Source organism: Entelurus aequoreus, linkage group LG08 (genome assembly GCF_033978785.1).
Source record: "Entelurus aequoreus isolate RoL-2023_Sb linkage group LG08, RoL_Eaeq_v1.1, whole genome shotgun sequence".
NCBI lineage: Eukaryota > Metazoa > Chordata > Actinopteri > Syngnathiformes > Syngnathidae > Entelurus > Entelurus aequoreus.
The window spans coordinates 68,499,184-68,616,683 of NC_084738.1; the positions used below are offsets into that span (position 1 = coordinate 68,499,184).

Genomic DNA, 117,500 nt, shown 5'->3' on the forward strand with positions numbered 1-117,500 from the left:
TAATTTTTTTTAATTTTTTTTAATTTTTTTAATTTATTTTTTTATTTCTTGTGCAGCCGCGGCCCGGTACCAATCAGTCCACGGACCGGTACCGGGCCGCGGCCCGGTGGTTGGGGACCACTGTATTAGAGGATATAATTAAGTCCCATCAAATATTGCACTTTGAAAATTTTGGGGGTAAAAGATTGCATATTTTTTTGTGTTTGCCATAAAAAGTTTTCTATGACATAAATGTCATAAAACAAACAAACAAAATTATCAAAACATATAATCGATGGATAGATCTAAAGTTGATCTAGAGATTTAGGCGCTGAAGGTAAAAAAATAAAATAAAAAATTACTTATTTTTACACTTTTATGAGTGGTTTAGTGTGATTTTTTTTTAATGGTCATTGCTTGAAAAAAAACAAAGCATCAAACTCAATGTTGTTATGAATTATTGATCTATTCAACGCTCCAATTAGATCACACTGAATATTCCACTTTAGAAATTTTGGGGGGATAAGATTGCATATTTTTTGTGTTTGCCATAAAAAGTTGTATATGACATACTGTAAATGTCATAAAACAAACAAAAATTATAAAAACGTTGATCTAGAAATTTAGCCTCAAAATGTTGTTATGAATTATTGACCTATTCAACGCTCCAATTAGGTCACATTGAATATTCCACTTTTAAAATTTTGGGGGGAAAAGATTTCTTATTTTATGTGTTTGCCATAAAAAGTTGTATATGACATAAATGTCATAAAACAAACAAAAATTATAAAAACGTATAATTGATGGATAGAGCTAAAGTTGATCTAGAGATTTAGGCGTTGAAAGTTAAAAAAAAAAAAAGAAAAAGTTGACTTATTTTTACCGATTATTAATGGGGCCCTTTTGGGTCCCCAGGAGTTTTAGTGTGATTTTTTTTATGGTCATTGCTAGAGAAAAAAATGCATCAAAATCAATATTGTTATGAACTATTGACCTATTAGAAAATGTAATTAATTCACATCAAATATTCCACATTGAAAATTTTGGGGGGAAAAGATTGCATATTTTTTGTGTTTGCCAAAAAACGTTTTCCATAACATAAATGCCATAAAACAAACAAACACAAATTACAAAAACGTATAATTGATGGATAGATCTAAAGTTGATCTAGAGATTTAGGCGCTGAAAGTAAAAAAATAAAATTTAAATAAAAACATTTACTTATTTTTACACTTTTATGTGTGGTTTAGTGTGATTTTTTTTTTAATGGTCATTGCTTGAAAAAAGAAATGCATCAAAATCAATGTTGTTATGAATGAACGCTCCAATTATTTCACATCAAATATTCCACTTTGAAAATTTTGGGGGGAAAAGATTGCATATTTTTTGTGTTTGCCATAAAAATTTGTATATGACATAAATGTCATAAAACAAACAAAAATTATAAAAACGTATGAATCGATGGACAGAGCTAAAGTTGATCTAGAGATTTAGGCGTTGAAAGTAAAAATAATAATGAAATAAAATAAAATTGACTTATTTGTACACTTTTATGAGTGGTTAAGTGTGATTTTGTTTTTAATGGTCATTGCTTGAAAAAAAAATGCATCAAAATCAATGTTGTTATGAATTATTGACCTACTCAACGCTCCAATTAGCTCATATTAAATATTCAATTTTGAAAATTTTGGGGGGAAAAGATTGCATATTTTTTGTGTTTGCCATAAAAAGTTGTATATGACATAAATGTCATAAAACAAACACAAATTATAAAAAAAACATATAATTGATGGATAGAGCTAAAGTTGATCTAGAGATTTAGGCGTTGAAAGTTAAAAAAAAAAAAAAACTTAAATAAAAATGGGCTTATTTTTACACTTTTATGAGTGGTTTAGTGTAATTTTTTTTAATGGTCATTGTTTGAAAAAAAATGCATCAAAATCAATGTTGTTATGAATTATTGACCTACTCAACGCTCCAATTAGCTCATATAAAATATTCAATTTTGAAAATTTTGGGGTGATAAGATTGCGTATTTTTTGTGTTTGCCATAAAAAGTTGTATACGACATAAATGTCATAAAACAAACACAAATTATAAAAAAAACATATAATTGATGGATAGAGCTAAAGTTAATCTAGAGATTTAGGTGTTGAAAGTAAAAATAATAATAAAATAAAATAAAATTGACTTATTTGTACACTTTTATGAGTGGTTTAGTGTGATTTTTTTTTAATGGTCATTGCTTGAAAAAAAAAAAAAGCATCAAAATCAATGTTGTTATGAATTATTGACCTACTCAACGCTCCAATTAGCTCATATTAAATATTCAATTTTGAAAATTTTGGGGTGATAAGATTGCGTAGTTTTTGTGTTTGCCATACAATGTTGTATATGACATAAATGTCATAAAACAAACAAATATTATAAAAAACATATAATCGATGCATAGAGCTAAAGTTGATCTAGAGATTTAGGCGTTGAAAGTAAAAAAAAAAAAAAAAAAACTTAAATAAAAATTGACTTATTTTTACACTTTTATGAGTGATTTAGTGTAATTTTTTTTTAATGGTCATTGCTTGAAAAAAAAAATGCATCAAAATCAATGTTGTTATGAATTATTGACCTACTCAACGCTCCAATTAGCTCATATTAAATATTCAATTTTGAAAATTTTGGGGGGAAAAGATTGCATATTTTTTGTGTTTGCCATAAAAAGTTGTATATGACATAAATGTCATAAAACAAACACAAATTATAAAAAAAACATATAATTGATGGATAGAGCTAAAGTTGATCTAGAGATTTAGGCGTTGAAAGTTAAAAAAAAAAAAAAACTTAAATAAAAATTGACTTATTTTTACACTTTTATGAGTGATTTAGTGTAATTTTTTTTTAATGGTCATTGCTTGAAAAAAAAAATGCATCAAAATCAATGTTGTTATGAATTATTGACCTACTCAACGCTCCAATTAGCTCATATTAAATATTCAATTTTGAAAATTTTGGGGGGAAAAGATTGCATATTTTTTGTGTTTGCCATAAAAAGTTGTATATGACATAAATGTCATAAAACAAACACAAATTATAAAAAAAACATATAATTGATGGATAGAGCTAAAGTTGATCTAGAGATTTAGGCGTTGAAAGTTAAAAAAAAAAAAAAAACTTAAATAAAAATGGGCTTATTTTTACACTTTTATGAGTGGTTTAGTGTAATTTTTTTTAATGGTCATTGTTTGAAAAAAAATGCATCAAAATCAATGTTGTTATGAATTATTGACCTACTCAACGCTCCAATTAGCTCATATAAAATATTCAATTTTGAAAATTTTGGGGTGATAAGATTGCGTATTTTTTGTGTTTGCCATAAAAAGTTGTATATGACATAAATGTCATAAAACAAACACAAATTATAAAAAAAACATATAATTGATGGATAGAGCTAAAGTTAATCTAGAGATTTAGGTGTTGAAAGTAAAAATAATAATAAAATAAAATAAAATTGACTTATTTGTACACTTTTATGAGTGGTTTAGTGTGATTTTTTTTAATGGTCATTGCTTGAAAAAAAAAAAAAGCATCAAAATCAATGTTGTTATGAATTATTGACCTACTCAACGCTCCAATTAGCTCATATTAAATATTCAATTTTGAAAATTTTGGGGTGATAAGATTGCGTAGTTTTTGTGTTTGCCATACAATGTTGTATATGACATAAATGTCATAAAACAAACAAATATTATAAAAAACATATAATCGATGCATAGAGCTAAAGTTGATCTAGAGATTTAGGCGTTGAAAGTAAAAAAAAAAAAAAAAACTTAAATAAAAATTGACTTATTTTTACACTTTTATGAGTGATTTAGTGTAATTTTTTTTTAATGGTCATTGCTTGAAAAAAAAAATGCATCAAAATCAATGTTGTTATGAATTATTGACCTACTCAACGCTCCAATTAGCTCATATTAAATATTCAATTTTGAAAATTTTGGGGTGATAAGATTGCGTAGTTTTTGTGTTTGCCATACAATGTTGTATATGACATAAATGTCATAAAACAAACACAAATTATAAAAAAAACATATAATTGATGGATAGAGCTAAAGTTGATCTAGTGATTTAGGCGTTGAAAGTAAAAAAAAATAAAACATTTAATAAAAATTGACTTATTTTTACACTTTTATGAGTGGTTTAGTGTGATTTTTTTTTAATGGTCATTGCTTAAAAAAATGCATCAAAATCAATGTTGTTATGAATTATTGATCTATTCAACGCTCCAATTATTTCACCTCAGATATTCCACTTTGAAAATTTTGGGGGGAAATGATTGCATATTTTTTGTGTTTGCCATAAAAAGTTGTATATGACATAAATGTCATAAAACAAACAAAAATTATAAAGACGTATAATCGATGGATAGATCTAAAGATGAGCTCGAGATTTAGGCATTGAAAAAAAAATAGAGATAGAGATTTAGGCGTTGAAAGTTTAAAAAAAAAAAATAGATAAAATTGACTTATTTGTACACTTTTATGAGTGGTTTAGTGTGATTTTTTTTTTTAATGGTCATTGCTTGAAAAAAGAAATGCATCAAAATCAACGTTGTTATGAATTATTGACCCACTCAACGCTCCAATTAGCTCATATTAAATATTCCATTTTGAAAATTTTGGGGTGATAAGATTGCGTAGTTTTTGTGTTTGCCATACAATGTTGTATATGACATAAATGTCATAAAACAAACACAAATTATACAAAAAAAAACCATATAATTGATGGATACAGCTAAAGTTGATCTAGACTTTTAGGCGTTGAAAGTAAAAAAAAAATTTAAAAAAAACTTAAATAAAAATTTACTTATTTTTACACTTTTATGAGTGGTTAAGTGTGTTTTTTTTTTTAATGGTCATTGCTTGAAAAAAAAATGCATCAAAATCAATGTTGTTATGAATTTTTGACCTACTCAACGCTCCAATTAGCTCATATTAAATATTCAATTTTGAAAATTTTGAGGTGATAAGATTGCGTAGTTTTTGTGTTTGCCATACAATGTTGTATATGACATAAATGTCATAAAACAAACAAATATTATAAAAAAACATATAATTGATGGATAGAGCTAAAGTTGATCTAGAGATTTAGGCTTTGAAAGTAAAAAAATAAATAAAAATTTAATAAAAATGGACTTATTTTTACACTTTTATGAGTGGTTTAGCGTGTTTTTTTTTTTAATGGTCATTGCTTGAAAAAAAAAAAAAAGCATCAAAATCAATGTTGTTATGAATTATTGACCTACTCAACACTCCAATTAGGTCACATTGAATATTCCATTTTGAAAATTTGGGGGGGATAAAATCGCATATTTTTTGTGTTTGCCATAAAAAGTTTTCTATGACATAAATGTCATAAAACAAACAAAAATTATAAAGACGTATAATAGATGGATAGATCTAAAGTTGAGCTCGAGATTTAGGCGTTGAAAAAATAATAATAATATGGACTTATTTTTACACTTTTATTTATTTTAATTTTTTTGACAAATATTTTTATTGAATTTTACAGTTAAAATCACATTTAACAGTCATACTTTGCTCACGCAAAGCCTTCATACAAGCACAAATCCACTCATACACACTTGAGGAGAGAAGTGCACTTAAACTTTAACAACTCAAGGTTTACCTTGTAAACATTATTAGAAAAAAAATACCCAGATATTGTATATTTATCCATCCATCCCGCTCTGGCTCAGGATCAGCAGGCTATCCAGACCATAGCAAGATGGATGAACATTCCTCGGCATCAAGGATCCTCAGGAAGTGATCGCAAGATCACCTCCCGAGGATCTCTCCACCGTTCACACTTCAAAAAGAAAAAGGAAAGTCACAGAAATTGATCTGATGCAAAACAATACAAAATAAAAAGTCACAAAAAATAAATAAATAAATAAATAAATAAATAAATAAATAAACGAATAAATAAATAAATAAATAAATAAATAAATAAATAAATAAATAAATAAATAAATAAGCAAGTAAACTGTGGCAAAACCATATCAGAAGTAACAAAAAACAAAAACAAAAAACAATAATAGTGTAGGACAGGGGTCGCCCGTAAGGACCAGATGAGTAGCCCGCTGGCCTGTTCTAAAAATAGCTCAAATAGCAGCACTTACCAGTGAGCTGCCTCTATTTTTTAAATTGTATTTATTTACTAGCAAGCTGGTCTCGCTTTGCCCGACATTTTTAATTCTAAGAGAGACAAAACTCAAATAGAATTTGAAAATCCAAGGAAATATTTTAAAGACTTGGTCTTCACTTGTTTAAATAAATTCTTTTTTTTTTTTTTACTTTGCTTCTTATAACTTTCAGAAAGACAATTTTAGAGAAAAAATACAACCTTAAAAATGATTTTAGGATTTTTAAACACATATACCTTTTTACCTTTTAAATTCCTTCCTCTTCTTTCCTGACAATTTAAATCAATGTTCAAGTAAATTTATTTTTTCTATTGTAAAGAATAATAAAAACATTTTAATTTAATTCTTCATTTTAGCTTCTGTTTTTTCGACAAAGAATATTTGTGAAATATTTCTTCAAACTTATTATTATTAAAATTTAAAAACAATTATTCTGGCAAATCTAGAAAATCTGTAGAATCAAATTTAAATCTTATTTCAAAGACTTTTGAATTTCTTTTAACGTTTTTGTTCTGGAAAATCTAGAAGAAATAATGATTTGTCTTTGTTCGAAATATAGCTTGGTCCAATTTGTTATATATTCTAACAAAGTGTAGATTGGATTTTAACCTATTTAAAACATGTCATCAAAATTCTAAAATTAATCTTAATCAGGAAAAATGACTAATGATGTTCCATAAATTCTTTTTTTAATTTTTTCAAAAAGATTCGAATTAGCTAGTTTTTCTCTTCTTTTTTTCGGTTGAATTGTGAATTTTAAAGAGTCGAAATTGAAGATAAACTATGTTTCAAAATTTAATTGTCATTTTTTTTTGTGTTTTCTCCTCTTTTAAACCGTTCAATTAAGTGTAAATATCATTAATTATTAATAATAACATAGAGTTAAAGGTAAATTGAGCAAATTGGCTATTTCTGGCAATTTATTTAAGTGTGTATCAAACTGGTAGCCCTTCGCATTAATCAGTACCCAAGAAGTAGCTCTTGGTTTCAAAAAGGTTGGTGACCCCTGATGTAGGATCAATAAAAAAAATAATAAAGATAATAAAAAAGGAATTCAACAACAAAAAAGATGGCAGTTGTTTGTTTTTGTTTTTTTTTTGTTGTTTTTTTTCTTCAAATGTCTATAAGTTATGATTCAATATATGTCAGTAAAGGTTTCCAGGTTAGTTCCCATTTATTCATATTTGCAGAATTTATAAATCTAAGGAATGCTCATCAAACACAACATCAGTGTGTAAAGGATATCACCACATGGGCTCAGGAACACTTCAGAAACCCACTGTCAGTAACTACAGTTGGTCGCTACATCTGTAAGTGCAAGTTAAAACTCTCCTATGCAAGGCGAAAACCGTTTATCAACAACACCCAGAAACGCCGTCGGCTTCGCTGGGCCTGAACTCATCTAAGATGGACTAATACAAAGTGGAAAAGTGTTCTGTGGTCTGACGAGTCCACATTTCAAATTGTTTTTGGAAACTGTGCACGTCGTGTCCTCCGGACCAAAGAGGAAAAGAACCATCCGGATTGTTATCCTTGTTATTCCTCAGTTCCCAAACGTTTACTGAGTGTTGTTAAAAGGAAAGGCCATGTAACACAGTGGTGAACATGCCCTTTCCCAACTACTTTGGCACGTGTTGCAGCCATGAAATTCTAAGTTAATTATTATTTGCAAAAAAAAATAAAGTTTATGAGTTTGAACATCAAATATGTTGTCTTTGTAGCATATTCAACTGAATATGGGTTGAAAATGATTTGCAAATCATTGTATTCCGTTTATATTTACATTTAACACAATTTCCCAACTCATATGGAAACGGGGTTTGTACATGTCTTTTATGCATTTAATTCCATTTAAGTACCAGTTAAAAAAAGTTCTGTCTGTTATCGATGGAATTTTTACACTTTTATGAATGGGGCCCTTTTGGGTCCATAAGAGGTTTAGTGTGATTTTATTTTTTAGTTGCATTGTTCGAAAAAAAATGCATCAATATCAATGTTGTTATGAATTATTGACGTAGTCAACGCTCCAAATAGGTCACATTAAATATTCCACTTTGAAATATCTGGCTTTGCAGGAAAAAAACGGCATAAAACAAAACAAAAAAGAAAACATTATTTAAAAAAAACCTTATAATTGACTGATATATCTGAAGTTGATCTAGGTTGAAAGTAAAAAAGATCTAAAAAAGGATGTATGACTTATTTTTAGCACTTTTATGACGGCCATTATGGATCCCCAAGAATTTGTTTGGGTTTTCAGGATTTTTTTCTTACTGTCTTTGCTAAAAAAAAATTATATTGAATCAAAATCTACGTTGTTATAAATGTTTGACATATTTACGGCTCCAATGAATTCACATCCACTTTGAAATATTTTTTGGGGTATGTTGTGTGTGTGCCATTAAAACAGGATTTTATTTAAGAAAAAAAAAGGGCATAATAATAATAAATTAAATTAAGAATTTAAATTTTTTTTAACAATTAAACAGATAATTATTTACATTTTTATGAGTGAGACCCTGCCGGGTCCCCGAAAACAGACTTGAGGGGAGCCCTTTTTTTAAGGTTAAAAAGATATATATACTGTAGGGCTGAAACAACTAATCGATTAAATCGATTAAAATCGATTATTAAAATAGTTGCCGATTAATTTAGTAATCGATTCGTTGGATCTATGCTATGCGCATTCGCAGAGTTTTTTTTTATTTTTTTATTTTTTAAATAAACCTTTATTTATAAACTGCAACATTTATAAACAGCTGAGAAACAATAATCAAAATAAGTATGGTACCAGTATGCTGTTTTTTTTTTCAATAAAATACTGGATAGGATAGAAATGTAGTTTGTCTCTTTTATCCGATTATTAATCGATTCATCGACAGATTAATCGATTATCAAATGAATCGTTAGTTGCAGCCCTAATATACTGTATTGGTTTTGAAAGTGGCCCCCACATGCTTTGATTTTTCAGTGTGCGGCCCTCCGTGGAAACTGCTTGGACCACTTTAAAATGAAGTGGGGGTCCAAAAAAATATAATTATGTGGCGGTCCACGATAAAATGATGTGGCCCCCGGGCCTTTAGTTTGACATCTGTGATCTAGAGACTTAAGCCAAAATAAATAAATAACAAATACAATTGTATGACATATCTTCAACGCTTTTATGAGTGGGGCCCTTTGGGATCCCCAATAATTCTTTTGGGATTTTCTTTTTTTTTAAACTGTCATTGTCCAAAAAATATTAATGTTGTTAATTTTGTTATGAATTATTGACTTATTTAAGGCTCCAACTACTTCACATCAAATATTCCACTTTGAAATATTTTTCAAAGAAAAAATATTTTCATATTTTGTGTTTTTTCCATGAACAACAGGGCAAAAAACATTTTAAAAAAAATCCACTTTGAAATATTTTTGGGGAAAATATTGCATATGTGCCATAAAAACAGAATTGTTTTTTTATTTTATTTTTTTTAAAGAAAAAAGGGTATAATAATAATAAATACAATTTAGAATAAAATAATGTAACTAAAACTATACATTGACAGATAGATCTGAAGTTGATGTATATATTTAAGCGTTAAAAAATTAACATTTTTATGAGTGAGACCCTTCCGGGTCCCCGAGAACCTTTTTTTTAAGATAAAAACAATCTATATACTGTATTGGTTTTGAAAATGGCCCCCACATGCTTTGATTTTTCAGTGTGTGGCCCTCAGTGGAAACTGTTTGGACATCCAAGTCTTAATGAATTAGTAAAGACGTAACCAGCCCTGCGTTATCATGACGAGAATAATCATCACATGCAATCTTTTACCCCCAAAATGTCCAAAGTGGAATATTTGATGTGAATTAATTAGATCCTCTCATAGGTCAATAATTCATAACGACATCGATTTTGATTCAATATTATATTTTTGAGCAAAGACAGCAAAAAAAAAACCACACTATAATTCTCGGGGATCCATAATGGCCCTCATAAAAGTGTTAAAAATAAGTCATAAATCCTTTTGTATATCTTTATTACTTTCAACCTAGATCAACTTCAGATATATCAGTTAGTTTTTTTATATATTGTTTTATTTATTTGTTTTATGCCCTTTTTGTCCCATACAATCTGTTTTTATGAAAAGCACACAAAAATATGCAATATTTTATCCAAAAGTTATTTCAAAGTGGAATATTTAATGTGACCTAATTGGAGCGTTGAATAGGTCAATAATTCATAACAACATTGATTTTGATGCTTTTTTAATTTATTTTTCTAGCAATGACCATTAAAAAAAAAATCACACTAAACCTCCTGGGGACCCAAAAGGGCCCCATTCATAAAAGTGTAAAAATAAGTCAATTTTTCTTTTTATTTTACTTTCAACGCCTAAATCTCTAGATCAACTTTAGATTTATCCATCAATTTAGTTTGCTTATTTTATGACATTTATGTCATAGAAAACTTTGTATGGCAAACACAAAAAATATGCAATCTTTTCACCCCAAAATGTTCAAAGTGGAATATTTAATGTGACCTTATTGGAGCGTTGAGTAGGTTAATAATTCACAACAAAATTGATTTTGATGCATTTATTTGTCTAGCAATGACCATTAAAAAAACAAAAAAAACACTAAACCTCCTGGGGACCCAAAAGGGCCCCATTCATAAAAGTGTAAAAATAAATACATTTTTTCTTTCTTTTTTTTTACTTTCAACGCCTAAATCTTTAGAACAACTTTAGATCCATCCATCGATTATACGTTTTTGTAATTTGTGTTTGTTTCTTTTATGACATTTATGTCATAGAAAACTTTTTATGGCAAACACAAAAAATATGTAATCTTTTCTCCTCGAAATGTTCAAAGTGGAATATTTGATGTGAATTAATTAGATCCTCTAATAGGTCAATAATTCATAACAACATTGATTTTGATGCATTTATTTTTCTTCCAAACAATGACCATTAAAAAAAAAAAATCACAGTAAACCTCCTGGGGACCCAAAAGGGCCCCTTTCATAAAAGTGTAAAAATAAGTAAATTTTTTTATTTTTTTTATTTTTTTACTTTCAACGCCTAAATCTCTAGATCAACTTTAGATCTATTCATCAATTATACGTTTTTATAATTTTTGTTTGTTTATTTTATGACATTTATGTCATAGAAAACTTTTTATGGCAAACACAAAAAATATGCAATCTTTTCCCCCCAAAATGTTCAAAGTGGAATATTTTGATGTGAATTAATTAGATCCTCTAATAGGTAAACAATTCATAACAACATTGATTTTGATGCTTTTTTTTTTTTTTTTTTTTTCGAGCAATGACCATTAAAAAAAAAAAAATCACACTAAACCTCCTGGGTACCCAAAAGGGCCCCATTCATAAAAGTGTAAAAATAAGTAATTGTTTTCTTTTTTTTTTAACTTTCAACGCCTAAATCTCTAGATCAACTTTAGATCTATCCATCGATTATACGTTTTTATAATTTTTGTTTGTTTATTTTATGACATTTATGTCATAGAAAACTTTTTATGGTAAACACAAAAAATATGCAATCTTTTCCCCCCAAAATGTTCAAAGTGGAATATTTATTGTGACCTTATTGGAGCATTGAGTAGGTCAACAATACATAACAAAATTGATTTTGATGCATTTTTTTTTCTAGCAATGACCATTAAAAAAAACAAAAAACACTAAACCTCCTGGGGACCCAAAAGGGCCCCATTCATAAAAGTGTAAAAATAAATAAATTTTTTCTTTCTTTTTTTTACTTTCAACTCCTAAATCTCTAGATCAACTTTAGATCTATCCATTGATTATATGTTTTTATAATTTTTGTTTATTTATTTTATGACATTTATGTCATAGAAAACTTTTTATGGCAAACACAAAAAATATGCAACCTTTTCCCCCCAAAATGTTCAAAGTGGAATATTTATTGTGACCTTATTGGAGCGTTGAATAGGTCAATAATTCATAACAACGTTGATTTTGATGCATTTTTTTGTCTAGCAATGACCATTAAAAAAAACAAAAACACTAAACCTCATAGGGACCCAAAAGGGCCCCATTCATAAAAGTGTAAAAATAAGTAAAAATGTTTCTTTCTTTTTTTTACTTTCAACGCCTAAATCTCTAGATCAACTTTAGATCCATCCATCAATTATACGTTTTTATAATTTTTGTTAGTTTATTTTATGACATTTATGACATAGAAAACTTCTTATGGCAAACAAACAAAAATATGCAATCTTTTCCCCCCAAAATGTTCAAAGTGGAATATTTTGATGTGAATTAATTAGATCCTCTAATAGGTCAATAATTCATAACAACATTGATTTTGATGCTTTTTTTTTTTTTTTTCGAGCAATGACCATTAAAAAAAAAAAATCACGCTAAACCTCCTGGGGACCCAAAAGAGCCCCATTCATAAAAGTGTAAAAATAAGTAAATATTTATCTTTTTTTTTTAACGTTCAACGCCTAAATCTCTAGATCAACTTTAGATCTATCCATCAATTATACGTTTTTATAATTTTTGTTTGTTTGTTTTATGACATTTATGTCATAGAAAACTTTTTATGGTAAACACCAAAAATATGCAATCTTTTCCCCCCAAAATGTTCAAAGTGGAATATTTATTGTGACCTTATTGGAGCGTTGAATAGGTCAATAATTCATAACAACGTTGATTTTGATGCATTTTTTTGTCTAGCAATGACCATTAAAACAAAAAAAATCAGACTAAACCTCCTGGGGACCCAAAAGGGCCCCATTCATAAAAGTGTAAAAATAAGTAAAAATGTTTCTTTCTTTTTTTTACTTTCAACGCCTAAATCTCTAGATCAACTTTAGATCCATCCATCAATTATACGTTTTTATAATTTTTGTTTGTTTCTTTTATGACATTTATGTCATAGAAAACTTTTTATGGCAAACACAAAAATATGCAATCTTTTCCCCCCAAAATGTTCAAAGTGGAATATTTTGATGTAAATTAATTAGATCCTCTAATAGGTCAATAATTCATAACAACATTGATTTTGATGGGTTTTTTTTTTTCGAGCAATGACCATTAAAAAAAAAAAATCACTTTAAACCTCCTGGGGATCCAAAAGGGCCCCATTCATAAAACTGTAAAAATTTAAAAATGTTTCTTTTTTTTTACTTTCAATGCCTAAATCTCTAGATCAACTTTAGAGCCATCCATCATCTATACGTTTTTTTAAATTTTTGTTTGTTTATTTTATGACATTTATGTCATAGAAAACTTTTTATGGCAAACACAAAAAATATGCAATCTTTTCCCCCCAAAATGTTCAAAGTGGAATATTTAATGTGACCTTATTGGAGCGTTGAGTAGGTTAATAATTCATAACAAAATTGATTTTGATGCATTTTTTTTTCTAGCAATGACCATTAAAAAAAACAAAAAACACTGAACCTCCTGGGGACCCAAAAGGGCCCCATTCATAAAAGTGTAAAAATAAATACATTTTTTCTTTCTTTTTTTTACTTTCAACTCCTAAATCTCTAGATCAACTTTAGATCTATCCATTGATTATATGTTTTTATAAGTTTTGTTTATTTATTCTATGACATTTATGTCATAGAAAACTTTTTATGGCAAACACAAAAAATATGCAATCTTTTCCCCCCAAAATGTTCAAAGTGGAATATTTATTGTGACCTTATTGGAGCGTTGAATAGGTCAATAATTCATAACAACGTTGATTTTGATGCATTTTTTTGTCTAGCAATGACCATTAAAAAAAAAAAATCACAGTAAACCTCCTGGGGAACCAAAAGGGCCCCTTTCATAAAAGTGTAAAAAATAAGTAAATTTTTTCTTTTTTTTTTTTTTACTTTCAACGCCTAAATCTCTAGATCAACTTTAGATCTATCCATCAATTATACGTTTTTATAAAACAGATGGGGGGAAACAAATGTGCTGACAAGACAAATCCCAAGCATGTGACTGTAAACAAGTCCTTGAACTTCAACTGGCTTCTAAATTATTTAACAGCTAACATTGCATCAGTGCCAGATCATACACACACACACACACACACACACACACACACACACACACACACACACACACACACACACACACGCCTTACCTAATAACCTAGGTATAAGCTCCCAGCACAAGATGGGCTTTTGTTGTGGTTTGTAGACACGTCCTGGTAGATTTGAGTTCTCGGCGTCCTGGTATTGTAGCGGCGAGCCACGTCTCGGCCCCCACTGAGTCTAGTGGGGGGGCCCGCTCCTGTGGGTGTGAAAAGAGGGGTGGGGAGGAGGGTGTGGCGTTACAAGTTCAGTAAGGGGTTAAAAATGTAACCTGGCAGTGGCCATGTTGAAGAAAACACCAAGGTTGACTCCCACTAAGTCTTGTGGAAGTACTTCTCATGCAGAGGTCAAGTACTTTACTGAGGGCCACACACTGAAACATCAAAACATGCGGGGGCCATTTTCATATTTTTCATTTTCAAAACCAATATAGATTTTTTTTACCGTTAGGGCTCCCCTCAAGTTTGGTCAGAAGGTCATACAAATGTGAAAAATAAGTCATATATTAATTGTATTTAATTTTTTATTCAACGCTTAATTTACAGATCAACTTCAGGTCTATCTGTCAAAAAAATATATATATATTTTTTTTTAATGTTTTGTGCACTTTTTTTTTTTTTTTTTAAAGAAAACCCGTTTTTTTATAGCAAAAACACAAATATGCTATATTTTCCCACAAAAATATATCAAAGAGTAATATTTGATGTGAGGTAATTGGAGCCTTAAATAGGTCAATAATTCATAACATTGATTCATTATAATTTTTTTTAACAATGACAATCTTTTTCCTGTTTAAATCCCACTAAAATTATTGGGGATCCAAAAGGGTCCCACTCCTAAAAGTGTTAAAAGTAAGTCATATATTATTTTAATTTATTTGTATTTAATTTAATGTTTAAATTTCTAGATCTTTAGGTGTGTTGATAGTGTTTTTTTATGTTGTATGCCCTTTTTGTCAAAACATTGTTTTCTTGGCAAAAACAAAAAAATTTGCAAACTATTCCCCCAAAAAAATATTTCAAAGTGTAATATTTGATTTGAAGTAATTGGAGCCTTAAATAGGTCAATAATTCATAACAACATTGATTTTAATTCTTTTTTTTTTTTTTTTAGCAATGACAATTTTTTTCCTGTTTAAATCCCACTAAAATTATTGGTGATCCAAAAGGGCCTTACTCATAAAAGTGTTAAAAATAAGTCATATATTATTTTATTTTATTTGTATTTAATTCAACACTTAAATCTCTAGATCTTTGGGTCTGTCGATAGTGTTTTTTTTATGTTTTATGCCCTTTTTGTCAAAACATTGTTTTATGGCAAAAAGTAAAAAATGTGCAATTTTTCCCCCCAAAAAATTAAAAGTGTAATATTTGATGTGAAGTAATTGCAGCCTTAATTAGGTCAATAATTCATAACATTGATTTTAATTCATTATTATTTTTTGAGCAATGACAATTTGTTTTCTGTTTAAATCCCACTAAAATTATTGGGGATCCAAAAGGGCCCCACTCATAAAAGTGTTTAAAATAAGTCATATATTATTTTATTTTATTTGTATTTAATTCAACGCTTAAATCTCTAGATCTTTGGGTCTGTCGATAGTGTTTTTTTTATGTTTTATGCCCTTTTTGTCAAAACATTGTTTTATGGCAAAAAGTAAAAAATGTGCAATTTTTCCCCAAAAAAATTAAAAGTGTAATATTTGATGTGAAGTAATTGCAGCCTTAAATAGGTCAATAATTCATAACATTGATTTTAATTCATTATTAATTTTTGAGCAATGACAATTTGTTTCCTGTTTAAATCCCACTAAAATTATTGGTGATCCAAAAGGGCTCCACTCATAAAAGTGTTAAAAATAAATCATATATTATTTTATTTTATTTTTATTTAATTCAACACTTAAATCTCTAGATCTTTAGGTCTGTCGATAGTGGGGTTTTTTTTATGTTTTATGCCCTTTTTGTCAAAACATTGTTTTATGGCAAAAAGTAAAAAAAGTGCAATTTTTTCCCCCAAAAAATTAAAAGTGTAATATTTGATGTGAAATAATTGCAGCCTTAATTAGGTCAATAATTCATAACATTGATTTTAATTCATTATTATTTTTTGAGCAATGACAGTTTGTTTCCTGTTTAAATCCCACTAAAATTATTGGTGATCCAAAAGGGCCCCACTCATAAAAGTGTTAAAAATAAGTCATATATTATTTTATTTTATTTTTATTTAATTCAATGCTTAAATCTTTAGATCTTTAGTTCTGTCGATAGTGTTTTTTTTATGTTTTATGCCCTTTTTGTCAAAACATTGTTTTATGGCAAAAAGTAAAAAATGTGCAATTTTTTCCCCCAAAAAATTAAAACTGTAATATTTGATGTGAAGTAATTGCAGCCTTAATTAGGTCAAAAATTCATAACATTGGTTTTAATTAATTATTATTTTTTGAGCAATGACAATTTGTTTCCTGTTTAAATCCCAGTAAAACTATTTGGGATCCAAAAGGGCTCCACTCATAAAAGTGTTAAAAATAAGTCATATATTATTTTATTTTATTTTTATTTAATTCAACACTTAAATCTTTAGATCTTTAGGTCTGTCGATAGTGTTTTTTTTATGTTTTATGCCCTTTTTGTCAAAACATTGTTTTATGGCAAAAACAAAAAAATGTGCAATTTTTTCCCCAAAAAAATTAAAAGAGAAATATTTGATATGAAGTAATTGCAGCCTTAATTAGGTCAATAATTCATAACATTGATTTTAATTAATTATTATTTTTTTAGCAATGACAATTTGTTTTCTGTTTAAATCCCACTAAAATTATTGGGGATCCAAAAGAGCCCACCTCATAAAAGTGTTTAAAATAAGTCATATATTATTTTATTTTATTTTTTATTTAATTCAACGCTTAAATCTTTAGATCTTTAGGTCTGTCGATAGTGTTTTTTTATGTTTTATGCCCTTTTTGTCAAAACATTGTTTTATGGCAAAAACAAAAAAATGTACAATCTTTTCCCCCAAAAAATATTAAAAGAGAAATATTTGATGTGAAGTAATTGCAGCCTTAATTAGGTCAATAATTCATAACATTGACTTTAATTCATTATTATTTTTTGAGCAATGACAATTTGTTTCCTGTTTAAATCCCACTAAAATTATTGGTGATCCAAAAGGGCCCCACTCATAAAAGTGTTAAAAATAAGTCATATATTATTTTATTTTATTTTTATTTAATTCAATGCTTAAATTTGTAGATCTTTAGGTCTGTTGATAGTGTTTTTTTTATGTGTTATGCCCTTTTTGTCAAAACATTGTTTTATGGCAAAAACAAAAAATTGTGCAATTTTTTCCCCCACAAAATTAAAAGAGAAATATTTGATGTGAAGTAATAGGAGCCTTAAATAGGTCAATAATTCTTAACATTGATTTTAATTCTTTTTTTTTTTTTTTAGCAATGACAATTTGTTTCCTGTTTAAATCCCACTAAAATGATTGGGGTTCCAAAAGGGCCCCAATCATAAAAGTGTTCAAAATAAGTCATATATTATTTTATTTTATTTGTATTTAATTCAACGCTTAAATCTCTAGATCTTTAGGTCTGTCGATAGTGTTTTTTTTATGTTTTATGCCCTTTTTGTCAAAACATTGTTTTATGGAAAAAAAAATTTTCCCCCAAAAAATTAAAAGTGTAATATTTGATGTGAAGTAATTGGAGCCTTAAATAGGTCAATAATTCATAACAACATTGACTTTGATTCATTATTATTTTTGGAACAATGACATTTTTGGGGAAAAAAACAGTCCCACAGATTCTTGGGGATCAAAAAGGTTATACATTTATTTTCATATTTTTATTTTTTACTTTTGCCATATGGATCCATATACATCTGTCGATTATAAGTTTTTTTTTTTAAATTAATGTTTGTTTTACGTACTTTTTGTCACATAAAAACTGTTCTTAAAATATGCTTTATTTTCTACAAATATATTTAAATTGGGAATATTTGATGTGAAGTAATTGGCCTCCTTAAATAGGTCAATAATTCATAACAACATTGATTTTAATTCAAGGCTCAGGCTTTCGCGGGGCCACATACAATAATGTGGCAGGGCCAGATGTGGCCCCCGGGCCTTGAGTTGGACACCTGTGCCTTAGACTGACATTCTGCATCACTTGCAGGATTTGTTATTAAAAAAAAACCCCACCTGTGGCCCATTTGGAGTCCCTAACCCGCAGCTTGGCAAAAGTCTCCGGTCTTTATTTTGGACTGTGACAGCTGTAAACACTCATCAAGACAATCAATCTGTGACCTCTGACCTCAAAGCGCTCCCCTCCAGTTGACCCTTTTTAGGTGAAAAAAACGGAGGGTTGTGGGCGAGTTAAGAGAGAGAGGAGCACGCAGGTGTTAAAATGTGTTTTGGACAAAACGCGGGCGTTTTAAAGGCGGAACTGTGGCGCTAGTTTAAAATTAGCCGCTAAAGTTAGCGTCGGAGTCACCCGATCCCGGCAGGCGGGGTCAAAGGTCAGATCCCGCCGCCCCGTTTGGATTCGACAACGGCGAGGCCGTCAGGTGTCGCCTGTGACATGCGGGACAACTGGACCGGCCTGTGCTCCTCGGACTTGTTTGCGCACAGGAAGGTTGTTGCACTTCTTACCTTTGGCCACCGGAGGGCGCTGTTGGTCAACAAAGGCAACGTGAAGAATTTGGTCCTGTGGAGTAAAGCGGCTGAAGTTGAGGTGAGAGGATTGTTTGTGTTTTTGGACGGAAAATGACGGATTTCCTACGCTTTAAACCCTGCGGCTTACATGACGGCGCTGTCAGATTAAATTGTATTTTAAGTTATCACAAAACTTTGTGTTACATTGAGTTCAGCTCGCCCGGCGAGAGGACAAAAGCTGTCTTTGATCCTACCAAGCAGAAGGCTTGTAAAACTCCACTGTGTGCGATGGGAAGCGACGTGTAGGCGTCGGTTTCTTTGATGTATTGTAATCCACAGGAAGATTTTGTCTTGACCCGAGACCTACAAAGCGGAGGCACCTTTTCTTTGAACTGCTTTACGACCTTTTCTTTAAACTGTTTTGTAACCAAGGCGATGGCTGTTTACGACCCCCCTCCCTTAGAAACAGCTGTTGCCATGCAATCAGGGAAAGTCCAAATAAAAGAGGAGGCGTACAATCTTTCGTCAGAGCGTGGTGAGACACTGTTCAAGGGTACAGGTCAGACGCGTTTCTCCTCATTGAGCCAAATTGAATTCTGTCTCTGTTTAATTCCTTGCTTCTTGTCGTGTTTAATAGATGTCATCAGTGTTTGAACCTGACAGCGCTATTAATTTAGTTTTTCTTCGCTAACTGCCATAATGTATTTGTGTTAGGGTTGTCCCGATACCAATAATTTAGTACCGGTACCAAAATGTACATCGATACTTTTAGATACTTTTCCAAATAAAGGGAACTACGAAAAATGTCAACATTGGCTTTGTTTTAACAGAAAATCTTACACTACTTTAAACACTCACATTCAAAGAACATTTTTTACCAGGGTAAAATACAAATGAAAAGGCATCGACCCTGAAGGGAACGTCTCCCCTGTGCTCCTGGACTACGGTCTGCACCGCACCGAACAGCAGGACTGTCAGGTTCAAACACCGATGACATCTATTAAACAAGACAAGAAGCAAGGAGTTAAACAGGGACATAATTAAATTTGGCTCAATTGAGCAGAGACGTCTGGGCTGTACTCTTGTCCAGTCTCCATCACGCTCTGGCGAAAGATTGTACGCCTCCTCTTTTATTTGGACTTTCCCCGATTACAATGGCAACAGCCGTTTCTAAGGGGCGGGGGTCGTAAACAGCCATCGCCTTTGATTACAACAGTTCAAAGAAAAGGTCGTAAAAAAACAGTTCACAGAAAAGGTCCCTGGAGGGGAGTCGGGTCTTGCTTCCTTTTCGCTTTGTGGTTCTCGGGTCAAGACAATATCGTTCTGTGGATTACAACACATGAAAGAAACAGAACGCCTTCATCCTACACAGTGGAGTTTTACAAGCCATTCTGCTTGGTAGGATTAAAGACAGCTTTTGTCAGCTCGCGCATTGAAACACAAAGTTTTGTGATAACTTAGGTACAATTATTCAGGTGTGACAACTACATTATTACCTTTTTATAACTCCTTGTGCAGATCGGAATGTTTATTATTTAAATGTTTACCTTTAATCACCCCCGCAAAGCGGCACTCAGACATTAGAGCGATACCGGTACTGTTCAAAGGTGGTATAGTACCGATTTCAATTGATTAGTACCGCGATACTTTATTGGTACCGGTACGCCGTACAACCTTAATTTGTGTCCAATAGTTTTCATCGAAACCCAAGCAGAGGGCTGAAAAGGTGCGTTACAGTTTGTGCTATGGCGCCATCTTTTGGACCAGTTTATAGCTCGGCTGGTAGAGTGGCCGTGCCAGCAACTTGAGGGTTCCAGGTTCGATCCCCGCTTCCGCCATCCTAGTCACTGCCGTTGTGTCCTTGGGCAAGACACTTCACCCACCTGCTCCCAGTGCCACCCACACTGGTTTAAATGTCACTTAGATCAGTGTTCCCCAACCACCGGGCCGCGGACCGATTGGTACCGGGCCGCACAAGAAATGTAATTTTTTTTTTTTAAATTTTTTTTAATTTATTTTTAATTTTTTTATGAAATCAACATAAAAAACACAATATATACATTATATATCAATATAGATCAATACAGTCTGCAGGGATACAGTCCGTAAGCACACATGATTGTATTTATTTATGTAAAAAAAAAAAAAAAAAATTTTTTTTTTTTTTTACATATGTCTGATTGAATACTAAAAACGTCATGACAGACCGCCTTAAAAAAAGGGTCTGAATGTGAGTTTTACGATATTAACTATGAAGGATAAAACCCTGAATATTGACAACATATAAAGCGTCACATCCTCTCTCCATCCACATATTTTACAATCAGGCTAAACGCAACAAAAATGCAACAAACACAGCGAAATATGAACGCGAAAAATCGGGAAAAAAACCACTTACAATCTGATACATCACTAAGCTTTAGAACAGGGGTCCCCAAACCTTTTGACTCAGGGGCCGCATTGGGTTAAAAAAAAAAAAATATATATATATATATATATATATATATATATATATATATATATATATATATATATATATATATATATATATATATATATATATATATATATATATATATATATATATTCCTCACGCACTAATTAACTAAAATAGTGCTTACTTAGTGCTAATTAGACTAATTAGATGACTATAGTAACTAATGAGATTACCGTGGTAACTAATTAGATGACTATAGTAACTGATGACATTACCATGGTAACTAATTAGATAACCATGGTAACTAATTTGATTACCATAGTAGCTAATTGGATGACTATAGTAACTAATTAGATGACCATAGTAACTAACTAGATTACCATAGTAACTTATTTGATGACTATAGTAACTAATTAGATGACCATAGTAACTAATTAGATGATCATGGTAACTAATTAGATTACCATAGTAACTAGTTAGATGACCATAGTAACTAATTAAATGATCATAGTAACTAATTAGATGACCATAGTAACTAATTAGATGATCATAGTAACTAATTAGATGACCATATCAACTAATTAGATGACCATGGTAACTAATTAAATTATCATATTAACTAATTAGATTACCATGGTAACTAATTAGATGACCATAGTAACTTATTAGATGGCCATAGTAAATAATTAGATGACCACGGTAACTAATTAGATTACCATATTAACTAATTAGATGACCATAATAATTAATTAGATTACCATGGTAACTAATTAGATGACCATGGTAACTAATTGGATAACCATGGTAACTAATTAGATGACCATAGTAACTAATTAGATTACCATGGTAGCTAATTAGATGACCATGGTAACTAATTAGATTACCATAGTAACTAATTAGATGACCAAAGTAACTAATTACATGATCATAGTAACTAATTAGGTTACCATGGTAACTAATTAGATGACCTTAGTAACTAATAGTAACTAATTAGATAACCATAGTAACTAACTAGATGACCATAGTAACTAATTATATTACTGTAGTAACTAATTAAATGACCATAGTAACTAATTAAATGATCATAGTAACTAATTAAATGACCATAGTAACTAATTATATGATCACAGTAACTAATTAGATGACCATAGTAACTAATTAGATTACCATGGTAGCTAATTAGATGACCATGGTAACTAATTAGATTACCATAGTAACTAATTAGATGACCAAAGTAACTAATTACATGATCATAGTAACTAATTAGGTTACCATGGTAACTAATTAGATGACCATAGTAACTAATTAGATAACCATAGTAACTAACTAGATGACCATAGTAACTAATTATATTACTATAGTAACTAATTAAATGACCATAGTAACTAATTAAATGATCACAGTAACTCATTAGATGACCATAGTAACTAATTAAATGATCATAGTAAATAATTAGATGACCATAGTAACTAATTAAATGAACATAGTAACTAATGAAATTATCATAGTAAGTAATTACATGACCATAGTAACTAATTAAATGACCATAGTAACTAATTAGATGATCATAGTAACTAATTAGATGACCATAGTAACTAATGAAATGACCATAGTAACTAATTAGATGACCATAGTAACTAATTAAATGATCATAGTAACTAATTAGATGACCATAGTAACTAATTAAATGACCATAGTAACTAATGAAATTATCATAGTAACTAATTAGATTACCATAGTAACTAATTAAATGATCATAGTAACTAATTAGATGACCATAGTAACTCATTAGATGACCATAGTAACTAATTAGATGACCATAGTAACTCATTAGATGACCATAGTAACTAATTAGATGACCATAGTAACTCATTAGATGACCATAGTAACTAATTAAATGATCATAGTAACTAATTAGATGACCATAGCAACTATGACCATGGTAACTACCGTAATTTCCGGACTATAAGCCGCACCTGACTATAAGCCGCACCAGCTAAATTTAGGGGAAAATACAGATTGCTCCATATATAAGCCGCACCCGACTATAAGCCGCAGGGTTTTGATGTGTAATTAGCGTAGTATATAGGGGTTCCTGCTACCACGGAGGGGATTGTCGGGACAGAGATGACAGTTTGGGAACGCAAAGCGTCCCATTTATTAACAATAAATATTTCAATCATTCAATCAAACTTTCACATCTTTGACATGGCCAACAGCATTCGTGCAGAGTACAAATAATACAACGGTGCAAAGTAATACAAAGTGCTCGCCTGTACGTTATCAAAATAACCAGCCTACCGGTATATGAAAAGTCAGTCTTTAATCATTGTGTCATCGTCTTCCTCCTGCGTACTAAAACCACCGAAATCCTCTTCGTCGGTGTCGGAAAAGAACAGGCCGTATATAAGCCGCACCCTTGTATAAGCCGCAGGGACCAGAACGAGGGGAAAAAGTAGCGGCTTATAGTCCGGAAATTACGGTAATTAAATGATCATAGTAACTAATTAGATGACCATAGTAACTAATTAGATGACCATAGTAACTAGTATATAATGCAAAAGTGCAGATTCCAACCACTGAAATACTTAGTATAGTTGAAGACTTACAGTCATTAGAAAACATGAGTGCACATCATAATGGCAGCTACACTTTACATCTTAAAGATCTAAAAAAATGATTTGGTAATGGTAATGTGTGGCGGGCCAGACTGAAAAGCTTATTGAAGGCCCCCGGGCCTTCATTTGCCCAGGTGTGATTTAGCTGGTGTAGCAGGACCGAGGAGCGGCTGCACAAACACACTGCCCCCGTGTGGTGACAGGGAGAACAAACATGTTCTTGAGATTAGTGAGATTCCCAAAGAGAGGTAAAGAGTGTTAATGAAGGTGAGAAGAGTGGTGTGTGACACGGGAAGAAAGGGAGTGACAGCTGAGGTGAGTCATCTCTCTTTTTATTTGGCCATAATGTTGCTTTACAGATCACAGCCAAGGGAGGGAAAGAAGATGTGTTTGCGTCCAGGGATGTCCAAACATGTCACCCCGAGGGCCAAATACTGAAGAATGAAAGAATGCTGAGGGGCCACTTTGATACATTTTGTACATGAAAGATGCTATAAGGAAAAATAGGTCCTATATTATTGTTTTTATTTTGTATTATTCAATGCTTTAATCTCTGGATTCACTTCGGGTCTGTCTGTATATTCTTTTTATTTGTATATGTTTTTCGCCCAAAGCCGTTTTTTATGGCAAATACACAAAATGTGCAATATTTAACCCCCCTAAAAATTCAAAGTGGGATATTTGAAGTGAAGTAATTGGAGCCTTAAATAAGTCATCAATTCATAACAACGTTGATTTTAATTCAATATTATTTTTGGAGTAAATCCCCAAAAAATGATTGGTGATCCAAAAGGGCCCCACTTAAAAAACTGTTTAAAATAAGTCATAATTTTTTTTACAATTTTTTTTTTTACTTTTAACACCTGGGTCTCTAGATCAGGGGTCCATCCATCCATCCATCCATTTTCTACCGCTTGTCCCGTTGGGGGTCGCGGGTAGATCAGGGGTGTCCAAACTTATATATATATACGTATATATATATATATATATATATATATATATATATATATATATATATATATATATATATATATATATATATATATATATATATATATATATATATATATATATATATATATATATATATATATATGTATATATGTATATTAGGGCTGCAACAACTAATCGATTAAAATCGATTATAAAAATAGTTGGCGATTAATTTAGTCATCGATTCGTTGGATCTATGCGCATGCGTAGAGGCAATTTTTAAAAAAAAAATTTATTTTTTTATTTTTTTTATTTTTTATTTTATTTTTTTTAATAAACCTTTATTTATAAACTGCAACATGTACAAACAGCTGAGAAACAATAATCACAATAAGTATGGTACCAGTATGCTGTTTTTTTTGCAATAAAATACTGGAAAGGATAGAAATGTAGTTTGTCTCTTTTATCCGATTATTAATCGATTAATCGAAGCAATAATCAACAGATTAATCGATTATCAAATTAATCATTAGTTGCAGCCTTAATATATGTGTATATATATGTGTATATATATATATATATATATATATATATATATATATATATATATATATATATATATATATATATATATATATATATATATATATATATATATATATATATATATATATATAGAGGACAAGGCAGCTCTCTAATGGGCCACGCTTCATCCACTTCGTCAGGGCAGGTGAAAGCGCAGCAGCAGGAGGGAGGAACAAAGGAGTTCTGGCCACAGCAAACGACTGGGAGATGCGGGCCGACCTGAAGAAGCAGCTCAAATTCCCAGAAGAGATAGCCCACACTACCCTGAGACCTGATATTGTTCTGTGGTCTAGAGGAACCAAACAGGTGGTGCTTATCGAGCTGACAGTACCTTGGGAAGAGAGGATGGAGGAGGCGTACGAACGCAAGCTCAAGAAGTACCAAACCCTCATCCTCGAGAGCCAGCACAATGGATGGAAGGCCTGGAACCTACCGGTGGAGGTGGGCTGTAGAGGCTTTGCGGGGCGGTCGCTCTGGAGAGCACTCGGACTGCTAGGGATCGAGGGGCTGGCTAGGAAGCGGCTGGTAGCCAACATCACTAAAAGGGCAGAGGAAGCATCGCGCTGGATTTGGTTACAAAGAAAGGTGCGATGGCAGAGCCGACCTACTGAAGGACTAGGGACATAGAGTTGGGTGGCATTCAGCGGGGGTAGATCCAGGACGCTGGATCTGCCGTCGAGCCCCTCCGAAGCGTCATGGGCTTAATTCGACGAAACGTTGATGACGGGGGGTGCCCATTTGAGAATCTGCTGATGCCAACCAACTCATGTCCAGTTGAGGTATGCGGTCAAGCTTAGTTTTGGCTCAGGGAGGAGGACGTCCCTGCCATGCAGAGTCCCGCCGGTGCCTTGATGGAAGGAGAGATGAAGAGAGCGAGGCCACAGGCTCACAGATGGTGCAGGGGCGAGTACCTGTAAAGGTGAGCCAGTTGCGATACCCTTATCGTATTTTGCATATATATATATATATATATATATATATATATATATATATATATATATATATATATATATATATATATATATATATATATATATATGTATGTGTATATATATATATTAATAATATAATATAATTAATAATTATCATCATTGGTTATTAAGAGTATGTTAAAGTTTTGTAATCAATCAGAAATATCAAGCAGCTAAAATGCACCAAACATGAATAAGTGTGGGGAGTGTTTTGCATTTTTCCCATAATCCCTTGTAATGGATTTAAATGATTGAATAATTTAGATTATATCTATATAAATATACATATAATATCCACAAAGTTCAATGAGCAGGTGGTGTTATGTGTGACCATGTTTGTAGACTTTTTGTGCTAGTTGATTTTTTTTTTCCTGCACTATGACTAGGGAAGGTTGTTCGGATTGGGTCATCGACGTAAATTATTTGCTATTTTTCTTGCCAGTTTAATCAATAGTTGAGGTGCCTTTGTTGGCCACCAGATGGCGACAAATGGCAGCTATCAGACCCCTGGCTATTTGTTTAGGATATGAATACACCGCGCCCTGCCATGGTTTATTGAACTGGTGCCTGTCTCGCTGGCCAAATTGTAGTTTAGACACCCATGCTCTGGATCAACTTACATATATCTGTCGATTATATTTTTTTAGTTTTATGCCCTTTTTAATTTTCTTGTATGGCAAACACAAAATATTTCAAAGTGGATTATTTGACGTGAAGTAATTGTAACCCTGAGTAGGTCAACAATTCATAATAACATTGATTTTGATTCATTATTATCTTTTGAGCAATGACGTTTTTAAAGAAAAAAAAACAGCTTTGTGTTATCAGTCAATATTGCAACATTTTCTCGTTACATTTCACCCGTTTTAATCACTTTATCATTATATTTTTTTAATAATATTTTTAGAATGTGCCCCGGCCCGTCAAAACATTAGCTGTGGGCCGCGAATGGCCCCCCGGGCCACACTTTGGACACCACTATTTGGGGAGGAAAAAAAACATTACAATCTTAGTGTCATACTATAGTTGAAAAAGTAAAATAGTTGTTAAATCCTATATTTATTTTCAGAACGTGTCGAGGGCCAACAAAAAAACTAGCTGCTGGCCGAAAATGGACCCCCGGACTGCACTTTGGACACCCCCCGATGCATTACATTTTTGCGTGTGATATCATGAAAAACAAACATACAGTAAATGCAGGGACAATGCCAGGAATTCTGGGTCCCATTAAAAATGCTAGTTTTTGGGGCCCCTATCAGTCGCGGGCCCTTGGAATTGTTGGAACTCTTCCACCGATTTGGCGCCCTCTAGCTATATATACCATTAAAAACACCACTGCAATATAATGTGCAAATATTGTTTTGCCAACAACAGGAAGTACTTATGCCAACAACAGGAAGTACTTATGCCATCAACAGGAAGTACTTTTGCCATCACTCCGCTGATCCTAAACAGTCTTTTTCCACATTCGCCACACTTCATTTTGGTTTCTTCTTCCTTCCTCGCCTGCTTTTCTGATCCTGTCGCCTTTCTCCAGGTCTCCTCCGTACTTTTTCTTTGCTCAGTCACTGGGTTTCCTTTCAAGGATCAAGGACTAATCAAACACGTCGATCAGATTTTAGTAATAGAGTGAAACCGCCTTGAAAACAACATTTACAAACTAAAAAACGCGGCTCAGTGCATGGTGGTTCCAGGGCGCCACACGCAGGGCTGCAGGCCCATGTTCGAGGTGCTAAACCGGGGCCTGGGCACTCTGCTGAACTGGCTTCCGGTGGATGTCTGCCGCGGAGCACCAGGGGGTCTGAGAGGACTCAGATCCGGGGCACTTTTGAACTGCCTGTCGGCCTGTTGCTGCTGGGGCGCTGAGGCCTGGAGGTGGGAGAAGGAGGGGGACGGGACCTGGTGTGGGGCTAAGGTAAATGTGGGGAGCTGGGGCAGGGGGACTGTAGGGGCAGGGGGTGGCGGAGGGGACAAGGGGCCTGGTGACCAGTGAGGTTGGTAAGGGGTGGTGGGTGCTTGAGGCTGAGAGGGGGCAGTTTGGGGCGGAGGGGACAAAGGACCAGGGGACCAGTGAGGTTGGTAAGATGGGGTGGGTGTCTGAGGTTGATTGGGGGCAGTTTGGGGCGGAGGGGATGCCATGTCGGAACGCCACATAGGTTCCCCGAGAGTGGTGGCCGCTCGAGGTTGGATAATTTTTAGCGCGGGGGATGTGGCAGTCGGAGGGGGTGTGGAGAAGCGCTTCACCTCAGACACTCGTGCGGTCTTCTGAGGTCGGCCTTCCTGCTGGTTGGTGGAGGCACCCAGCGGAGCGCCGCCCCCATAGGTGAAAAGAGACGAGTTCAGCTGGTAGGGCTGGTGGTTCATGACGTCCACTACCTTTTTGGCGGCTTTCTTCCCTTTGGGTCCAGCCAATCCGGTCTTCGTCACCTGCGCCTTCTTTTGGGCTTTGAGTGGGCACGAGGGTGAGAGGAGGGGGTTGTAACTGATGGGAGGCGGGGCCCGGATGTTTGAGGAGTACTTCCAGGTGGACGGGAGTGAAGGTGTGGGTGAGGGTTCCCTGGTCTGGGTAGGGGAGAATGGCGCTGGAGCGACAGAGGGACTTCGCTCAACAACGTATCGATCCATGCGGCTCTGGCGGCGGGCAAACAGCTGGCCCCCTTTCCCTGCCAGCAGAGGCTCCTGAGGGGTATGGGGTTTTGGAGCTACAGGGGGTGGTTTGGACACCCGTTGAGCCTGCATGAAGTTACAAGCCTCAGCTCCCAGCCTCAACCAGTCCTCCTCGGGCCCGGACTCATGACCCACCTCAACGGGTACAGCTCCAGGCTCTGCGCCCACTGTTCTCCCAAAGCGGTCATCCATGTTCTGGACCATGGACATCAGGTCGGGGTTAGGTGACACGTCTTTGCTCCGGATCGCGCTGAACATCGGCTTCTTGTTGCTTCTTTGCCGCGCATCGTGAAGGATGCCGGTGCGGGCCGCCGGGACCGAGATCCGCTGTTCGCGGGTGGCCAGGGAGTCTGAGGCAGAGATTTGAGGGAGAGATGCGGTTACCATGGCAGCATGGGGGCCCGGGGACGCGACTGCAGGGATGCAGGGATGGACAGGCGGAGGACGAGGCATGGGGGCTTGGTTCTGGGACATGGGAGGGACAGAAATTCCAGGGGAGGGAGGTTGATGAAAGGTGGGCGGTGAGAAAGACTGAGCAGGTGATGGATAGGTTTGGGGACCTTGAGGTGAAAGGGGGGTGACGGGTGAAGCTGGCACCAAGGGATGGGCGGAAGGTGAAGACAATGATGAGGGAGGCGAGCTGACGGACGGGGTGGCGCTGTTATTCCGAGCCGGGATGTAGAGGGAGGCGCTGGACACGGCTCGCTTGGCATCGGATGGATAGTGAGTCGGCGCGATGGTCACCATGGAGACAGCGGCCGCAGGTTTGCTCGCCGACATGACGGCGGGCGGTTTAGGCTGAGAAGGGCGGAACATCACGGAGGTGACGGATGAGCGAGAAGGGGTGGGGCCGGGGGTGAAGGGGCGGGCGGTGCGATTGAGCGCTGAGGCATTGGGACTTAAGTGTTGATCGGAGCAAGGACTGAGGTCGGTGTGTCGGCCATTTTGATTCAGAGGGGGGCTTAAAGGGGGCGAGCTAAGTTTAACGCTAGCCCGACTTATGGCGACCGCCCCCCCGTTGTGAAGGATCGGAGCAGACATTTGGGAAGCTGGAAAGACTGGTTGCTTCATGCTCTCTAGCCCTAACACCTCCAAGCTCTGGACTTGATTGACAGGTGCCACTAGGGTTTGATTCTGGTCAGGCGGGCCGTCGAACTCTTGGCTGTGATTGGCAGTTGTCGGAGCGGCCGGCGGGCAAGCGGCGCTCCTCCTGTCCAACAGGTCTAAGTACCCGCTGTCCCAGGTGGGGTCGAAGGAGGCCGAAAAGCCCTCCTCGTCAACGTCGGAGCTTTGGATGGAGCTGCCGCCCTCCTCCTCCGTGGTCTCCCCGCCCCGGTCCTCGTCCTCCTCGGCCTTGCCGAAGCAGGTCAGCGTGTACTTCTTGGCCCTCTGCCGCCGCTTCTTGAACATCAGCACCCCTTTGGAGTTAGGGTTGGGCGCGTCGGTCAGCAGGGAGGCGATGGAGCGGCATTTGGTGCGCGCTTCTTTCACCTGCTTCTCCACCACGCTCTCGCCACGCTGCAGCTCTGTAGGGCGGAGGGGAAACAAGGCGTTACGGACATGGATGGTTTTAGCCCGAGCAGGCGGACTTTATTCCGAACGGTGACAGCGAGGCTTAGCAGTGACAGACGTGCCGCGTGGATTTAGAAGGAAGAATTCCTGCTGCTGTCCAAGCATCAGCCGCACAGTCCAGGAAGGTTAGATCACCTTCTACTATGTTCCCTCTGTAAGGACCCCCCTGGCCCCTGAACCCAGCATAATCTTTGCACCGCTTATATGAAGAACATTTATGAAAATCATTAGAAATGAAAGTAGAAATATCAGAATAATTTTTTTTTTTTTTAGGATTATGTTGCTCTAAAATAATAATAATAATAATAATACATTTTATTTATAAGGCGCCTTTCTGGGCACTCAAGGACACCGTACAAAATCACAACAATAAAATCAAATTTTAAAAAATGAAAGAAAAATGTTTTAATATATTGCTAGTGACATGCCAAATTGTGTGCGTCTTTCCATCGTTTCATCCGAAAATTACTTTTTTTCTATATAAAAATACATTGAAAAATCGTAAAAACTCTTATTTTTATTGTTATCAGAATTTTTTTGTTTGTTTGTTTAATATAAAAAAAATAACACACATTTGGAGATACATGTTTTTTGGATTAAAATGTACAAAACATTTTTTCAAATAAAAACTCAAACATCTAAATAGTTTTTTTATTCATTTTATTTTTAATCCAATAAATTATTATCTTTATTTTTAAGATTTAAAAAAATATTTTGTTTTATAGGGGTCGCTGAAAATCGGTTCAAATCCGGAATTTTAATTTATTTAGATTTAAAAAAAAAAAATAAAAAAAAAAATATATATATATATATATATATATATATATATATATATATATATATATATATATATATATATATATATATATATATATATATATATATATATTTATTTTCTCTAATACAACTTTTTTTTTTTTACAAATTTAGAGATACTTGTTTTTTAAATTACAATTTACAAAAAAATCATAAAAACTCTTGTTTTTATTGTTATCAGAATATTTTTGTTTGTTTATTTAATGTTAAAAAAAATACACATTTGGAGATACATGTTTTTTGGATTAAAATGTACAAAACAATTTTTTTTCAAATAAAAACTCAAACATTTCAATATATTTTAATTTTTTTTTCCATTAATTTTATTTTTAATCCAATAAATTGTTATCTTTATTTGTCAGATTTTAAAAAATATTTTGTTTTATAGGGGTCACCCAAAAAAATCGGTTCACATCCAGAATTTTCATTTATTTATATTAAAAATTTTAAAAAATCAATGTTGAAAAAAATGTGTATATATATATATATATATATATATATATATATATATATATATATATATATATATATATATATATATATATATATATATATATATATATATATATATATATATATATATATATATATATATATATATATATATATATATATATATATATATATATATATTAATATATATTTATTGATTTATTGATTTTTTTTCTAATACAATTTTTTTTTACAAATTTAGAGATACTTGTTTTTTAAATTACAATTTACAAAACAATCAGAAAAACGTTTACTTTTGGAATAGGTTTTTTTTAGAATAAAATTCTTTAAGATTTCAGTGCATCTCCAGTTTTTTGTCAATCTTATTTTTTATCCAAAAAGTTATTTTCTTTATTTTCCAGATTTAAAAAAACATTTTGTTTTATAGGGGTCGCTGAAAAAAAATCTGTTCACATCCGAAATCGCAATTGTTATGTATTCCTGTTCAAAATGTTCAAAAATAAAAAAAATTAAAATATATATATATTTTTAAAATTATTATTATTTTATTTTTAATATTTTTTTTATTTATTTTATTTTATAAATTTAGTGACACACGTTTTTTAGATTACAATTTACAAATAAATGACCTTTTAAAATTTCAGTACATCTCCAATTTTTTTGTTAATCTGTTAAAAAAAAGTGTTATAGGGGTCCTGAAAAAACCTGTTAGTAGTTTTAAAACAGTTTTACTATAATTTTTATACCAAATATTAAATAGTGAGAATAGATTCTGAATGGAATCGTCACCCTAAGAATTGTAATCTAATCGAAGCGTGAGTTGTTATAAGATACTCTCTAAACATTTTTTTTTTTCATTTTGTGAACTGGTAAAATGTGTAAATAGATGCTTTTAATTGGACAGTAACAATAATCATATCAATGTGACATCCATATTTGTCAAATCCATGTATAAACTTGCACAGTATCAACATTACATGAAAGTGGCACAATAATTGATTACAGCTCTATTTGTCAGAACCAACAGTAATATTTGAAAACATTACATTTTGAATCTTCATTCGAAAAACCAAATAAGTCCGATAAGTCTTACCTTTGTGTCGGCGTGTGTGTCCACCTGCTGAATGACATGTTGGGTCCCTCATCTTTCCGCATTAACTTATGTGTGTGTGTTTATGTCAACATCCCCCAGGGTACCTCCTACAGCACACACACACACACACTCACACACACACACTCGCCCTTCTACCGTTTAGTGTGTGACTCACTGCTGCTTCCCTCAGACGTTAAAGACCTTTGTCTATGAGTGGCGACCCCAAACCAACGCCATGATGTCAACTCACTATTCTTGTCATCCTGACGGACATACAACACCTGTCTGGTCTCTCTCTCACACACACACACACACACACACACATTTTTGTACTTCTTACCTTCTGGAGACCTCTGAAAAATGCCTACCTCTTTAGGACCACCCTTTCTAGATATATAAAGATTTGCATTTACTAATTAATAATATATACATACTATGCAAATATAAAAAAGTTAGTTAATTTTGTTTTATTTTTTGTTTGTAATTGGTTTTTAATTTTCATTATTTACTTCAAGTTATTACAGTATGTCTCTGTATACATATATATATATATATATATTTTTTAAATTAATTTTGGCATTTAAATTTCTTACACAGACTTGATATTATGATAAACGTTGGAATTTTACTCAATAACAAGAAAAGCTTAAAATTTTGGCAATTTCATGAAAAGAGTGGTAATTTTACCCGACAAAAGTCACAATTTTATAAGAAAACTTTAAAATTTTGGCAACATTATAATAATAATCTGAATTTTACTCAAAAAATGTCACTATTTTGCAAGAACAACCCAAAAAAGTGGCAATGTTGTGATAGAAGTAAGAATTGTATATGACGAATGTCACCATTTTGCATTAAAAAGTGATGATTTGACATAAAAAAGTAATAATTTTACAAGAAAAAAATCGCAATATTACAGAAACAGAAAGAATATGAGAAATTGTTCCCAATTTTATAAGAAAAAAGTCGACACATTGTGAGAAAAAGACTGCTTTTAGTTCATTTTATATATTTTTTTGTAATTGGTTTTTAATCTTCATTATTTACTTCAAGTTATTACAGTATGTCTCTATATACATATATATATATTTATTTATTTTTTAAATTAATTTCGGCATTTAAATTTCTTACACACACTTGTTATTATGATAAAAGGTGGAATTTTACTCAATAACAGTCGCAATTTTACAAGAAAAGCTTAAAATGTTGGCAATTTTATGAAAAGAGTGGTAATTTTACCCGACAAAAGTCACAATTTTATAAGAAAACTTTAAAATTTTGGCAACATTATAATAATAATCTGAATTTTACTCAAGAAAAAAATCGCAATATTACAGAAACAGGAAGAATATGAGAAATTGTTTCCAATTTTATAAGAAAAAAGTAGACACATTGTGAGAAAAAGACTGCTTTTAGTTCATTTTATATGTTTTTTATTTTTTTTTGTAATTGGTTTTTAATCTTCATTATTTACTTCAAGTTATTACAGTATGTCTCTATATACATATATATATATATATATATATATATATATATATATATATATATATATATATATATATATATATATATATATATATATATATATATATATATATATAATATTTATTTATTTATTTATTTTATTTTTATTTTTTTTATTAATTTCGACATTTAAATTTCTTACACACACTTGTTATTATGATAAAAGGTGGAATTTTACTCAATAACAGTCGCAATTTTACAAGAAAAGCTTAAAATGTTGGCAATTTTATGAAAAGAGTGGTAATTTTACCCGACAAAAGTCACAATTTTATAAGAAAACTTTAAAATTTTGGCAACATTATAATAATAATCTGAATTTTACTCGGCAAAATGATGACAAAGTCATAATTTTACTCAAAAAATGTCACTATTTCGCAAGAACAACCCAAAAAATTGGCAATATTGTGATAAAAGTAAGAATTGTATATGACAAATGTCACCGTTTTGCATTAAAAAGTGATAATTTGACATAAAAAAGTAATAATTTTACAAGAAAAAAATCGCAATATTACAGAAACAGAAAGAATATGAGAAATTGTTCCCAATTTTATAAGAAAAAAGTCGACACATTGTGAGAAAAAGACTGCTTTTAGTTCATTTTATATTTTTTTTTGTAATTGGTTTTTAATCTTCATTATTTACTTCAAGTTATTACAGTATGTCTCTATATACATATATATATATATATTTATTTATTTTTTAAATTAATTTCGGCATTTAAATTTCTTACACACACTTGTTATTATGATAAAGTTGGAATTTTACTCAATAACAGTTGCAATTTTACAAGAAAAGCTTAAAATTTTGGCAATTTTATGAAAACAGTCGTAATGTTACCCGACAAAAGTCACAATTTTATAAGAAAACTTTAAAATTTTGGCAACATTATAATAATAATCGGAATTTTACTCGGCAAAATGATGACAAAGTCATAATTTTACTCAAAAAATGTCACTATTTCGCAAGAACAACCCAAAAAAGTGGCAATATTGTGATAAAAGTAAGAATTGTATATGACAAATGTCACCGTTTTGCATTAAAAAGTGATAATTTGACATAAAAAAGTAATAATTTTACAAGAAAAAATTGCAATATTACAGAAACAGAAAGAATATGAGAAACTGTTCCCAATTTTATAAGAAAAAAGTCGACACATTGTGAGAAAAAGACTGCTTTTAGTTCATTTTATTTTTTTATTTTTATTTTTTTTATTGGTTTTTAATCTTCATTATTTACTTCAAGTTATTACAGTATGTCTCTATATACATATATATATTTTTTATTTTTATTTTTTTTGGCATTTAAATTTCTTACACACACTTGTTATTTCATATGTTGACCAGAGGGGGAGCACTTTTAAAAGCGACACACAGTCAATTGGGAAAAATCCCTCCTTTTTGGGACCACCCTCATTTTGATAGATTTCACCACCAGGGGTGCAAATGAGACATTCTCTATTAGATGCAATGTTATTGGGACCATGATTTATGTCATCACTTGTTCACACCTCCTCATATGGAAGCTACTTTTCCTTGTTGAGGTCTCAAGAAGGGTAGAAGTACAAGAACACACACACACACACACACTGGAAGACCCCCCCCTCACTAATAAATATTTCCAGTGCAGTGTCAGTGAGTGTATATGTGAATATGATACACCAGCAGGGTGTGTCATGTAGTATTTATTCATGTATTAATGACCCTTGTTTGCATTTTCAACACCATTTTGAAATATTGTGACCACTAGGTGTCACCAAAAAAATAACAATTACCACTCCACTTCAACTTAAAGGTGGCATAAGTCCATTCCAGACTGTTAACAATGAATAAGTTAGTGTTTTTCATACCTACTGTTGTTTCTGTTGATCAAACCTTTTCTAACATTGCAAACTACAAAATTATACAAGTACGTATCAAAAATCAAATATTTTGATCATTTTAATTTTCAAACCAATATGTACATTTTTCTCTTCAAATTTGGTCCCGAGACCCAAAAGCGTTATCAGTAGGGATGTCCGATAATGGCTTTTTGCCGATATCCGATATTCCGATATTGTCCAACTCTTTAATTACCGATACCGATATCAACCGATATATATGCAGTCGTGGAATTAACACATTATTATGCCTAATTTGGACAACCAGGTATGGTGAAGATAAGGTCCTTTTAAAAAAAAAAAAAAATAAGATAAATAAATTTAAAAAAAATTCTGGAATACAAAAGAAAGTAAAACAATATAAAAACAGTTACATAGAAACTAGTAATGAATGAAAATGAGGAAAATTAACTGTTAAAGGTTAGTACTATTAGTGGAGCAGCAGCACGCACAATCATGTGTGCTTACGGACTGTATCCCTTGCAGACTGTATTGATATATATTGATATATAATGTAGGAACCAGAATATTAATAACAGAAAGAAACAACCCTTTTGTGTGAATGAGTGTAAATGGGGGAGGGAGTTTTTTTGGGTTGGTGCACTAATTGTAAGTGTATCTTGTGTTTTTTATGTTGATTTAATAAAAATAAAAAATATTTTTTTTTTTTAAAAACGATACCGATAATAAAAAAACCGATACCGATAATTTCCGATATTACATTTTAAAGCATTTATCGGCCGATAATATCGGCCTGCCGACATCTCTAGTTATCAGTCATAAAAAATGTTAAAAATAAGTAATATCTTTTTTTTTTTTTATTATTATTTGATTTAATAGTTTTGTCAAAAAACTATTGATGTAAGGCAAAAACACAAAATATGTAATATTTTCCCCCCAAAATTTTCCAAAGTGGAATATTTATATATATATTTTTTTTTTATTTTTTTTTTTTACAAATTTAGAGACACATGTTTTTTGGATTACAATTTACAAAACAATCACAAAACCCTTTTTAGAATAAAAATTATTTGATAGTTTTCATTTTCAAACCAATATGTAATTTCTTTTCAACCTTAAGGGCTCTTTTCAAGTTTGGTCCCGGGACCCGAAAGCGTATCAGTCATAAAAAATGTTAAAAATAAGTAATATCTTAATTTTTTTTTTTATTATTTGATTTAATACCCAAATATTTCAACTTCCGGTCTATCTGTTGTTGTTGTTTTTCTGCCCGTTTTGTCAAAAAACTATTGATGTAAGGCAAAAACACAAAATATGTAATATTTTCCCCAAAAATTTTTCCAAAGTGGAATATATATATATATATATATATATATATATATATATATATATATATATATATATATATATATATATATATATATATATATATATATATATATATATATATATATATATATATATATATATATATATATATTTTTTTTTTACAAATTTAGAGACACATGTTTTTTAGATTACAATTTACAAAACAATCACAAAACCCTTTTTAGAATAAAAATGATTTGATAGTTTTCATTTTCAAACCAATATGTAATTTTTTTTCAACCTTAAGGGCTCTCTTCAAGTTTGGTACCGGGACCCAAAAGCGTATCAGTCATGAAAAATGTTAAAAATAAGTAATATCTTTTTTTTTTTAAATTATTTTATTTAATACCCAAATATTTCAACTTCAAGTCTATCTGTTGTTGGGGGTTTTTCTGCCCGTTTTGTCAATAAACGATTTTTGTAAGGCAAAAACACAAAATATGTAATATTTTCCCCAAAAAATTTTCCAAAGTGGAATATTTGATGTGAAGTAATTGGAGCCTTAGATAGGTCAATAATTCATAACATTGATTTACATTTTAATTCATTATTTTTTGTGTTTTTTTTCTAATACAATTTTTTTTATTTTTTTTACAAATTTAGAGATACATGTTTTTTATATTACAATTTACAAAACAATCACAAAAAGCTTTTTTAGAAGAGAAATTCTTTAAGATTTCAGTTCATCTCTAAAATTTTAGTGGTATTTAAACAAAAAACAAATTGTCATTGCTCAAAAAATACTAATGAATCAAAATCAATGTTGTTATGAATTTTTAACCTATTTAAGGCTCCGATGACTTCACATCAAATATTACACTTTAAAATATTATTTTTTGCACATTTTGTGTTTGCCATATAAAAAACAAAATTTCCTTTGACAAAAAGTACATAAAATAAACATGAAAAAATAATAACAATTTATTATCGACAGATTTATATGGATTCATATGGCAAAAGTGTTGAATTGTTGAAAGAAAAAAGAAAATAAATGTATGTCCTTTTTGATTCCCAGAATTTGTTGACTTTTTTTTTTTTTCAAAAACTGTCATTGCTCAAAAAATAATAATAAATCAAAATCAATGTTGTTATGATTTATTGACCTATTTATGGCTCCAATTACTTCACATAAATATTCCACTTTGATTTTGCATGTTTTGTGTGTTTTTCATATAAAAAACAAAGTCTCCTTTGACAAAAAGTACATAAAACAAACATGAAAAAAATAATGGAAACTTATAATCGACAAATTTATATGGATTCATATGGCAGAAGTGTTGAAAGTAAAAAAATAAATAAATGTATGACCTTTTTGATGCCCAGAATTTGTTCGATTTTTAAATTTTTTTATTGTCATTGCTCAAAACATAATAATGAATGTTGTTATGAATTATTGACCTACTTAAGACTCCAAATACTTCACATCAAATATTCCACTTTGAAATATTTTTGGGGAAAATATTGCAATTGTGTTTTTGCCATGAAAAACAGGGTTTTTACAATATTGGGGATCCAAAAAGGCGAGACTCAAAAAAGTATATATATATATATATATATATATATATATATATATATATATATATATATATATATATATATATATATATATATATATATATATATATATATATATATATATATATATATATATATATATATATATATATATATATATATATACATATATGAAAAAAGATTCTAATACAATTTATTTATTTATTTATTTTTTCAAATTTAGAGATACATGTTTTTTATATTACAATTTACAAAACAATCACAAAAACCTTTTTAGAATAAAAATTATTTAAGATTTCAGTTCATCTCTATTTTTTTTGTTAATCTTATTTTATTTTTCTTTATTTTTGCAGATTAAAAAAATAAAAAAAGTTTTATCGGGGTGCTGAAAAAAACCTGTAACTTGTTTTGAAACGGTTTTATTATCATTTTTATATCAAATAATAAATTGTGAGAATCAATTCTGAATGGAATCATCACTCTAAAAATCGTAATCTCATTGAATCGGGAGTTGCTGTAAGATTCTCTCTAAACATTTTTGTTCATTTTGTTAACTGGTCAAATGTGTAAATAGATGCTTTTAATTAGACAGCAACGATAAGCATAACAATGTGATATCCACAGTTAGTCATATCCATGTATAAACTTGCACTTCACATTAAACTTCACTAATGCATTCTTGCACCGTTAAACATTGTCTCTGGCGGACATTTTGCAAGACATTTGTTATTTTTCATCCTTGCCCCCACTTAATGTGACTTCATGCATCCCCTTATAGATGATGGCTTGCTCATAACTCTTTGCTGCTGGTGCTGATACTGCATACCACTGCACACACACGCACACGCATACATACACACACATACACACCCACACACACATACATACAGCAAAGGCTGTCTACATGAGCGTATGTGTGTGTAATATGAGAAAGGGCAGCTCCCTGAACTCCATTTTCCTCATAGTCAAGCTTTTACCTACGCCATTAGAGCATATAGTTTATATATTACACATAATAAAAGGTGAAATGATGCGTTCATTAGAATCAAATGCATTAGGATGTATAAGCAGGGGCGTCCAAACTTTTTCCATTGAGGCCCGAACACTGAAAAATCTTTTTTAGAACTAATATACAGTATATATTTTTTTTAACCTTAAGGGCTTCACTCAAGTTTGGTAGCGGGGATACTGAAAGATCTCAGCCATAAAAATGCTAAAAAATAAGTAATATTTTATTTTTATTTTTTTGCTATTCAACGCTTAAATCTCTTAAACAACTTCAGGTCTATCTTTTGATATTAAGTTGGTTTTTTTTATGTCTTATGCCCTTTTTGCCAAAACCCTGTTTTTCATGGCAAAAACCCAACAATTGCAATATTTTCCCCAAAAATATGACGGGAAGTATTTGGAGTCCTAAGTTAATTAAACAACATTGATTATTTTTTGAGCAATGACAATAAAATAAAAAAAATCAGACAAATTCTGTGGATCAAAAAGGTCATACATTTATTTATTTATTTATTTATTTATTTATTTATTTATTTTTACATTCAACACTTCTGCCATGTGAATCCATATAAATCTGTCGATTATACATTTTTATTATTTTTTCATGTTTGTTTTATGTACTTTTTGTCAAAGGAAACTTTGTTTTTTATATGGCAAACACACAAAATAAGCAAAATCAAAGTGGAATATTTATGTGAAGTAATTGGAGCCATAAATAGGTAAATAAATCATAACAACTTTAATTTTGATTCATTATTATTTTTTGAGCACTGACAATAAAAATAAAAAAATCGCACAAATTCTGGGGATCAAAAAGGTCATACATTTATTTATTTTAATTTTTTTTTTTACTTTCAACACTTCTGCCATATGAATCCATATAAATCTGTCGATTATACATTTTTATTATTTTTTCATTTTTGTTTTATGTACTTTTTGTCAAAGGAAACTTTGTTTTTTATATGGCAAACACACAAAATAAGCAAAATCAAAGTGGAATATTTATGTGAAGTAATTGGAGCCATAAATAGGTCAATAATTCATAACAACATTGATTTTGATTCATTATTATTTTTTGAGCACTGACAATAAAAATAAAATAAATCGCACAAATTCTGGGGATCAAAAAGGTCATACATTTATTTATTTTAATTTTTTTTTTTACTTTCAACACTTCTGCCATATGAATCCATATAAATCTGTCGATTATACGTTTTTATTATTTTTTCATGTTTTTTTAATGTACTTTTTGTCAAAGTAAACTTTGTTTTTTATATGGCAAACACAAAATATGCAACATCAAAGTGGAATATTTGATGTGAAGTAATTGGAGCCTTAAATAGGTCAATAATTCATAACAACATTGATTTTGATTCATTATTATTTTTTGAGCACTGACAATAAAAATAAAATAAATCGCACAAATTCTGGGGATTAAAAAGGTCATACATTTATTCATTTTATTTTATTTTTACTTTCAACACTTCTGCCATATGAATCCATATAAATCTGTGGATTATAAGTTTTTATTATTTTTTCACGTTTGTTTTATGTGCTTTTTGTCAAAGGAAACTTTGTTTTTTTATATGGCAAACACACAAAATATGCAAAGTCACAGTGGAATATTTATGTGAAGTAATCGGAGCCTTAAATAGGTCCATAAATCATAACCACATTGATTTTGATTCATTATTATTTTTTGAGCAATGACAGTTTTTGAAAAAAAAAAGTCAAAAAAGTCATACATTTATTTTCTTTCTTTTTTTTACTTTCAACAATTCAACACTTTTGCCATATGAATCCATATAAATCTGTCGATTATACGTTTTTATTATTTTTTTCATGTTTATTTTATGTACTTTTTGTCAAAGGAAACTTAGTTTTTTATATAGCAAACACACAAAATGTGCAAAAAATAATATTTCAAAGGGTAATATTTAATGTGAAGTCATTTGGGCCTTAAATAGGTTAAAAATTCATAACAACATTGATTTTGATTCATTATTATTTTTTGAACAATGACAATTTGTTTTTTGTTTAAATCCCACTAAAATTATTGGGGATCCAAAATGCCCTACTCATAAAAGTGTTAAAAATAAGTCATATATTATTATTATTATTTTTATTTATTTAATTCAACGCTTAAATCTTTAGATCTGTCGATAGTGTTTTTTTTTATGTTTTATGCCCTTTTTGTCAAAACATTGTTTCATGGCAAAAACAAAAATTGTGCAATCTTTTACCCAAAAAAATTAAAAGTGTAATATTTGATGTGAAGTAATTGCAGCCTTAAATAGGTCAATAATTCATGACATTGATTTTAATCCATTATTATTTAAAAAAAAATACTGGGGATCCAAAAGGGCCCCACTTATAAAAGTGTAAAAAAAAAATTTTTTACGTTTATTATTTTTGCATGGTTTTTTTTTGTTTGTGTCTTTTTTTGTTTGTTTTGTGTCTTTTCATATATATTTATATATATATATATATATATATATATATATATATATATATATATATATATATATATATATATATATATATATATATATATATATATATATATATATATTTATATTTATATATATATATATATATATATATATATATATATATATATATATATATATATATATATATATATATATATATATAGAGAGAGAGAGAGAGAGAGAGAGAGAGAGAGAGAGAGAGAGAGAGAGAGAGAGAGAGAGAGAGAGAGAGAGAGAGAGAGAAAACTTAGTTTTTTATATGGCAAACACACAAAATATGTAATATTTTCCCCAAAAAATATTTCAAAGTGTAATATTTGATGTGAAGTAATTGGAACCTTAAATAGGTTAAAAATGTATAACATTGATTTTGATTAATTATTATTTTTTGAGCAATGACAATTTGTTTTTCGTTTAAATCCCACTAAAATTATTGGGGACCCAAAATGCCCCACTCATAAAAGTGTTAAAAATAAGTCATATATTATTTTATTTTATTTTTATTTAATTCAACGCTAAAATCTTTAGATCTTTAGGTCTGTCGATAGTGTTTTTTTATGTTTTATGCCCTTTTTGTCAAAACATTGTTTTATGGCAAAAACAAAAAATGTGCAATCTTTTCCCCCCAAAAAATTAAAAGTGTTATATTTGTTGTGAAGTAATTGTGGCCTTAAATAGGTCAATAATTCATAACATTGATTTTAATTCATTATTATTTTTAGAGCAATGACAATAAAAACAATAATACTGTGGATCCAAAAGGGCCCCACTTATAAAAGTGTAAAAATATATATTTTTAAAGTTTTTATTATTTTTGCATGGGTTTTTGCATGGTTTTTTTTTGTCTTGTCTTGTCTTTTTATATATATATATATATATATATATATATATATATATATATATATATATATATATATATATATATATATATATATATATATATATATATATATATATATATATATATATATATATATATATATATATATATATATATATGAAGAAAACTTTGTTCTTTATATGGCAATCACACAAAATATGTAATATTTCCCCCCTAAAATATTTCAAAGTGTAATATTTGATGTGAAGTAATTGGAGCCTTAAATAGGTCAATAATTCATAACATTGATTTTGATTCATTATTATTGTTGAGCAATGGCAGTTTTGTTATTTGTTTAAATCCCACTAAAATTATAATTGTCCAAAATGCACCACTCATAAAAGTGTAAACATTTTTTTTTTTTACTTGCAACTCTTAAGTCTCTTGATCCACTTCAGTTGTATCTGTCATTAATACCTTTTTGTTATTGTTTTGTTTGTTTTGTGCCTTTTTGTAAAATAATCAAATAAAACTGTGTTTTTTATATGGCAAACACACCAAATATGTAATATTTTCCCCCAGAATATATTTCAAAGTGGGAAATTGGATGTGAAGTAATTGGAGCCTTAAATAGGTCAATAATTCATAACAACTTTAATTTTGATTCATTATTATTTTTTGAGCAATAACGGTTGCAAAGGGCACAAAACAAACAAAAAAATTCCAAAAAAATAATAAAAAGGTATTAATGACAGATAGAACTGAAGTGGTTCAAGAGACTTAAGCATTGCAAGTAAAAATAAAAAATAAATTAAACTTTTATGACTGGGGCCCTTTTGGATCCCCAGTAATGTTTTTTTAATTGTCATTGCTCTAAAATAATAATGAATTCAAATCAATGTTATGAATTATTGACCTATTTAAGGCTGCAATTGAATTTTTTAAATTTTTTTTGAGGGGTGGGAAATATTGCACATTTGTAGTTTTTGCCATAAAGCAATGTTTTGACAAAAAGGGTATAAAATAAATAAAAAAAACACTATCGACAGACCTAAAGTTGATCTAGAGATTTAAGCATTGAATTAAATAAAAATAAAATAAAATAATATATCACTTATTTGTAACACTTTTATGAGTGGGGCATTTTGGATCCTCAAAAATTATAGTGGGATTTCAACAAAAAAATTCAAAATATTAATAATAATAATAATTATTATTATTATTATTATTATTATTAATATTATTAATAATAATAATAATAATAATAAAATAATAAAAATAATAATGACTGGGGCCCTTTTGGATCCAGTATATATATTTTTTAATTGTCATTGCTCTAAAAAATAATAATGAATTAAAATCAATGTTATGAATTATTGATCTATTTAAGGTTCCAATTACCTAACATCAAATATTACACTTTGAAATATTTTTTGGGGAAAATATTACATATTATGTGTGTTTGCCATATACAAAAACGTGATGTATATAAAGTTTTCTTTGATTATATAAAAAAAAAAGACACAAAACCAACAAAAAAACATGCATACAAAAACAATAAAAATGTATTAATGACAGATAGTGAGTGGGAAATTGGATGTGAAGTAATTGGACTCTTAAATAGGTCAATAATTCATCACAACTTTAATTTTGATTCATTATTATTTTTTGAGCAATGACAGTTTTAAAGGAAAAACAAAACATGGCAGCTTTATGTTATTAATGTCAATATTGCAACATTTTCTCGTTAGAATTCACCTGTTTGCTTTATTATTCCACTTTTTTATGGTTTTTATAGTATTTTTATAATCAAATAAAACTGTGTTTTTTATTTGTTTATGTGTTTTTTTCCCCAAAAAAATATTTCAAAGTGGGAAATTGGATGTGAAGTAATTGGAGCCTTAAATAGGTCAATAATTCATAAAAACTTTAATTTTGATTCATTATTATTTTTGGAGCAATGACAGTTTTATAGGAAAAACAAAACATGGCAGCTTTATGTTATTAATGTCAATATTGCAAAAAATATATATATATAATATAAATATACATGCACTGACCACTAGAGGGCAGTGAGAAAATTGATGTCATGAATATTTCATAAACAAATGTTTACTCACTGGCTTGCCGTGCTTTGTCCATGTAGGTGGTGGAGAGCTCCTCGCTCACGGGGCCCAGCTGGGGCCCCACCATGGGCACCATGGGACTCCCAGCGGACCCCAGCATCAGGGCCTCCCTGGCCCGCTCGGGAGACACCAAGGGCGGGCATGAGACCGGCCCGGCGCAGCCCGCCGCCTCCTGGAAGCCGCTGTCTCCTTCCCCCTCGGCTTCCGTCAGGGGCCCGTCGGGGGCCAGCGTGTGAGGGGCCGAGGGCGTGGTCCAGTCCGGCTGGTAGATGAAGTCCTTGCGTGGGACGCCGGCAGGAGTGTGGGCGTCCCACTGGATCTGCAGGAGGGCTGCGTCGCTGGCACTCTCATACCTGGGAGATAGGTGGGACATTGTTAGGTAGTACTCGTCCCATCCAGCAGATGGCACTGTGGTGGGGAAGGTGGTGATGACAGCATACAGGGATATTGTTTGTTTATACCTCAAAATCATGGATCTAGTTTCATATATTTTAGTATTTTACTCATGCTAACTGTCAGCATGCTATTGTTGGCATGCTAACTTTAGTATGCCAGCTTTTTTTTTTTTTTTTCAACTTTTGTCATATTTTGCTACTTGCTAATGTTAGCATGCTAGCATTTTAAACTCATTTTTCAGGTACACACCTGAGAGTAATATATATTTTGGTTACTCAACACATGTTACAGTTAGCATTTTAGCAAGCTAACATTAGCATGCTAGCTTTTTAGCCTTTTTAACAAATTTTTCAGGTAATATTTTTCTGTCATATTTTGGTACTTGATACATGCTAGCATTTTAAACTTCAATTTTAAGGTACATACTTCAGAGTAATATATTTTGATGCTTGACTCATGTTACAGTTAGCATTTTAGCATGCTAACATTAGTGTGCTAGCTTTTAAAATCCATAGTTTCATATTTTGTTGGCATGGTACTGTTAGCATGCTAACGTTAGCTTTTTTTGCAACTTTTGTCATATTTTGGTACTTGATGCATGCTAATGTTAGCATGCTAGCATTTTAAACTCATTTTTCAGGTACACACCTCAGAGTAATATATATTTTGGTTACTCAACACATGCTACAGTTAGCATTTTAGCGAGCTAACATTAGCATGCTAGCTTTTTAGCAGGTATAGCGTCATATATTTTGGTATTTCACTAATACTAACTGTAAGCATGCTATTATTAGCATGTTAGCATAGTACTGTTAGCATGCTAACATTAGTATGCCAGGTTTTTTTCAAATTTTGTAGGTATAAACCTCAGTCATATTTTGGTACGTGATACATGCATTAGCATGTATTTTAAACTCATTTTTCAGGTAATATTTTTCTGTCATATTTTGGTACTTGATACATGCTAGCATTTTGAACTTAATTTTTAAGGTACATACTTCAGAGTAATATATTTTGATACTTGATTCATGTTACAGTTAGCATTTTAGCATGCTAACATTAGCGTGCTAGGTTTTTAAATCTATAGTTTCATATACATTAGTATTTTACTCATGCTAACTGTCAGCATGCTATTGTTGGCGTGGTACTGTTAGCATGCTAACGTTAGCTTTTTTTGTTGCAACTTTTGTAGGTATACACCTCAGTCATATTTTGGTACTTGATGCATGCTAATGTTAGCATGCTAGCATTTTAAACTCATTTTTCAGTACACACCTTAGAGTGATATATATTTTGGCTACTCAACACATGTTACAGTTAGCATTTTAGCGAGCTAACATTAGAATGCTAGCTTTTTAGCAGGTATAGTGTCATATATTTTGGTATTATACTAATACTAACTGTAAGCATGCTATTGTCAGCATTTTAGCATAGTACTGTTAGCATGCTAACATTAGTATGCAAGGTCTTTTTCCAATTTTTTTTGGCATAAACCTCAGTCATATTTTGGTACGTGATACATGGTAGTGTAATTTTACAGGTAATATTTTTCTGTCATATTTTGGTACTTGATGCATGCTAGCATTTTAAACTTAATTTTTAAGGTACAGACTTCAGAGTAATATATTTTCATACTTGACTCATGTTACAGTTAGCATTTTAGCATGCTAACATTAGCGTGCTAGTTTTTCAAATCTATAGTTTCATATAGTTTAATATTTTGCTCACGCTAACTGTCAGCGTGCTTTTGTTGGCGTGGTACTGTTAGCATGCTAATGTTAGCTTTTTTTTGTTGCAACTTTTGTAGGTATACACCTCAGTCATATTTTGGTACTTGATGCATGCTAATGTTAGCATGCTAGCATTTTAAACTCATTTTTCAGGTGCACACCTCAGACTAATATATATTTTGGCTACTCAACACATGTTACAGTTAGCATTTTAGCGAGCTAACATTAGCATGCTAGCTTTTTAGCTTTTTTAACTAATTTTTCAGGTAATATTTTTCTGTCATATTTTGGCACTTGATCCATGCTAGCATTTTAAACTTAATTTTTAAGGTACGGACTTCAGAGTAATATATTTTGATGCTTGACTCATGTTACAGTTAGCATTTTACCATGCTAACATTAGCGTGCTAGCTTTTTAAATCTAGATGTTCATATATTTTAGTATTTTACTCATGCTAACTGTCAGCATGCTATTGTTGGCATGTAAGCATGGTAATTTTAGCATGCTAACATTAGTATGCCAGCTTTTTTTTTTGCAACCTTTGTAGGTATACATATTTTGGTACTTGATGCATGCTAAAATTAGCATGCTAGCATTTTAAACAAATTTTTCAGGTACACAACTCAGAGTAATATATATTTTAGTACTCAACACATGTTACAGTTAGCATTTTAGCATGCTAATATTAGCGTGCTAGCTTTTTAAATCTAGATTTTCATATATTTTAGTATTTTACTCATGCTAACTGTCAGCATGCTATTGTTGGCATGTAAGCATGGTAATTTTAGCATGCTAACATTAGTATGCCAGCTTTTTTTTTTGCAACCTTTGTAGGTATACATATTTTGGTACTTGATGCATGCTAAAATTAGCATGCTAGCATTTTAAACAAATTTTTCAGGTACACAACTCAGAGTAATATATATTTTAGTACTCAACACATGTTACAGTTAGCATTTTAGCATGCTAATTTTAGCGTGCTAGCTTTTTAAATCCATAGTTTCATATTTTGTTGGCATGGTACTGTTAGCATGCTAACGTTAGCTTTTTTTGCAACTTTTGTCATATTTTGGTACTTGATGCATGCTAATGTTAGCATGCTAACATTTTAAACTAATTTTTCAGGTACACAACTCAGAGTAATATATATTTTAGTACTCAACACATGTTACAGTTAGCATTTTAGCATGCTAATATTAGCGTGCTAGCTTTTTAAATCCATAGTTTCATATTTTGTTGGCATGGTACTGTTAGCATGCTAATGTTAGCTTTTTTTGCAACTTTTGTCATATTTTGGTACTTGATGCATGCTAATGTTAGCATGCTAACATTTTAAACTAATTTTTCAGGTACACAACTCAGAGTAATATATATTTTAGTACTCAACACATGTTACAGTTAGCATTTTAGCATGCTAATATTAGCGTGCCAGCTTTTTAAATCTAGATTTTCATATATTTTAGTATTTTACTCATGCTAACTGTCAGCATGCTATTGTTGGCATGTAAGCATGGTAATTTTAGCATGCTAACATTAGTATGCCAGCTTTTTTTTTGCAACCTTTGTAGGTAAACAAATTTGGTACTTGATGCATGCTAAAATTAGCATGCTAGCATTTTAAACACATTTTTCAGGTACACAACTCAGAGTAATATATATTTTAGTACTCAACACATGTTACAGTTAGCATTTTAGCATGCTAATATTAGCGTGCTAGCTTTTTAAATCCATAGTTTCATATTTCGTTGGCATGGTACTGTCAGCATGCTAACGTTAGCTTTTTTTGCAACTTTTGTCATATTTTGGTACTTGATGCATGCTAATGTTAGCATGCTAGCATTTTAGACTATTTTTAAGGTACACAACTCAGAGTAATATATATTTTAGTACTCAACACATGTTACAGTTAGCATTTTAGCGAGCTGACATTAGCATGCTAGCTAGGTAAAGTGTCATATATTTTGCTATTATACTAATACTAACTGTAAGCAGACTATTATTAGCATGTTAGCATAGCATTGTTAGCATGCTAACTTTTTTTTAGCTAATTTTGCTAAATCTTTAGTCTATTTTTTATAAAATAATTCTATAGGTCGACATAAAATGCGAAAGGTACAACAAATGACAGTCTCTGACTGGCACTGATGTCGCTCACCCGCTCATTTCAGACGTCTCCTCCTCCTGGTGGTTGTCATGGCGACCAGGCGAGCGGGCGTGAGGGGGTGTGCGTCGCTGGCGGCGGAGCGTGTGCGACTGCGTGTCGGCGTCGCTGTCCGTCTCGCCGTAGTAGGCCTCGCTGTCCGGGGGAGAGGTGATGCCGGCGGGCTCGGCGGCGGGGGGAAGGACGTCGGCGAAGATGCGGGAAGGCGCTCTGAATACAGGAAGTGACAAAACAGGAAGTCATTTATGGAAGAAAGGAGACATTTGGGAGTCACGGTTCTGGTTTTACCTTTTGACCCTCAGGTGGAGCGTCGCACTCTGCGCGTCGATGAGCCTCATGGCCTGGGCGTGGCTGAGCTCCGCGCACATCTGGTCGCCAATGGCAACCAGCTCGTCGTGCTCCTTCAGCCCCGCCCTGCAGGCTTTGCTGCGCCGGCGCACCTGCACTCAGGTAAACAACAACAGTGAGCAAAACACTTTTCTCTGCATCCGCGCGTACAATCTTGTTGTCTATACGCTCACAGCCCGCTAGGGGGAGCACTCGCACCACTTTGTGAGGAAGGACCTTTTTAGACTGAGACAAACTTTATTCATCCACAAGGGAAATTGTTCATCTCTGTGCCGGCACGGCATCCCCGGCGCCTTTTTCCGTTATTCCACGGGAATGTCCCGTGAAAAGAAAAAGAAAAGTAACGAAAACACACAAAAAGCGCCCAAGAACCATAATTACTTGTTTATGGAAAATATATAAGTGATTTTAAAAAAAGCAAGAAAAGTTGAGAATAATACCAAAAAAAAAGTAAATTGAAGGAAGTGAAAGACTGTGTTTAAGGCGCATCAAAGGAAAAAATAAATACATTTGGAACACCAAATTAAACATCACATGTTAATACTTTATACGGCTTAAGAAAGCATATTTTGGTAACTACTAAGCTGCGATATAGACTAATTAGACAATAGTTTAAAATATAGCAGTATTATCATTTAAATCTGGTAAAGAAAATTTAAATTTAAATTAAATATATATATATATATATATATATATATATATATATATATATATATATATATATATATATATATATATATATATATATATATATATATATATATATATTGATATACATTTGTATTTATTTATTATTAGTTCATTTGTCTCTTTGTCATACTATATATATATATATATATATATATATATATATATATATATATATATATATATATATATATATATATATATATATATATATATATATATATATATATATATATATATATATAGTATGAGAAAGAGACAAATGAACTAATAATAAATAAATACAAATGTATATCAATATATATATATATATATATATATATATATATATATATATATATATATTGTACAGTATTATTATACTGTATGTATATATATATATATATATATATATATATATATATATATATATATATATATATATATATAGTATGAGAAAGAGACAAATGAACTAATAATTTAAAAAATATATATATATACATAAACAAATATGTATATATATATATATATATATATATATACATATATATATATATATTGTACAGTATTATTATACTGTATGTATATATATATATATATATATATATATATATATATATATATATATATATATATATATATATATATATATATATATATACGTATATATGTGTATGTATGTATATATATACATATATATGTATATAAATATATATATATGTATATATATATACATATATATGTATATATACATAAATATATATATTTTTTTATTATTATTAGTTCGTACAGTATATGTCTCTTTCTCATACTATATGTATATATATACATATATATATATATATATATATATATATATATATATATATATATATATATATATATATATATATATATATATATATATATATATATATATATATATATTTATATATATATATATATATATACACTACCGTTCAAAAGTTTGGGGTCACCCAAAAAAATTTGGGGGCGTTTAATTGACCCCACAAATGTGATGCTCCAAAAACTCAATCTGCTCAAAGGAAGGTCAGTTTTGTAGCTTCTGTAACGAGCTAAAGTGTTTTCAGATGTGTGAACATGATTGCACAAGGGTTTTCTAATCATCAATTAGCCTTCTGAGCCAATGAGCAAACACATTGTACCATTAGAACACTGGAGTGATAGTTGCTGGAAATGGGCCTCTATACACCTATGTAGCTATTGCACCAAAAACCAGACATTTGCAGCTAGAATAGTCATTTACCACATTAGCAATGTATAGAGTGTATTTCTTTAAAGTTAAGACTAGTTTAAAGTTGTCTTCATTGAAAAGTACAGTGCTTTTCCTTCAAAAATAAGGACATTTCAATGTGACCCCAAACTTTTGAACGGTAGTGTATATACATATATATATATATATATATATATATACATATTATACATATATATATATATATATATATATATATATATATATATATATATATATATATATATATATATATATATATATATATATATATATATATATATATATATATACACTATATATATATATATATACAGTATATATATATCTTTTTTTTCTTTCTTTTTTTAATTTAAATTATTATTATTTATTAGTATTATTTTATTATTTTTTATTAATATGCAAATGTCCCCTAATGGCTTTTATAAAAATGTTGGTGACACGTGTTCAGTTTAGGCTTTTAATTGCCTCCTCACTTACTACAAACAGATTCTATTCCAAGTGAACACACGCCTTTGTGCTATGTGAAAATGTCTGGCCGTGGATCAGAGTAGCTCAGCTGTAGGCCACTGAGGCTGAGGTGACGTCATGGGATTCTTCTGGAAGTACGAGTGAGTGCATCGCTTATCAGTACACTACACACATCTTATCAAATAGTGGAGATGAGGAGAAAGGACATCAGCAACACTCTCTCTCACACACGACGACATGTTGGCAATACTTGCTAGTAGAAGTCAAAGTAGTGGCACACATCATGAAAGAGGGGGTTTGAACAGCTGCCTGCACCAAATGAAGGGGTAAGGGGTGTGGGGGGGAGGGTCATGCCTGTCATTCAGCATATGTTGCCCAAAATGAATAATTGCAGCAATATCAAATATGATATCAAGACAGACAAATGTAAGAGAACATGATGCTGACTAGATTGTCTTTATCTCTGTCTTTTTCCATGGGCAGTTCCAGCTCCTCTTAAAGTGGTTATTCTTATCCTGTGCTCTGTGCCCCATTCCCACCCGGGCTTATCTGAGCTATGCGCACACACACACACACACACACTATTGTATTTGTTACCTTCTTGAGACCTGAGAAAAATGCCTTCCTCTTTAGGACCAGCCTTTCTAGATATATAAAGATGTGTATTTCCAACATTAATAATACATACATACTATGCAAATATAAAAAAGCTTGTTGTGAAAAATGAAGTTGGAATTTCACAAGAAAAAGGTCACAATTTCACAAGAAAAACTTTTGGCAGTATTATAATAAAAGTCGTAATTTTACTCAACGCAAGTCAAACTTTTACAAGAAAAACGGAACATTTGTGCAATGTTATGATAAAAGTTGGAATCTTACTCAATTACAGTCGCAATTTGACAAGAAATGCTTAAAATGTTGGCAATTTTATGAAAAGAGTATTAATTTTACTCGACAAAAGCCACAATTTTATAAGAAAACTTTTAAATTTTGGCAACATTATAATAATAATCTGAATTTTACTTGGCAAAAATTATGACAGAAGTCATAATTTTACTCAAACAATTTCACTATTTTACAAAAACAACCAAAAAATTGGCAATATTGTGATACAAGTAAAAAAATTTAAACATTAATAATATATACATACTATGCAAATATAAAAAAGCTTGTTGTGAAAAATTCAGTTGGAACTTCACAAGAAAAAGGTCACAATTTCACAAGAAATATATAGAATATTGGTATTATTATAATAAAAGTCGTAATTTTACTCAACGCAAGTCAAAATTTTACAAGAAAAATGGAACATTTGTGCAATATTATGAAATAAGTTGGAATTTTACTCAATAACAGTTCCAATTTCACAAGAAAGGCGTAACATTTTGGCAATTTTATGAAAAGAGTCGTAATTTTACTCGACAAAAGTCACAATTTTACAAGAAAACTTTAAAATTTTGGCAATATTTTAATAATAATCGTAATTTTACTCAAAAAACGTCACTATTTTACAAGAACAACCAAAAAATTGGCAATAATGTGATAAAAGTCAGAATTTACATTAAAAAAGTAATCATTTTATAAGACAAAATTGCAATAATACAGAAACAGAAAGAATATGAGAAATTGTTCCCAAGTTTATAAGAAAAAAGTCGACACATTGTGAGAAAAAGACAGCTTTTAGTTAATTTTGTATTTTTTAAATTTTTTGTTTGTAATTGGTTTTTAATCTTCATTATTTACTTCAAGTTATTACAGTATGTCTCTATATACATTTTTTTTTTTTTAATTAATTTTGGCTAAAGAGGGCAGATTTAGATTTCTTACACACACTTGTTATTTCATATGTTGACCAGAGGGAGAGCACTTTTAAAACCAACACAGTCAATTTGAAAAATCCCTCCTTTTTGGGACCACCCTCATTTTGATAGATTTCACCACCAGGGGTGCAAATGAGACATTCTCTATTGGATGCAATGGTTTTCCGTATTGTGACCATGATTTGTTACCTTCTTGAGACCTGAGAAAAATACCTACCTCTTTAGGACCAGCCTTTCTAGATATATAAAGATGTGTATTTCCAACATTAATAATATATACATACTATGCAAATATAAAAAAGCTTGTTGTGAAAAAGGAATTTGGAATTTCACAAGAAAAAGGTCACAATTTCACAATAAATATTTAAAATTTTGGCAGTATTATAATAAAAGTCATAATTTTACTCGACGCAAGTCAAACGTTTTTTACAAGAAAAATTTAACATTTGTGAAATAGTATGATCAAAGTTGGAATTTTACTCAATAACAGTCGCAATTTTACAAGGAAAGCTTAAAATTGTGGCAATTTTATGAAAAGAGTCGTAATTTTACTCGACAAAAGTCACAACTTTATAGGAAAACTTAAAAATTTTGGCAACATTATAATAATAATCTGAATTTTACTCGGCAATATTATGACAAAAGTCATCATTTTACTCAAAACATTTCAGTATTTTACAAGAACAACCAAAAAATTTACAATATTGTGATAAAAGTAAGAATTTTACTTAAAAAAGTAAGAATTTTACGAGACAAAATTGCCATAATACAGAAACAGAAAGAATATGAGAAATTGTTCCCAATTTTATAAGAAAAAAGTTGTGAGAAAAAGACTGCTTTTAGTTAATTTTGTATTTTTTAAATTTTTTGTTTGTAATTGGTTTTTAATCTTCATTATTTACTTCAAGTTATTACAGTATGTCTCTATATACTTTTTTTTTTTTTTTAATTAATTTTGGCTAAAGAGGGCATATTTAGATTTCTTACACACACTTGTTATTTCATATGTTGACCAGAGGGAGAGCACTTTTAAAACCGAAACAGTCAATTTGAAAAATCCCTCCTTTTTGGGACCACCCTCATTTTGATAGATTTCACCACCAGGGGTGCAAATGAGACATTCTCTATTAGATGCAATGGTTTTCCGTATTGTGACCATGATTTGTTACCTTCTTGAGACCTGAGAAAAATGCCTTCCTCTTTAGGACCACCCTTTCTAGATATATAAAGATGTGTATTTCCAACATTAATAATGTATACATACTATGCAAATATAAAAAAGCTTGTTGTGAAAAATGAAGTTGGAATTTCACAAGAAAAAGGTCACAATTTCACAAGAAAAACTTTTGGCAGTATTATAATAAAAGTCGTAATTTTACTCAACGCAAGTCAAACTTTTACAAGAAAAACGGAACATTTGTGCAATGTTATGATAAAAGTTGGAATCTTACTCAATTACAGTCGCAATTTGACAAGAAATGCTTAAAATGTTGGCAATTTTATGAAAAGAGTATTCATTTTACTCGACAAAAGCCACAATTTTAAAAGAAAACTTTTAAATTTTGGCAACATTATAATAATAATCTGAATTTGACTTGGCAAAAATTATGACAGAAGTCATAATTTTACTCAAACAATTTCACTACTTTACAAAAACAACCAAAAAATTGGCAATATTGTGATACAAGTAAAAATTTTCAAACATTAATAATATATACATACTATGCAAATATAAAAAAGCTTGTTGTGAAAAATTAAGTTGGAATTTCACAAGAAAAAGGTCACAATTTCACAATAAATATATAGAATATTGGTATTATTATAATAAAAGTTGTAATTTTACTCAACGCAGGTCAAAATTTTACAATAAAAATGGAACATTTGTGCAATATTATGAAATAAGTTGGAATTTTACTCAATAACAGTTGCAATTTCACAAGAAAGGCTTAACATTTTGGCAATTTTATGAAAAGAGTTGTAATTTTACTCGACAAAAGTCACAATTTTACAAGAAAACTTTAAAATTTTGGCAACATTTTAATAATAATCGTAATTTTACTCAAAAAACGTCACTATTTTACAAGAACAACCAAAAAATTGGCAATACTGTGATAAAAGTCAGAATTTTACATAAAAAAAGTAATCATTTTATAAGACAAAATTGCAATAATACAGAAACAGAAAGAATATGAGAAATTGTTCCCAAGTTTATAAGAAAAAAGTCGACACATTGTGAGAAAAAGACTGCTTTTAGTTCATTTTGTATTTTTTAAATTTTTTGTTTGTAATTGGTTTTTAATCTTCATTATTTACTTCAAATTATTACAGTATGTCTCTATATACATTTTTTTTATTTTTTTATTAATTTTGGCTAAAGAGGGCAGATTTAGATTTCTTACACACACTTGTTATTTCATATGTTGACCAGAGGGAGAGCACTTTTAAAACCGACACAGTCAATTTGAAAAATCCCTCCTTTTTGGGACCACCCTCATTTTGATAGATTTCACCACCAGGGGTGCAAATGAGACATTCTCTATTGGATGCAATGGTTTTCCGCATTGTGACCATGATTTGTTACCTTCTTGAGACCTGAGAAAAATGCCTACCTCTTTAGGACCAGCCTGTCTAGATATATAAAGATGTGCATTTACAACATTAATAATATATACATACTATGCAAATATAAAAAAGCTTGTTGTGAAAAAGGAATTTGGAATTTCACAAGAAAAAGGTCACAATTTCACAAGAAATATTTAGAATTTTGGCAGTATTATAATAAAAGTCATAATTTTACTCGACGCAAGTCAAACGTTTTTTACAAGAAAAATTTAACATTTGTGAGATAGTATGATCAAAGTTGGAATTTTACTCAATAACAGTCGCAATTTTACAAGAAAAGCTTAAAATGTTGGCAATTTTATGAAAAGAGTAGTAATTTTACTCGACAAAAGTCACAAATTTATAGGAAAACTTAAAAATGTTTGGCAACATTATAATAATAATTGGAATTTTACTCTGAAAAATTATGACAAAAGTCATCATTTTACTCAAAACATTTCACTATTTTACAAGAACAACCAAAAAATTGACAATATTGTGATAAAAGTAAGAATTTTACATAAAAAAGTAAGAATTTTACGAGACAAAATTGCAATTATACAGAAACAGAAAGAATATGAGAAATTGTTCCCAATTTTATAAGAAAAAAGTCGACACATTGTGAGAAAAAGACTGCTTTTAGTCAATTTTGTATTTTTAAAATTTTTTGTTTGTAATTGGTTTTTATTCTTCATTATTTACTTCAAGTTATTACAGTATGTCTCTATATACTTTTTTTTTTTTTTTAAATTAATTTTGGCTAAAGAGGGCAGATTTAGATTCCTTACACACACTTGTTATTTCATATGTTGACCAGAGGGAGAGCACTTTTAAAACCGAAACAGTCAATTTGAAAAATCCCTCCTTTTTGGGACCACCCTCATTTTGATAGATTTCACCACCAGGGGTGCAAATGAGACATTCTCTATTAGATGCAATGGTTTTCCGTATTGTGACCATGATTTGTTACCTTCTTGAGACCTGAGAAAAATACCTACCTCTTTAGGACCAGCCTGTCTAGATATATAAAGATGTGCATTTACAACATTAATAATATATACATACTATGCAAATATAAAAAAGCTTGTTGTGAAAAAGGAATTTGGAATTTCACAAGAAAAAGGTCACAATTTCACAAGAAATATTTAGAATTTTGGCAGTATTATAATAAAAGTCATAATTTTACTCGACGCAAGTCAAACGCTTTTACAAGAAAAATTTAACATTTGTGAAATAGTATGATCAAAGTTGGAATTTTACTCAATAACAGTCGCAATTTTACAAGAAAAGCTTAAAATTGTGGCAATTTTATGACAATAGTCGTAATTTTACTCGACAAAAGTCACAACTTTATAGGAAAACTTAAAAATTTTGGCAACATTATAATAATAATCGGAATTTTACTCGGCAATATTATGACAAAAGTCATCATTTTACTCAAAACATTTCAGTATTTTACAAGAACAACCAAAAAATGTACAATATTGTGATAAAAGTAAGAATTTTACTTAAAAAAGTAAGAATTTTACGAGACAAAATTGCAATAATACAGAAACAGAAAGAATATGAGAAATTGTTCCCAATTTTATAGGAAAAAAGTCGACACATTGGGAGAAAAAGACTGCTTTTAGTTAATTTTGTATTTTTTAAATTTTTTGTTTGTAATTGGTGTTTAATCTTCATTATTTACTTCAAGTTATTACAGTATGTCTCTATATACTTTTTTTTTTTTTTTTTTAATTAATTTTGGCTAAAGAGGACAGATTTAGATTTCTTACACACACTTGTTATTTCATATGTTGACCAGAGGGGGAGCACTTTTAAAAGCGACACAGTCAATTTGAAAAATCCCTCCTTTTTGGGACCACCCTCATTTTGATAGATTTCACCACCAGGGGTGCAAATGAGACATTCTCTATTAGATGCAATGGTTTTCTGTATTGGGACCATGATTTGTTACCTTCTTGAGACCTGAGAAAAATGCCTACCTCTTTAGGACCACCCTTTCTAGATATATAAAGATGTGTATTTACAACATTAATAATATATACATACTATGCAAATATAAAAAAAGCTTGTTGTGAAAGTTCAAGTTGGAATTTCACAAGAAAAAGGTCACAATTTCACAAGAAATATTTAGAATATTGGCAGTGTTATAATAAAAGTCATAATTTTACTCAACGCAAGTCAAAAGTTTTTTACAAAAAAATATTGTGCAATATTATGATAAAAGTTGGAATTTTACTCAATTTTACAAGAAAAACTTAGAATTTTGGCATTTTTATGAAAAGAGTTGTAATTTTACTTGACAAGTCAACATTTTATAAGAAAACTTTACAATGTTGGCAACATTATAATAATAATCAGAATTTTACTCTGCAAAATTATGACAAAAGTCAAATTTTTACTCCAAAAATGTCACTATTTTACAAGAACAACCAAAAAATTGGCAATATTGTGATAAAAGTAAGAATTTTATATGATAAATGTCACCATTTTGCATTAAAAAGTAATACTTTTACATAAAAAAGTAATAATTTTTAGGGATGTCCAATAATGGCTTTTTGCCGATATCCGATATGCCGATATTGTCCAACTCTTTAATTACCGATACCGATATCAACCGATACCGATATCAACCGATATATACAGTCGTGGAATTAACACATTATTATGCCTAATTTGGACAACCAGGTATGGTGAAGATAAGGTACTTTTTTAAAAAATGAATCAAATAAAATAAGATAAATAAATTAAAAACATTTTCTTGAATAAAAAAGAAAGTAAAACAATATAAAAACAGTTACATAGAAACTAGTAATTAATGAAAATGAGTAACATTAACTGTTAAAGGTTAGTACTATTAGTGGACCAGCAGCACGCACAATCATGTGTGCTTACGGACTGTATCCCTTGCAGACTGTATTGATATATATTGATATATAATGTAGGAACCAGAATATTAATAACAGAAAGAAACAACCCTTTTGTGTGAATGAGTGTAAATGGGGGAGGGAGGTTTTTTGGGTTGGTGCACTAATTGTAAGTGTATCTTGTGTTTTTTATGTGCATTTAATTAAAAAAAAACGAACAAAAAAAACGATACTGATAATAAAAAAAAACGATACCGATAATTTCCGATATTAAATTTTAACGCATTTATCGGCCGATAATATCGGCAGACCGATATTATCTGACATCTCTAATAATTTTACAAGAAAAAATTGCAATATTACAGAAACAGAAAGAATATGAGAATTTGTTCCCAATTTTATAAGAAAAAAGACGACACATTGTGAGAAAAAGACTGCTTTTAGTTCATTTATTTTTTTGTATTTAATTTTTAATCTTCATTATTTACTTCAAGTTATTACAGTATGTCTCTATATACATATTTATTTTATTTTTTTTAATTAATTTTGGCCTAAGGGGGCAAATTTAAATTTCTTACACACACTTGTTATTTCAAATGTTGACCAGAGGGGGAGCACTTTTAACAGCGACACACAGTCAATTTGAAAAATCCCTCCTTTTTGGTACCACCCTCATTTTTGATAGATTTCACCACCAGGGGTGCAAATGAGACATTCTCTATTAGATGCAATGGTTTTCCGTATTGGGACCATGATTTATGTCCTCACTTGTTCACACCTCCTCATATGGAAGATACTTTTCCTTGTTGATGTCCCAAGAAGGATAGAAATACAAGAACACACATACGCATTCTTGTATTTTCTACCTTCTTGACACCTGAGAAAAATGCCTACCTCTTTAGGACCACCCTTTCTAGATATATAAAGATGTGTATTTACAACATTAATAATATATACATACTATGCAAATATAAAAAAGCTTGTTGTGAAAAATGAGTTGGAATTTCACAAGAAAAAGGTCACTATTTCACAATAAAAACTCAGAATTTTGGCAGTATTATAATAAAAGTCGTAATTTTACTCAACGCAAGTCAAAATTTTACAAGAAAAATGTAACATTTGTGCAATATTATGATGAAAGTTGGAATTTTACTCAATAACAGTCGCAATTTAACAAGAAAAGCTCAGAATTTTGGCAATTTAACAAAAAGAGTCGTAATTTTACTCGACAAAAGTCACAATTTTATAAGAAAACTGTAAAATGTTGGCAACATTATAATAATAATAATCAGAATTTCACTCGGCAAAATTATGACTAAAAGTCATCATTTTACTCAAAAAATGTCACTATTTTACAAGAACAACACAAAAATGGCAATAGTGTGATAAAAGTCAGAATTTTGTCACCATTTTGCATTAAAAAGTGATAATTTTACATGGAAAAGTAATAATTTTACGAGGAAAATATTTCAACATTACAGAAACAGAAAGAATATGAGGATTTGTTCCCAATTTTATAAGAAAAAAGTCGACACATTGGGAGAAAAAGACTGCTTTAGTTATTTTCTTTAACGTTTTATTTTTTGTTTGTAATTGTTTTTTAATCTTCATTATTTACTTCAAGTTATTACAGTATGTCTCTATATAACATATTTATTTTTTTATTTTTTTTAATGAATTTTGGCCAAAGAGGGCAGATTTCAATTTCTTACACACACTTGTTATTTCATATGTTGACCGAAAAGTGTGTGTGTGTGTGTGTGGGGGGGGGGGGGGGGGGAATGGGACGTTTAAAACCGAATTTGAATTTGAATCCCTCCTTTTTGGGACCACCCTAATGTTGATAGATTTCACCACCAGGGGTGCAAATGAGACATTCTCTATTAGATGCAATGTTATTGGGACCATGATTTATGTCATCACTTGTTCACACCTCCTCATATGGAAGCTACTTTTCCTTGTTGATGTCTCAAGAAGGGTAGAAATACAATAACACACACACACACACACACACACACAAACACACAAATTGTCTTATTGGATGGAAGCTGCATGTTTAACTTGTAACATTTATTATGTTGCTGCACTCTTAACTGCAACCTGAGTGGAGACCCAAGTGGAGGACATGTGTTCACACTGTTTGTCAGCCATAAACCTAAGAAGAATACCAGCAGCCATCATTTAATATGGCAGCGAGTCTGCTCTGATGTTATTTACAACTGCCGTAATCCATCCAATAGTACACCTTTATTCTAGCACACAGGTGGCCCCGCCACATCAATTTGTGTGGCCCCCCCTGGTGGAAATAATATGTGTTCATAAAGTACCTTATCTTTTCTTCATAAACATATTACAAAAATAAATGTACTGTGGGCAAATGACATATGTTTACACTTTAATCCTCTCTAATAATAAAACATTATATCAACATACATTTCAAAACAATGTTTTTTGCTCAAATAAAGATAAATACTAAAAAAACTGCTTGATTTAGGATTTCAATCCAACAAATTGTTCATGCAAAAAATTTTACAGTAAACTTTTTTACAGTAAATTCCACTTTCAATATAGAGTAATAATACACTATAAAAACAGTATTAAAAAACTAGCTGTTAGAAGAATTGTTTCTAAATCATCCCTACCAAGAGTAAGGGGGAAAGCAAGATGAAGGTGTTTCTGTTTTCTCTCATGTATGGTAATCAACAGAAAGATATCGTTCTAACCCAAGGACTTCAAAGCGGAGAGATGGCAGGATCTGCCCCATTTCCAGACGATCTCTTTTGGAACTATTTTATGGACCTCTTTTTGAACTATTTTACGAACTCTTTTTGAACTGACCTTTTTTGCGAATTGTTTACGACCTTTTTCTGTGAACTTTTTGCGACCTTTGTCCTTTGGAAACAGCGGTGGCCATGTGGTCGGGGAGGGTCCAAAATAAAAGAAGGAGGCGTGCAATCTTTGGGCAGAGCGTGCTGAGATACTGTGAAAGAGTACAGCGTATAGACGATTCTCCTCAATATTGAGTCCAAATTGAATTCTGTCTTTGTTTAATTCTTTGCCTCTTGTCTTGTTTAATAGATGTCATCAGTGTTTGAACCTGACACTAGCATTAATTTTTTCCGTAAAAAAACCCAGTTGTATTGTGTTTCCATGACATTTCATTTTATTCCATGTATTTATTTATTTTATATGCTGTAAAAAACAAACAAAAATATTACGGTAAAATTGTGGCAGTTTTTAACAGTTTTTAGCAGTTTTTAACAATACAATCTAAAGATATTGTTTTGTACAAAAAAAAAACATAATAATCAAATACATAGACACTTATACACATGTTTTATATATACACATTTATATTCATACTGTATATTATTCACTGTTAAAATCGGCCCTCTGAAGGCGACCATAAGTGCGATGTGGCCCTCAATATAGAGTAATAATACACTATAAAAACACGACGACCATAGATTTTACAGTGTTAAAAAACTAGCATTAATTTTTCCGTAAAAAAACAAACAGTGTTATCGCGTTTCCATTAAATTTCATTTCATTCCATGTATTTATTTATTTTATATGCTGTAAAAAAAAATTTTTTTTAAATGCAAATATTACGGTAAAATTGTGGCGGTTTTTAACAGCTTTTTGGCAGGTTTTAACAGTACAATCTAAAGATTTTGTTTTGTACAAAAAAAAAGACATAATAATCAAATACATAGACAATTATACACATGTTTTATATATACACATTTATATTCATACTGCATATTATTCACTGTTAAAAGCAGCCCTCTGAAGGCGACCATAACTGCGATGTGGCCCTCAATATAGAGTAATAGTACACTATAAAAACACGACGACCGTAGATTTTACAGTGTTAAAAAACTAGCATTAATTTTTCCGTTAAAAAAAAACAGTGGTATCGCGTTTCCATTACATTTCATTTCATTCCATGTATTTATTTATTTTATATGCTGTAAAAAACAAACAAAAAAACTGCAAATATTACGGTAAAATTGTAGCAGTTTTTAACAGTTTTTAGCAGTTTTTAACAATATAGTCTAAAGATTTTGTTTTGTACAAAAAAAAAGACATAATAATCAAATACATAGACAATTATACACATGTTTTATATATACACATTTATAGTCATACTGTATATTATTCACTGTTAAAATCGGCCCTCTGAAGGCGACCATAACTGCGATGTGGCCCTCAATATAGAGTAATAATACACTATAAAAACACGACGACCGTAGATTTTACAGTGTTAAAAAACTATCATTAATTTTTCCGTAAAAAAACAAACAGTGTTATCGCGTTTCCATTACATTTCATTTCATTCCATGTATTTATTTATTTTATATGCTGTAAAAAACAAAAACAAAAAAAAATGCAAATATTACGGTAAAATTGTGGCGGTTTTCAACAGCTTTTTATCAGTTTTTAACAGTACAATCTAAAGATTTTGTTTTGTACAAAAAAAAGACATATTAATCAAATATATAGACAATTATACCTGTTTTGTACACATTTATATTCATACAGTAAATTTGTCACTGTTAAAATCGGCCCTCTGACGTGGCCCTCAATGAAAACCAGTTTTGGGCACCATGCTAACATTACTGTTAGCATGCTAACTTTTTTTTTTTTTTAGCTCATTTTGCTCTGGTTATTATTATTTCTGTGCGTTAACTGGATGGGCACCAACGCTGTTTTGGTTCAGTGTCTACTGGACATTTAACAAGAATCAGTTTACAGTTAGCATTTTAGTTAGCATTTTAGCTAACATTAGCATGCTAGATTTTTAGCAGGTATAGTGTCATATATTTTGGTATTTCACTAACTGGATGGGCACCAACGCTGTTTTGGTTCAGTGTCTACTGGACATTTAACAAGAATCAGTTTACAGTTAGCATTTGAGTTAGCATTTTAGCTAACATCAAGCTAACATTAGCATGCTAGCTTTTGAGCAGGTATAGTGTCATATATTTTGGTATTTCACTAACTGGATGGGCACCAATGCTGTTTTGGTTCAGTGTCTACTGGACATTTAACAATAATCAGTTTACAGTTAGCATTTTAGTTAGCATTTTAGCTAACATCAAGCTAACATTAGCATGATAGCTTTTTAGCAGGTATAGTGTCATATACTGCATTTTGGTATTTCACTAATACTAACTGTAAGCAGGCTATTGTCAGCATGTAAACATAGTACTGTTAGCATGCTAACTTTTTTTTTTTAGCTCATTTTGCTCAGGTTGTTATTATTTCTGTGCGTTAACTGGATGGGCACCAATGCTGTTTTGGTTCAGTGTCTACTGGACATTTAACAAGAATCAGTTTACAGTTAGCATTTTAGCTAACATTAGCATGTTAGCTTTTTAACAGGTATAGTGTCATATATTTTGGTATTTCACTAATTCTAACTGTAAGCATGCTATTGTCAGCATGTAAGCATAGTACTGTTAGCATGCTAACTTTTTTTTAGCTAATTTTGCTCCGGTTATTATCATTCTGTGTGTTAACTGGATGGACACCTATGCTGTTTTGGTTCAGTGTCTACTGGACATTAGCAGTGCACAAAAATCAATTTACATCCAAATGGCTATTGTAATTCAACTTCATTCTTAATTTTTTTTTTTTAAATTTTTTTAACAAGAATCAGTTTTTAAAAGACGTTTTTAGGCCATTTCCATGCAACCAAAAGGCACTTTTCTAACATTAGCATTCTAGCTTTTTTAATCTAATTTAGAAGGTATAGCGTCATATAATTTGCTATTTCACTAATACTAACTGTGAGCATGCTAATGTTAGCATTTTAACATAGAACTGTTAGCATGCTAACATTAGTATGCCAGCTTTTTTTTGGTGCATTTTGTAGGTATACACCTCAGTCATATTTTGGTACTTGATGCATATTAATGTTAGCATGCTAGCATTTTTAACTCATTTTTCAGGTACACACCTCAGAGTAATATATTTTGGTACTCAGCACATGTTACAGTTAGCATTTAGCAAGCTAACGTTAGCGTGCTAGCTTTTTAACAGGTATAGCGTCATATATTTTGGTATTTCACTCAAACTAACTGTAAGCATGCTATTGTCAGCATGTTAGCATAGTACTGTTATCATGCTAACTTTTTTTTAGTTAATTTTGCTCAGGTTATTATTATATCTGTGCGGGCCAATACCAAGTGATACCAAAGCTGTTGTTTTTTTACAATGCTCTAAAACAATATCTTATATATGTGTATATATATATATATATATATATATATATATATATATATATATATATATATATATATATATATATATATATATATATATATATATATATATATATATATATATATATATATATATATATATATATATATATATGTGTATATATATATATACATATATATATATATATATACTGTATATATATATGTGTGTATATATATATATATATATATATATATATATATATATATATATATATATATATATATATATATATATATACTGTATATATATATATATATTATTATTATATATTTTATTTTTTTTCACACTTTTAACAGTAGGGACTTTTTGGATCGCCAAGATCTTTAGACTATTTTTTTAAACTGTCACTGTTAAAAAAATAATAATGACTCAAAAGCGATGTTGTAATGAATTATTGACCTATTTAAGTCTCCAATTACTTCACATCATTGAGTAGAATATTGCATATTTGTGTTTTTGCCATGGAAAAAGTGTTTTCTTTGGGGGAAAAAAGGCGTAAAACATAAAAAAAAATTAAAAAATGTATGGCAACAGATAGATCTTAAGTTGATTTATAGATATTTAAGTGTTAAAAGTAAAAAACATATTAACATATGACTTATTTTAACACATTAATGACTTAGACCCTTTTTTTCAGTGTTTCAGAGTTTGGACACACCTACTGTACCATAAACACAACACAGTAATAGATTACTCTCTCAGTAACTTACCTGATTGATGTAAATCAAGTGCACACGGCCTCAGAATGCAATGAATGAAGGTACAAAACACACTCTGGTATTAACTGTGTCACACACCTTTGCCACCTGTAGAGGCTTCTGCTGCTCCTTTCCTCCCTGAAGTCTGAAGCCCCACGGGGACCCCCCGGACAGGGAGACCACCATCTCCTCGGCCACCATCCCTGCTCTCGGCCTGCCAAGTGACGGTAGAAACTTCTTCACTTCCTCACACTTACTTGGAGGAAAAATCACAAGGCGGGGGCACTCAGGAGGTCCGTGTGTGTGTGTGTATGTGTGTGTGTGTGTGTGTGTGTGTTGTGAACTTCTATTCAACACATGCTGTGGGGTGGGAGGGGGGGGGGCTTGCTGATACACCATCCCGAAATAACCGACATACACCACGTCTCACTCTTTTAAACTCCAACAGCCGGCACTTTGCCTCCATTTTCCCCAAAGCACGCCAAGATTAGCAGTGCAGAAAAGGGAGGGAGGGGGGCTTTTTTTGGCCTCTTTGACTTACAGACTTCAGGACAGACTACCAATGCAGATTTTACAAAAAGGCTCTGCTTACCTTGATTTATGTTTTGGCCAAGTGAGTCTGTCCATAAGAGTGCAAGAGATGTTCAATCCTCAGCGTGTCATCCCGGACGAGCCCCCAAATTCTTGCGTCCGATCAGTCTTCTTTCCCAGGGAATTAAAGTCACTGGTCAATCCCAAGTTCTTGCAGATGACATATATGCAGAGTAAGAAGGACCATCAAGACAGAATAGGAATATTATCAACTTTTACTGAACTTCCAGGAGACCAGCCCACATCAATACAGTCATACCGGCTTCTCGGGATGGTCTAACATTCAAACGGAAGAGACCACTTCTTGCATGCGAAGAAAGCCCCCACCCTCTCCAGAAAGGAACACAGGCTCATTGTTCTACTACAGATAAGATATAAGGGAGTACTCCAACCCCTACATCGCAAGCCTTCAAGGTAACACACACAGTTTACTTGCGGACATAAAATGAAAAAATAAAAATAGTACAAATGGAAAAACACTAGCTGCTTTAAACATGACTATGAATAAAGAAATAACTCTTAAACATATATGCATTCTCCACAACATCCACCAGAAATGCAATCCAACACATATCACTCATACTGAACATTTCAAAACATGCATTAAAACGTAATAATAAAAATGTTATACATATTTAACAATAGCATTTCGTGTCAGCTTAGTCTTATATGTGGCAAAGTATATGATGATTATACCAGGTATACCAGTACTAGTACTAATGAATCATATTCGGTACAATACCGCCTCTAAAAAGTACCCCCTTATTTTTTTACTGGCATGACGCCGCGTCATCATCATGTCATGACATTGCTGGTTTTACAAGCAGAGGAGCATGTTCGGCAGCGCACACACACAGAGTACTTACAAGCAGACACAGTGTGTAGACAGAAAAGGGAGAATGGACGCGTTTTGGCTTAAAAAGTCAAGATAAAGGTGAAGTTATAACACTGAAACTCACTCAGGAAGAGGTGCTTTAAAACATGGCTAGCTAGCTAGCGGCTAACGTCCAGCCGCAGTCTGCAGTGTTTTAGCTACTTCTTAATCACTAATCCTCGCCTCCATGGCGACAAATAAAGTGAGTCTCTTACAAGTATCATCCCTGCAGGACGAGGAATAGCTAAACATGCTTCACTACACGCCGTAGGAGGATACAATAGCTCACCGGCGTCACAATGTAAACAAACGCCATGGGTGGCTCTACACCTGACATCCACTGTAATGATACCAAGTACAGGAGCGTATTTAGTCAATACTACTATGATTACATCAATATTTTTTAGCATCACAATATCTTTTTTCGTTTTAAAAAAATGTATATTATGTTTATAAACTCAGTAAATACGTCCCTGTATGATCATGTAACTACTTGGTATAGGATCGATACCTAAATGTGTGGTATCATCCAAAACTAATGTAAAGTATCCAAACAACAGAAGAATGAGTGATTATTACATTTTAACAGAAGTGTAGATAGAACATGTTGAAAGAGAAAGTAAGCAGATATTAACAGTAAATGAACAAGTAGATTAATAATTCATTTTCTACCATTTGTCCTTAATTATGTTGACAAAATAATAGGTGTATAAATGACACAATATGTTACTGCATATGTCAGCAGCTAAATTAGGAGCCTTTTTTTTGTTTACTTACTACTAAAAGACAAGTTGTCTAGTATGTTCACTATTTTATTTAAGGACTAAATTGCAATAATAAACATATGCGACTTGTCCAGGGTGTACTTCGCCTTCTGCCCGAATGCAGCTAAAATAGGCTCCAGCGACCCCCCGCGACCCCGAACGGGACAAGCGGTAGAAAATGGATGGATGGATGGATGGATGTTTAATGTACCCTAAGATTTTTTGTTAAAATAAAGCCAATAATGCAATTTTTTGTGGTGCCCTTTATTTAGAAAGTATTATTTTTTGCTATCTTGAAGGAGTTGATGTAGATGCCCATACAGGCTGTTCAGATTTACTTTACAAAAGAGAAGTGTAGGATACTTCTCTTGTTGCCTTATTTGTATTTGACCACTACTGTTTTCTGTTTATTTGTTACTGACTGTGGCAGGACACCTCTGCCTCTGTTTCACTTTATGTTGCTGGTAAATAATATGGTTGTAGTAGTAGGCTAAAGTTAAATTATTTAGTATACACTAATTAAAGGGGCAGAGGTTTAATGAGACATTTTAGCTTTTATATTTTATAAGATATATTTTTTGTAAGAACCACAATTAATAAACATATTTCAGTGAATAACTTATTGTTCAAATCTGTATATAAATATGTACTTAAAGTGTTGTAATTATATTGTATAATGGATGGATTGATGGATGGATGGATGGATGGACGTTTAAAACAAAACTGTTATTATTAATTAGTAAGTATATTTTTTTTTAGCCTTTTTAGAGAAAATCATATCATTGTAGTAAATTATGCAAATTACTTGATGATGTCATTGTGACCACGCCCTTAGCCACGCCCATAGCCACGCCCCGACCGCCACAGGTATATTGGCAGTTTATGGGAAACACTGGACCCCCTCGTGAGCCCGGTAATCTGGTGTAACAATGTCTTTATTTGTGAGCGCACACACGCTAGGACCGCACTCCACGCTACAACTTTTCAGTCTTTGTGGCTTTTTCCTTCCGGCAATGTCCATCAACTGTGTCCGCTCACCAGCAACTCCAACTCCAACAACGTGTCTCGGGGCGGGTGCTAATAATAAAGGCGACAGGTGATTAGATAACCAGCCCCAGCTGGGCAATCTACTCCCCTGCCGCTGGCTTCGAGGCCGGCCCTTACACACCCCGCTCCTCGGCAGGCCCGCAGACCACGCCCCCCTCCACACCGACCAACAAAAAAAGCCAAATTATACTAATAAAACATAAGAGTATAGCTAGCTTAGCTGTCATATTAGCTTTATGACATTTTCAACCAAAACCCCTTTTACAAGAGCTAAAAGGGCAACATTTTCAAACAAATGTATTATGAATTAATTTAATATTATTAATGAGTTCAACCGTAGTTGTTATTGACGTTAAAAGCGACTGAAATTGTTAAATACCGTTTATACCGTGTTGTAGAATATTGGTTGGGAAATGACCAAAATTCAATGGTCAGAACCCGACATTGATTAAACGTCGTCAAAAAGCATGTTGTTTCAACGTTATGTTCGAGTTGATCAATATCAGGACCTAATTCCACTAGTTTTCAGCGTTGTTTTAATGTCTTGTGCCTGCGGGGATATTTGCACAAAGTATCAGATCGGTATCGCCGATATCAACCTTAATTTTACTCTGTATCGGATCGGAAAAAAGACAGTCGTATTGCTCAGTTTTTTTAATTTTTGCATATTTTATTAATTTACTACAGTGAACCGCTGACAAACAACAACAAAAAACAACAGCGGTCAAAAATAGCCAAATTATACAAATAAAACATAGAGTATAGCTAGCTTAGCTGTTATGTTCGCTTTATGACATTTTCAACCCAAAACCTCTTTTACAAGAGCTAAAAGGGCAAAGTTTTCAAACAAATGTATTATAAATGTATTTAGTATTTTTAATGAGTTCAACCGTAGTTGTTTTTTGGCGTTAAAGCGACGGAAATTGTTAAATACCGTTAATACCGTAATTCAACAAGTTTTCAATGTTGTTTTAATGTATTGTGCCTGCGGGGATATTTGCACAAAGTATCAGATCGATATCGCCGATATCAACCTAAATTTTACTCTGTATCGGATCGGGGACAAAAGCAGTGGTATTGTTTAAATTAGGGATGTCCGATAATGGCTTTTTTGCCGATATCCGATATTCCGATATTGTCCAACTCTTAATTACCGATACCAATATCAACCCATACCGATATATACAGTCGTGGAATTAACACATTATTATGCCTAATTTGGACAACCAGGTATGGTGAAGATAAGGTCCTTTTTAAAAAAATTTACCAAATAAAATAAGATAAATACATTTAAAAAAAAATCTTGAATAAAAAAAGAAAGCAAAAACAATATAAAAACATGAAACATGAAACATGAAAATGAGTAAAATTAACTGTTAAAGGTTAGTACTATTAGTGGACCAGCAGCACGCACAATCATGTGTGCTTACGGACTGTATCCCTTGCAGACTGTATCGATATAAATTGATATATAATGTAGGAACCAGAATGTTAGGGTTGGAATTGGGGGTTAAATGACCAAAAATCATTCCCAGGCGCGGCCACCGCTGCTGCCCACTGCTCCCCTCACCTCCCAGGGGGTGATCAAGGGTGATGGGTCAAATGCAGAGAATAATTTCGCCACACCTAGTGTGTGTGTGACAATCAATCATTGGTACTTAATTAATTAATAACAGAAAGAAACAACCCTTTTGTGTGAATGAGTGTGAATGGGGGAGGGAGGTTTTTTTGGGTTGGTGCACTAATTGTAAGGGTATCTTGTGTTTTTTATGTTGATTTAATAAAATAAATAAATTTTAAAAAAAAACAACATACCGATAATAAAAAAAACAATACCGCTAATTTCCGATATTACATTTTAAAGCATGTATCGGCCGACAATATCGAACATCTCTAGTTTAAATGTTTTCATTTTTGCATGTTTATTGTTTATTAATTTACTTAATTTAACCCGACCAACAAAAAAAATTAAAATAGCCAAATTATACTAATAAAACATAGAGTATAGCTAGCTTAGCTGTCATGTTAGCTTTATGACACTTTTTACAAGAGCTAATAGGGCAACATTTTCAAACAAAATGTATTATAAATTAATGTAATATTATTAATGAGTTCAACCGTAGTTGTTATTGACGTTAAAAGCGAGTGAAATCGTTAAATACCGTTAAAAAAAAAAAAAAAGAGGAAGGCGGAAGTGTTCAGGTCACAACCGGAAGTGGACGTGGCATACCGCTGCAGCATTTCCGCTGAATGTCTGTTTCTCATTTCCAGAAGGGATTAGGGAGAAACACCCCGGGACGGCGTTGACTTTCTCACCCCGTGGCCTGCCTATTTGACTTTTTTTTTTTTACCAAGAGCAGAGCGACGCCTTACTACCCAATACACTTTGAAGGTGGGTTTGGATCGAAAACCGATGCGACGTCCGGTTGCTGAGTACGCTAACCGCCGCTTGCTAATGCTAATGCACTGAGTTAGCGTGACGTCACTCGGCTTAGTTTAGCTTCAATGCTAACGTGCTAGCTGCGGTCACACAGCTGCTTCAAACGCCGCTGCCTGTCAAAGAGTATCCCGGCCGGCTCGCAGAAGTCAGCCCCGCCGCTAATCGGGACTTTTACCCACTTTGTACCGTGCTTGTTGTTGTCACAGTGTGGTGTTATGTGTTGTAGTTGAGCCTACATGTTATATACGCTAATGTTAGCCGGCGAGTTAGCTAGCAATTATTGCGGCACGCCGCTAACTAGCATCGTAAACTATGTTGTTGTGGTTACATTTTGTTGATAATATGTTAACTGGTTATAAAGTTGTTTGATCGGTGTAGATGTGGGTCACCCAATACACTGTTTTTCAACCACTAGTGTGCCGTGAGATACAGTGTAGTGTACCGTGGGAGATTATGTAATTTCACCTATTTGGGTTAAAAATATTTTTTGCAAACCAGTTTAGTTTAGTTTATTAAGGATCCCCATTAGTGTACACCTCAGTGGAGACTATTCTTCCTGGGGTCCAGGCAAAAAACATCACACAATCACAAAACTAAAGATTACAATGCAGTACAACATGATCAAATAATAAAATGTTGTAATACAAAAATAGCAACAACAAAGAACTAAAAAAAAGTAATATCTTCTAGTTTACATAATAATGTTCATACCAAAGATGAAAATAGAAATATAAAATTAGATATATATATTTTTGCAAAAACAAAAGATCTTCTGTTTCTAGCCGATACTACATAAATAAATAATAAATGGGTTATACTTGTATAGCGCTTTTCTACCTTCAAGGTACTCAAAGCGCTTTGACAGTATTTCCACATTTACCCATTCACACACACATTCACACACTGATGGCGGGAGCTGCCATGCAAGGCGCTAACCAGCAGCCATCAGAGGCAAAGGGTGAAGTGTCTTGCCCAAGGACACAACGGACGTGACTAGGAAGGTAGAAGGTGGGAATTGAACCCCAGTAACCAGCAACACTCCGATTGCTGGCACAGCCACTCTACCAACTTCGCCACGCCGTCCCTAAAAAATAACGCAGTAACGCATCATGTAGAAACGGTAACTGAGTTACTGAATATAAAAAATAACGCGTTAGATTACTAGTTACCGCCGAAACTAACGGCGTTACAGTACGTTAGTCCCAACACTGCTAATGTTTAAAGCAAAAATAAACAAAAGGTGAGTGCCCCTAAGAAAAGGCATTGAAGCTTAGTGAAGGCTGTGCAGAACGAAACTAAAACTGAACCGGCTACAAAGTAAACAAAAACAGAATGCTGGACGACAGCAAAGACTTACTGTGGAGCAGAGACGGCGTCCACAATGTACATCCGAACATGACATGAGAATCGACAATGTCTTACGGGGCATACGGACTGTATCCCTGCAGACTGTATTGATCTATATTGATATATAATGTAGGAACCAGAAATATTAATAACAGAAAGAAGCAACCCTTTTGTGCAAATGAGTGTAAATGGGGGAGGGAGGTTTTTTGGGTTGATGCACTAATTGAAAGTGTATCTTGTGTTTTTTATGTTTTTATTTAATAGATTTAAAAAAAAAAAATATATATATATATATATATATATACATATTTTTTTTTTCTTGTGCGGCCTGGTACCAATTGAACCACAGACCGGTACCAGGGTTTGGGACTACTGCGTTATATGACGCAAAAATAACCAATTGAGAACGTGCCTGGTATGTTCATGTAACATATTATGGTAAGAGTCATTCAAATAACTATAACATATAGAACATGCTATACGTTTACCAAACAATCTGTCACTCCTAATCGCTAAATCCCATGAAATCTTATACGTCTAGTCTCTTACGTGAATGAGCTAAATAATATTATTTGATATTTTACAGTAATGTGTTAATAATTTCCCACACAAGTCGCTCCTGAGTATAAGTCGCGAGAAAAAAACTGCGACTTATAGTCCGAAAAATACGGTAAATATTCTTGATTGCTAAAACAAAGCAGGTGTGGGGAATACCGGTAAAGGAAGATATGAAACTGCTACAGGAAAACACCAAATAAAGAGAAAAAGCCACCAGAACAGGAGCGCAAGACAAGAACTAAAACACTACACACAGGAAAACAGCAAAAAACTCAAAATAAGTCAGGGTGTGATGTGACAGGTCGTGACCGTACACCTACTTTGAGACAAGAGCTATATTGATGCATGCTTGGTTATAGTTTTAAGTCATTCAACAATTGCGACAACGACTTTTTATTGTTAATATCGGCTGCTGAGTTTCATGTTTTAATGATTTCTGCTGGTGGTGTGCCTCTGCATTTTTTCAATGAAAATAATGTGCCCTGGCTCAAAAAAGGTTGAAAAACACTGACCTAATAGGCCCGACACGGCGATTGTGTTTCTTGTAGGAGCACCTGAAATGTTGAATTATTCATAACCCCGCTCGTTTATCCCGTGGTTGTCTGTAAGTTAAAACCCATAACTCCTTTCATAAGTTAGCCCGCTACAAACCTTGCCACTATATCATATATTTTTTGCTAAATAGCGTGTATTTTTAACTTACTGCCACCATGAATAGACGTTGTTTGGCCAATCGACTTAGTCTGGAAATGTATTGCCGATTTGTGCTTGGCATGCAAGGGTAGGGGGCGTGGTCAAATGCCAGTCACGTGACCATCGTTCAGCTGAGTGAAGGTGCACCGAGTTCATGGTTTATGGTGTTCTGTGTTGTCCAGATATAGGGATGAACTGAAGATGAATGTAAACCAGCACACTCCAATGGCCTCTCCCTATGGCCAGCCTCAGCCTGGCTACGGGCAGCCCACCTTTGCCCCCCTGGATGGTGGATACCCGGCACCCTACGCACCTTACAACGGCCCCACGTCAGCCTACCAGCCCGGAGCTCCACCACAAGGTAAAATAGCGCAGGCGCCTGTATAGGGGTCAATTACGTAGGGTAAAAGTAACCAAATGTGACCTGTATCGGATTTTCCATGCCAATAGAATAGGATGGACTTTATTGTCATTATATTTGCATATATACTCCTCCCACCCCCACCAAGGACTGTTTTCACTGCTGGACTCTAGAAAGAGGTTCCGCAGCCTCCGAAGCAGAACCTCCCAGGTTCTGTAACAGCTTCTTCCCTCAGGCCGTAAGACTCTTGAACGCATCATAATAATCCCCTCAATTCCACCCAAAAATGGATGAACTCGCTGGAATATAAAGACAATATAACATACATCCATAAATGTGGATGCATATGCAAAAGTGCAATATATTTATCTGTACAGTAATCTATTTATTTATATCTGCACCTTATTGCTCTTTTATTCTGCACTACTATGAGCTATTGCAACGAAATTTCGTTCTTATCTGTACTGTAAAGTGCATATTTGAATGACAATAAAAAGGAAGTCTAAGTCTAATATAAGGAGATTAAGGACTCCAAGTTAAGGTGCGGCAGTGGAAACAAATATGGGATAAAAATAAGTTACACAAGAAGTAATAAAGATGAAAAATAAGAATTGAAATAAACAGACTACTATCCAATACAAATAATAAGCAATCCTGTACAATATACAAAATACTGTTCAATATACAGAACAAGACAAGAGTACCGGAGTAATAACAATCAGTGTCGGATTTATTGCACTCGAAGGGTAATATTGCACAGCAGGGTATTAGGGTAGGATATTCTATAGGGGTGAATTATTTATTATAAGTAGAGATGTCCGATATTATCGGCCGATAAATGGTTTAAAATGTAATATCGGAAATTATCGGTATCGGTTTCAAAAAGTAAAATGTATGACTTTTTAAAACGCCGCTGTACAGAGTGGTACACGGACGTAGGGAGAAGTACAGAGCGACAATAAACCTTAAAGGCACTGCCTTTTGTGTGCCGGCCCAATCACATAATATGTCATGTCTGCGTTCATGTTTTTGGTTGGCCATGTGCTGTTTTGTTTTTGGACTCTTTGTGCACTTTTGTTTGTTTTGTCACCATAGCAACCCATTAGTTTTCACCTGTCATGTCACACACCTGTTTTCACATTCGGACTCACACACCTGTTGTCAATCATGTCTGTATTATTTAAGTCTATTGTTTTCTGTTAGTCTGCCTGGCGACATCACATTTATGCCCTGCACATGTTATCATCACTTTGCTTCATGCCATGTTCACAGTCCCATGCCAAGTAAGTTTTTGTTTCATGTTTATAGTTCTCCGCCTTTGTGCGCGCCTTTTGTTTTCATAATCAAGTTTTTTTACCTCCGCTGTGAGCGCCTTTTGTTTGTACTTTTTTTGAGTTAGGCGATGTCTGGTCCAAGAACAAACCACGCCATAGTCCGAGCCTTGACATAATACCTACGGCTTTTCACACACACAAGTGAATGCAAAGCACACTTGGTCAACAGCCATACAGGTCACACTTAGGGTGACCGTATAAACAACTTTAACACTGTTACAAAAATGCGCCACACTGTGAACCCACACCAAACATGAATGACAAACACATTTCGGGAGAACATCCGCACCGTAACACAACATAAACACAACAAAACAAATACCCAGAACCCCTTGCAGCACTAACTATTCCAGTACGCTACAATATACAGCCCCCGCTACCCCCAAAACCCGCCCCCCTAACCCCGCCCACCTCAACCTCCTCATGCTCTCTCAGGGAGAGCATGTCCCAAATTCCAAGCTGCTGTTTTGAGGCATGTTAAAAAAAATGCACTTTGTGACTTCAATAATAAATATGGCAGTGCCATGTTGGCATTTTTTTCCATAACTTGAGTTGATTTATTTTGGAAAACCTTGTTACATTGTTTAATGCATCCAGCGGGGCATCACAACAAAATTTGGCATAATTATGTGTTAATTCCACAACTGTATATATCGGTATCGGTTGATATCGGAATCGGTAATTAAGAGTTGGACAATATCGGAATATCGGATATCGGCAAAAAAGCCATTATTGGACATCTCTAATTATAAGTTTGAGTTCAAGATGGTGACAGCTCTGGGAAAGAAGCTGTCTCTGAGCCTGTTTGTTCTGGCTCTGATGCACCTGTAGTGCCTGCCCGATGGTAGCAGGTCGACCAGGTGGAAGCCAGGGTGTGTGCTGTTCTTGGTGATGTCAATGTAAACGGTGAAATTCCGATTTTTTTTTTTTCCAATCCTACCCAGGCCGCTTTCGCATGTGGGTATAAATCGGACTGCAGTCTGAACGTTCCGGTCGCATTCATCCGACCTACAGCACAGACCAAACGTTTGGACACACCTCCACCTCATTCAATGGGTTTTCTGTATTTTCATGACCATTTACATTATAGATCACGGGTCGGGAAACCTTTTTGCCTGAGAGCCATGAAAGCCAAATATTTTCAAATGTATTTCCGTGAGAGCTATATATTATTTTTTAACACTAAATACAACTAAATTCGTGCATTTTTAAGTAAGACCAACATTTTTAGAGTATAACAAGTCTCTTATTCTTTTTAATAACACTGTTATTCTGAAGGTAACCCATAATAAATAAAATACCTCTTACCATTAATGCAACTTCTTGAACAGGTGCGGTAGAAAATGGATGGATGGATTAAAATGCATGAGGATGTTTTATATTTTGAACGTTATTTTTAACACCACTATTACCAGCGGAATTATTCATTACTTGTCGTGTTAAGCAATGTCAGCTAAGATTTAACTGAGAGCCAGATGCAGTCATCAAAAGAGCCCCATCTGGCTCGAGAGCCATAGGTTCCCTACCCCCGTTGTAGATTGTCACTGAAGGCATCCAATCTATGAATGAACACATGTGGAGTTAAGTACTTTAAAAAAATAAAAAAAATAAAAAAGTGAAATAACTGAAAACATGTTTTATTTTCGAGTTCCTTCAAAATAGCCACCCTTTGCTCTGATTAGTGCTTTGCACACTCTTGACATTCTCTCGATGAGCTTCAAGCGCACATCAGCAAATACAATATACACACAATAGAAGTCGACCGGGCCGATTATCGGCGCTGATATTTGGCATTTTGACGAATATCCGAATCGGCTTTTTTTATTTTTTAAATCATATCAAATCGGGGTTTTTTTAAACTACAAAAGCATATACAATATATTAAAGCCGCGACCGCCCTCGTCATTTGCCGTAAGCCCTAAAAAATTAACCATCCGCGGCACGAACATGCCGTGACCGCCTTTGACTTTTTACTTGTTAATGGACGAGGGATGTAACAGTAAACAGTATAATGATGATTTGTAATGAAATTCCAGACGATTAGTAACAATGTCTAATTTTTTTCATTACCGAAAAACCGTCACACTCTTGGCATTCTCTCGATGAGCTTCAAGAGGTAGTCACCTGAAATGGTTTTCACTTCACAGGTGTGCTTTAAGCTCATCGAGAGAACGCCAAGAGTGTGCAAAGCAGTAATCAGAGCAAAGGGTGGCTATTTTGAAGAAACTAGAATATGAAAAATGTTTTCAGTTATTTCACCTTTTTTTTGTTAATTACATAACTCCACATGTGTTCATTCATAGTTTTGATGCCTTCAGTGACAATCTACAATGTAAATAGTCATGAAAATAAATAAAACTCATTGAATGAGGAGAAGGTGTGTCCAAACTTTTGGCCCGTTCTGTATGTGTGTGAATGCTCGCTCGTCCAGTCTGTGGAGTTCGAAGGAAAGAACAAACTCAAACACGTGACTGATCATTTTGTAAGACTATAACAGAAAAATTATTTCAAGTGAAAATACACATTTTCTCATCAATGTATTACTTTTTCACCTTCTACATTTTGTCTTTTTAATATTACTCTTGAATAGCCTTTTTTTTGGTCAATAACCTAGTGTCTCTGAGCTTGTGCACACTAATGTCCATCTGGGCTGTCATTATGTTGCTTTGAGCTCCCCCCCCAACACATCCTCCTTCTAGGGTTAGGGTTAGGGTGGTACCAAAATGTATTTTGATACGTTTCTAAATAAAGGGGACCACAAAAATGGCATTATTGACATTATTTCAACAAAAAATCATAGGTTACATAACATTAAACATATGTTTCTTATTGCGATCGAAGATCAATTTTGTCCTTAAATAAAATAGTGAACATACTAGACCAGTGGTTCTCAAATGGGGGTACGCGTACCCCTGGGGGTACTTGAAGGTATGCCAAGTGGTACATGCGATTTTTTTTAAATGTTCTAAAAATAGCAACAATTCAAAAATCCTTTATAAATATATCTATTGAATAATACTTCAACAAAATATGAATGTAAGTTCATAAACTGAACATCAAATCAAGTAGGCTATTCCATTCATTACCATAAACCCAGAGTTTCCCCCACGCCATGATGGTTTGACCCTCACTAAAATGTCTGTCAAAAAGAACTGTGAAAAGAACTGCAACGATGCAATATTCAGTGTTGACAGCTAGATTTTTTGTGGACATGTTCCATAAATATTGATGTTAAAGATTTATTTTTCTGTGAAGAAATGTTTAGAATTAAGTTCATGAATCCAGATGGATCTCTATTACAATCTCCAAAGAGGGCACTTTAAGTTGATGATTACTTCTATGTGTGGGAATCTTTATTTATAATTGAATCACTTGTTTATTTTTCAACAAGTTTTTAGTTATTTTTATATCTTTTTTTCCACCACAACAAATGAGCAATATTTTGCACTGTTATACAAATCAATAAATCAGAAACTGATGACATAGTGCTGTATTTGACTTCTTTATCTCTTTTTTTCAACCAAAAATGCTTTGCTCTGATTAGGGGTACTTGAATTTAAAAAATGTTCGCAGGGGGTACATCACTGAAAAAAGGTTGAGAACCACTGGACAACTTGTCTTTTAGTAGTAAGTAAGCAAACAAAGTCTCCTAATTTGTGTGCTGACGCATGCAGTAACATATTGTGTCATTTATCATTCCATTATTTTGTCAAAATGATAAAGAACACCATAAAAAATTATTATTTATCTACTTTTCATTTACTGTTAATATCTGGTTAATTTCCGTTTCACCGTGTTCTATCTACACTTCTGTTCAAATGTGATAATCACTTATTCTTCTGTTGTTTGGATACTTTACATTAGTTTTGGATGATACCACCAATTTAGGTATTGATCCGATACCAAGTAGTTACAGGATCATACATTGGTCATAATTTAAGTCCTCATGTGTCCAGGGACGTATTTCCTGAGTTTATGAATATAATATGAATTTAAAAAAAATAAATGAACATATATTTAGTGACGACAAAAGATATTGATGTAATCAGAGTAGTATCGACTAGATATGCTCTTGTACTTGGTATTATTACAGTGGATGTCAGGTGTGGATACACCCATGGCGTTTGTTTACATTGTGACGGCGGTGAGCTATTGTATCCTCCTACGGTGTGTAGTGAAGCATGTTTAGCTATTCCTCGTCCTGCATGGATGATACTTGTAAGAAACGTACTTTATTTGTCGCCATGGAGGCGAGGATTAGTGATTTAGAAGTAGCTAAAACACTGACGATTGCAGATGGACATTAGCTGCTATCTAGATAGGCATGTTTTAAAGCACCTCTTCCTGAGTGCGTTTCAGTGTTAGAGCTTCACCTTTATTGTTAGTTTTTAAGCCAAAATGCGTCCATTCTCCCTTTTCTGTCTACACACTGTGTCTGCTTGTAAGTATTCCGTGATTGTGCGCTGCCGAACATGCTCCTCTGCTTGTAAAACCAGCAATGTGATGCCCGTTGGGAACCGGTACTTTTCAAACAGTATAGTACCGTTTTTTTATTCATTAGTACCGTGATACTATACTAGTACCGGTATACCGTACAACCCTACTTCCTTCCTTTGCCTACTTTTCCTCTCTTGTATTTCAGGTTATTCATCTTTTACCACCTACCCCTCTAAGGCTGCGGCAGCCCATCCAGTCTCTGAGCTCTCCTCTCCTCTTGACCTAGGTAACACCCTTCTTTCTTTCTCTCTTTTTTCACTCATCCCTCACACAACTTACAGTCTATCATCCAATCCCCTTTTTACCGTTGTCCTCAACTGCAAAGTAAATTGATCTTGTCGGTCTTTGGCCATCAGGCAAATGAACAATAACTCCTAACAGTAGCTCCTTGAATTCCTTCTAAGTCTATAACATGATCTGATAGCTCAGTTACAGCTCTTTTTATTACCAAATATGTGTTATACGTGTTTTATGTTGCACGATTGCACCAAGAAAAATTCCTAGTTTGTGAACCCGTTCTCAAACAATGGCAATAAAACGATTCTGATTCTTTAATGTTGGAAACTGCAGGAAAACTTGCCATGAAGTTAATATTTTCTTTATGCATTATGGGTCCTATTCTCCCATGTGCTTCAGTAAAAAAAGGTGCATAACTGCAAGGATTGATGCTGGGATAAGTCCAGCTAGGGCCTCTTGAATTTTGGATGCAGTGTACATCACACAGGGCTGGGCAAATTGGTTTAAAACTGTATCGGTCATTATAAATAATTATTGGGTTTTTTATGACGTATTGAAAATAAGGACCAGGAGAAATAGATGTTAAAATGTTGGTCCTGCGGTGAGCTGGCGACTTGTCCAGGGTGTACCCTGCCTTCCGCTCCAGTGCAAAACTGGGATCACTTTGTTAAAGGTTTGTTTGATATAATTTGAATTTATAGTGTTTGCCATTTAAGTATTATCTTGATGTTATTAAACAAAATGTAACCTCTTAAGGCCCAAGCTGTTTGTTTACATGCTATTTTTATTTCTCTTTGCTATTTGGGCTTATTGGACCCTAATTAGAAAAAAAACTAAAAATCATCTTTTGATATGATGTACTTAGTCCATAAGTACACAAACGTGTACTTCATGTGTAGTGACATGCTATTTTTGTTTTTTTACACTTTTTTTTTCCAAATTCCATTGTATGTTATATTCTTCTGACACCACCAGATGGCAGTGTAAGTGTCCACATAAGCGGCATAAGACCCCAATTCAGTAGTGTACACAATTTTGGAAATAAGAGCTAAAAGGTGCTGTCCACACATGTGGCCACTAAGCCTTTAGCTCTGCAAATCTGAAAAAAATAAGAAAGCAAATGTGAGCAAAACCTAAAAAAAGTTCAGTTTTTATCAAAGGCAGCAGTCACCAATAAAAGTTTTCAGCACATACACAACGTTGACATCTATAGTTATGTTTTGATAAAGACGGGGAAACAATCTGTACTCGTAAACGGCGTGTGCAACAGCAACAAGGCAACAAACATGGCTGTAGATGCAAAGTTCAATCGTGAAATGCAACCTTACAAAGAGCATCAACAACGCATGATTTATCCGGGAGAGTCTAGATAGCAATTTCCTTGACCCAGCCACGCACAAATAAGTTGTAGGCCTCCAGGCTTTTCCAGGGTTTCATCTCCTTGGTCGTGTAGAATGATATCTGGAGCACAAGATAGTTCGACATGTCTTGGAATGCGACTGACGGATAGTTCCTGAGCTCACTCGACAAATCTTTTTTTTGATTACGTATAGCAGAGGTGTCAAACTCAAGGCCCGGGGGCCAGATCATTTTATCTGGCCCACAAACACCTGGAAATGATATGTGTCAAAAAAGTACTTCATATTTTCTCACTAAAGGTAACTGGTTTTTTTTCTCATTTTGACAGAAAAAGTATATGTACTGCTTCAAATTGCATGCCTTTTAAACTTTAATGGTATCCAATATTGCAACAAATATTACAGTATATTATCATACTTTCCAAACATGTTTTTGTCTAAATAAAAATAACTTAACTTTACAGCAAACTACCCATCAAATTAATAAAAAATTAGGGATGTCCGATAATATCGGACTGCCGATATTATCAGCCGATAAATGCTTTAAAATGTAATATCAGAAATTATCGGTATCGGTTTCAAAATTATCGGTATCTGTTTCAAAAAGTAAAATGTATGACTTTTTAAAACGCCGCTGTGTACACGGACGTAGGGAGAAGTACAGAGCGCCAATAAACCTTAAAAGGCACTGCCTTTGCGTGCCGGCCCAGTCACATAATACCTACGGCTTTTCACACACACAAGTGAATGCAAGCCATACTTGGTCAACAGCCATACAGGTCACACTGAGGGTGACCGTATAAACAACTTTAACACGGTTACAAATATGCACCACACTGAACCCACACCGAACAAGAATGACAAACACATTTTGGGAGAACATCCGCACCGTAACACAATATAAACACAACAGAACAAATACCCAGAACCCCTTGCAGCACTAACTCTTCCGGGACGCTACAATATACACCCCCCGCTACCCCCTATGACTTACATGCAGCCAGGAAAGAGTACGCTGTTGGAGCTCGCATACGCACACTGCATCGCCATGACAACACTTAACTGGTTTAAAGTGTTTCTATTTTCATGGATTTCAATGACATTCACAAGTGTTAAGAAAAACTCAATTTTCCATGCTTTTCGTGAAGCCCATAAAAAAGGCGTCATGGCACAGTCCACCTTTTTTTCTTGGTGTGCAATACGGATGTTAGTGTTTTTATTTTATCTTTTATCTGTACATATTAGTGCGCAATATGTAGTATTCATTACTAATGTATCTTTTATGTTTTGAATATGTTACTTAAGGGTGTAACGGTACACAACAATTTCGGTTCGGTACGTACCTCGGTTTAGAGGTCACGGTTCGGTTAATTTTCGGTACAGTAAGAAAACAACAAAATATACATTTTCTGGTTATTTATTTACCAAAATTTGTAAACAAACATTGGGAACACTATAATAATTCCGCCCAAAAATAGAAATATTAGTGTGTGATGGATGTGAGCCACCACTAGGCTGATCAGTGCAACAGCAGGCAGTCATGAATGCTAAGCATAACAATAACATACATATACACACAGGGTCCATTGCCAGGGTTAATGCGGTCAACATATATAAAATAAAAACTAAATAAGATAAGGCTCAGAATTGGTTTCTTAAGAAAAACTTTCTACATATAAAGTAGCAACATTAAACTGCTTCAAGTTGTTGCTCAGATTAAATAAAATGACAAAACTTTTCTTCTACATACAAAAAGTGCAACATTAAACAGTTTCAAGTCAACTCAGCCTCAGATTTATTTTTTATTTTTTCCCCCCAGCCGTTAACCCTGGTGACTTTCACTCAATTTTCATGTTTTTTGCCAGACAAATCTGTTTATCCACATTGTCTGCAGAAAGAGCAGACCTGCTTGCAGTTAAAATGTCTCCAGCTGTGGAAAATACCCTTTTGCTGGGCACGGAGGTAGCAGGTATGGCGAGGTAGTGCCTGGCTAACTTGGCAGTAAGAGGATATATGGACTCATTGTTCTTCCACCATAGAAGTGGGTCAAAATCTAGTTTTTAATGCAATATGGTCTTTAAATCTGCTGCTATAAAAACACCAACGGCATTTGTTATTGCTTTAGCCCTGCCTGACTCGCCGAGGAGAGGCTGCTTGAATGCGGTGGGGAGCTGTGTTTGTTCGGCTTTCTCTTCGTTGAAGCGATGTTCACTTGGGGGTGGTGCCGCTTCAAATGGGTTAGCATTTTTGATGTGTTGCCAGAAGCATACCCTACCGCTGCTGAACAATGTCGGCAAACCGCTTTCGCTTTGTCCACCTCTCGTCCTCCATTGTTGTATCACACCGCGAAGCCGAAATGTTCCCTAACGGGAGATCTTAACGAGGCAGGAGGGTCTTCCAGCTCTGGCTTTTGCATGTTGTCGTAGCACGGTAATTCCTAGCATGCCGTATGTTGTGCCTTGGTGTGCATTGTTTACACAACGTGCGGTGCACTACTTAATACACTACCGTTCAAAAGTTTGGGGTCACATTGAAATGTCCTTATTTTTGAAGGAAAAGCACTGTACTTTTCAATGAAGATAACTTTAAACTAGTCTTAACTTTAAAGAAATACACTATATACATTGCTAATGTGGTAAATGACTAGAGATGTCCGATAATATCGGTCTGCCGATATTATCGGCCGATAAATGCGTTAAAATGTAATATCGGAAATTATCATTATCGTTTTTTTTATTATCAGTATCAGGGTTTTTTTTGTTTTTTTTATTAAATCCACATAAAAAACACAAGATACACTTACAATTAGTGCACCAACCCAAAAAACCTCCCTCCCCCATTTACACTCATTCACACAAAAGGGTTGTTTCTTTCTGTTATTAATATTCTGGTTCCTACATTATATATCAATATATATCAATACAGTCTGCAAGGGATACAGTCCGTAAGCACACATGATTGTGCGTGCTGCTGGTCCACTAATAATACTAACCTTTAACAGTTAATTTTACAAATTTTCATTAATTACTAGTTTCTATGTAACTGTTTTTATATTGTTTTACTTTCTTTTTTATTCAAGAAAATGTTTTTAATTTATTTATCTTATTTTATTTGATTCATTTTTTTAAAAAGTACCTTATCTTCACCATACCTGGTTGTCCAAATTAGGCATAATAATGTGTTAATTCCACGACTGTATATATCGGTTGATATCGGTATCGGTTGATATCGGTATCTGTAATTAAAGAGTTGGACAATATCGGCATATCGGATATCGGCAAAAAGCCATTATCGGACATCCCTATAAATGACTATTCTAGCTGCAAATGTCTGGTTTTTGGTGCAATATCTACATAGGTGTATAGAGGCCCATTTCCAGCAACTATCACTCCAGTGTTCTAATGGTACAATGTGTTTGCTCATTGGCTCAGAAGGCTAATTGATGATTAGAAAACCCTTGTGCAATCATGTTCACACATCTGAAAACAGTTTAGCTCGTTACAGAAGCTACAAAACTGACCTTCCTTTGAGCAGGTTGAGTTTCTGGAGCATCACATTTGTGGGGTCAATTAAACGCTCAAAATGGCCAGAAAAAGAGAACTTTCATCTGAAACTCGACAGTCTATTCTTGTTCTTAGAAATGAAGGCTATTCCACAAAATTGTTTGGGTGACCCCAAACTTTTGAACGGTAGTTTATGTCCGTGTGGAAACTCGTTCGGTGCACCTCCGTTCCGAACCGAAACCCCCCGTACCGAAACGGTTCAATACAAATACACGTACCGTTACACCCTTAATGTTACTGTATGTAAACACCTGCACTGCAACAATGTAATTTCCCCATTGTGGGATAAATAAAAATCCTATCTTACCCTACCTCATTAGTAATGAGCCCGCCCTCATTCACAACTTGAGCACTTTTCCCAACGTACGTGGAAGCACGGGGGTGTCCGCAAGCTGAATGAGAGAATAAGAATAAGAGGAACGTGCATAGCTTCAAGCGCATTAAGGACAAAGGGGAGAATTGTGCCCTAAATGTGTGTCGTATCTGACTACAGCTTTCTCTACATGTTTAGGTCATGGCAGGGCTCCACCCACTTCCGGCCCTCCTCCGGTATTAGCTCCTCAAGCGTACAACCAGTATGGTCCCAACCAGGGGGTCACGCAGAATGGACCCCCACCTTTGACGCAAGCACCTGCCAGGTAAACATTTGGTTCTCTCTTGTTTCTGAGGTCATTGAGAAGATATGTTTCCATCAAATGAAATGTTTTCTTGCTTCCAGGCCTGCTGCGGTGTCTCAGCCCTACCACCAAGGATCAGTCAACCTGTCAGGGCCGCCCACCTCGTACCCCCAACACTACGGGCCCCCGCCCACAATGCAGCACGTCACCAATCAGATGAGCGGGATGCAGGTTTCCGCCGGACCCCCCAGCGCTGCGGGGCCCGGATATGGTAGGCCATGATAAAAGACGCAGATTGTTAGATTATTGATGATTGACATGTCACTCCCGCCTCAGCACCACCGCACAGTTCCCACCCGCCTGCGAGCGCTTCCTTCCCAGCCGCTCCTCCCTCCTCCTACACGCAGGCTCCGCCCCCTACGTCGTCTCGCCCCGCCCAGCAGCCACCCCCGCCCTCTGGCCCCGCCGCTCCCCAGCAATACTACGGAGGCAACCCTCCCTCCCAGCAGCCGTTTAACTCTTCTCTCCCCCCTACCTCGCAACAGCAATACACCTCCCCTGCGCCGCCTCTGCCTTCCACCCAGCAGCCATTTCCTCCTTCCTCCTATTCGGGTCCTCCGCCAGCTCAAGCTCCTTCTCCGTCAGTATCGCAGCCTCAGCAGTCCTTCCCGGCCTCTCAGCCTGCGTTCTCCTCAGCCCCTCCACCTGTTGGCCAGACCTCCTTCGCCCCCGGCCAGGGCTCCTACCCTCCAAGGGCGCCCCCACCCACCTCCTCTCAGCCCGGGTCGTATCCTCCTTCAGGTCCTCCTCCAACGTCACCCCCCTCTGGCCAGTATCCAGGGCCCATGCCGCCTCAGCAGCAGCCCCTTCCCTCGCAACCGCCACCCTTCCCCTCAGGTCCCTTTCCTCCCAGACCACAGATGCCCCCGTCATCCATGCACCAGAGCAACCACTTACCTCCAGGACCACCAGGCCCTCCTGGACCCATGCAGCAGCAGCAGCAGCACCCCCCACCTCAGCCTGGCATGCCGGGAGGGTACCCACCCCAACAGAATGGTAACTAGATTTACTCAACTGCAGAAAATACCAGACATCAATTAGAAGTAATGTGTGTGGGTTTTGTTTTAGTACACAACATAATATAAATATGTAGATCATATTCCTACAAATGACTATCGCACAAAAAAACTCCAGCTTTACAAATGCCACGTGTTGTGGAGGTATAGTGGGTTGTAGAACGATGAATCAATTAATTCAATTATAAAATAAGCTTCAATTTATATTTTGATGCTTAAATTAATAGTTTGATGAGTGTAACTAATAAAAAATTATAAAATCCCGACTGCATTAAAGCATGTAAATTAAGTTGAATAGAAAGTAAAAGAAGGTAAAAAGTACATTGAAAGTAATAGAAGTGAATTGAAAGTTAAAAAAAGGTAAATAGAAGGTAAAAAAAATGTATACGGTAAACTAAGTAAATAAAAGGTAAAGGTAATGAATAAAACATCAAGGAAGGTGATTTAGAAGGTAAAAGTAGTAAACAAAATGTAAAAATAAGGTAAAAAAGAAGGTAAAACAACGTAAATAAAGAAGGTAATTTAGAAGGCAAAGGTAGCAAATAAAAGGTAAGATAAGGTAAATAGAGGGTAAATAAGGTAAAAAAAAAAAAAGGTCAAACAAAAAGGAATATACAAGGTAAATGGAAGGTAAATAAAAAAGTTAAAAGAAAAGTAAACTAGGTAAATAAAAGGTAAAGGAAATAAATAAAAGAAGATAAAGGTAGTACATAAAATGTAAAATAAGGTAAATAGAAGGTAAAGGTAATAAATAAAACATCAAGGAAAGTGATTAAGAAGGTAAAGGTAGTAAATCAAATTTAAAATAAGGTAAATAGAAGGTAAAACAATGTAAATAAAATGTAAAGGTAATAAATGAAAAAATAAGGAAGGTAATTCAGAAGGCTATGGTAGTAAATAAAAGGTAAAAAGAGGTTAAAAGACAGTCAAAGAAGATAAAATAAGTGGGGACAAAAAAAAGGTCAAACAAAAAGTATCATAGAAGGTAAATTGAAAGTACAAAAATCTTTAGTTTGAACTATTTTCTAAAATATGCATCGGGGCTATGAAGTGTGTTTTATCCGATTAGTCGAATGATGGAACAAACTAATAGATAAGCTTACTAAAATAATCCATAGCAGCAGCCTCAGTGTGTTGTGATTCGTGGGGGAAATATGGCAGAACGCTGAAATTGGTTTACGCCCTTGCAGGTGCATTCGGGCAGGTGAGAGGCCCTCAGCCGGGCTACCCGGGCCCTTACCCTACCCAGACAAACTACGGAGCTCCCGCACCAGCACCTGCTCCAGCCGGGGCCCAGAAAAGACTGGACCCCGACAGCATTCCTAGCCCGGTAAGAAAGACATTAAATTAGATCGTCTGTTTTTGTTAAGATCGTTTCCTTGCAGATGCTAACATATTATATTAGATCATTACATTCAAAAGGAGAGGATTAGCATGTGTGTGTTAAATTATCTGCCACTTTGTTGCTTTCTATATTGAGCATGAATGATAATATATAGTAGGGATGGGTACCAAATCCGGTACTTTTTTTTTTTTACATTAACCAAATCCTGACAGTCCTATCAAGCACCAATTCATGTAAAATCCAACGGTGCCATGTTTCAGTACCTGGGTCGGTGCTTGCCGATCACTCCAGCAGCACTGAGTGCGGCCTTAGCCAAAGTAATGTTTCAATTTTCAATGCTAACAAAGAAATTGACTCAAAAAAACCTCTCCAACTTAAGTAAGCCTCTACTTTTCAAAAAATGCGCTAACTTGATGCTGATATACATTGGCTTTGCTATTGACATGCTACTGACTAGCATTAGCAATTAAACATGGCAAATTTGATAATACAAACTACAACTAATATGCACGTTTCAACAGCCGGTGTGTAATAAGTACAATACTTACAGTATTAACACGTCTTGGACTTGTAATTGTAACTTAATGTCGTACTTGCAAATGAGACTCAGAAATGTGACAATAAAACAGAATATAACAACGGGACAGCAGTCATCATAATCGGCTCATTTTAAAATGTTGCAAAAATCTAATATTTTATTAACCCTTGTGTGGTGTTCGGGTCTGTGGCACTCGTTTTCATTTTTTATTAAAAGAAAAATGATACAATTAATTAATTTTTCAAACTGAGACTCACTGACTTTGGCTCATCTTCTGTGAAGAACATATATCAGAATACATATTTAATGACCACACACCATACACCCCCCCTACACATTTCTATTACATATAAGATGTCCGGGTCCACTGGACCCGAGGCTAATAGAAGTGTGGAAATTGATTTTCTCTGCTGCTATTTTAACTGTTTTTTAATACATAAACAAGGTTAATTGTTGTTTTTAGCACTTTGCCTTTCCTTTTTTGAAATAAACATAAAAAAAGCATTCAGTTATGCTGCTCCCTGGTCATGGAATGACATCCAGAAGGTTCTGAGGCTACCAGAATTGATCACTTTGGGAGAGTTTAAATCCATTTTAAAAGATCGAGAAACCAGTTCTTATGGGCAATGTGCTTGCATTTAAATTGAATTATTACTTAATGGTTTTAAATAATTTTTGACCTGTTGGGGTATGACTGCAGTTGTTCTGTTGTATTGTCTTGTTGTAATTATTATTGTAACCTTGTTTGTGCCGCCCTCTTTGTCAGGTCGCTCTTGAAAAATAGATTTTAATCTCAATGAGTCTTTACCTGGTCAAATAAAGGACATTGAATTGAATAATAAATACATTTTCGTAACAGCTGAATGAGCAGCACAGTTACAGTATAAATAAATATATATGCATTAAAGGCCTACTGAAATGAATGTTTTTTATTTAAACGGGGATAGCAGATCCATTCTATGTGTCATACTTGATCATTTCGCGATATTGCCATATTTTTGCTGAAAGGATTTAGTATAGAACAACGACGATAAAGTTTGCAACTTTTGGTCGCTGATAAAAAAAAGCCTTGCCTATACCGGAAGTAGCGTGACGTCAGAGGAGGAAGGATTCCTCACAATTCCCCATTGTTTACAATGGAGCGAGAGAGATTCGGACCGAGAAAGCGACGATTACCCCATTAATTTGAGCGAGGATGAAAGATTCGTGGATGAGGAACGTTAGAGTGAAGGACTAGAGGGTGTATCTTTTTTCGCTCTGACCGTAACTTAGGTACAAGGTCTCATTGGATTGCACACACTCTCCTTTTTCTATTGTGGATCACGGATTTGTATTTTAAACCACCTCGGATACTATATCCTCTTGAAAATGAGAGTCGAGAACGCGAAATGGACATTCACAGTGACTTTTATCTCCACGACAATACATCGTTGACGCACTTTAGCTACGGAGCTAACGTGATAGCATCGGGCTCAAATGCAGATAGAAACGAAATAAAAAAAAACCTTACTGGAAGGATAGACAGAAGATCAACAATACTATTAAACCATGAACATGTAAATACACGGTTAATAATTTCCAGCTTGGCGAAGCTTAACAATTGAAGCTAACTTAGCTACGGAGCTAACGTGATAGCATCAGGCTCAAATGCAGATAGAAACAAAATTTTAAAAAACCCTGACTGGAAGGATAGACAGAAGATCAACAATACTATTAAACCATGAACATGTAAATACACGGTTAATAATTTCCAGCTTGGCGAAGCTTAACAATTGAAGCTAACTTAGCTACGGAGCTAACGTGATAGCATCGGGCTCAAATGCAGATAGAAACGAAATTTAAAAAAAAACCTGACTGGAAGGATAGACAGAAGATCAACAATACTATTAAACCATGAACATGTAAATACACGGTTAATAATTTCCAGCTTGGCGAAGCTTAACAATTGAAGCTAACTACGGAGCGGTGGCGGGCGTTGTAGCTTTTGACGACACCCCGGCCGCCATCAGAGTCTGCAAGAAACATATATTTCCCCAAAGTTACGTACGTGACATGCACATAGCGACACGCACGTACGGGCAAGCGATCAAATGTTTGGAAGCCAAAGCTGTACTCACGGTAGTGCGTCTGCTATCCAGCTCAAACACAACACAACCTCCTGATTGTGTTGCTGTAGTCCGCCGCTAATACACCGATCGCACCTACAACTTTCTTCTTTGCAGTCTCCATTGTCCATTAAACAAATTGCAAAAGATTCACCAACACAGATGTCCAGAATACTGTGGAATTGTTCGATGAAAACAGAGCAGTTTGTATGGTGACACATTGGGTACGAATACTTCCGTTGCCGTCGTGACGTCACACGCATACGTCATCATACATAGACGTTTCCAACCGGAAGTTTAGCGGGAAATGTAAAATGTCACTTTATAAGTTAACCCGGCCGAATTGGCATGTGTTGCAATGTTAAGATTTCATCATTGATATATAAACTATCAGACTGCGTGGTCGGTAGTAGTGGCTTTCAGTAGGCCTTTAATTAGTCATCTTTGTTGCGGTCTATCTGTGTTGGCCCTGCGATGAGGTGGCGACTTGTCCAGGGTGTACCCCGCCTTCCGCCCGAATGCAGCTGTGATAGGCTCCAGCACCCCCCGCAATCCCAAAAGGGACAAGTGGTAGAAAATGGATGGATGGATGGATATTGTTCGTAAAATAACTCAAGCTGGATTTAGAAGTTGATGGAAAAATTAGCCATTAAATATGTGTACGGTACGCTTTATTATGTAATCGTTAAGATAATCGTTCACTATCAAAATAATCGTAAGTTGCAGCCCTAGAGCAGTACCCATCTCTAATATATAGTGTCAGTAATCAATAGGACTGACAGTTCCTGTCTGAGTTACAATGCTTCCTGCTACTCAGTGATGTCTAGCTGAGGTCTTTTCTCGCCACACACCGCTTCTCTCTCTCTCCCTCTATCTCTCTCTCTCAAGTTCTTTCTCTCTGGTGTTCATTAATTTTGTCCTGTTTTGCACAACATTGCTGGACAAACTTTTGAATGTAAAGCAAGCGTCTGACATGCCGGCCGTGCAGAAATCAAGACATAGAATAGATCCAGACGCTATTCCCAGCCCAGTAAGTTTTCCTGTGTGTGTCCATGCTGTTGTCTGTGCTGGCTTTTCCAAACACAACCACCAACCCACCACCTCGCCCCTGCCCCTGGTCTTGTTTTGGTATATTGAGGTCTCCCTTCCCGGTTGTCATAGATTTTACTTTTTCAGGGTCTGTCAGTCAGACTTCACCTTCCCGCACCCACTCTCCATTCGCTGCATGTTAGTCTGCATGCCTGGAGGGACTCATGGTGTCACTGTTCGTGTGTTTGCTAAAAAAAAAAAAAAAGAAATACCTGTGTGGATCTTTCAAACTGCAAACATTTATGGTGTGTTGGTCCCTCTCTTCTTCTCTTGTAGATCCAAGTCATAGAGGACGACAAGGCCAAGAGCACAGAGCCTTTCACCACCGGGGTAAGGGGACAAGCCCCACCGCTCGTCACCACCAACTTTCAAGTCCAAGACCAAGGTGAGTCCTTGAGACGTCCGTCGGGCTCTCAGTAGAAGAAGGGGTCACCTTATCCACGATGTCCTTTGCGTATAGGGAACGCCAGCCCCAGGTTCTTCCGCTGTACGGCCTACAACATGCCGTGCACCGCAGACATGGCTAAGCAGTCTCAGGTGCCGCTGGCGGCTGTCATCAAGCCTCTCGCCGTGCTGCCGCCAGATGAGGTGAGCCTTTCCTCTGTCCATGTTTTTAGGCATGCTTCTGCCTTTTCTAGTTAAATACAGTGTCCAAAACAGGGGTGTCCAAACTTGTTAGGATAGGATAGGACTTTATTGTCATTGCAACAAGTACAACGAAACTATGTTTTCAGCACAAACCCGTTCAAGATTAGACAAACAGTGTACAGCAGGGGTCACCAACCTTTTTGAAACCAAGCGCTACTTCTTGGGTACTGATTAATGCGAAGGGCTACCAGTTTGATACACACTTAAATAAATTGCCAGAAATAGCCAATTTGCTCAATTTACCTTTAACTCTATATTATTATTAATAATTAATGATATTTACACTTAATTGAACGGTTTAAAAGAGGAGAAAACACGAAAAAAATGACTATTAAATTTTGAAACATAGTTTATCTTCAATTTCGACTCTTTAAAATTCAAAATTCAACCGAAAAAAAGAAGAGGAAAACTAGCTAATTCAAATCTTTTTGAAAAAATTTAAAAAATAATTTATGGAACATCATTAGTAATTTTTCCTGATTAAGATTAATTTTAGAATTTTGATGACATGTTTTAAATAGGTTAAAATCCAATCTACACTTTGTTAGAATATATAACAAATTGGACCAAGCGATGAGGTGGCAACTTGTCCAGGGTGTACCCCGCCTTCCGCCCGATTGTAGCTGAGATAGGCTCCAGCGCCCCCGCGACCCCAAAGGGAATAAGCGGTAGAAAATGGATGGATGGATGGATGGACCAAGCTATATTTCTAACCAAGACAAATCATTATTTCTTCTAGATTTTCCAGAACAACAATTTTAAAAGAAATTCAAAAGACTTTGAAATAAGATTTAAATTTGATTCTACAGATTTTCTAGATTTGCCAGAATAATTTTTTTGAATTTTAATCATAATAAGTTTGAAGAAATATTTCACAAATATTCTTCGTCGAAAAAACAGAAGCAAAAATTAAGAATTAAATTACAATTTATTTATTATTCTTTACAATGAAAAAAATAAATGTACTTGAAAATTGATTTAAATTGTCGGGAAAGAAGAGGAAGGGATTTAAAAAGTAAAAAGGTATATGTGTTTAAAAATCCTAAAATAATTTTTAAGGTTGTATTTTTTCTCTAAAATTGTCTTTCTGAAAGTTGTAAGAAGCAAAGTAAAAAAATTAATGAATTTATTTAAACAAGTGAAGACCAAGTCTTTAAAATATTTTCTTGGATTTTCAAATTCTATTTGAGTTTTGTCTCTCTTAGAATTAAAAATTGTCGAGCAAAGCGAGACCATCTTGCTAGTAAATAAATAAAATTAAAAAAATAGAGGCAGCTCACTGGTAAGTGCTGCTATTTGAGCTATTTTTAGAACAGGCCAGCGGGCTACTCATCTGGTCCTTACGGGCTACCTGGTGCCCGCGGGCACCGCGTTGGTGACCCCTGGTGTACAGGGTTACAGAACAGGAACGCTGATGGGCCGCTACGAGGCGCCCTGTAAAAGGTGGGAAAAAGGTAAAACGCTGGGGAAGAAGATGAGTAAAAAAATACAATCTAGACTGGGCTCCTAAGGGGGCCTAGTCTGGAGTGGGAAAAAACCTCCATGCCATGCACACATAAACATGTTACATTTAATGTTCTTAATTTTCACTGAAGGGGTTTCTTTGGACAATTTGTAGTCGGCCAACAAAACCCGAGCTGTGGGCCTCAAATGGCCCCCGGGCCGTACTTTGGACACCTCTGGTTTAAAACACAGTGGAATGTTGTGCTTTGAAAGAGGCGCTGCTGAACGAGAGGTGGCTCTTCTCCTCTGTTGGGAAAAGGGTGTGCTTTGGCATCTTTTTACAGAAAAGTCCGGTCTCATCACAATTAAAACTCGCTGTGGTATGAAGCTTGCTTTTTTCGATTCTTCTATACTTCTGAGCGCCATTAATGCCATCCATCCATTTTCTACCGCTTATTCCCTTCGGAGTGGCGGGGGACGCTGGAGCCTATGTCAGCCATTAATGTGCTCCTTGAAAATAGTGTGAACTGTTGTCTTTTTGGGACTCGTATTGAGTTAGCAAAATGGACAAAACTTGGCAATAGGTGAAAAAAAAACACAGAAAAGGCAGACACACTGAAGCGCTGAGAAGTGACTAGTAGTGTGCGTACTGACGTGAAGGGCTTTTTGCCTTCAGCGGAACACAATATAAACGAATGAATGAAGTGTTTTTCACACTGAGACATGGTTCGCACACGGAGGCTAGTTTGGCACCATCTAAAAATTCATAAACCGAAAAGTTTGCAAGTAGAAGGGGTCGGTAAATCAAGGTTGCGCTGTAATCAAAATACATTTTATGTTATCAGGCGCCCCCGTTCTTAGTGGACCATGGAGAAGGTGGTCCAATCCGTTGCAACCGCTGCAAAGCCTACATGTGTCCGTACATGCAATTCATCGAAGGAGGGCGTCGCTTCCAGTGTGGGTTTTGCACTTGTGTCACAGAAGGTGTGTTTGAGTCCTTTTTAATGAGCAATGAATACAGTTGTTTTTTTTGGGCAATTTATTAATATTGTTTTATGTGTCCAGTTCCTCCGCATTATTTCCAGCATCTGGACCAGACTGGGAAGAGAATGGACTTCTACGAAAGACCGGAGCTCTCGCTGGGCAGCTACGAGTTCCAGGCCACTGTCGACTACTGTAAAGTAAGTTGGAGAGTCTTTCTTTTGATGGACTAGGGCTGGACTTTTACTCGGATTTAAATCACGATGTACATTTTGGCCTTTCACGATCATAAAAACATTATAATCGGGGAAAAAATGAATGGACCACGCAACGTTCATGCAAGTTCATGAGCTTAAAATAAATAAGGAGCGAATTAGTAAAAAAAGAGCATGTCTACTAGAAGTTTGGGATCTAACCAAGGTTGCTACTTTTTATTTGACAAAGCACTAGTATGCCTAATCAATAATCACTGATAAACAAATTGTTCTTAGGATAATTTGTATTTGCTTTTTCAATGTGTATTTTACTTCTGTTTTTAAATGTTATTTTTTAGTTTGTGCTTTGCCTGTAGTTCTTTGTGGTGTACAGCCCTTTGTTCTTCCACTGTGGTTGTTTTTAAAGGGCTTTATAAATAAAGTTGGTATGATATGGTATGGTATCACTGAACTAAACAAAAAAAGTGAGGCATATGATTTCCATGTTGACGTAACCACGGACAGAGTCACAGAATTGGCCAATAAAACAGAATCTGCTGAATTGCTGTCAAATGCAGAATTTCTTGGAAATTGACATAAATGAAATTAAATGTTGTCATTGGGAGGAGATGATGGGTCTGACACTCCACCGCCCCGTGCTGAAATAAACAATGTCGAGACGGCCCCTCAAAACAGTGACTAAGTTTATTAAGCTAAAGCGAGCAAGAACAATCCATACACTCGCAACACATCTCATCTGCTTGTGTTGTTGTGAACGACATCATCGATGTTACATCAATGTACAAACCGGACAGCAGTCGAGAGGCTCTCTTTCTTCTTCCTTTTTTTTCGTCTCCACACTCGTCAAGCTTAGAACATCAGCACACTTCCCCCACCGACCCTTCACAATAACAACGCTGTTCGCAACATCCGGTCTTACTGCGCTAACAAAATAAAAGTTTCAAAAAAATACCACACACAAGCATAAATTTCCTAGAGCACTTTTTGATACATTTACACATTTATTATGCTTTGACTTAAAATACTGGTCAAAATTGTCCAAAGATACCAATAAATGTGAGGAATTTTGCATTTAATTAACTAACATTTAATGAAATATGACACACAAAGCTGAAAATTCCAGAACATTAAGTGAAAAAACTGAATTTGTTGTTTTTATATTTTTATTGTTATTTAAAATTATTGTTAATGTTATAATTATTTTGTGTTTACCTGTTGTTTATTCATTACTAATTCAATCCAATCCACTTTATTTGTATAGCACATTTAAACAACAGAAATGTTTCCAAAGTGCTGCACAACAATATTAAAAACATTATTGAAATATTATCCTTAGCTCCACCAATGACTGAATAAAAACAAAAAATAAATAAATATAAAACCAATATAAAAAGAAATATGATTAAAAATGATAAATACTAATTTATTAGTATTTAATGTATTACTAATTTCGAACCAGTTGTTCTTTTAAATTATATTTAAAGTAAAATTTTGGTGGTAAAAGAGTTACTCATGTTTTCAAATTAATACTTTTGATCAATCAAAATAATTATGGATTATTGTTTTTTTTGCCATAATCATCCAGCCCTATGATTGTTGACTTATGGTGCTCTCTTTATTAGAACAACAAGATTCCTCAGCTTCCAGCCTACATCTTCTTTATCGACGTGTCCTACAACGCTGTGAAGAGTGGCATGGTCAGCATAGTCTGTCAGGAACTTAAGACGCTACTGGACCACCTGCCCAGGTACAGAAGCCTGAAGGGGGGAACAGGAAAATGTAAAGTTAGAAGCAAATTTGAATGTAGTAATGTGAATAATACGGGGGGAAACATATGTTTGGATGCTTAGGCGATTCCCTTGTGTCGTCTTTCAGAGAAAACCCGGAAGCGGACTCTGTGGTGCGAGTGGGCTTTGTCACGTACAACAAGGTCCTGCACTTCTACAACGTCAAGTCTAGCCTGGCCCAACCACAGATGCTGGTGGTGTCGGACGTGTCGGATATGTTTGTGCCCCTGCTGGACGGTTTCCTGGTCAACGTCAACGAGAGCCGCCTGGTCATTGAAAGGTCGGCATCTTTTTTCTACCAACCAAAAGGTCCGGTTTGGTTAAACTTGCATTTCTGTGTTCCCCAGTTTGCTGGACCACATCCCAGAGATGTTTGCAGACACCAGAGAGACCGAGACAGTCTTTGGACCTGTTATACAGGCCGGACTAGAGGCGCTCAAGGTAACCTACAGAGGAATTATCGCAGATAGATCTTAGGGCTTTGCAGCTGTACAATTTATAGTACAATGTGTTCCTCAGGCCGCAGACTGCGCAGGGAAGCTGTTTGTGTTCCACACCTCGTTGCCCATTGCTGAGGCTCTTGGAAAACTCAAGAATAGAGAGGACAAGAAGCTGGTTGGCACTGATAAAGAAAAGGTGAATCACAAGACTGAACTCGGATTTGATTTAGAGGTCTTCTGTGAAGAACCTTGCATGCTTAATGGACGTTTCCTGTCCTTTTCAGTCTCTGTTTCAGCCTCAAGCAACTTTTTACAACACGCTGGCCAAGGAGTGCGTTGCTCAAGGCTGCTGCGTGGACCTCTTCCTCTTCCCCAACCAATACGTGGACGTGGCCACGTTAGGTGTGGTTCCTGTCTCCACAGGAGGCTCCGTCTACAAGTACACCTACTTCCAGGTGGGATGGACTTCTCGTCGCGGCTCCTGAAATGTAGATATCAAACCTGAAAGCATTTTGTTTCGCTTTCTTGGTCCTAGGCTCAGACGGACCAGGAGAGGTTCCTGAACGACCTCAGACGAGACGTACAGAAGCCGATTGGCTTCGACGCCGTCATGAGGGTTCGGACCAGCACAGGTGAGTGTCTAACTTCCACATCAGGAGAAGACTGTAAGACTTGTATCAACAATGTTCTTTCATGCACACTTCCAAGGTATCCGGGCGACCGATTTCTTTGGCTCGTTCTTCATGAGCAACACCACGGACGTGGAGCTGGCGGGACTGGACTGTGACAAGGCGGTCACGGTGGAGTTCAAACACGACGACAAGCTCAGCGAGGAGACGGGGGCGCTCATACAGGTAAGTGCAAGAAAGCTGTTAGACATTCCCAATGGTGCAGTTTGTCACCAATAGCACCATGCTGATACAATACTGCATACAGTTGTGGTCAAAAGTTTACATACACTTGTAAATAACATAATGTCATGGCTGTCTTGAGTTTCCAATCATTTCTACAACTTTTATTTTATTGTGATAGAGTGATTGGAGCACAAAAAACATTCAGGAAGTTTGGTTCTTTTATGAATTTATAATGGGTCTACTGAAAATGTGACCAAATCTGCTGGGTCAAAAGTATACATTAAGCAATGCAGTGTTTCACATAAACTGCCAAGATACCTGTGGCGGTGGGGGCGTGGCTATGGGCGTGATCACCATGACATCATCGAGTAATTTGCATAATTTACTACAATGATGTGATTTTCTCTAAAAAGGCTCAAAAAATGTATACTTACTAATTAATAATAACAGTTTTGTTTTAAACGTCCATCCATCCATCCATTTTACAATATAATTACAACACTTTACGTACATATTTATATACAGATTTGAACAATAAGTTATTCACTGAAATATATTTATTAATTGTGGTTCTTACAAAAAATATATCTTATAAAATATAAAAGCTAAAATGTCTCTTAAAGCTCTGCCCCTTTAACTAGTGCATACTAAATAATTTAACTTTAGCCTACTACTACAACCATATTATTTACCAGCGACATAAAGTGAAACAGAGGCAGAGGTGTCCTGCCACAGTCAGTAACAAATAAACAGAAAACAGTAGTGGTCAAATACAAATAAGGCAACAAGAGAAGTATCCTACACTTCTCTTTTGTAAAGTAAATCTGAACAGCCTATATGGGCATCTACATCAACTATATGATTTGCCTGAGAAGCTGGAAAGGACAAAAAAAATAATAATAATAACACTTTTTTTAAATTTTATTTTATTTGTGGCGGACGTAATTCTTTCGTGGCGGGCCGCCACAAATAAATGATTGTGTGGGAAACACTGCAATGTTAATATTTAGTTACATGTCCCCTGGCAAGTTTCACTGCAATAATGCGCTTTTGGTAGCCATCCACAAACTTCTGCTTGAATTTTTGACCACTCCTCTTGACAAAATTGGTGTAGTTGAGCTAAATTTGTTGGTTTTCTGACATGGACTTGTTTCTTCAGCATTGTCCACATGTTTCGTTTCAACACTTTGGAAAGGCCACTCTAAAACCTTAATTCTAGCCTGATTCAGCCATTCTTTTACCACTTTTGACGTGTGTTCGGGGTCATTGTCCTGTTGGAACACCCAACTGCGCCCAAGACCCAACCTCCGGGCTGATGATTTTAGGTTGTCCTGAAAAATTTGGAAGTAATCCTCCTTTTTACTCTCTGTAAAGCACCAGTTCCATTGGCAGCAAAACAGGGCCACAGCATAATACTACCACCACTATGCTTGACGGTAGGGACGGTGTTCTTGAGATTAAAGGCCTCGTCTTTTCTCCTCCAAACATATTGCTGGGTATTGTGGCCAAACAGCTCAATTTTAGTTTCATCTGACCACAGAACTTTCCTCCAGAAGGTCTTATCTTTGTCCATGTGATGTCAGATGAAACAAAAATTGAGCTGTTTGGCCACAATACCCAGCAATATGTTTGGTGTGTATATATACTGTATATCTAAGTTTTATATTGTATGAATGGATTTTATATAGCCAATAATTTACTCACTATTGACTAGTGATGCGCCGAAAATTTGGCCACCAAAAAAATAGGTCGATATTAACCAAAATTAGCCTTTTGGTCCGATAGACTTTGGTCATGGAAAACGCACTGCCGTAAAGGGGTGTTGTGATGACGTAAGCAAGACGCACGTGATTGTCTGGAGCGGAGTCAGCCTGTCTGCGATGTGAACGTACTTTAATATATCCAACATTTACCCGGAGTGATCTAAAAATGTGCAAACACTAAGGAAAGAAAGTGCAGTTGGAGCAGTAGCGAGAACAAAGTGTGACATCAGTGAGTGTTTTGGGAGGATAGAGGCTCGCTGCGGTTCTCGTTGTTTGTCGCGTACATGGAGCCAATGGGTCTCCAAACACGAGTACAGTCTCCAATAACACCAGAAAAAGATGCTCGATCTGTTGTCTGTCGTGTCTAATAAATATAAAGTCACTTAAAGAAGAGGTCTGTGTTACATTATACAATTGATTGAAACTTTTATTAGTAGATTGCACAGTGAAGTACATATTCCGTACAATGACCAGCAACAAAACCGTACAATATAAGAACAAATATATGTTAATACTGATTACTAATAACACATTTGTTTTTTAGATGCAAATATATCAAACAAACATAAGGAAATGATGGATGAACTATCTCTTTAGAATTAGACTTAGACTAGACTAAGAAAGCTATAAAAAAATCTAACATGTGTACGAATATATACATATGTGTACAGAATAATTTATATACAGATATATTATCAGCAAGCCAAAACAATAAGCTGAACTGTGCTATATGCGCTGCTCTGCCAACACGCAGTCCCTTTGGTGCCCTCACAAACGAACGGAAATCACAAAAATCTTTGACTTTAACAGTAACATTGCTACAATAATAAACATTTAAAAAAGTAAAATCCACTTTCATTACCATTGGCAAATGGGGAGCTGTCGAGAAAGGAGCAGATAGCGGGGGAATGGTGGAGGGGGTCATAGTAGCGGGGGGTGTATATTGTAGCGTCCCGGAAGAGTTAGTGCTGCAAGGGGTTCTGGGTATTTGTTCTGTTGTGTTTATGTTGTGTTACGGTGCGGATGTTCTCCCGAAATGTGTTTGTCATTCTTGTTTGGTGTGGGTTCACAGTGTGGTGCATATTTGTAACAGGGTTAAAGTTGTTTATACGATCACCCTCAGTGTGACCTGTATGGCTGTTCACCAAGTATGCTTTGCATTCACTTGTGTGTGTGAAAAGCCGTAGATATTATGTGATTGGGCCGGCACGCAAAGGAAGTGCCTTTAAGGTTTATTGGCGCTCTGTACTTCTCCCTACGTCCGTGTACACAGCGGCGTTTTAAAAAGTCATAAATTTTACTTTTTGAAACCGATACCGATAATTTCCGTTTTTGTTTCACATTTTAAAGCATTTATTGGCCGATAGTATCGGCAGTCCGATACTATCGGACATCCCTAATTTGTACCGTATATCATCTGTGTTGTACTTCCCAAATCACTACTGTTAGCATTTACTCCAAGCTGTTTTTTTTTGTTCAATTTAAATTTATGTGATTTGTTCCCTCCCGTAGTGCGCCGTCCTCTACACCAGCTGCGGCGGCCAAAGGCGCCTGCGCATCCACAACATGGCGGTCAACTGCTGCTCTCAGCTGGCCGACCTCTACCGCAATTGTGAGACGGACACCATCATCAACTTCCTTTCCAAATACGGTGAGGACTCGCCATTTATCGAATCCTTTTTGCTCCACGTTGTTCCAAACTAGACGTGAGTCTTCTTCCAGATATCACAAAATTTTTGGGGGGAATTACTGACAATGAGAGTATTTTTTATTGTTAAATTAAATTGGAAAAAAAAAAGGTAATACGAACTTTTCTCATGCAATCGGGCAGTTGCTTGAGCTGTGGTTTTTACTTTTATTATTTTCTAATACTAAACACTGGTGTCATATGTGTATATAGTGTAGGGCACCGTACGATTCAATTCATGGGGGTAACTATTCGGTTTGAAAACGATTCTCGATTCAAAGTCAATACTTTTTTAATACCTTTGGTTGCCAGTTGCTATGATTAACTACATTTATATATTTATATTGTATATGCTGATGTAGTTATGTTGTAGTTTAAAAAAAGGTCGATATGATTTTTTTTTAAAAACACACAAAAAAAACCCGTCTAAATGCCAAATATTGGCGCCGATAATCGGCCTGTTTGATCTTTAGTGTGTGTGTGTTGACCTAGAGACTTAAACTTAGACTTCCTTTTATTGTCATTCGAATTTGAACTTTACAGTACAGATAAGAACAACATTTTGTTGCATTAGCTCGTTGTAGTGCAGGATAAAAGAGCAATAAGGTGCAGATATAAATAAATAGATTACTGTACAGATAAATATTTTGCATATGCATCAACGTTTATGGATGTATGTTATGCATATATATATATATATATATATATATACACACAGTATTTTCCGCACTATAAGGCGCACCGGATTATAAGGCGCACCTTCAATGAATGGCCTATTTTAAAACTTTGTTCATATATTGGGCGTCATGGCGTAGTGGGTAGAGCGCCCGTGTCAGAAACCTGAGGGTTGCAGGTTCGCTCCCCGCCTCTTACCATGCCGTTGTGTCCTTGGGCAGGACACTTCACCCTTGCCCCCGGTGCCGCTCACACCGGTGAATGAATGTTGAATGAATGATAGGTGGTGGTCGGAGGGGCCGTAGGCGCAAATTGGCAGCCACGCTTCCGTCAGTCTACTCCAGGGCAGCTGTGGCTACGAAAGTAGCTTACCACCACTAGGTGTGAATGAATGATGGGTTTTTAACATGTAAAGCGACTTTGGGTACTTAGAAAAGCGCTATATAAATCCCAGTTATTATTATTATTATTATTATTATATATAAGGCGCACCGCATTATAAGGGGCATAGAATAGAAAGTAGAGGCTGGTGTTACGTTATGCATCCATTAGATGGAGCTGCGCTAAACGGAATGTCACCAAACAGTCAGATAGGTCAGTCAAACTTTATTAATGGATTACAAACCAGCGTTCTGTTCTGTAGTTGCGAGACCTGTTGTGGCCCAATATTGGTCCATATATAAGGCGCACCGTATTATAAGGCGCACTGTCAGCTTTTGAGAAAATTGGAGGTTTTTAGGTGCGCCTTATAGTGCAGAAAATACGGTATATGTATATATATATGTGTGTGTGTGTGTATGTATATATATATATATATATATATATATATATATATATATATATATACATACATATTAGAGATGCGCGGTTTGCGGACACAACCGCGGATAATCCGCGGGTCGGGCGGATGCATGACGAAAAAAATAGATTTTAAATAGATTCGGGCGGGTGGCGGTTGAACCAATTTGGAAATATATATACATAGTTAAATGTTGTTACCCACATACGAAAAACGAGCAGCACTCTTTGAAACAGGCAATTATTCATCAGGCACTGCAGCAGCTGTCACGCCAAATTTCTTCCCCCTACAAAAACCTTCCCCACCATTTACTTCCGGGGCTGCGTCCAATAAAGTCACAAAGTTGCCGGGGGTCCTTAACCGGCACGCGACTGTCCTGTTTCGGGCCTGTACAAAAAAAAACAATAATCTATTACTTCACATTCCAGCAGCTGTCAAAAGACGAAGTATCCTTCCAGCGACGGGCAGTCAAAGCCGAAGTGCTATCGATCGCTGTCAATGACGTAAGAGGAAACTTGACCACGGAAGTAAATGGGGGTGGGAGGTTTTTGTAGGGGGAAGAAATTTGGCGTGACACAGCACAACACAACACAACAGGAGAAGAGGAAAAAAATAAAAAGAAGGCAACGCCGGCAGCAAACGTGGTACGCGACAAACTAAAAAAGGGAATACTAAAGACCAGGGGGAAAAAATAACAATAAGAGTCAACACTTTCTTAATGGAAATGACAATAATATTATAATAATGATAAATAATATTATCAGGCATTAATATCTCTTAACCTCTAATGCGTGGCCAAGAGATATTAATGCGTGGCACGCATTGAATGTCTCTGCTGCATTGGATCAGTCTCCTTTCTTTAACAGGCAAAAGCTTTCTAACCTCACTAATGCCTTGCATCGTCTATATTACATATATAACAACGGGTGGGTGGCGGGCGGTTGTGGTTTTGATAAAATGTTAGTTCGGTGGATGGCGGGTGGATGACAACTTTTGTGATGCGGTTGCGGATGAAATAATTGCCTATCCGCGCATCTCTAATACATATACACACACACACACACACATATATACACACGTGTATAAATATATACACACATGTATATAAATACACACACTACACTCAAACGTGTGTGTATATATATATATATACACACACACACGTGTGTATGTAATATATATATTAAGCGTGTATGTATGTATGTATGTATATATATATATATATATATATATATATATACACACACTACCGTTCAAAAGTTTGGGGTCACATTGAAATGTCCTTATTTTTGAAAGAAAAGCACTGTACTTTTCAATGAAGATAACTTTAAACTAGTCTTAACTTTAAAGAAATACACTCTATACATTGCTAATGTGGTAAATGACTATTCTAGCTGCAAATGTCTGGTTTTTGGTGCGATATCTACATAGGTGTATAGAGGCCCATTTCCAGCAACTATCACTCCAGTGTTCTAATGGTACAATGTGTTTGCTCATTGGCTCAGAAGGCTAATTGATGATTAGAAAACCCTTGTGCAATCATGTTCACACATCTGAAAACAGTTTAGCTCGTTACAGAAGCTACAAAACTGACCTTCCTTTGAGCAGATTGAGTTTCTGGAGCATCACATTTGTGGGGTCAATTAAACGCTCAAAATGGCCAGAAAAAGAGAACTTTCATCTGAAACTCGACAGTCTATTCTTGTTCTTAGAAATGATATCGACGCTGATAATAGGTTGATCTCTATTCAAAACTCAGTGTTTGTTTTATGTGTCAGCTTTCCGTGGCGTCCTGAGCAACCCCACAAAGGCGGTGAGGGACACTCTGGTCAACCAGTGTGCTCAGATCCTGGCCTGCTATCGCAAGAACTGTGCAAGTCCCTCATCAGTTGGTCAGGTACTGAACACTCCTCATCCTAACCTCACCCACGGTTTTGAAGATCTTCCTACATACAACTGTTTTTTTCCCCAGTTAATCCTCCCCGAATGCATGAAGCTGCTGCCGGTCTACTTGAATTGCCTTCTGAAGAGCGACGTGCTGCTGCCCGGCGCTGACGTGTCGCTGGATGACCGAGCGTACCTGCGGCAGCTCGTCAGCTGCATGGACGTGGCCGAGACCCACGTCTTCTTTTACCCTCGCCTTCTGCCGCTGGTCCGTCCCTGTTGCAATGTACTCGCTTGAAAGATGATAGGAATAAAAGAAGACTAACATCTGGCATGTGGACATTTTCCAGATGAAGCTGGAGAGCGGGTCGTTGCCGATGGCGGTGAGGGCCTCCGAGGAGAGGCTTTCCAAAGGTGGCGTCTACCTGCTGGAGACGGGCCTCCATCTCTTCCTGTGGGTGGCAGCCAACGCCCAACAAGAGCTGCTGCTCAACATCTTTGGAACATCCAGCTTCAGCCACGTCGACTCCACCGTGGTGAGATCAGATCAGACTCTCTTGGCTGATAATTCTTAAATCTCAAAACCCTCAAACTTTTAACTTACAATACGATACCAGCAGGAATCATACATACTTGTATTATTTTGTAGTGTTTCGATTCTTTTAAGAGGAAAGGTCAAAAATGTACAAGGCTTCTTCAAGCAGTATATACATAGCAATCCTCAGAACTTCAATATGAATGTGATGACATTTCTCTCCACAGGGGTACACTTTCACTGAATTTTTTTAAAAACATCAACAAAATATTAACGATACACATTCCCGCTTGTGTTAAAGATAGGGATGTTACGATCAGTGTTGTATGCTGCTGATTCCGATTAGGCATAAGTCAACTCAGCTGATACAATCACATATTTTAATGCAGTCATGTCGACTGCTATTCACAATGTAACAATATCAACACAATAGATAAACTTAAGCAAAATACTACTACTGTATTTTCTGGACTATAGAGTGCACTGGTATATAAGCCGCACCCACAACATTTTAGAAGGAAATAATTAGAGATGTCCGATAATGGCTTTTTTGCCGATATCCGATATTCCAATATGGTCCAACTCTTAATTTCCAATTCTGATATCAACCGATACCAATATATACAGTCGTGGAATTAACACATTATTATGCCTAATTTTGTTGTGATGCGCCGCTGGATGCATTAAACAATGTAACAAGGTTTTCCAAAATAAATCAGCTCAAGTTATGGAAAAAAATGCCAACATGGCACTGCCATATTTATTATTGAAGTCACAAAGTGCATTATTTTTTTTAACATGCCTGAAAACAGCAGCTTGGAATTTGGGACATGATCTCCCTGAAAGAGCATAAGGAGGTTGGGGGGGGGGGGGGGGGGGGTAGCGGGGGTGTATATTGTAACGTCCCGGAAAAGTTAGTGCTGCAAGGGGTTCTGGGTATTTGTTCTGTTGTGTTTATGTTGTGTTACGGTGCGGATGTTCTCCCGAAATGTGTTTTTTTCATTCTTGTTTGGTGTAGGTTCACAGTGTGGCGCATATTTGTAACAGTGTTAAAGTTGTTTATACGGCTACCCTCAGTGTGACCTGTATGGCTGTTGACCAAGTATGCCTTGCATTCACTTGTGTGTGTGTGAAAAGCCGTAGATATTATGTGATTGGGCCGGCCCGCAAAGGCAGTGCCTTTTAAGGTTAATTGGCGCTCTGTACTTCTCCCTACGTCCGTGTACACAGCGGCGTTTTAGAAAGTAATAAATTTTACTTTTTGAAACCGATACCGATAATTTCCGATATTACATTCTAAAGCATTTATCAGCCGATAATATCGGCAGTCCGATATTATCGGACATCTGTAATTATGGCCATTAGCAAAGAAAAGGCCATAAATTTGCAGCACTGTTTTTTTAAGCCTCGGGGTTCAAAGCATAAGAAAAAAGTAGTGGTTTATAATCCGGAATTTACATTATATTTGACATAATCTCCCGGCTGGCTTGGGAAAGCCTCGGGATCCCCCAGGATGAGCTGGACAAAGTGGCTGGGGAGAGGGAAGTCTGGGCTTCTCTGCTTAGGCTGCTGCCCCCGCGACCCGACCTTGGATAAGCGGAATAAGAGGGATGGATGGATACTTATTGAAAGCCTTTCGTTTCTGCCCTCGAAGTCCTCCTGTGTCCAGGGAATGATTTCCTGAGTTTGTAAACATTAACATGAAAAAGGGTTTGGGATTATAATTATAGTAATCTCTGTGGGGAATGTATTTAACTTGGTATTACAGTCCTCCGGTGATAATGATACTTGTCAGAACTGCAGTTTATTTCCCGCACTGGAGGATTATTGACTTAGGGGAGTGTGTACGGAGATACACGGTTAGCTGCTAGCTGTTTCTTCCGGTCAGCAGGCTGACCATGGAAAATAGTAGAGATGTCCAATAATGGCTTTTTTGCCGATATCTGATATTCCGATATTGTCCAACTCTTAATTACCGATTCCAATAGCAACCGATACCGATATATACAGTCGTGGAATTAACACATTATTATGCCTAATTTTGTTGTGATGCCCCGCTGGATGCATTAAACAATGTAACAAGGTTTCCCAAAATAAATCAACTCAAGTTATGGAAAAAAATGCCAACATGGCACTGCCATATTTATTATTGAAGTCACAAAGTGCATTATTTTTTTTAAACATGCCTCAAAACAGCAGCTTGGAATTTGGGACATGCTCTCCCTGAGATAATCCTAATGCCCACTACAACTATGGGAAATACTATACTTTGACTTTCACAAAGTGCATTATTTTTATTTATTTTTAAACATGCCTCAAAACAACAGCTACAAAAACAATGAAGGCACACAGCTTCAGTCCAGAGTATACTAGAGTAATAAAGTAAACAATAACATAGTCCTCCTTTAGTAGACTGCCTGGCATACTGTATAACAGGAAATTATAAACTGGGCTCAATCTGCCCTGCTCTAACGTATTTGTATGAGTAACACAAATGTGCTGCAAGCTAGTGGTGAGTGCTTGAAGTGGCCTAGCAGTCAGTCAGAGCTTCTGAAATGCTGCGTTGAGACAGGGCACCTCCGTTCACTGCAAGCTGCCATGTGTGCGCCAGGCAGGGCAGACTAGCCACCGTAGCGTTTGCCATACTGCGTGCGTTGTCCCTGACCACAACGTGGGCTTTCGCCTTGGGGTGGTTTTTGTTGTAGTTTTGTTTTTTCTCGGCGGAGTCTTCAAGCGACAACTGTGTGGTACTACTTTTTTCCGGTGTTTGCTTTTCATCCATCTTCCGCTTGTATTCATCGTGTATCTCCTTATGATTCTTGAAGAGGTGGGAGATCTAATTGCTCGTATTAAAGGAAGACGTCTTGGCTCCTCCTCGCATAACCAACTTTTTGCAGTCATTGCAAATTGCCAGTTTTTTATCCGTCAGACACACTTTAACATGCCGTATTTCCTTGAATTGCCGCCGGGAATATAGTATTCGCCTGCCTAGAATTACAGCCGGGTCAAACTCGTTTCGCAAAACAATTAGGGCATGCTTGGCACTTCCGCCGGGTCAAACTCGTTTCGCAAAATAATTAGCATATGCCTAGAATTTCCGCTGGGTCAAACTCGTCACGTCACTAGTGTCACTTCCCCTGTCATCATTTTCAAAATGGAGGAAGCTGATTTCAGTCATTTGAAATCGCATAAAGGGAAGAAAAATATCAGCTGACTTTTTGTTGTTGGAGTTGCGTCTTTCAAAGCGCTTTACTTTGAAAAACCGGTATGCCTCGTTTCACCGCCGGGTCAAACTCGTCACGGTCACGAGTGACACTTCACCTTTCAAGGCATCATTTTCCAAAATGGAGGAGGCTAATTTCAATAATTTTAAATCGCATAAAGGAAAGAAGATACAGAGCTATTCAGTAGGATTTAAGTCCAATTGATTGATTGATTGATTGATTGATTGAGACTTTTATTAGTAGGTTGCACAGTGAAGTACATATTCCGTGATTGATTGAGACTTTTATTAGTAGGTTGCACAGTGAAGTACATATTCCGTACAATTGACCACTAAATGGTAACACCCGAATAAGTTTTTCAACTTGTTTAAGTCGGGGTCCACTTAAATTGATTCATGATACAGATATATACTATCATCATAATACAGTCATCACACAAGATAATCACATTGAATTATTTACATTATTTACAATCAGGGTGTGTGGAGGGGGGCGGGGGGGGTAGGATATGGACAGCAAGTAGGAGAGAGAGAGAGAGAGAGAGAGAGAGAGAGAGAGAGAGAGAGAGAGAGAGAGAGAGAGAGAGAGTGAGAGAGAGAGAGAGAGAGAGAGAGAGAGAGAGAGAGAGAGAGAGAGAGAGAGAGGAGAGAGAGGAGAGAGAGAGAGAGAGAGAGAGAGAGAGAGAGAGAGAGAGAGAGAGAGAGAGAGAGAGAGAGAGAGAGAGAGAGAGAGAGAGAGAGAGAGAGAGAGAGAAAAAATATCTGCATTTGATTATTAGCAATCCGGGGAGGGTGTTAGTTAGTCCAAGCTATTGAATATGCTAAAAAGAACAGTAAGCAGCTATGTTTTATTAATATACCGTAGCTGCGTGTGTCAAATATGAGTCATTAAATGACTCCCGCCTCCTCGTGGTAGAGGGCGCTAGTGATCCTTTTGGCGACTACCGGTACTGCAGAAGAAGACAACAAGCAGCAACAAGAAGCGATCGTTTGCTTGCACTTTTAACATGGAGGATTACATGGACTCATTTATAAGTAAAGGTAAAACCATAATAACCTTTTTTTTATTAAATGTGCTTTTCATGATAAGGTAAGCGCCGGAGTGAGAAGAGATTTTAAAATAATTAGCGCATGCTTGCCTATCCCGCATGCCTTTGGTAAGCGCAGGAGTGAGAAGAGGTTTTAAATTAATTAGCGCCCCGGCGGCTATTCAAGGAAATACGGTAATCCAAAACCATGTCGTTAGTCAGTCACAGAGCGAACTCGCTGTTAGCCACGGCTACAGCACCGGCAACAACACACTCTTGTTGTTGTTATGCTGCGCTCGCGGTGGTTTGATGAGGTCATCAGTGTCGTCAACTCCTGTGTTGTGTGTGGGAGAGGCGACGCAACTGCTCTGTACTTATCCCTACGTCCGTGTTTTTACCGGATATGTACCGCTCCGTACAGCGGCGTTATAAAAAGTCATTAATTTTACTTTTTGAAACCGATACCGATAATTTCCGATATTACATTTTAAAGCATTTATCGGCCGATATTACCGGACATCTCTAGAAAATAAGAATCGACAATTCAGGAAAATTGCTTGTAAAACAGGATTATGATGAGTTTGTAATACATTGCTAGTTTTAGAGTATTTGCACTAATGGGCTTGCTAATTCTGCTTGAATGATGCAGACCAGTCTGCCGGTGTTGGACAATCCATTCTCACAAAGACTCCGAGAGATTGTGGACTCCTTCAGAGCGCAGCGCTCGCGATACATGAAGGTGAACATGCGCTTACCTCGTCATTGTTTGTATGTTGTTCTGTTTTTTTTTGTTGCACATGAATAATACCATGCTTTGTGTGTGTGTGTGTGTGTGTGCTGTCCTGTCTGCAGCTGATGGTGGTGAAGCAGGAGGAGCGCTCGGAGCTCATCTTCAAACACTTCCTGGCGGAGGACAAGAGCGCCAGCGGGGGGCGCGTCCTACGTGGACTTCCTGTGTCACATGCACAAGGAGATCCGCCAGCTCCTCAGCTAGGTCCACAAAGTCCCGCCTTCTTTCTCTTCCTATCTTTTCTCCCTCCTCCTCTTTTCTCCCCTTTTTTTTTAACCCAATAAACTTTAAAGCTCTCCTTGCTGTCATCTAAGCACCAAAGCTGGCAGATTTCATGGGGTGTGTGTGTGTGTGTGTGTGTGTATGTATGTGTGTGTGTGTGCGTGTGTGTGTGAGAGATAATCGGATGTTAATAGAGCTTTACTCTGGCTCAAATCTACTGCGGTGAGAGGAGGGAGGGAGGGAGATTATGTACATAAAAACACGCAAACGTAAAGAATGATGTATGCAACCTGACTGTATTTTACTAGCACTGAAAATAATTTTTTTTATAACGAAATCCCGTTAAAAAGCGTTAGAACGATCTACTAGCAAGTCATGAAAGGAATCAAATAAATGCTGTAATCTCCCCCTTTTAATCATGGCCTTAGCACCCCCCATGATGCTTTCACGATTCATTTCAACGTGCGTGTCCTTTCATTTTCTTTTTAAAATCGACATTTTGCATCCCTTTCCTTGCCTGGCGACACTGCAAATACGGCCACGACATTAGGTACGCCCGCAGAAGGCGCTCCATCTAACACTGGCGGATTTAGCAGGAATGATAATGATGATAATGCTCGTTTTTCAGGGCGTCCTGTTTGCCAAAATAAAGGAAACTCCGCCCCTGCCGGGGTACCTAATGGAGTGTCCCGCGCCAGGTGACGAGCACAGACAAAACGATCGTGTGAGTGAGCTGAGCCCTCTGTGTTTATATATATATACATATATACATACATATAAATACAATATATACTGTGTACAGAATGAATAGACAGAAAAGAATCATTTTAAGTAAAATGAGCTGACGAAATATAAAGCAAATTACAGCTTTTACTAATAATGAAGGGATGCTTCTTTTGATATATATATATATATGTGTGTGTGTGTGTGTGCGTGTAAGTGTGCTCGGTCCTGGTGAAATTTCTCCTGAGGAACAGAGGGACCCTCTAAAACAAACCCTACCAAAATAAAGTCGATACTTTAAAAGAAAAGAGAAAAGCTGTAGAGTGAGTGTGAAGCCCTCTGTTTTCTTTGTGTCCAAGGCCACCATGTTCACTGTATTCTTCATTTGTGTTCCTTTTTTTCGTCTGATTTTTTTTTCTTCCATTGCCTCTTGGGACTTCTAATAAAAATGATTGTTAAAATTGATGGGAAAAAATGAGTTTTCTCGTCCGTTATTATCAGTGTTGGGACTAACGCGTTACATAGTTTCGGCGGTAACTAGTAATCTAACGCGTTATTTTTTATATTCAGTAACTCAGTTACCGTTACTGCATGATGCGTTACTGCGTTATTTTACGTTATTTTTTATGTAGTATCGGTTAGAAACAGAAGATCTGAGTGTGTTTTATTGCTGCGGTGGAAAAGAAAAGGCGTGCTTTGTGTGGGTGGGGGCCGGGGGGACTCCCATACCGTAGTTGTGGGGCGCAGGGGAGACGTATATGTACTTCGGGTCTAACAACCTTACCTTTACCCGGCAGTGGGTCTTTACAGCTGAGGGTGAATGACGAGGCCGGCGGTTTGTTGCAACTTTGTGACTTTATTGGACGCAGCCATCCACCAAGCTAGAGCACCTGCACGCACTCACTGTCGCCGCTCCCTCACTTCTCTCGCCCACTCACTCACTGACGTCATTCACCTCACACGCTGTCATATCTTAAAGGGCCACACACACATACACACATACGCTACTCTCATAACAACTAACATGACATCATGGCGAAGCCAGAAGTCGAGTTTTTTAACATGGAGACATTCTCAATACTTTTCTTTTGTTCGAGCACAAAGAAAATAACATTTTAGTTAAATGTAAGTTGTGTCTTGGATCAAAGATCCTATCTACTTAAAGTTAAAGTTAAAGTGCCATTATGTTGCAGCTATTTAAAATAGTTTTGTCAATTTGTTCTGGCCTGAAATAAATTGGCCCTTTGAAACATATCTTTGTCTTTGTGTGATGTATGTAGAGCACATTGCTTAGCAGAGTTCAGTGATGTAAATGCATGTCAAGTTGATCAACAGATTGTATTATTCTCCAGTGCAATAACAGTACTGAAATGAAGGCTAAAAGGGCATTAATGGGAGCTTTAAAAAAAAAGGGGGGAAAAATAAGTAACTAAATAGTTACTTTTCACAGTAACGCATTACTTTTTGGTGTAAGTAACTGAGTTAGTAACTGAGTTACTTTTGAAATCAAGTAACTGTAACTAGTTACTGGTTTTCAGTAACTAACCCAACACTGGTTATTATAGTAGAGCCCTCACTGCCAACTAAAAACTCAACGTTATCTTGTAAAGAAGTTAAATGTTTGCAGTTGATTGGGAATAGTCCCCAATATGAACAATACAGGGTTGTATTCGTCTTTTTTGTAATCTTTCATGTGGCAGATAACTATTTTGTTATCTTAAACTTTGGTTTCAATAAAGGCCACATGCATTATTGACTTCTGACAGCCAATCAGCAAATACGTTTATGATACAAATGAGTCTCTAAAAACTTTTTTTGCACAAAAGTAAACATGTTTGAGACCAGCATGGCTTTATTCTTGTAAAAGTACAACTTTTTTCATCAGCCATTTCTTCTAATAAAATTGTGAATTTTTCTTGTCAAATTAAACATTTTCTGTCCTTTTAAAATTGTTTTGTCAAAACGATGTAAAATCTTGTTTGAAATATTATTTAATGTAGTATATAATAGAATATATAGATTTTAGGATAGGATAGGATAGGTGTTTATTGTCGTTGCACAAGTAAAAGGAAACTTTGTTTTCAGCACAAACCCGTTCAAGATTAGACAAACAAACAGTGTACAGGGTTACAGAACAGGAACGCTGATGGGTCGCCACAAAGCGTCCCGTAAAAGATGGGGAAAAAGGTAAAACGCTGGGGAAGGATGAGTAAAAAAATACAATCTAGACTGGGCTCCTAAGGGGGCCCAGTCTGGAGTGGGAAAAAACCTCCATAGCAAAGCGCATATACATACAACATACATCTCGAGATATCTAGCAACAGAGGTAAGGGAGTGCGGGGTCATGGTGGTAGGCCGCAGCTCTCAGGCGCTGAACATCCTTTCATTACCCCTATGGGATTTTAACCTCGGGTTAAACATTACACTTTTTTCTTTTTTTTAAATACCGAAGCAACAAGTTTTGAAAGTACTACAACCATTTTTTGGGTTGTTAAAAATTCAATTATTAAAGATTTATTTGAAATCATTCAGTTAAAATGATTTGAAATCTTGTTTAAAAATTGTACTTTTTTTGTATTACAAATATTTAAATTATGATTATTTTCTCTTTGAAATATTGTTTAAATGTAGTATATAATGAAAGATAGAGATTTTAACCTCTGGTTAAACTTTACATCATTAAAAAAAAAAGTACCTAAGTGGCAAAGCAAGTTTTGAAAGTACTACAACCATTTTATTTTGGTAAAAATGCAATTAATAAAAGATTGCCCCATACAGACTTATTTGAAATTATTTAAATTATTATTTAAAATCTTATTTAAAAATGTTTGTTTTTTTGTACTACAAATATTTTCTTGTGATGACTTAATTCTTGTAAAATTATAATTATTATTTTTTTTAAATGTTTTTTTAACTGTAATATATAATGAACAATATGATTTTAACCTCTGCTAAAACATAACAATTAAAAAAATAAATCTAAGTAGCAAAGTTAATTAGTTATTTAGTTAAAATGATTTAAAATCTTGCTTAAAAATGTTTTTTTTTTTTTGTATTACAAAGATTTTCTTGTGATGACTTAATTCTTGTAAAATTCTGATTTTTTTATTTATTTAAAAAAAAAAGTAATATATAATGAACGATACGATTTCAACTACTGGTAAAAAAATAACACAATTAAAAAAAAAAAATCTAAGTAGCAATAAAAGTTTTGAAAATACTCCAACCTTTTTTTGTAGTTAAAAATGCAATTATTAAAAGATTGCCCCATAAATAGTTTTTTTTTTCAAAGTGATTTAAAATCTTGTTTAACATGTGAGTTTTTTTTAAGTACAAATATTTTCTAATAGTGACCTGATTCTTTTTATAATTATTATTTTTCTCTCTGAACTATAGTTTTAATGTAGTATATAATGAGACACATAGATTTTAACCTCTGGTAAAACATTACACGATTAAAAAAAGTACCTTTGTGGGAAAGCAAGTTTTGAAAGTACTACAACCATTTTATTTAGGTTAAAAATTCAGTTATGAAAAGATTGCCCCATACAGAATTATTTGAATTATTTGTATTACAAATATTTTCTTGTAATGACTTCATTGTTGTAAAATTCTGATTATTTTTTTCTTTGAAATGTTTTTTGGAATGTAATAATATATAATAAACAATACGATTTTAACCTCCGGTAAAACATTATGCAATTTAAAAACAAATATCTAAGTAGCAAAGCAAGTTTTGAAAATACTCCAACCCTTTTATTTTGGTAAAAATTCAGTTATTAAAATATTGCCCTATATAGAGTTATTTGAAATTATTCAGTTAGAGTGATTTAAACTTTTATTTAAAAATGTTAGTTTTTTTGTATTACAAAGACTTTCTTGTGATGACGTGAGTCTTGTACAAATATGATAATTTTTTTCTTTGAAATGTTTTTTTTAAATGTTATATATAATGAATTTACCTCTGGTAAAACATTACATAATTAAAAAAAATATATCAAAGTAGCAAAGCAAAAGAAAATACTCCAACCATTTATTTTGTAGTTAAGAATGCAATTAATAAAAGATTGCCCATGGTTATTTGAAATTATTAGTTAAAATGATTTAAAATCTTATTTTAAAATCTTGTTTTATTTTGTATTACAAAGACTTTCTGGTGATGACGTGATTCTTGTAAAAATATGATTATTTTTTTTCTTTGAAATGTTTTTTTAAATGTTATATATAATGAACATACGATTTTAACCCCTGGTAAAACATTACATACTTAAAAAATATATATCGAAGTAGCAAAGCAAGTGTGGGAAATACTCCAACCGTTTTTTTGTAGTTAAAAATGCAATTATTAA

The 117,500-nt window shown here is 34.5% G+C and overlaps 3 protein-coding genes across 3 annotated transcripts in view; 1 reads left to right on the top strand and 2 right to left on the bottom strand.

Annotated features, from left to right (window-relative positions):
• Positions 1 to 14,400, bottom strand: part of myoz1b (myozenin 1b) — a 42,629-nt gene extending 28,229 nt beyond the window's left edge. The window contains exon 1 of the mRNA XM_062055144.1: positions 14,293 to 14,400. The gene's annotated coding sequence lies outside the window, so the exon portion shown is untranslated. The remainder of the gene's footprint in view (positions 1 to 14,292) is intronic.
• A 13,394-nt stretch (positions 14,401 to 27,794) lies between these two features.
• synpo2lb (synaptopodin 2-like b) lies at positions 27,795 to 67,236 on the bottom strand. The gene is made up of 5 exons (XM_062055145.1): positions 67,120 to 67,236; positions 50,310 to 50,461; positions 50,016 to 50,231; positions 45,728 to 46,086; positions 27,795 to 30,635 (listed from the first exon to the last, which is right to left on the bottom strand). Exons 1-5 carry the CDS (start codon positions 67,219 to 67,221, stop codon positions 28,117 to 28,119), a joined length of 3,348 nt encoding a protein of 1,115 aa, XP_061911129.1. The 5' UTR covers positions 67,222 to 67,236; the 3' UTR covers positions 27,795 to 28,116.
• Positions 67,237 to 72,492: 5,256 nt separating this feature from the next.
• Positions 72,493 to 112,503, top strand: sec24c (SEC24 homolog C, COPII coat complex component). Its single transcript, XM_062057165.1, is given in 25 exon segments — positions 72,493 to 72,688; positions 75,517 to 75,695; positions 81,672 to 81,752; positions 87,196 to 87,322; positions 87,403 to 87,572; positions 87,638 to 88,357; positions 89,568 to 89,707; positions 93,731 to 93,839; positions 93,915 to 94,042; positions 96,391 to 96,529; positions 96,611 to 96,726; positions 98,364 to 98,488; positions 98,617 to 98,808; positions 98,876 to 98,969; positions 99,048 to 99,164; positions 99,253 to 99,423; positions 99,504 to 99,600; positions 99,677 to 99,822; positions 103,098 to 103,236; positions 106,525 to 106,643; positions 106,719 to 106,898; positions 106,981 to 107,166; positions 112,066 to 112,155; positions 112,269 to 112,343; positions 112,345 to 112,503. Coding segments are annotated over 24 exon segments (3,687 nt in total). The 5' UTR covers positions 72,493 to 72,688; positions 75,517 to 75,535; the 3' UTR covers positions 112,411 to 112,503.
• The last annotated feature ends 4,997 nt before the right edge of the window (positions 112,504 to 117,500 follow it).

Excerpts from the sequence above, each read along its gene's own strand:
- synpo2lb (XM_062055145.1), bottom strand. The coding sequence starts at position 67,221 with ATGGTGGCCGAGGAGATGGTGGTCTCCCTGTCCGGGGGGTCCCCGTGG. Across the intron at positions 50,232-50,309 it reads CTCCACCTGAGGGTCAAAAG|AGCGCCTTCCCGCATCTTCG; the intron begins GTAAAACCAGAA and ends TCCTGTATTCAG. Across the intron at positions 46,087-50,015 it reads GAGACGTCTGAAATGAGCGG|GTATGAGAGTGCCAGCGACG; the intron begins GTGAGCGACATC and ends CCTATCTCCCAG.